The sequence below is a fragment of the Neolamprologus brichardi genome, chromosome 3, assembly GCF_056152115.1.
Source record: "Neolamprologus brichardi isolate AB-2024 chromosome 3, ASM5615211v1, whole genome shotgun sequence".
Taxonomy (NCBI): domain Eukaryota; kingdom Metazoa; phylum Chordata; class Actinopteri; order Cichliformes; family Cichlidae; genus Neolamprologus; species Neolamprologus brichardi.
This window is the reverse complement of record NC_142106.1, coordinates 27,276,723-27,419,243: the sequence shown is the minus strand read 5'-3', so window position 1 is coordinate 27,419,243 and position 142,521 is coordinate 27,276,723. Positions and strand designations below refer to the sequence as shown.

Here is a 142,521-nt window from a genome sequence, read left to right as displayed (position 1 = left end):
AGTGCCACCCACTGAAAAAGTCTGCCTATGGTTAGGGGTAAGTATTCTCAGTGAGGATTTTATTTCAAGGATAAAGCCAAAAAGTAATGAATCAAAAATGTCTGTCTTGTGGACCTTATTCATAGAAGTGTTAATTAGATGAAGCTCAGCGTTTCCCTTTTTTTCCACCCTGACGTTTTCTCCTCACAGGCAAACGTCATGTTAGAGTACGACATCGATGAAGCGCAGGCTCTGCTAGAGAAGAACCTCTCCACGGCGTCTCGCAACCTGGAGACGCTCGAGGAGGATCTGGACTTCCTGCGAGACCAGTTCACCACCACTGAAGTCAGTATCCTTCCGCAGCGTAGCCCGCCCAGGCGGAGGTTACACCACTGATGGCACTGACAAAGCTCTCTGAAGCAAATATGGTTCACTTTTTCAGTTAAAAATGGCGACATCTAGTGGCCAAACTACTGGTTTTCCATTTGTGTGAGTGGAGGGCATGACCTCACACAGTACTGCTGGTGTTGTTTCAGTGCAGCTTATTACACACAGGATTTCAGTTGTTATTTGGAAATGACTTAATGAGTATAAATGATTCACTGTTTAGAAGAAAAAGCATCGATTCTTGAGGTGCATTCACCATAAAGTGAAAGTAAGTTGCCTCTGTCAGCTTTCACTTAAAAAATAATGTCCAGACTTAAGACTGAATGTAACAAATAAACCCAGAGGTAATCACCAGAGCTGCAAAGATAATTTAATAAACAGCTTAGGCTGCTCAGGCATGAGTCACTGCTCTCCGGTGTTTTTTAGACCAGACGATTCATTGAGTAACTTGTTTGAGTGATAAACCAATGATTTAAAAAAAGAAAAGAAATATTGGTTGATAAGAAACACAGCATGAAGTGGACCATGATAGATGATAAACGGCAGTTTTGCCCATTAAAAACTGAAAATAACCTTCAAGATGATCCTTTAAGGGAGTAAACCCATATGAATCGCTCCCTGGAAGTCCCTGCTGGTCACCAGCATCACTTCACTGGGTTCACTGATTTCTCTATCAAACTTTAATGAGAGGATGATGAGAGCTGGGTCTCTGGTTATGACCTTCAGTACGCTTGAAGGTAGATCATCAGCTCATGAGTGTGACTGGAAGCTCCAGCTGTGCGAGTCAGACCAAAAAAATGTATCCGGTTATTCGAGGTCTAACAGAAGTGTACAACATGACTGTTTACTGCTACTTGTAGTGATAGAAAACCCTGTTTGGTGCTGGGCCAGTCCCAGAGTCACAGCCTCTGAGACACAATCATAGTGAGTCTGTGCGTCTGGATGTTCCTGATGTTGCACTGTAAAGTGCACGGCCGACAGACGTTTAGATCTGCATCTCTGCAGACTTCGCCAAAGGCAATCAGCCACAGTTCATAGAGTGGGAGTTAAACGCCGTTATAGAGGACGCCTGCGATAAATATTACAAAATAATATTGTTCAAAATGAGCAACCAACCAAGAGGTAATAATTACATGAAGTCGAATGAGGGCAAGATGTACCTCTCATCTCCTCAGTTTACAGTCGACCAGACACAGCAGGTAAGGGTGACAATGTTTTGTAATGTTGGTAAACTATTTCACGACTCCAGATCAAAACATCAATCCAGACGAGACCTCTGTTGCTCCTTAACTCACTGCTCCCTCCAGATATGGCACGAGTCTACAACTGGGACGTGAAGAGAAGGAGCAAAGAAAACCTCCTCAAATCAGCAGACAAGTCTTAATATCGACGGGACGGCGTCCACACCACCTTCTGCTAAATATCTCTCCTTAGTCAGTACTAAAAAGAAAAAAAAACTTTAAAAAAAACAAACCCCGTCCCCCAGACTCACGTGTATGTTCACCCCGGAGCTCGGCGCGTAGAGGGGGTGTTGGAAATCTTTCCTCGAGCTGCGGCTTGAAGTTGATTTCCAGCGTGCCCTCTATGCTGCCAGCCTCCAACTTCCACCAGTACTGTTTTCTGTTGATTTGTTACTTTTTAAAGTATTTTTTCAAGTAAAAACTAACAAAAGCAACGAGGCAATTTTTGTATTCTTTTTAAAGATTTGAGTATGTTCTTGTCATTTTATTTGATTGTTTTTGGCAGATTGTGAGCGAGGGCTCTCTCACATCATCTTCTCTTTGCATTTTCCCTCCTTACTGACCAGATTCTCCTGTTTTTTAGTTATTCTTTTTTGCTCCTCCTTCAGCAACATTCACATGCAGGACTTTAAGTTTCTAAAACCACGCTGTGAGTAGAATACAGCTCGTAGGAAAACCATCATCTCCACAGGAGACAAACAACACAATAAAGTTAGTTTGGACTGTAGTCCTGCTTCACACCCACCACTGCTCCTCCTCCGTCCTTTGACCTTCCACACTCACCCATCTCCTCCTCCTCCTCCTTTTTACCACTGTTCTGTCTGTATTTATTTGTCTCTCACTGTATTCATTAAACGATGAATGAAGTAAAAGGAGAACACTTGGGCAAAGAGATGAGACCTTGACCTGGTGCTGTGTGTGTTTTTTCAGTAGAGAAAGAAAGTGTGTAAATAAGTGCAGTGAAACATGTACGAAGGCCAACAGGAAGCGATTCAGGGAAACAAATGAGCGTCTGAGTCTATTATAGTGAGCTGCTTATGTTAAAAGAAGCTTCAGGTACAAAATAGCCGCTCAAATAGTAGAGATCTTTTTAAATGGGGCTCTTGTTGAATATGCAATAAACCTATAAGAAAGAACTCGAACAAAAACTAGTTGAAAATTGAGTTTTATGGATTTTTAGTGTGTTCACACTTCCTGCATTGATATACCAGCATTAGTAGCCCCTCCCCGAAAATAATGTAGCATCTGCACTCAGGGGTGGATCTAGAAGGGTGGCAAGTGCCACCCTAAAATGATCCCTTGCCACACTAAAAATGAATATATTGCATAGTGTTCCCCCCCCTCCACCATTTACAAATAGTAGGACCGGCTTTTTTCTTGTTTTCAGTAGCAACCGATGTTTATGATTGTGCCAGAGCACATTTTGAACAACACCACGGGAATTTTCCTTTTTACACAGGTGGATGGATGTTAAACTCTGGAAATGGAAGGAAGGTGAGTGTTATTAACCCTCTGTGGTCCACCGACAGGCTGCACCTCCAAATCACATGACTGATGTAAGCTGACATTGCAACAAGCTGCAGCCACGCTGACTATTTCGGCCCACATTGAAAGTTCGGACTTCAAAGTTTTTAAATTTTAATTACAGGCCAGTAAATCCAGAGTTATGATAATATATATATAAGCCACGCTTTTTTCTAAATACTGTCGTCACGTTTTTGTGTGTGTGTGTTTTAAGCGTTTTGTAAAGACAGCGCGAAAACAGTAAAGAAAGGAAAAAAGACACTTCTTTCCTATCGGTGGAAAAATGCACCATGTCGACCAATTTTTTAAAAAGTCAACATGTGGGATTTGATTGTTTAGAAAGAGGGAGAGTTTTGGGGGTGACGGTAACGGCAGCAAGACAGAGAGAGAGATTTGTAACGTTTAGTGTGGAGTGTATACTTAGTGTGTTGTGTAGTCGTTGTTTTGTTTTGTGTGTCAGTGAGGGCACTAATGAATGTCACAGAGGCACATTTGCAACGTAAACACTGTCACTAAGTAGAAAACCAGCGGAGTGATACACCACCTGTTGTCAGGCCTGCAGGTTTATCCCTGTGCTGTTCTGTCTTTTGGTGGAAAAACTTTTTTTTTACTGGCACACATCATTTGGGCGGCATCTAATTGCGACACCTGATTGTTCTTTCATTTTAGTTTTAGTAATATTTTTAAATGGTTGTACAAAATGAAAAAAACGGCAGGTGTATTGGCTGCATTTTTAGATAAATAGTTGTATATGTTTACAAAATGTACATTTTATATTTGCATTTCAAGTTATAAAAATTTACTCTTTGTGTGATTTCAGATCAGTAATACTAATGCAGTATGTCAGTAAAAAACAACTAAATTCAGTTGAGCTGAAAAGATACCAAACAAGGCAAGAGGAAAAAAAATAAAATTAAACAATTTGAGGGTGAAATACAAACGTAAACTCAAAAGGAGTCAAAATTTCAGACCTCAGTGGGTTAATCCAGGGCTGGGTATCGTTAATGATTTTTAGAATCGATTCAAATCCGATTCACAAGGTCCCGAATCGATTCGATCCACGATTCGATTCGATTCGATTTGAATCTGGGAAATTTTTGCCTCAGACAGTCAGTAATATTATAATTCAGATCAGTACATTTACATATTTTTGTATCTATAAAAAGAAAGCTGACACTTGCGAGACTTTATCAAAGGTGTAAGCATCACAGCAGATGCCTTTGTGTCAAAGTAACTGAGGATAAAACACAGAAAAACATGAAGGAGATTTTCCTGGCCTGGGATTTTATAAAACTATTCTGCAGTAGATCAAAAATGAAACCAACCCATTAATCAACATATGAACATTACCTGATGCTGCTAAAGTGAAGCAGAGCAACGTTACAGCGGTTTTATTAGAGACACAGCTAAGCATTTTGCAATTTTGCATAATTTTAAAAAGTTTAAATTTGTTCAGAAGCCTAATGAACAGCAGAAATTAGGCTTTCTTTTCGGAAGTAAGTAAAAGGAAAAAAACAGCGGCCGACAGTGCTGCAAACAACGGTAGACTTGCAAGCGAATAACACAGAAAACTGATTTTTAGACGGGAAACTGTTCTTGAAGTATACAGAGAAAGCCAGAGTTGTGTTTGAAGTGTGGTGGAAGCAAAACAGCAAAAGTCAGAGGGAATTCATGACGATGTTTTTGTGAAGCGTAGTTTGGATCTTCTTTTGCTGCTGGTTCAGTCAGTAATGTTTGGAGAGAGATCAAACTAACAGCTTTAGAATCAGCGCAAAAAGGGCGTAAACACAAAGCGCGGACCTACCGAAACATCAGAATCAGCGAGCTGTCGGCTTTCGACCGTATCCGTGCTGTCGGGAGAGAAAGGCGACATCTCACTGATTCTGATCCGTCGGCGGGTCCGCGCTTTGTGTTTACATGTTTGTGCAGAATCCGTGTACCTGCTCTCATTTACTGTTTTAGCTGTTTGGTGTTTGTCAAAATTTTGTGAGGTTTAACCTGAGATTCTGGCGTTTCGGGCAAAATAAATTATATTAAAAAATCGATTCAGGATTTTAATGAGTCGATTTCACGTTATCCAAGCCAGAATCGATTTTAATCGATAAATCGATTATCAAAACCCACCCCTAATCCAGACCTTCCCAATTGCATGGGGGGCGCGGTATGAAAAGGAAAAAACAAAACAAAAACAACAATGCTTGGGCACTGCTAGCACGGGGCGCCTCCACAAACGCAAAGCAGGAGATGAAGCATCGCTGAATATGTTTCCAAACCAACTTCATTCTAAGACAAAGACTAGAAAATATGGTGAAGCATATCTTCCCTTTGGTTTCACCTGCACAAGTGCCAAGGTAGGTCTCCCCTGCAGAATTGGTTTTCCCTTCGTCGGGAGCAGCACTGGGTTCTTCAAATCACGGACAAACAGTATCCCACATTCTTGATTTTTAGTTCACAAACACTTGTTGTAATGATTAAATACTCCTGACATTTTGGAGATGTTAGCTCTTTATACAGGAAAGTTACAGTGGGATATAAATAATATCAGGCTGATCCTGCCATGATTTGTTCCCCCAGTTCAAATCACAGACAAACAGTTATGTTTTTGAACCCTTTTGGCAGAGGGATTGAAACATGTATTGATAGCAATGTTGAATATTATTACACAGGAAAAAAAACAACTACATGTAAAATAATCACACCGTGACGCCTCTGCCTTTCTAAATGGAGGGACATTAACTGTGTGTATATGATTAACAGTATTTCGTCTCTATCTGCCATTCTGCAATTCATCTCATGTAAACAATAACGTGGCGCACAGCATGACGTGAAAAAAGGGACATACCTCCTCATCCACAGTAAACGCAAAAAAGGAGTTTTTAAAATCTCAGTTTTCGGTGATTCGAAACGCCGTCTATGTGTGGACAAAACAAAAATACCCGTGTAGGTGCGGACGTAGCATAAAAGAGTTAGTAGTTTATTTTCTTACTACCTGTAATTTATTGCAGATTACTTGTATTTGCTTAATTGTTTACTAAATGTTTGAGGTGTGAAATAAACCGCAATGGAGCAAAATATGGGTGTGTGTGGTTGGAGGATGTGTTTGTGCATGCGTGCACGAGGGGGGGTGCGAACATTTTTCTTGTAAAACAAAAGGGGGCCTAGCAAAAAAAGTTTGGGAACCACTGGGTTAATTCAACAAATCGTGAAAAATGAGGTTTAAATTTTTGTTCATGACAGTGCAGCTTTCTGACATTTTGTGTAATTTAAGCATGTAACAATGTGATTTTTTTCTAGCAAAAAACTGTGTAAAACTTAAGTTAGACTTGCGTTTGTAAATGAACCGCCCCATGTTGTGTAGCTTTCTGGATTTTATACTTATTGGGCTACATATTTATTTATCATACAGGCTATACAGTACATAGCATCAAAACTCACATGTTTTATGTAACTGAAGTGTTTAATTATGTGGGCTACAGACAATAATTAAGTTATAGACTTTATTTACATGAAAAACGTGTATGCTTACTGCATTTGAATTATTTTAACCATATATAACCACCTGCATATGTGTATGAAAAAAAGGGCTTCGATTTTGCCACCCCATTTGATTTCTTTGCCACCCTCATGCCACCCTAAGAAGATATCTCTAGATCCGCCCCTGTCTGCACTGAAGCACTTAAGATTTAATGGAAAAGAAACAGAGCTGATAACATGCAGTCTGCTTACAACAATAAAAATATTTCATGTCACTGTTTAGTTGGAGTAAATAAGCTCTCACATAAATTGTTTACACTTCTCAAAGTACAGGACTGAGAGCAGTAGATGGTGGACGAAACTGCAATTAAATATATGAGGGAGTCTTTGTTTTCTGTCTGTATATAAACCAGTAGCTTACACTGCTGTGTAATATCATTTACCAGTGCCTACAATGCTGCCTCTTTCAGTTCTAAGATTTTGTGTGTCGTGATCAGTGTTGGGTAAGTTACTTTAAATTAGTAACTTAGTTACATTACTAGTTACTTCTATCAAAAGTAACTCAGTTACTTCAAGTTACTCATTACTTTCAAAGTAACTAGTTACTAGGGAAAGTAACTTTGGTTTTACTCAGAATTCTCTTGTTAATGTGTTGCTTCCATAACTTTGACAGTCTTCTAGCTTGCTTACTTGCCACAAGTGCACTGTGCCACCTACCAATAGAAAGGAAAAGATAATGTGCATATTTCCACGAGAGAAATCCCACGCCTGGACCGTCATTGACTGCTGCCATGATTCTAGCCTACATCACAGCACCATGTGCGCCTTTTACATCCAACACAAAAAATGCAGTCGTGGTGCTTTTGATTGTACTCAGAACTCGGAAATTCTGCCTTCTGAATAGGAAGATGTAGGTAACACCAGATTGCAGATGAGCTGCATACAGGGCTGGACTGGGACAAAAAATCGGCCCGGGCATTTTGACTAGAGACCGGCCCGCCATTATAGGAAAAATCATAAAGCCTTTGATTGAAAACAAACGCTGTTGTGACAGTGATGTACACTGTTCTGATGGTATATATGCATCAATCTATCAATCGTTTGTTGTAAGATTCAGATAATTATTTAATAAAAGCTAGATATTTTAAATGAGAATAAGAAAGTAAATGGTAAATGGCCTGTATTTGTATAGCGCTTTTACTAGTCCCCCCTAGGGACCCCAAAGCGCTTTACACACCCAGTCATCCACCCATTCACACACACATTCACACACTGGTGGAGGCAAGCTACAGTTGTAGCCACAGCTACCCTGGGGCAGACTGACAGAAGCGAGGCTGCCATATCGCGCCATCGGCCCTTCTGGCCAACACCAGTAGGCGGTAGGTGAAGTGTCTTGCCCAAGGACACAACGACCGAGACTGTCCGAGCCGGGGCTCAAACCGGCAACCTTCCGATTACAAGGCGAACTCCCAACTCTTGAGCCACGATCGAAAGAAAAGTATTTCTCCCTGTTAATGCCCTACCTGGCCCCCCTGGCAAAACTTTGCTAGATCCGCACCTGCAAAGTTACCAGCTGTCAGCTACATAGAAAAGGATCCTGGTGTTATTTGTCTCTCAGAAACAGTTCATAACTTCCCTTCAACTCATTCATGTCACCTAAAAGGTAAACCTGTTTCTCCATCACCTGTTCAGCTCTGATGATTCAGTGAGGACATCTCGTGGTTTCATCTTCATGTTTCCCTCTCACCAGATAACCAAACCGATATCATGACCAGCAGCTTTTTTGCAGCTGTGGCTCCAGCAAACATCAGCTGATACTAGAAATTAATATTAAATAAATTCTAACAACTGCTGATCAAGCTTAAACGTGCTGCTGTTGTTTAGCGCGACATCGGCTAGTTTCCTCCTTCTGGCGCAAAGTGGGCGATAAACAAACAAGAGAGCCGATCAGCTGATCATTGATCAGTTTTCATGATTGAAGTAGAAACGGGAGAGGGAGGGGGGAGAATGAAAGAAGAAGAGGCAGCTGTGCAGCAAAGACACAGAATAACTCCAGCTTTGTGCCTTTTTCATTGTAGCTGAATTACGGGACAAACTGTTCCTTTTCGCCTCAATAAGAAACGCGTAATATTTTCTCTGAATACCAGACGGGACGGTTGGCAACTCTAATAACTTATGAACAAAATAAAGTTCAACATCAGTAACATCATAGCACCCACCCAGCTGTATAGAAACTCCATCATGGTCCATCAAACAGATGACACGTTACATGGTGTAATCACAAATAGTATTATTAAAGTATTTATTTAACAACTGAGTAAACTCTTCACTCCCTCTAGAGGAGTTGAGAGGGTAAGTGCTGCTAAATTAAATACACTTTAAAAACGCAGATGTTTCAGCAGTTTGCTGGTCTGGAGCATTATTCCTGACAATGAAATGTGTCAATAATGATCTTTAAAAAAGCAAATGTTGCTGCCCATCAGTCTGGGGAAGCTTTTAGGGCCACTTCCAAACTGTTTGAAGTTCATCATTCTGCAGTGAGAAAGGTTATTCACAAATGCAAAACATTAAAGAGTTCCCACAATCATTCAGGAGTGGACATCCGTGCAGTTTCACCTCAAAGTTAGACCGTGCAATGCTCAGAGAAACTGCAGAAAACACCAGCCCTACATCTCAGTCTCTAAATTTCAAGACAGCACAATTAGAAAAAGACTGACAGAGAATGGCTTGTTTGGAAGGGTTACCAGGAGAAATCCTCTTCTTTCTGAAAAGAAGCAGCACAGCTTCTAGGACAGTGAACAGATGAGCCCAAGGTGGAGATGTCTGGCTCTAAAGCACAGCTACATGTGACTCAACCGTGAACTCTGTTTACAAAGTGTTCGAGAGTCAAATGTGAGGCCATTCATCTGACTGAGTGATGCAACAGGGCAATGATCCCAAGCACAGCAGCAAACAGATGAATGCCTGCAAACCTCAATGGACTGAAGCAGCAGTGCAAAGAAGAGTGGGCTAAAACTCTCCCACAATGATGTGAGACACAGACAAAGTCATTAGTGATGTGCCGGTCACGAACGAAACGGCTCTTAGAGCTCTTTGAAGTGAACGACGCGAGCCTGCTCCTTAATGGGAGCCGTGGAGTTTTTTTTTTTCTCTCACCCTCTCTCTCGCACTTTTTTTCCGCTTCACTCCGCACGCAAGCCTCGTGCTTTGCGCTGGGAAGAGGGGCAGTAGTTACACTCGCAGTAGCACAGTATTAAACCCGATTCTTTGATCCCCATGATAGAACAGAGAAAACCCGACTCAGAGTGGTCAAAACATTTTATATCTCTTTTTATTCAATCATCTTCTGGAAGAGAGAGACCCCTGCACAGCCCAAACGCCAGTTGCAGGATCTCTAACATTAGAATCATAAACTGTGTCTCATATAGGTGTTATTTTGGTACTTTACACGTCACAGTTTCAATACAAACATTGCTTATATGGCAAAGTTCCTCTTTCCTGTCTGGCTTCCTGTATTTATTAATATGCTGTACAGCTCTACACTTCCTGTTTTCAGTCTGGGTGAGCACTTAGTTTGTGAGTCAAAAGTGGCAATAAGAAAATAAGGATACTAAGGATATATTAATTACATGACAACAGGAACAGAGTGGGAGGGAGAGACAGAGAAAGAGAGTCAGGGACAACAACGTCACATTAGAAAGGTATAGTAATCATCCACAACTATTTTCAGTTGCAGATGATAAAGGATTCTGAAAGTTTATTTATGCAGGTCCATCTGACAGAGAATGTGCATCTTCGTTTTGTTTTCATATTTTTTCATGTTTATATTTAATTGTGTTGTGGTTTGCCGTGTTTTGTGTTGTTTCACTTTAAATTTGTTTAAAAGGAAAAAGCTAAAAATTGAAATAGTTAAAGTGTCCTACGACGCACCACCCGTGGCGACTTAGCCCCTAGGATACGGATGGCATTGCTTAATGTCAGGTCGCTGGTCAATAAGACCTTTCTCTTAAATGACTTCCTCTCCACTAATGGGATTGATGCTTTATTCCTGACTGAAACCTGGATTCGTCCTGGTGAGTTCATCCCTTTTACCGAACTTCTTCCGTCGGACTGTGTCGCTTTTAGCTCACCAAGGCTTACTGGTAGGGGTGGCAGCGTAGCCTCGGTCTTTAAATACTCTTATGCAGTTTGGCAGCTACCCTCACCTACCTACTCTAGCTTTGAAGTCCAATTATTGGAGATGACTGCATCCACGACCACACTCTGCATGGTGGTTTATCGACCGCCTAAATATAGCAAATATTTTATCACGGACTTTGCTAATCTCCTAGGCTCCGTTCTTTTTAAGTATGGTTGTGTTCTCATTGTCGGTGATTTTAACATACACACTTGTTGTAAGGATGACCCATTTGCTAAAGACTTCCTTGCTTTAACTGACTCTTTTAACCTGGCTCAGTGGGTTAATGACCCAACGCATGTTAAAGGACATACTTTGGACTTGGTTTTCTCATATGGTCTGGACATTTGTATCAAGGATATAAGTGACGCTGGGATCTCGGATCATTTCCCAGTTATATTTGATACTGGCTTATGCACTAATGAACTACATCCTGCGGCTCCCCTTCGCCCGCTACATGTAATTAATGCTGAAGCGATGTCAAACTTCTCTATGTCTTTCTTGGATTCTGCATCTGTCACTCTCGACTGTTGTTCTTTTCGCTCGGTTGATGACTGTGCTAATTCCTTGTTATCGCTATTTTCTTCAATCCTTGATACTGTTGCCCCAATTAAGATGAAGCGCCCTAGAACCTACTCTCAGTGTTGGCTTAATGACACTACGCGTGTGTTGGCGTGCTGAGAGAAGGTGGAAAAAAGATAAACTTCAGGTTTCTCATGACATGCTACGGACTAGCCGCTTAAAATTCCAAAGTGCTGCTAAAACAGCCAAAGCGTCCTTCTTGTCCAAAATCATCCTGGCCAATGACCATAACCCCCGTACCTTATATAAAAATTTTAACTCTGTGGTTAACCCTTCCCCGGACATGCCTTTAGTTTATTCTCAGGCTCTTTGTGAGCGATTTCAAATTCATTTTTTAGAGAAGGTCTCATCTCTTAAGTCCTCCCTTCCCCCTGTTTTATATCCTCTCCCCATTCCTGAGTGCATTTCAACTTTCCACCAGTTTGAGCCTGTGTCACTTTTGATTCATAAGCGGCTAGTTGTTCAAATGAATAATACTGTGCTTGACATTCTTCCATCTCGTTTAGCTAAGGACTGTTTTGATGTAATCGGACCTAGTATCCTATTTCTTATGAACTTTTCCTTGCTCTCAGGCTGTGTTCCTTTGGCCTTTAAGCATGCTGTAGTCCACCCGATTCTTAAAAAAAGAAACTCTGACTGTTATGACCTTTCAAACCGATCTCTAAGCTTTGGTTCTTGTCCAAGATCCTGGAGAGACTAGTTCTCTCCCAGCTCCAGGCATACTTGGACACGAGCAATATTGCTGAGAAATTTTAATCTGCCTTTAAGCCATTGCATAGCACTGAAACAGTGTTGGTTAGAGTTCTTAATGATATTCTTGTAATCACTGATACTGGACGCTCTATGGTCCTAGTTTTACTGGACCTCTCTTCGGCCTTTGATATGGTGGACCATAACATTTTATTACTAAGACTTGAGCACACTGTGGGTATTAGAGGCACTGCCCTCGACTGGTTTAAATCATATCTCGCTGATAGATCCTTATCAGTTAACTTAGGCACCTTCTCCTCTTCCTCCGCTCTGTTGTGGTGTGCCTCAAGGATCGGTTTTAGGCTCTATTCTCTTCTCATTGTATTTGCTCCCTCTAGGCGCAATCTTTGAAAAATACAATATCGCCTTCCACTGTTATGCCGATGACATACAGATCTATTTTGAACTTACTGACGACCTTGCTGTGTCCCTGCACTACTTTCAAGAATGCATGCGGGAGGTCAAAGAATGGTTCCTGAGTAATTCCCTCGTTTTAAACAATAAGAAGACTGAGATTGTGGTGTTCAACAGTGAACTCGTGCCCAACTCTGTGCTGCCCTGGGTTCCTTTGCTAGCTTTTCTTGTGACTATGTCAGTAACTTGGGTGTACTGCTGGATAGCTCACTCAAACTCGATAAGCAAGTGTCTGCTGTAGTGAGATCTAGCTTCCACCAACTGTGCCTTATCTCTAAGGCTAGGCATTATGTTCCGCATGAGGACCTGGAGAAGCTTATTCACGCTTTTGTGACCTCCAGGTTGGATTATTGTAACTCCTTGTACTACGGTCTTCCCTCTTCTCTTCTTCTTAGACTGCAAACAGTCCAAAATGCAGCAGCCCGCCTCTTGACTGGTACCAGGAAATTTTGCCCTATTACTCCTGTTCTAGCTAGCTTGCATTGGCTGCCCATAAAGTACCGTATTCAATTTAAAATATTACTCCTTACATTCAAAACTATTAATAAACTAGTGCGAAGTTATCTTAGTGAACTTCTCAAATCACATACTCCTGCTAGAACACTTAGATCTGCCACTCAACTACTTCTGACCCAACCCAGATCTCGGCTGAAGTCCCAGGCTGACCGTGCGTTTGCTCTGGCTGCCCCGGTACTGTGGAATACCCTTCCTCTCGACCTCCGCACATCTGATTCCATTGCACTGTTCAAATCACGACTAAAAACCCACTTATTCAATCTTGCCTTTCCCTCTAGTTAATATTTCTTTTATGATTTTATATCATGCACTTTTATGCTCATTTAAATTCTTGTTTGCTCTGTACCTGTTGCTTTCCTATGTATCAGTGACAGCTACCTGCTTGCATACTTAGTACTTGCTTTGGTCCTATTTCTATTATCCTCCTCCTATTCTCTATCTTACTTGTTAAGCATCTTGGCATAGCCTTGGTTTTTAAGTGTGCTTTATAAATAAAGTTTATTACTATTATTATTAAAAGTTGAAATGTGAATAGTTGGTTTTTGTATTATATGATTTATTTATTACATTTTATGTGGAGTGAATAAATAAAAGTATATTTACTGTGGCCCCTAGAGACAAAGCACGTAAAAACTCCAAAACACATAAAAACTCAGAAGCGCGTACAAACTCTGAAGCAAGTAAAAACTCCAAAGCACGTACAAAACCCAACAGAAGTGCTCCAGGATGCTAGTCGCAGTGTTGAGCTTTTGTTGTCTAGTGGCTACACAAGCCAGGAAGTAAGGAACGACCGGATTTGGTGTGTGGTAGTAACAGGTAAATGAACTTTTTTTTTAAATTATTTGAATAAATATGAGTGCTTGTGTATAAATACACAAACAATACACATATGCTTTCAATTGTGTACTTTAAGTGATCTAAGTAGCTCTGTTTTGGAAGTTCAGTTCATGCTAGAAATGTGTTTTGGAGTTTGTACGTGCTTTGTCTCTAGGGGCCACCGTATATATTTATATATAAACATATATATTTAAAACCATGTTGTTGTTTTTTTACATTAGTAATTCCTTTTGTGCATAATTTTATATTGTTGTTAATAATAAATTAATTAAAGCAACAAAACAACCTGAAGAGCCGGTTGGGAGCCGAAAGAGCCAGCTCTTTTTAGAGCCGGAAATCCAATCACTACTCTTCTGTCAGCACACAAATGAAGCTTCAATTCAATTCAATTCAATTTTATTTATATAGCACCAAATCACAACAAAAGTTGCCTCAAGGTGCTTTATATTGTACAGTAATCACTGCAAACTAAAAGGCAAATAATCAATCAATCAATCAATCAAAATTTATTTATATAGCACATTTAAAAACAGCAGTTTTGATCAAAGTGCTTCACAAATTAGGAAATAAAAATAAGACAAATTTACCAAACAACAACACAAGACGAGACAAACATAGATTTTGAGCAATTTTTTTCATCGCTCAAAAAAAGCGTCACACTCGCGGAAGCCGGTATACTCGCCGAAACGCAGTGCATTTATCGAGACTTTCAACCCCAGGTAGGCCAATTATGGATCTTCGGATCCACATTATGTCGACAGCTGTTGTCCACCGTAAACTATGTTAAAAACAAACACAGCTCACGCCTCACAGATGACAGCTTACAGTCCTGCGTGAAGATGAAAGCCCCGCTTTGCAGACGCTGTGCGCAGAGGTTTAGGACCATAAGTGCCATTGAAAACATATCACGGCAGACCCGACGATGTTTGCATGAACACGCTTTTCAGCATCTCTTTATTGACCACTTTTCACACACGGTTGCTGTACGCATACAGCCGGCTGTAGCTTTTCAGCTCACAGCCCGACAACACAACAGCAGAGAGAGCACAGACTTTAAGGCGGCGAGGTGTGATTGTGGGTGCCGCTCAGGTGCGTCCGCCTCCCCTGCAGCGGCGCTGCAGACCACGCCCCGCCACACACATTAACCTGGTAAAATACATATTTAGGCAGAATTTTGCAAATATCTATTTTTTTTTAGCAGCATAATGCTTTTTTTCCAATTACTTTTTAAAAGTCAGGTCAAGGCTCCAAAAGCAATATAAGGCTGGCGGCTCACAACAGTTTTTGTTTGCTACATGGATCATTTTTGTTCAGCTGGGTGTCTTTCCTTTTTTATATTTCTTTAAGAGTTCAAAATGTGTTCATTACATAAATAAAATGTAATTTTCTCTGTAACTTCATGGATTTCATAAGCAACACATCTTAGTTGCTCTTTGGATTCTTTTAAAAAGCAGTTAAAAAGTTTTTTGTTCAAACAAGCCTTTTGTTGATCTACGTATTTTATATTCTTTACATTACTTACATTTGATCTTTTACATTGTGTATAATGTCTATTGATTGTATTGTTTATTTTAATATTTGTGTACAGTGCTTTGTGACTGCCTGTCTGTGAAAAACACTTAATAAATAAACTTTACTTACTTACTTTAGTTGCTCACACAAAGTATAAAGGTAAAAAAAAAAAACAATATATACAATGTTATCTTCATTTTAGATTTCAAAAAGTATTTGCGGCTCCCAGTGTTTTCTTTTGCGTGGAAACCAGGTCCAAGTGGCTCTTTGGGTGTTAAAGGTTGCAGACCCCTGGCCTAGACTGAGGTTGCATTAAGAGCATCTGGTTAGAAGATCTTAGTGCTTTTATAGGATTATACAAATGAAGAAGTTCTGTTAAATAACTAGGGGCAGTGTTATTTAAGATTTTATAAGTGAGTAAAAGAATTTTAAAATCAATGCAAAATTTCACAGGAAGCCAGTGTAAGTTAGCTAAAACTGGAGTAATATGATCATGCATTCTGGCACCCGATAAAAGGCGTGCAGCAGCGTTCTGTACTAATTGCAAACGGTAAAGAGAGGAGTGAGGGAGGCCTAAATAGAGAGAGTTACAATAGTCCAGTCTAGAGGTAATGAATGCATGAATAAGCTTTTCAAGGTCCTTGGGGGAGAGGAAAGGCTTAGCTTTAGAAATTTGATGTAGGTGATAGAAGCTAGATTTAACCACAGTACACTGTAAACCCCAACAGTCTACCTGAGTTATAAAGTTTGTGGATATAACAATTGAAATTCCTCACAAAGTTGAAACAACTTAAAACTTGTCTGTTCTGTTAACAATTCAAACAGTTATAACCTTTTTATTTCCTTTTTAGGAGGCACCTGATATCAACGTGAAACGCACAGCAGTGCTTCGTGCCCTTCCTCTATACCTGCGGGAGTAGGACCCAGAATTCTTTAAGACATGTAATGTAAGTGTATTTTTGCATCACTTAAATTCTGCCAGTGAGATAAAGTGCCATGGATTTTTTTAAATACAATTTAATACCCCAGCAGCTACCAAATTGTACAAGCAAAATACCCTCTCTTTACAAAACCCTCACACACACACAAACACACACACACAGGGTCAGGAGCAGGGCACAGGCGTATCACAGCACTATGGCTACGCTGCAGGTGGCCCCAAAACCAGGCTGAAGTCAAGATTTAGTTTCTTTTTGAGATAAAGTCATGAAATAAAAAATTACTTTTTTTTTTAGAAAAATAACAATCATACAAATTATGTAATGCAAGAAGCTAACGCGTTAATGTACATTTTTCAAAAATGTAGAGTACCCTAACTCGTTACAAAGTAACCCACTACACTGCTGAATGTTTTGCTAGATTACAGGTCATGCTTGTCTCATTCTCTCAAACCAACCTTACTTATTTAATTGGGGCGATCGTGGCTCAAGAGTTGGGAGTTTGCCTTGTAATCGGAAGGTTGCCAGTTCGAGCCCCGGCTTCGACAGTCTTGGTCATTGTGTCCTTGGGCAAGACACTTCACCCGTTGCCTACTGGTGGTGGTCAGAGGGCCCGGTGGCGCCAGTGTCCGGCAGCCTCGCCTCTGTCAGTGCGCCCCAGGGTGGCTGTGGCTGCAATGTAGCTTGCCATCACCAGTGTGTGAATGTGTGTGTGAATGGGTGGATGACTGAATGTGTAAAGCGCTATACAAATACAGGCCATTTACCATTGATACCGTGTCTATTCCAGGGGGATGCATTGGATGAGTCGACCCTCATTGACACTCCAGTTGCCCTTCTCGCAGTTGTTACCAACGGCGCTTCCCAGTCCAGTCCATTTTACTGGCTGTTGTGGTGGAAGGTGATGCGTGATATTCCCAGATTTGCAGATGCATTTGCTGTATTGTTTGGCTTGATCTATGCTCTGCATTTAGACTATCCCAGGAAGCTCGTTCACACATTTACCTTTGTCCAAAAAATCTTCATGGGGCTTGATGACAGCAAACCCCTGAAACCCCTGCCCACATGCTCTTAAGGAATATAAGGCAATGTTTGTTTAGGACATGCACTCTGTTACTGAGCACTTTGTTTGAAGCACTTTATTTAAAGCACTTTAAGTTTACTACAGCCTTTGGGTGGATTTAACTCCACCGGTTTACCTAATTTTCCTATACGTGACTGCCTGTTCTGGTCATTTGGAAGCTGATTGTTTTTCTTTGTACCCATTTTAAAAAATTGTTTTTCATTTCTATTTTTAAAAAAAGTGATTAGTATTTGACTTTTTGTTTTGCATTTTTGTGTATTTTGAGAAAGATGCAATTAGGACTGATGTTGTCCTTTGTGATTTTATAAAAAGATAAATGTTCTACACTGAATTTATAATGCTCACTTTATGGTGCCCATGTCCATGTTAGTGGTTTTCTAAAAACATTTGTGATGTTTTTAAATTTCCATGAAAAAATGTTAAATAAACAAAATGTAAAGTAACTGAATTTCTGTACTTTTTTTTAGTAGTCTACACTCAAACATTGAAACATAAATATATTTTAATTAATAATCATATCATTTCAGTTTAGGTTGTAATATAATTGCATAGTGTTGCATCAAAATAGTACAACTACAAGAAACACAAAAATATTGAAATTAAAGTAGCTAGCTGCCCAGCAGGCACCTTCGGCTCAGTTTCCAGTGTCCTCGCTACCTGTAGCTCAGTCTCCAGCCCCGACCGCCACTCAGCCGCTCTCACAACCAGAATCACTACAACCCTTACTACAGTCCATAGCTCAGTCACTAGCTCAGTTGGTAGCCCAGTCATTAGCTTTGTCATCAGCTCAGTCTCCTATAGTTCAGTCTACATTAGCACAGTCTCCAGTATCTCCTGTAATTCAGGCCTGCAGCGCGGTCACCCATTCAACAGCCCCCAGCGCTGTCTCCTGTGTTCCCATCTGCTAGCTGTGTTCCCACCCAGCTAGCAGACCCACTAGCTGGGTCTGCTATTCAGTCTTCATTTCTATCAGCCACTTTGCCATCCGTTATCTCAATACAGGGAGAAAATCTAATTTCAACTCAGGGTGTTTCTCATGGTTTAGCTGCTTTTGGCACAGTTATCCACTCCAGGGCTTCCCCAGAGGCCAGGTCTCAGCCCCCAGCTGATTCTGGACCCCTGAAGGTTAAGCAGTCCCCTGAGAACTGCACTGTGTTAGTGCTAGGCAGAGTCAATGCCCTGAGCAGCTTCAATCACCTTCGTGTCAGCCAGAGGACTCCATGCCTGCTGGCTTTGTGATAGCCTCCGCTGGAGGGTCCAAGAGACCACTCCGGCCTTCCTCTCCTGTCTCTGCTGGAGGGTCCGAGGGGCCCGTTCAGCAACCTGCCTCCCAGGGACCCGTCCAGCTTGCAGCGCCACCACCTGCGGCTTCCACACCGTCTCCTACAGTTTCTTCATCCTCGCCTGTTCCGGCATCAGTGTCTTGATCCACGCCTGCAGCGTCGGCATCAGCTTCGTCTGGTTCCGCAGCTGCCATACTGCCGTCTGGTCCTGCCTCGTCTGGTCCTGCCTCGTCTGGTCCTGCGGTTGACTTGCTTCTTCCTCGTCCACACCTAGCACGACCGGCTTTTTCTCAACATCACCGGCCACTTTCCAGGACACTGGCTGGGCATCATCGCCATCGTGGACGACCTTCGGACCAGCTCTGTCACCGCCACCACTGCCTTCCGCGCAGCCGGCCCCATGAGCGGTTCGGACTCTTGTGCTGTCGGCCTCCGGGCCGGCCCCCCGAACTGTTCTATTTTAGACATCTGTGCGGCTGGCCTCCTAGTCGGCTCTCTGAACTGGTGTTGGACTCAGTTTTCTTGGGCTCCAGTGGGGTTTTTTGTTTTGGGACGTGGTAGTGCTCCTGTTCTGTTTTCTGACCTTGTGTTTCGAATTAATTAATTAATTGGACAATCCAAATTGCCACTAGGTGTAAATGTGCGAGTGAATGTGAGCGCGAATGGTTGTCTGTCCCTGTGTGTTGGCCGTGGGACAGACTGGCGACCTCCAGCACCCCCCTCGACCCTGAAAAGGATAAGCGGAAGTGAATGGATGGGTGACTGTGTTTTTCAGGGTTTAGTTTGTGTTCCCTCTGTTTGGTATCATCCCTGCCTGGGTATCCCCTGTAGTGTAGAAGGTCTCTGTGTTAAGCCCGTGTCTCTGAGTCTGTGTCTTTGCGTGTGTGTGTTTACTGTTTTACTTTGAAGGTCTGTGTCTGATCTCAGTGTGTTCAGTTTACGTTTCCCCATCTCGTCAGTTGTGATTTCTCCCAGGTGTGTTTCCCTCCTGTCTCCCATCCCCTGATTACTGCTGTGTGTATTTAAGCCCTGTGTGTTCTCCTGCTTGTTACTGGTTCGTCTGCGTTATTTGGTATGTTATGGTTTGCGTTATTCTCCTCCGTCATTCTGTGTATTTCCCTGTGCCTCCCTGCATCTCTGTTTCTGGTTAGTTTCTGTTAGTTTTCCCAGTTTCGGTTTTCTCAGTTTCATGCTCACCCTCACCGTCTCTATTGTATCTTCATTTGGTTAATAAACTCACTTGCACCAGAGCTGTTGCATCTTGGGTCCTTAATAATTCTATACGGCTCGCCTCACGAACCGTGACACATCAGACTTAATGCCCGGATAATCCAGTTCTGAGATCCTTCCTAGACGCCTTAACGCCCACTCAAATCCTGGGCCATCTGACCTCAAGAAATCACATGATAGGGTGGGGCCAGGTTTCACAATGAGCTCACCCGAAACCCTGCCTGATTGTGACCCACACCCATTTTCACACCTTGGCTCATATGATTAGGAAGAGGATCATTAGGGGATCCTTTTGTCCCTCTTTGGGGGGATACTCCCACGGGGCTAAAATCTGGGACTCTCCACCATTTGACCTTAGGACTGAAGAAGCTTCTCGGATGAGAGGTGAAACGTCTTCAAGCAACTTAAAGAAGTCCAAACGCTTTTCTTCCAAGCTCCTTAGGCTGCTCATGATAGGTTGACTAATTCTGCTGAGAACGAGGAAGGAGATGTTAAAAGACGCAGTTTAAAAAGATCATAATTTAGAAATATATTATGTAAAAATATATCAGGAACAGTCTAATCAGCCGGTTATAGCATGTGATGGAGAATGTTAACAATCAGTAACATGTACATATCTGAGGTCTGACCCTCTGACTGTCTGTGTGGAGGGAGGAAGATGACTCACATGTGGACAGGTAAGGAGACGGGACTCAGTTTTCCATTTAATAAGTGACTATTCGGGTTGAACTGTCAAAGAGACACTACACCATGAAACGACTGTGTGTGTGTGTGTGTGTGTGTGTGTGTGTGTTTGTGTGTGTGTGTGTGTGTGTGTGTGTGTGTTCAAAGAGTAAGTTTCATTTCCTAGTAAGCGCGTCATTAGTCACTGGGTGTGGTATGGAAAAAACGGTTGGCTGTCACAGAGGAGACCTTACTTCTCTACCAGCTGACGGTGCGCTCGCCCTCTGCACAGTACAGACCATTAATTTAGGTTTTTGATTTACATCTGATCATGCAGAATACAAGAAACAGCCGTGGAATTCCTGAAGATTATTTAATAAGAGAGCATGCAAAGCTGAGTCATTTAAAAGAGGTAGCTCAAGGTACTCATTTATACTATAAATACCTCTCCAAAGAAAACATCCCTGATTACCCTAAACCTGAGTTTCATGTGGCTCAACTGAAACATGACACACAGCGACGGGCACTACTTCGGATCTGGAAGGACGAAGGCTTCAAGGATCCTCGTGGAGGTTCCTCTGATCCTCAAAAACACTCCCTGGTGTGGTGGAGTCTGGCTGTGGGAACTGAGGAGATCCAGGAGGCTGAGGCGAGGCTCCTGAAGAGGACCTACCCAGACTGGACGGAGGAGCAGAAAGCGAAGCAGAAGAGCTTCCTGTGGAAGTTTGCCACCTCTCCAGCCTTCAGTGAGAAGTCCATCTTTGGATCGTACCGCTTCACCTTCACAGTGCAGGAGGTGCTGGAGGCCTACCGCAAGCAGGTACTGACTGCTTACTTTTAGACTAATGTGTGTAGAGGGTGGGAGGGTTTCTTACAATTCATTTATCCATCATCTCAGACTGAAAGTAACATCAGGCTGAGAGAGTAAACGACCACAGAGACAAAGAAGAACATCCTGTGGCCACGAACAGGATCTGTCGTGTGTGTGTCAGTACATCAGTGTAACAGGTGTGTCTCTATTATTGTTGCCAGTTTTGCTCCGGAGCTCCGCCCATCATGAGGGTGTACAAAACCTCCCTGTACAAACAGGAAGTGGTACATGTTGTCCTGGTCCACAGCCCGGCCAATCAGGAGCTCTTCTCAGAGTATCCTTTGCTCCCTCATAATGACCTGAATGCTGTCTGCACTTACAAAGATGGACGCTTCATCTGGAGACCGGAGGCCATGTGCGAGACACACGGGTAAGAATCACACAGGTAAAAATGTTAACCAAAGGTCACTGAAGGGCTGTTGGTTGAAATGTATTGAAAAAGCAACTAAATCAGTTTCACTCTCTCCAATGATTGGCTCCTTTGCTTCACTCTGGCTGTGAGCATCAGTGTGATGGACCTGTGACATTGCAGCAGGCTGAAGTCCTCTGTCAGCTGATTGGTTAAAATGCTGTGTGTGTCTCTGACCTTCCTCTCAGCTATGAGTTGATCCGAAAACCTGACGAAAACCAGATGTACACTCGGAGTCTATTTGGGTCTGATTGTCAGTTTTATGTTTGGGATAATGTCGCCATCGCCCTGTACGTGGAGCACGGACAGGTACTGTCACCTCCTCCTCACTCTGTACAGCAGGTGTCTTTGTGTGATAAAGTGTAATGTGTATTTGTGAGCGTTTCGTTCATAACAAAGTTTTGTAGTTTCTCCTCATAAATGTTGCTCGTCTTCTCTGCTCTCTGTCAGGTGCTGAAGTTTGACTGTGACCTTCTGAGAGAGAACCTCACGTTCTGCAGAAAAACCGATGGGAATGTCCCATCTGGAATCCAATTTGATGACTTTAAAGCTGCTGAAGCCTTGGTGGAAGATTTGTGGCCTGACTCAGGCTTCCAGGTGGAGGAGGAGCTTTCACTCAAGCAGCATTTCAAAGGTAATAAATCAATACATTTCTTATTTGTGAGCCTGCGCTGGCCCGTCTGACCACCTCTCTGTTTCTCTTCAACAGAAGAACCAAAGGAGGAACCAATGGAGGATGAGGACTCCCAGCAGTGAGACGACTCCTGTGGTTTACTTTTATGAAAACCAAACACGGAGCTTCATATTCGCGTGCTCTCAGCCTGCAGCTCTGAATCTGATGTGCCCCCATGCTGTTAGCGAGGGGGGCAGGGTTTAAATGCACGCTGTCTGTGTTCACATGGAAGATGGATAATAAAGTTGTTTTGAATCTGAATGAATCTGTGTGTCTGTGTGTAACACCAGCTGCACCCACTGACTGTGTAATGATGGTGTTATAGTGGTACAAATGGTCAAACAGCGTTTGACTTTCCTCTGAAACACACGTTCACCATCGATCAGGATTGTTGATTTATTGAGAAAAGTTACTAAAAGTTTGCAGAGCTGAAAATGATTGAATGCGTTTTTTAATCTGAAACTAAAAGTCTCAGATTTTCAGTTTGTGAAGAAAAAGAAAAGAAGAAAACAGAAACATTTGGCTTGTATAAAGAAGCCTCTGTGTGACCGTGACGTCTCCACGAGCCAGCAGAGTGTGTGCGTATGTGTGGGGGGGAGGCATGCATCAAGGGGGCGCTTCACACAGGCTTCTTTACATGCTGTTCGTGGTGTACGTGACATGACAGCATGTTTCCATCGGCTGTTATCGTCCTGTTTACAGACTATAAAGAGTTCATATCGCAGGCGTGTTTGGCCACGCCCACAGGCGGAGCTGACAGTTTCATTTCTTAATAAATCCATTATTCTAGGTGGGGTCTGAATAAAGTCTGAGCTGTCAGAGAGGAGAAATCACTAATGCTGAGAGTGAACTCAACGTCTGACAAGGACAATTTTCTTTTTTCTTCATTGTTGAACTAAATCGTCCTCTGTCTGATCATGCAGACACAAATAGAATATGAAGTAAAAACTATAAAAAGTAAGCATTTGAGGCTGAATGACCTGAAACAGGAAGCCCAGAATTCCTATTTGTACAAGAAATATCTGCACAAAGAAGACATCCCTGCATATCCCCGACCGGAGCTTCATGTGTCTTGTCTGAAACACGACACAAACCGACAGGGTTTATGCGGGATCAGGGATGACGAAGGCTTCAAGGCTCCTCAAAATCTCCCCCTGGTGTGGTGGAGTCTGGCCGTGAGGCCCGAGGAGATCCAGTCGGCTGAGACGAGGCTCCTGGATGAGACCTACCCAAAGCGGACGGAGGAGCAGGCCGCGAAGCAGGAGAACTTCCTGTGGAGGTTCGCCTCCTCTCCAGCCTTCAGTGAGAAGTCCAGGTATGGCTCATACCGCTTCACCTTCCCCGTGGAGGAGGTGCTGACCGCCTACAGCGAGCAGGTAATGACTAACACTTAATGTTTACAACTATCCTTTGAAGCACCGCTCCTCTAAAACAGCAATAAGGATAATTATTAGGTTATCTACATTATTATGTAAATAACGAAATAACTTAAAGCACAAACATTGGGAAACGTGAAGTCCGAAGTCTTTATTATTAAGGGCCATCAGTCAAACAATATTGTTTGCTCTGGGTCTAAACAGAGCGCGTTGTGTGTGACATCTTCTTTTGCGCATGCGGGCCGCTTTGAGCGTTCACACTTGAGCGCGTTTGCTGTCGCATTTTATTTGTAGTGTGAACGAGCAAACAAAAAAATTGGATTCGATCAAAAAATCGGAATTGAGCATTAAGACCTGCAGTGTGAATGTAGCCTAATGTAGTATACCACCACAGCCACCTAAATCAACCCAGAGCTCTATGAGACAGTTTGCAGAAGTCTGTGACCCAAGCATCGTGGTGGGGGCGGCATCGCGGCTCGTTCTCATGCTGCCCCGACATCATGCCAGCGCATATTGGGAATGGCATTGGTTTTCTATCGCCCATTTGCTGGGAGTAAGGGCGCCCTCCGTTTGCGAGGTGCGCCTGCTGCTTGCTGCACAGGGAGGAAATGGGGGGGGGGGGGGGGCGGCGGGGGATGCTCTGGCTGGCTGGAGCAGCAAAAATTACCAACTCGCAAAATAAAACAAATTACAAACAAACCAACAAACACGAAAACACCAGACATCATGATACAGACTTATAATTTGCACCGATGTTTTTTCAAAATTCTATACACGAAAAGTGAGCGCGAGAGCCCTCGGTGCACCTGCTTGCTGCTGAAGTCAAAGTAAACTTTATTGTCATCTCCGCTACATACAGTCCAGTATATAGAGAGACGAGACGACGAGGCTCCAGTTACAGCAGTGAAAGTAAACAAACAATATATATAAGAAGAGTAAGAAAATAAATATACACTTTAGGACCAGGGGTAAAGGGATCATAACAATTTAAAATGTATATTTTATATTTTGTTGATCTAAAGTCTCACACACAACCCGTTTTTAAACTCTAAAAAAAGAGAAAAGAAGAGGAGGAGCGTAGCGACTTCCACAGTCGCTAGAGGCCGGGGACTGAGCCTGCCTATTTGTCTGTCAACTTTATGCAATAATGCCAGAGGTGGAATTGCTTGCTTGTTTATTAAAGTGCTTGAAAAGTTTACAGAGCAATGTGATCGGCTCGCGATTCAAACTCTTAAAACATCACAGGCTCTAATGCAACAAGGGGAAACTCGTTGTGCTGCGGTCAACAAAAACTACGGCTACCCAGCCCTCCTCTCTGTCAAAATCAAACCAGTGAAAGACAGACTGACAACGCCCTCTTAATGTCGCCACTAGCACCCACGTGACTCCCGTTACACATCACTCAATACATTTAATTATGACTCCTACAAGGAGAAACGAGCAAAAGACACAGGTAAGCAGATGTGTCATTGGGTAATGGCAGGTCATGTATCCTAAAACATTAAGAATCAGAATACTTTCTTAATCCCTAAGGAAATTATTTGGGTTACAGTTCCTCCAAGAAGAAATGGTAAAAATAGTAACAGTAACAGACTAAACTCCAAACAATATATACAATAATATAATATTAATTAGTCAGTGTCAATTGTTGATTTGTCCTGTTCTCATTGTATGACGAATTATGATGTCTGTTTAGTAGCCGTTTGCATACAACGTTTGCATACAACGTTTGCATACAACGTTTGCATACAACGTTTGCATACAATGCATACTTCGTCTCTCTCTTCGTGTGTGAGGAGGGGGGGGGGCGCCGCAGGGGGTGTTCGCCCAGGGCACCAAACAGGCTAGGACCGCTACTGAGTCCCAGATATAAACCTGGTGGGAGTGTCCCCCCACAGAGGGACAAAAGGACCCCCTGATGATCCTCTAATTGCCTGAGCCAAGGTGTGAAACTGGGTGTGGGTCCCAATCAGCCAGAGTTTCGGGTGAGTTCATTGTGAAACCTGGCCCCACCTTATCATGCGAATTCCTGAGGTCAGATGGCCCAGGATGTGAGTGGGCGTTAAGGCGTCTGGGAAGGGATCTCAAAACTGGATTATAGATGGCAGAGAGTTTGTGTCGTAAACCACCGCCTCTGTTCAAAGATGGAATCCTATGTATGTAATTCCAAACAGGAAAACACTCCCAAAAAATCATCCCAGGCCTATATGACAGAGAATGTGCATCTTCTTTTTGTTTTGCATATTTTAATTTATATTTTATTGTGTTGTGGTTTGCAATGTTTGGTTTTGTTTCACTTTAAATTTGTTTAAAAGGAAAAAGCTGAAAATTAAAATCGTTAAATGTTGAAATGTAAATAGTTGGTTTTTGATTTTATAATTTATTTTTTACATTTTATGTGGAGTGAATAAATAAAAGCACGTCAGTAATTCATTTTGTCCATAATTTTATATTGTTGTTGATAATAAATTAATTAAAGCAGTAAAACAGGGTGATGCTTCCACTTTTTCATGTCCAGTTTTGCTCCGGAGATCCGCCCATCATGAGGGTGTTCGAGACAAATCTGTTCAAACAGGAAGTGGAGTACGCTGTGCTGGTCCACAGCCCAGCCAATCAGGAGCTCTTCTCAGAGTATCCTTTGTTTCTGTATGATGACCCGAACGCAGTCTGCACTTACAGAGACGGACGTTTCATCTGGAGACCAGAGGCCATGTGTGAGACACACAGGTAAGAATCACACAGGTAAAAATGTTAATGGACTCTCATGAAGTATGTTCACAGCTGTCCACCTCAGAATCAGCTGACCTTTACCAGTAATGGGGACAGGCCACACATTTGATTTTTTGTTGTTATTTTTTTATTTTGTCAGCATTTTTGGTCTCAAACTTCATAAGTCCAGCAGGTGTCCACATGAAGATTTCACAGCTGAAAAACATATTTAAATCTAACCAGCTGTGAGCATCAGTACGATGACACATCACTGTCTGAATAATCCTCAGCAGTTTATTGTCTGTGACGTAGAGGAGCAGAGCTCGGCATCTGATGTGTGATGTCATAAAGTGCATCCTGGGTAAACCTTGAGGCTCAACATGTGGAATAGCTGGCTGATCAGGAAAGGTTGAAGCAGTGTGGGCTGGGCCCCCTGGTGCCCCGCAGTAATAGCAGAAAATAGTTTGAAATGACTCACAAGTATGTACAGTTTATTTATTTAAATAAAAGCTGAATTCAAACTGGTACCAGGTGATTCATTTGTCATTATCTGGCCTAAATTCACTGCTTGATTAGAGCAAAGATTTAAAGTTGAGTGAGCAGTGTGGGATTTTGTGGACGGATATCTCTATGCAATAGTAGTATAATCCCACCTCTCGCCGTATGACAGCTGGGATAGGCTCCAGCGACCCTGATGAGGATAAGTGGACAGAGCATGGGTGGATATGTAATGCAGTATTAAAAACTAATGATAAAACTAATAACCTCTTAAAACATTCATTTAAATACTTGTTTTGACAAATTAGAAAAATCTGATGAAAATGAACGACTTCATTAACAAATTGTTAATTTTCCGTGACTGCTGTTGTTGCTCGTGACGGTTTTAGTGTTGCAGGCTTTAATAAACTGAATGACTGTCTCTCTCTGACCTTCCTCTCAGTTATGCGTTGATCCAAAGACCTGATGAAAACCAGATGACCGCTCAGCCCTGGAGGTGGCCTCCATTTTATGTTTGGGATCATGTCGCACTTGCTCTGCATGTGGAAAACGGACAGGTACCCTCACTCCTCCTCTTCCTCACTCTTCAGAGACACCTGAAACATTTTAGAAGAGGAACTGAGTTTTATTTTGCTTGTTTCATATCCTTGATGCATTATCACCCCATCAAGAGAATCTGCAGCTTGTCTGCTTGATAACAGAAGTTCTTTGGGATTACCTTTAATATTTTAAGCAGATGCAGATAAATAAATGTAGTCCCAGGTGTAGAGTGCACCGGTTGCAGAAGAGAGAAGGATGCGACACTGAGGATGTGGACAAGTGGGTGAAGAATTTGTCTGACAGACAGCTCACCCAAACAGAAAAACATCCTCACTAAAGGGTTGAATTTTGCTGTCACACCGAGACAAATCCTGCTAGTGGAGCTGATCACAGCCACAGAAACAGCAATCCGTAACAACAATATTGCAGAAGTGGAAGCAGAGCAACTACGGACGAAAGTTCCGGCCTGTCTCAACAATGCAAAGCCCCCAGCATCCAACATCACCATGGAGGAGAGGAAGGCACTCACATCACTTAGTGATGACAACAACATTATCATCCTTCCGGCAGACAAGGGTAGGTGCACAGTACTGCTAAACCAGAAAGACTATCCTGAGAAAATTTTGTCACTATTCAGTGATGAAAATACTTATGAGCCCCTGAAACGAGACCCAGGAAGTGGTTACAGGAAGAGGGTGATAGACTGTCTGAAGCAGTTAGAACAAGACAAGGCTATTGACCAGACCTCATACCACAGGCTATACCCAGGGGAATCTACACCAAGTCTGTATGGTTTACCGAAAATACATAAACAGGGTGCACCTTTAAGACCGATTGTCTGTATGATCAACTCTGTCACCTATAACATCTCTAAGTTTCTGGCTTTGATCCTCAACCCACTGGTGGGCAGCTCTGAACACCACATCCAGAACACCCTGGATTTTGTTGAGAAGGTGAGAGATGTCATCATGGAGGCAGATGAAACCAACAGCAACAGGACCACTCTCAGCATCGACCAGGTGTGTTTGAACTGTGTCTTCATTCCACCTGTTTTTCATACAAGGGTCAGTACTACAGGCAGAAACATGGGTGTGCCATGGGCTCCCCAGTTTCGTGGCCAATTTGTACATGGAAGAAGTGGAAAAGAGGGCTTTGCTATCCTACCCTGGAAAACCACCAAGCCATTGGTTCAGATATGTGGATGACACCTGGGTGAAAATCAAATCTCAGGACGTACCACAATTCACGGATCACATTAACTCGATGGACCGACACATCAAATTCACCAGGGAGGATATGAAAAGTGGCAGGTTAGCCTTCTTAGACTGTGAGATTTCCATCAGTAATGGGGGACATCTAAAAGCTGACGTGTACCGTAAACCTACACATACGGATCAGTATCTAAGGTTTGACTCTCATCATCTGTCACAAAGGCCAGGAGGCCAGTACATGAAAATGGACCCAGATGCAGCACTTACTAGGGTTTCTTTAGGCACCAGTGTGTTTATTCAATAACACAAAAATACTTGTTCCATGAAAAACCAGCAATCACCTACGACGAGAAAGATTCTGAGGACGAAGGAATCACAGGGGTGAAGGTACTGTAATAGAGAAAGAGACTGAGTAGAGTAAAGACAGATATGAGGGAGGGAAAGCTACAACTGACTGGTTAAGGCTTACTTGTAGGCAGAGGCGAGAGACTCTGGAGGAGGGGGTGAAGGGCCGAGTGAGTGAATGAGGTGGAAGAGAGGTCCTGAGTTCCAGTGATTCCAGAGCGAATGAGGACAGGCAGGTGACTACAGAGAAGGGATTGAATCCAGAGAAGCGGTAGTGGTGCAAAGATGCAAATCTTGTAACGTTTAAAACAATTATAATTTCTTGTAACAGCGACCAGCGTCCAGACAGGTGAGTTCTGAGTGATCGGCTCATTTCTACTAAACAACAACAAAGAAAGGTAAGTACACAACAGAGTCATAAGGCAAAGGTTCTTTTTCGAGTCCTGGTAACCACCACAGGGTAGCTGACGGACTGGAGAGGAACTGATGGAGACGGAGCTTGGAAAGAAAAGCGTCTGGACTTCTTTAAGAAGACGTTTCATCTGAGAAGCTTCTTCAGTTCTAGGGTCAAATGGCGGAGAGTCCCAGATTTAAGCTCTGTGGGAGTGCCCCCATCGGGGAAACCAAACAACCTCTGGCGAAGCGGATGGCACAACACAGAAGAGCTACCTCGTCAGGCCAGGACTCTGTTTACAGTCTGTTTACACCTACAGGCCAGTGGACACTCTTTCAATGATGAGGATGTTCACATCCTGGACAGGGAAGAACGCTGGTTTGAGGGCGGAGTCAAGGAGCCCATTTACGTGAAAAGGGAAAGACCATCTCTGAATCAAGGAGGGGGCCTAAGGGTACATCTTTCACCATCTGTGATTGCAGCCATTCCCCAACTCTCTGTGAATGGGACTCATGACCATTGATCAGTGGCTGTTGATCAGTGGTAATTTGCATATTAATGATCATAAACTGACCTCCCAGCACATTGCGAGTCACCTGATGATGACAAAACGTTTCTCCCACTGAAAATGTCCAGATGAACAGAATCAACTTTTTGAGAATCTGCTATTTAACATTTCAATTTGTAGGAAAATAGCACAAACTGAAAACATAACGTCTGGCATCTTTTGATGAACATACATGATAAGTAATAAAAACAGTTTCTCTAAATGAGGTAATAGTTTATATATTTGCAACAACAGATTACTACATGCCTTTCATGTTTTTGTCTTTTCCTTTTTAAGATGCTGAAGTTTGATGCTGATCGACTGAGTGCAAACCTCACATTCTGTGATCAGGACAATGTGAAAATCCCTCTTAAATTCAACTTTGATCGTTTCGAGGATGCTAAAAATGTGGTGAGACATTTGTGGCCCAAATCCACCCCGCTGAAGAAGGAGCCTTTGATCTGGGGTTTCACAGGTAATATAATCTGCAATTAAAACTCACATTTCTTCTGCCAGTCTGGGTGGAGTCAGCTTTAGGTGGACATTAGGACAAGTGCAGGTTTTGATAAATGACTGCTGGCTCCATATTTCAGCTCCAGAGATTCCTGCTTGCTTAAAACATAACTTAAATGTAGTGATGAATTATCTGACCCTAACTTTAATAATGACATTTTTTCACAAAGATGGACCTTTGTACTTGCCACCTGTGATGACTTAGACCTCAGAGGGCAAAAACCCAAGATCATGGGGCAACATTTGCTTTGCTTTCAGACAAACATAAGGATCCAAGCACAGAGCCAGACACAGGAAGAGTTCACAGCAGTTATTTGCAGTAGAGAGTTGTCTTGGTGCTCATCAACAATTTCCTTTCAGTTTGCCAGTCTTACTATAATAGCGACACTGTACTGGAAGGATGCTCTGTCACTCCTCCAGCTGGTCATTACAAGGACCTACAGTAGACGTGACAGAGGTGGTGGACAGAAGAACAAGTGTTATTGGAGGCGAGTAGATTGAATTCGACAGATTGAATTATAGTTTCATTCACAGGCTTCCTCTTGAAGGTGTCTGCAAACCTATAACCATGAGCTGATCAAAACTTGTAGAGGTGGGGCTCTGAGCATCTGAGCATCTCTTCTGGCTCTTGGAGGAGGCGGACGCATCTCTCCCTCTCCCTCCCTTAGCTTTCCTGCTTCGCTTCTATGTCCTCGTCTAGTCTTGTCTAACTCTAACCCACAGAGAGCCTCTGTGTCTCGGTCTTGTTCTCTAAATCCTAAAGAATTATGGATTTGATCAACTGGTAATGTAATGCAATTGACACTCTCTTCTGGGTTTGGAGGAGCCTGAGTGTCCTGGAGGGACGTTCCCTGCCGGACACACGATGGACGGGTGGTAGAAGTGGCGCATCGTGTGCCTGGCGGGACTGTCTATCGAGGACATCGATATATAACGGGGTTCCTGCTGATCAGAGCTGGCTCGGCCCTGGCTTATTGGTAAAAGAAGAAAGCGGTGACAGGTGTTCAAAACCCCACAAGGCTAGCTGCTATGATTGAAGGGCTGGGACGAGCTGTGAGTACTTAGACTGTTAGAACGCAAGAAAGATCTTGGAGAAGCTCACGGCTATCATCATCTCAATCAATCAATCAATCAAGCAATCAATCAACCAATCAATCAATCAATCAGTCAATCAATCAATCAATCACCTCTGGTCACCATAAGCATTTTGCACTGCTCCTCGGGCTGAAGGATTCTTAAAATTTCAGAAGCACAAACCTACAATACAGGAACAATTCAAAGTGTTTATTTACAGCAACAGAGCTCAATAACTGCAGTATTTTCACCTGAGCAGGTTTCATGGAGGAGCTCACAGGCAGGAGAGTAATGGGAAAGTTTAAGGTCCAAATGCCATCGTATCTAAACTGTGATGATCCCACGAGCAGCAGGAAACACACTGTGGGAATCGAAAATAAGGAGACCAGAAGGGTCAGTCTGAGCCTAGAAAGATGACTCTAAGTCTTCTCCTCTCTATTTCAGCTGAACAACCAAACAACGATCCACTGACAAAGGAAGAGGAGGATTCAATGGAGTTTGAAAACTCCCAGCAGTGAAGTGGCAGCCTCAGTCTTCACCCCCCAGGTTCATCTGTGTTCTTTAGATTAGAATAGAATAGAATAGAATGTTTTTTATTGTCACCAGCATCTCCTCCTCAGTGCAAACATGTGGGAAAAGAAAGGTGGGTGAGGTTTAGTTCTGCAGCACTATATACTCATGAACAGTAGTCAAAATACCAAATGTACAAATATACAAATCCAGTCAAGAAAAATAAATAAATAGAGTTTTGTATTTACAGTTTGGGTTATTGCACAGTGGTGAAGGGTCTTTGGATTGGGGGGTGTAATGGTTTCATCAGTGCATGTGTGAGATCAGAGTGGTCATGGCCTTTGGGAAAAAACTGTTCTGGAGTCTGTGGGTCTTTGTGCTGATGCACCTGTAGCGCCTCCCTGAGGGAAGCAGGCTGAACAGGTCAAAACTGTCTTTACTTTTTACGAAACCAAACACTGAGCTTCACAGAGTCTCACAGTATGAAGACGTGCATGTTTATTTATTTTAATTATTGTATTTAGAAAGAGGGACAATACATATTAATGAACAAATAAATATGCCAGATTATAGCCTTGGGCTAATTTCCACACGTTAGTAAAAACATACAGAGACACTATTTACAGATCATGTGACAGTGATCACATTATACTACAACAAACAATGACAAGAAGAGGACAATAACGGAAACACATCGATTATATTGCACAAACCTCAGTATTGCACATGCCCTGACTGTCCTGATATTGCACTGACCCGTTACACTAATAGTTGTTTCCCTTTTTGTAATACACTAACTGTTTTTTACGTCAAATATAAAGCATGATTATTAAACATGATCACATGTCTGTGTGTCCCTCAGATGCCCTTTTAAGCGACTCTTACAGACAGGCAGACTTTCCCTCGCTGACAGTGGAACAATATTCCAGAAGCTCACTCCCTGATATGACAGAGCATCTGTAAAAAGTGCTCCGTCTAAATGCCAGTTCACAATCACCTCTAACAGTGGCTCGAGTCAGTTGAGCAACACTGCTAGACTGTTGTTTAATAAAATCCCTAATTAGTGGAGATGTGCATATGCAGGATTAGATCCTGATTCAATCACATATTTGAGTTTTTCTTGCACTTTTATATATTCAGAGAAACAAGCATCACTGTGCTGCACTGCACAGGAGTAGTAATGTGTCGGTCGCAAATGAAACGGCTCTTAGAGCCGGCTCTTTGAAGTGAACGATGCGAGCCAGCTCCTTATTGGGAGCCGTGGGGGGTTTTTTTTCTTTCTCTCACTCTCTCACACTTTTTTTCCGCTTCACTCCACACGGGAGCCTTGTGCTTTGCGCTGGGAAGGGGGGGGGGGGGGGGGGGGTAGTTGGACTACTACACTAGCAGTAGCACAGGAACAGAGTGGGAGGGAGAGGGAGAGAAAGAGAGTCAGGGACAACAACGTCACATTAGAAAGGTATAGTAATCATCCACAACTATTTTCAGTTGCAGATGATAAAAGATTCAGAAAGTTTATTCATGCAGTTAAAAATATGAAATACAAAGAGAAGATGCACATTCTCTGTCATATGCCCAATTGACAGAGAATGTGCATCTTTTTTTTATTTATTACACTTTATGTGGAGTGAATAAATAAAAGTATATTTACGGTGGCCCCTAGAGACAAAGCACATGCAAACCTCAAATTACGTATGAACTCTGAAGCACGTACAAACTCCAAAACATGTAAAAACACGTACAAAAGACAACAGAAGTGCTCCAGGATGCTGGGCGCAGTGTTGAGCTTTTGTTACCTCGTGGCTACACAAGCCAGGAAGTACCAACGACCGTATTTGGTGTGTGGTAATAACAGGTAAATGAAGACATTTTTTAAAATTATTTGAATATATATGAGTGCCTGTGTATAAATACACAAACAATACACACATGCTTTCAGTTGTGTAATTTAAATGATCTAGTAGCTCTGTTTTGGAAGTTCAGTTAACGCTAGTTTGTACATGCTTTGTCTCTAGGGGCCACCATATATATTTATATATAAACATATATAAATAAAACCACTTTTTTTTACATTAGTAATTCCTGTTGTGCATAATTTTATATTGTTGTTAATAATAAATTAATTAAAGCAACAAAACAACCTGAAGAGCCGGTTGGGAGCCGAAAGAGCCGGATCTCTAAAAAGAGCCGGAAATCCCATCACTAAAAGTCATACTTCAAGTTACTGCTGCCAAAGATGGTTTTACTACTGTATCAAAGGGTTTATTTAGTATATCACACAGATTAGGTTTTGCGAAATAAACGATCATACAGTGTAATATGTCGTGTTAATCTTAAGACCTCAATGTTTTTTAATGTCCTGATATATTATTTTTTAGAATTAACAGATGGTGTTTTGTTTTTAAGACTGTAGTTTCATAAGTGCACAGATCCACTGAAGGGGTTAAACCAGTTTTTCACTGATTTGTATCGACATCATCGCCATCGATTATATGTTGCTGACAGAAATCAGTTACCATCCTCATCCTTGTAGTAATAAAAGAAAACATTGTAGAAAGATCTGACTTTTAGGTGTAATTGTTCAAACCCTGCAAAATAAACCCTGTTAAAAAATTCAGATTTGCGTATAGCAATGAATTTCTTGTTGCTTTTCTTTGCTATTGCCCTCCTGCACTGGCTTCACTTTTCACCTCTTTTATGCATCTATATATTGTCTGTGTACAACACATGTTCTGTCCTTGCTTGTGTCGCAATACAAGGTTAAAAACAACAAGGTTGCAACAAAATGACAGTGGAGATAAAAACCTTTCAGCCCCTGTAAGGCTACAGCCGTGGTGACATCAGTGTTTTGTATTCAGTGTGAAAGCAGCCTCAATGAAACCAAAGCCAAGGATCCTGGCAGAAAACGGTGCAGTGTGCCCGTAAATCACTCTGTTAGTTTCCTGTTGGATAAGAGCCCTAAAGGAGATTGCTTTGCTGTCAGTATGAACCTACTTTCCATCATATGAAAGACATCTCACAAAATACTTTCCCTTGATCACTTCACAGGTCCTGAGGTGACTTTGTCGGCACCCTTGAATGTTTCTTTTTGTTTCCTGCCGAGCCAAGATTCAGAGCCTTTCAAGGCCGAGGAGGTTTTTCTGTAAGGGGGGAAAGGACCAGTTGACAGAGTGTATCTTTCGAGATCAGCAAGTTCATGTGACTTTCTGTGAAGTGTGTGTCGGAGCCAGAAAAGGAAAGTAAATTACTTCACTCACAGGCTGCAGGTCAAACTAGCACTGAAACATTAAAAAACACTTCCAGACGACAAGAGCCTTGTGGACTTCTAGGAAAGAAGAGGCTACTAACATAAAGCTTGTGTTTCTGCTGGCTGCTTATTTCACACACTAGCGTATGTTTTACTGGAAAATGACTTCTCTTTGGGAGTAATGACTAAAATTGAACGTGCCTTTTTGGTCATTATTACACTTTTTTGTCCTTCTATTGAAAAGAAACAGTTTTAGAGGTAAAGAGCATGGATGCTCTTTTCAGCTGCAAGCCTACAATAACCTTCAACATTTAGAAAGTGTCACATGTTAAAAGACCACAAATGTGGAGCATGAAAAAGAAATTACAGTACATTTCACACTTTCTGCAAGCTAAGAATGAAAAAAATAATAATTTTATTGTAAAAGGTTTTGTCCAGCATAGGACGTGAGAAAAATTTGTCCACCCAGGAGGGTTTGGTTGTATTTTTGAAGACATATTGATTAAATTGGACAGTGAAGATGATCTTAAAGGGTTTCCCCATAAAGACTGGAAACAGGATGGTCCGAGTTGGTAAAAAGAGGGTGCGTTTGGTCACCAAGTCCTTGCTTCCAAAATTTATTCTGGCTCAGCCAACAGACAGCTGGCAGTGGTTTCATCTAGCTTCTCTTTAAACTCTCAGCTTAGGAGAAAATATGCACACCTCCCAAAGTGTTTTAATGTTGTAAGACAGGCGTATCAAAGTCAGGCCAAATTTAATCTTAAGAGGTCCAGACAGCTAAAACTATGTCTAATAAGTTTACTGGGAAGAAGTTCAGCTGTACATTAAATACAATAAACCACCTATTTATAAAACTGATTGTGAACAGCATGAAGCTTCTTAAGAAAAAATGTGCACAGCTTTAAAAGTGCATCACAGTTGTTCCACACGTTAAAGCTAGAACGCTGCTGTAGTAAAAGAGCCACTCTTTTGGCTTAATTGTAGAAAAAGTGCAGGCAGCTCTTATCCAGACTTTGTCCTATAATTACAAAATATAAAATTTATTTTATTTTGCAAAATAACTTGTGTTGTGAATCTACAGCAAACCGTAATAAAATTCAATAGTATATAGTGAAAAAACTGGATGTTTTTTGTTATATAACAGAATAGGGTTTTTTCTTCAATAAGAACTGCAAATCTGAGGAAAATACAGCTAAAAGTGCTCTCTCTCTCTCTCTTTTTTCTTTCTTTCTTTGGAAATTTTCACAAAGCTTGTGCTCTTTTTGGCTCCCAGGCTATCAGACATTATTCAGTAAAGCCCAGCAACATTTGTATCATATATAATTTATTTAATTGACATGTTTCATCTTTATGAAGATCATCGTGAGAGTATAAGACAAACTGTGCTGGAGCTGTAACCTGCAGACTTTATGCTCTTCTTTATGTGGAAGTAGATGCAAACCTGTACTCTGTCTCTTCAGTCATGCCGGTCTAAAAGCTAGACAGCATCTGCTGACGAAGCTTTTGGCGCCCATGAGGAGGAGCAGCACACACAGGAGACTGCACCGACTATAACCCACGAAAACCCTCTAAACTGTCGACTCAATGAAATCCTCTTGGGAACTTTGAGAATAATACAACACAAACTCTCATAGAGGATACAAAGGCGGAGCGATACATGTTTTGAAATGACAAGTAGCGGACGCATCTAGTACACGCAGAGCCTCCACAAAAACATACAAGCAAAGCACAGCGGCCAGTGCAACACTAATTTTGGCGCAGTGCATGCGTGTCCGATGTGAAAGGGCCTTTACTCTGTAAAGAGTAAAGGTCTTAATGATGATGTAATAACATAAGAGTAGACCCCACATACCAACACAAATCCCTAATGAGGACACACATCTCTAAGATCTTTCTCTTAGTAGAAGAGAAAAGATCTGCGAACTGGAATCAGCTGATCATGGCAAGAGTGCAAGAACCAATATGTGGGAACGATAGAAAGGCAGACTTGGACTACTGGGAACCAGTTTTCTACAAGAACCGGTTCTCAATTCCAATCCCTAATGATTCAGCAAGGCAGAGGAAGGAAACACTTCTTAAAGAGGTTGTGTGATGAAACATTTCAAAAACAGGAGGCATCAGGGAGAGAGCGCTCAGGCTTTTTTTATTATTCCTGTAAGGACTTTTCTGAAGATCGATCTTTTCCGTCTGACGACAGCATTTCACTCACTTCAATGAGGAATAATGCAGTGTGTATAGCTGTGGAAACGGGTTATTATAATTAGAATAGTTTCTCATAAACTCTCAAAACATGTACATCACTTTTCAAAGCTTTCAGAGGAGTGTTTTGCTTTGACTTGAAATTATTACTCTAACAGGACAACTCAGTGTAAAATCCCCCCTAACGATACATTCATGTAAAAATAAAATGACAGACACAAAAATCTTTGGAAACACTTAAAAAGAAGGCATACAATGTGAGAAAATGAAGACATATACATATCCTCACTGGCCGACAGAGGACTGTAATGCTCATTCATTTAAAAAACAAAAGAAAAAGAATAATCAGTGCTGTGATCATAGCAGGAATGTATATCTGGTTAACAGACAACCAGAGTAAAACATTTAATCAAACCGTAAGTTTCCTACATCTACAGCAGCATCCTAGTTACACAGAAGAGACAGAGAGGAAAAAAAATGGAAAATTTTCAAAATGATATATAGATATCTACATGTACACCAAACTATCCAGGTTCTTTAGATGAGTATTTTAAGGTACATTTAATTGCTAAGAACCCTCTAACCGTCTATATGTTCCTTCTCCGTGTTTAAAATGGCTTTAATTACACTCATATACACTCACCAGCCACTTTATTGGGTACACCTTCCTAGTTTTAATTCTTCATGGCATAGATTCAACAAAGTGCTGGAAACAGTACTCAGAGATTTTGATTCATATTAACATGACAGCATCACACAGTTGCTGCAGATTTGTCGTCTGCAAATCCATGATGAGAATCTCCCGTTCCACCACATCCCAAAGGAGCTCTGTTGGACTGAAATCTGGAGACTATGGAGGCCATTTGAGTGCAGTGAACTCATTGTAATGTTCAAGAAACCAGTTTGAGATGATCTGATCTTTGTGACATGGTGTGTTATCCTGTTGGAAGCAGCCATCAGAAGATGGTACATAAAGGGATGGTCGTGGTCAGTAACAGTATTCAGGTGGGCCGTGGTGTTCCATCCCCCCTACTATGCTCTATTCATATTGAAGGGCCTATAGTTTGCCAAGAAAATATCCCCCACACCATTACACAACGACCAGTCTGAACCGTTAAAACAAGGCAGGGTGGATCCATGCTTTCATGTCATTTATGGCAAATTGGGACCCTACCATACGGATCTCACAAAAGATATAAAGACTCATCAGACCAGGTAGCAGTTTTCAAATTTTCTATCATCTAACTTTGCCTGTGTGAATTGTAACCTCATCTTACTCTTAGTCTACAAAAATGGCAGCCAGTGTGGTCTTCTGCTGCTGTACTCCACGCTGATCATTTAGAGATGGTCTTCTGCATACTTTGGTTGTACCGGGTGGTTTACTGTTGAATTCCTGTGAGCTCGAAGCAGTCTGTCCATTTTCCTCTGAGCTCTGACTTCAACAAGGCATTTTCACTCAAGCTCACTGGATATTTTCTCTTTTTCTCATCAATCTCTATAAACTCAGTAGAGCAACAGAAATAATCAGATGGTCTACATGGCACCAACAACGATGCCATGTTCAAAGTCAAATGAACTTTCTCTCCCATTCTGATAGTGCACACTGAAGGCAGTCTAACATGTAACCCCAACCCTATGCTGGGATCAGATATCTTTATTTTATTAACACACTCAGTTTATACTTTAGCAGGTTGTCTTGACCATGTCTACACACCTAAAATGCATTGCATTTTTGCAACACAATTGGCTGGTTAAATATTTTCATTAACGGGTATCTGAACAAGTGTACCTAACAAAGTGACTGGTGTGGGTATGTAGGTCAGGGTAAGCAGAGTATTATATTTAGTCCAGTGCTGATTTCTGCAAAACATGTCATATAAATGGCAAGAAAGTTGCCTGCTGATTTTCTCTACTCACTGTTTTGTTTGTTGTCTGGTATTTAAAAAAAAACTGTAATAGTGTAAAATAATAATATTAATTTAAGAGTAAAATTACTTTAAAAGCAATCGGGTTTTTTGCAGAATATGTTCAGTCAAAGGAGCGATGAGGCTAGCAGCTGTTAGCTTAGCTTAGCAGTCAAAATAGGGTGAAAGCTAGTCTCTGTGCAAAACGTTAACATCTTATTTCTCGCTTAAGTTGTACAAAAATGTGCATAAATAAAAATTTGTTATTGTAGTTAGGTCTGTCTACCAGTATTTCCATTCATAGCAAAGTAGCTGTACCTCTGGTCTTAATGATGATGTAATTATTTATTATTTAAGCCTTTTAAAGAAATTTACTGAAGGTATCCCTTAAAAATAAATATAACATAAGGCAGACAGCTGTGATTTAATCATTCAAGTAACCCACAAATACTGAATTTTGCATCAAGATTAAAATTATAGTAAAATTGGGCTAAATGTGGCTAAAATTTCACGTTCTTAAACCTCTAGGTCACACATAAACATATTTTAACAACATTTTAATGATTATATATCCACATTCAAATTCAGACTGTTTGAAATATAGTCATTTGAGATCTCAAATGTTCACCTTTGTTTTAAATCTACCCTCATGGCCATTTTATAAATAGTATAACTCAAGTAATCATGGCAGTGACATCCACTTGAAGCTTTGTGTTAAATTAAAAACAAAAGTTAGATATGATACACTTACCCACACACATTTAAAAAAATTGTATACTACTTGCTCAGAAAAAAAAAATTAGTATCCCCTGTATTAGAAGCTTCAGTTCTGTCTGTCTCGTCTTGCATTGTGGGTAATGTGGTTCTTTTGTGGAGTCCATTTCCCTTCAATGCATCTCTTTCCAATGTATCTGTTTCTTTTGCCTAGGTCGCTTGTTTTCCTTCTTCAAATGCCCCAAATGGTACCACATTTAAGACGAACTTGGTTACTAAGGTGCTGTTTGGCTCCATTTCGCTCCTGTTAATCCACCTTAAAAAGTGTCTCATTGAAAGGTAAACCAGCACAAAATTTTTACAAGAGTCCACCTGGGTTACACAGCTGTACACGTTGACTTTTCTTGCTTGAGGAGTCCATTAGAAACTGGATGTGCAGTATGGTGTTTAGCAAAATGATAGTGGATGTAACCATGTAGTCAATGTCACTGAGCTTACAGGAGGCCTAAACTGCTTCAAAGTCAAATAAAATGGCAACAAAATCACATTTTATATATTTAGGACCTCCAGGACGACTCCATTGAGCTTTGATGGTTGAAAGTGGAGATAGAGTAATGTGCAGAAATCTTGAGTAGCCTCTCATTTCTCTGTATTTTGCTTTCATGGAGCCAGATTATCTTGTCATTTTTTAATGTGGTCTCGAGCAATAGTTGTCCAGCCTTTCTGAAGGTCTTTTTAAGGGGTGGGGGGGGGGGGGGGGGGGGTGGGGGGTGGGGGGGTGGGGGGTTGTTGTTAAGCCACTGAACTATTGACCATAGAATCCAAATTTCACATTTTTGGTTCAAATTGTCCAAAGGACATCAGTAGAGAAGTACAACAGTGAGTGCGAACAGCCATCTGTAAAACATGATGGAGGCTCTGCCATGGTTTGGGGCTGCATTTCAGCCAGTGGTGTTGGAGATTTTGTCAAAATAGATGCTATGATCCACCACTCAATATCATCTGGAAAGCATCTGATGGGGAACAGCTTTTTTTCAGCATGACAATGATCCCAAAAGCATTTCCTATGCAGTACAAATATACCCAGATAGAAAAGCACACTGTGGAGCAATATCAGTCATGGACTGGCCTCCCCAGAGCACGGATCGTAACATAACTGAAGCAGAGTGGGATAGTCTTGGGATTCTGTATTTGCACATTTTAGGACATTATTGCAACTATTTCCTATTTTCCAAACACAATATTTAAAACATTAGGCTGACTCAAGATTTTGGCACAGTACTGTAGATGCTAATCAAATAATCAATGAGGTTGAATCTAAGTACACTACACTGAAAATGCTGAAAAAGATGTTGGACACTAACGTAGGAGTGATAGCTTTCAGTGCGATCGTGTAATTGCATATTGCGAGGAGAAGGCTAGGGAGCAGAGAGGTGACCAAAGACTTAAACGGAGGAAGAAACATGAAATGGATCATCTTTCTAAGGCTTTTGCAAGGGAGGTTTATTCAGGAAAGAAGCCCAAAACAAAAGAAAAGGGAGCCCTCAAATGAGCATCTTTAATGGGCGCAACCATTTTTAGTCTTACACCCACATTCAAGGTGTTCTTCTCCATGATCTACCAGCCTTTTTGTTAAAATATGCCAAACATCCCTTTCTGTGTCTTTTCTAAGAAAGAACAACGAGGGTTACCACCAGTTTTCAGTCAGAGGGCTGACACCTCAGTCCGTCAGCTACCCCTCTCTGATCCACTTCACTCCCCTATCTTCAGTCTTCCCAGATCAACAGAGACAGCGGCGGTCACTCTTGGTCACTTCCTCGGATGAGTGAACCACATTGGGCACAAACCCACTCTTCACACCCTCCCAGCCCTCCTGGATGGTGATGTCACCAGACCGAACCAGGGCGAAGATGTCTCTGGTCAGCTCAGTGAAGGCGTGTTCCACATTGATGGCGTCACGGGCTGACGTCTCAACATAGCGCATCCCATACGCCCCAGCCAGTTTCTCTGCTTCTTGGCGGGTCACCTACAAGATCAAATGAGTTAAGTGAGTTAATGACGCTATCTCCTGTAGTGGCTGTAAAACACATTTGAGTGCCACGACAGCAATTCAACAACAAACGGTCGTATCAGGAAGTGCAAGGACTAAGAAGACAAGCTGTAGGGTTTTTTTGGGGATTGGACTGCCATTCGCACACAAAGTCAAATTTGAGTGACTACGTCAGCTGCAGATTTCCACATCAAGACATTATTATGCATCATATTGGGATATGCCCTAAAAATCCCAAACCAATAAGAGGCTAAAACACTCCTTGAACTTGAGCGCACTGATATTGCATTTTCCTCAAAGTGCTTTGAAGTTGAGTTGAGTTGAGCAAACCTGCACAAAACAGTTTAAATTTTTAATTTTACATGTATCATCTATTTCATTCCAAAGATCAAAGAGTCTACAGTTACTCTAAAGTGTGTTATTCTGCTGACATAGGCCTGATTCCACACTCACAGATAATGACTGTTCAGTCCTGTTACAAAATAAAGCTGAAGCATTATTGACCAATTTATGATGGCAACTGAAAAGCTGGTAAACGAGCCCTCTAACACAAAGTTATGAAAGTGGGCAGATCAAGATAGGGGTAAGTGGCTAATACAGGAAATGTTGGGATATTAATGTAGATGTGGTGTTATGCTGTCTAATTTTCAGAGGGGATATATTTTTTATTTCTGTGTGCCTACTGACCCAAGACAATAAACTGTGCCTCTGAACAAAATAAGTACAAACAAAAACAAATAAATAAATGTTAAAAAGTTATTTTTAAAACTGTGACTTCGTTGTATTGCATAGTGCGTAACCTTTCACAACAATTGCTTGTTTTAATTCAGTTTTAATCTACTTTACAGTGTACACACCTGCCGCTGTGCCTCCAGATCACACTTGTGGCCCACCAATAGAAATACGATGCTATGTGGCTGGACATGACTACGAGCCTCCTCCAGCCAGTCATGGACATTCTGGAAAGATCGGCGATTGGTGATATCAAAGAGGAGAAGCCCACCCACAGAGTTACGGTAGTAAGCCCTGGTAATAGACCTGGAAAGGACATAAAATAGAGGGAAGCGTTTAACAATAATACTACATGCAGTTATTTCACCAACTATAATAAACGCACAAGAATTTGATTATATGAAGTTAAACAGATAAAGCAGTGGCCAGTGGATATACGTTCTGTTTGCAAAGAACATGTATGAAGTTCACAAAGAAAATAAATCAACCGAGTTCTGTTGGTCAAGCAAAGCAAGTTCTGCTTGTCCAGCGAAATTTACAAATAAATAAAAATGTAATAATTTATTTTTATCTCTGTGTTTTCTAGTAAGTCTTGTATTCAACTGTAGCCAATCTTAAAATCACTGTGATCTTGTGGTCGAAGCTGGTAATCATCTCTGGAAGGATTGACTCTGCTTGCAGTCAATCTATTGTAGTCATTTGAATACAACTACAAGCTAGGAGACCAGCAGCTTACAGTTGCTTGATTGCAGATGCATATTGTGGATAAACCTCTGGTCTTCGACAGGAAAGTGACAGGAGTTCTTAGAGCAGTTACAATCTGCTTTGCATGGAAACAGAGCTAGCATTAGCATGCAAACAGGCCATTTATAATGTATCACTTTAACAGATAAGTTTTCTCTTGCTAACCATTTTGATCACATGTGAGATGCAGATGAGTTAAGAGTAAAATGAGAAATAGTCTTAATAACTACATTTATTCACAAAGCCTTGATGATGGAGAGGAGACATCAAATCTGGTTTCATAAAACAGGCGAGTAGAACCGATGCAGGTTCAGCACTTTCAGAATAACATTCAAAAGAAATCTTCTCGTTGATCTAATTTACAAAGTATAACCAGCTGTTTTGTAATACATCGCCTTCATTTTGTATTCATTTTTAAATGCCTCTGTAAATATTGATAATTACATTTGTCACAGAATGTTTCAGCCTTTTAATTCAGCTTTTATTTTTTTAATGTAAATGTATTTAAAATATATTTTAAATATAGATAAAGGTATATTTTTTAGCCCATTAAAAGCTATTTATTTAGAGATATATGGTCCTTACAAGCTAGACAAACTATCAAATTGTAACTATCATATGATTTGACAGACTGTAGATTCAGTTTTGTATATAGTGAAGTGTTTTCAAATGTTGTTTGAAAATAAAAACCAAGACAAATGCATTTAACTTTCTTAGAGCAAAAAATATATGTAATTTCTTAATAGACTGTGAGTCAGGATCATTGTTGTGTACAGAAATCACTTCAACACCAGTTGTGACTGAGGGTGTAACATCACTGTTTCAGCAAATTGTTTTAAACACTGATTGTAATTTTAACAAATGAGGCTAAATTTAGAAACTGTAGAAAGTTAGTTATTCAAGCACCTTTTAGCTGTGTGGATTTATTAAACACTAGAGATGGACCGATCCGATATTACGTATCGGTATCGGTCCGACCCAAATTACTGGATCGGATATCGGCGAGAAATAAAAAATGTAATCCGATCCATTAAATATCAAAAAAGCACCTCACAAAACTTGCTACACGGCGTAACTCGGCTCATAACCTAGCAGTTGCAGCAGTATGCATGCGTGATAGACCAGCTGTGTGTATTTGTAGCCTTGCTAGCAAACCAGCATTTCATCTCCAAGGAAGTTTTCCCAGAGAGAAGTAAAGCAAGTGTGTAAGTTCATCTCTGAATGTTTGTAAAGCTTATGGAGCGACTGCCTCTCTCTCTCTCTCTCTCTCTCTCCTGCTGCTACTTCAATCGTGAAACTGATCAATGATCAGCTGATCGGCTTTTCTGTCGCGAGTCCATCTCTCTTCTTAGTTTTTGGCCCACTTCTCACCAGAAAGAGGAAACCAGCGACAACAACAGCAGCACTATTAAGCTTGATAAGCTGTTGTTAGAATTTGTTTAACATTACTTTGTACACCAGGATCCTTTTCTACGCAGCTGACGTAACTGTGCAGGGGCGGATCTAGCAAAGTTTAGCCAGGGGGGCCGATAGGGCATGAACAGGGAAGAGGGGGCACAAAGACATACTTTTCTTTCTTATTCTCATTTAAAATGTCTAACTTTAAAAAATAATTGTCTGACTCTTACACCCAAAGTTTTAATCTGATGTAAAATATATAGAAGTCCATTACTGTATATAGTAACTGTTAAGTCTAATATACCCTAGTAAGCTATAGTACTTTTTCCTTTGGGAAGATACCATCTGTGCAGTCTGCAATTCTGTTGAAGAAAGATGTTGAATCTATTTAATTATTCTTGAAAAATAATTTATTTTTGTGCATTTCCTCCCTGCATCAAATTAAATTTGATTACATCGATTAAGCATCATGAGGAGGAGGGTGGTTCCCTATTTTTTTTTTTTTGCTGGGAGTTTGCAACCCTATTAGTTAGGTTGCTTAATATTTCTGCTAAGTACTCTTTAAAATACCAGAATAGGGAGGATGGAGCAGGTTTAAGTTTATTAGATTGATCAGTGTTGCTGAACTATGAAATATTTTGGGTGCAGTGTATTTTTTACATACAGGTATAACAGAATAGCTTTAGTGTTGTTATTTATTTAAACTTGAGTATAAACTTATACAAAATGCAGCAAGATATTAAAAAAACGTTTTATTGATTAAAAAAACAGACTATATCGGATTCATATCGGTATCGGCAGATATCCAAATTTATGATATCGGTATCTGTATCGGACATAAAAAAAGTGGTATCGTGCCATCTCTATTAAACACTAAATTACATTTTAATGTTTTCAGCAGATTTATTTTCAAACCGCTTTGTAGGTACAGAAGACTGCTGTATCCTGGCTCGCCTGTTAGCTAACATGGTTGCCTGTAGTTTTGCTCAAAGGTACCAATTTGTTTGCAAACGCTCGCCATTTACTCCCCAAGCTGTAGTGAAACTTAGAAATTCATCATTCAAATAAAAGTTTTGCCTTCAAATTTACTGCAGCACACTTTTCACACTTCCCCCTGCTTGGTGAGTAGAATGTTAACAAACAAGTTACCGTCTTCCATGCAAACTACAGGCAACCACAGCAATCAGGTGGTGACCAAAGCAGCTGCAAGGAGGATTTCGGTGCAGCACTACATACCAATTTCTGCACTACTGTACCTGCAAAACAACCTCCAACAACTACTCACAGCCAGTCGGGGAATCTCTGGGTCTGTGTAAGCAACTGAAGGATTAATATATTCTTAAACTATTTTTATTAAAAAGTTTCAACAGAAAAAAACAAATAACAGACAGGACTTATTGGATAACTCATCTTGGGTAACACTGTCCTTAGTTTGGATTGTATAAACATATGTAGTGAACTGCTAAAAATGTTCAGGATGAATAGAAAAATAAGCCATATTAGTAATAAAACAGATAAACCTAAAGAAAGGAGGTGTGAACGCAGAGGAAGATGGAGGTGTCATTAGGGTATCATTTTAATACCAAGTGGAAACTGGATTTGTGGTTTATATAACTGCAACTCCTCTACGCAATCTGACAGGGAGGAAAAGTGCTGCTAGATTTTGACGAGATGTGACAACCTGCATGCACGCATGGACACATCGACTGCCTCATGACGTCTCTCTCTCTTCCTCACAGACTGCATGCGAATATAAATATAACTGGAAGGACAATTAGAGGCTTAAGCTGGAGACGGAAAGAGAGACGTGTCTTGAAAGAGGAAGAAGGGAGGAGTTGCTGACAGAGAGGAGACAGTAAGAGAGGAGGAGTGGATAGCAGAAAAACATGAGCCGGAGAGTGATTCATTTGATCGGACACACACATAGTTTATATGTATTTTTAGAAGCAAGAACCATGCAGATGAAACAACAATGACTAAGAGATCTGCATCGCTGGTGGAGAAGAAGTGAACAGAGGACTGTGTGGTGGATTAAAACAAGCAAGGACTGCTGCGTCACAAGTTCCTAAAATAGTGGCTTTTAAATATTTTCCTAAAACAGCTACTTTAGTCAACCATAGTGTAATAACTGAAGGATTATCTGGGTGCAGTCTGTGCCACTGCAGCTTCAGCACATAGACGATAATCAGACAAACAAGTGACAAATGAGTAAATTTATGATTAAATTCTTGTTTGCTGCATGTAAGATAAATTTTTAGGCTGATAATGTCCTCTATTTCTGTTATTAGGAAACAGTTCCATCGTCGCTGTTCATAGTTTTCAGCCTCAAGCCTCTTTGTACCTACTGAATTTATAAATGTTGGCAGATACACAGTGCTATAAAAGGCTAAAGAAATCACTAAACCAGCAATAGTTGTTAGAAAATGTGAGTGGAAGAGGAGTAAATGACGATTCCACTGAGTGTTATTACCAGCTGATTAATACACCTTTAGTAAGTACAGTATACATGTGGGATCATGTGGGTGACTTGTTCCAATGTAATGACATTTTCCATACTTAAAGAGAGAGATAAAGAGTGAGTGATAAGGTGGGGCTGAAGATCAGTGAATCTTATGTAAACAACTGATTGGTTGACTAGATATATAGAGAGAAGTGGAGTGAGTGGGCACTCGACAAAGAATAAACTGGGATGCCAGGAGGCGTTCTGGGTCAGTCTCTGGTGCCCTGCGAGATGAGCAGTTCCAAAAGTTCACCATTGGAAATTCCAGCAGAGGGGCTATGGTGGACTGGACTTACAGATTGGACTTGGATTTGGCTTTATTTCTGCTCATCATCATCATTGCCATGTTGGATTATAATTCTGTGAAGGATTTGGACTTTAATCATTTTCCAAGTGGATTGCAGATTCTCAAGAATTTCAAGGTTTCCTCTGTGAAGATGTGGGACTTATCAAGGAATCCTGCATTCCTGATTATTACCATTAACAGAGCACTAAGCACATCTTCAGTGCTGGAAGTGTCCATCTCACCACCAACCTCTCTTCCGCCAAAGATAGGAACAACATGAACATTAGCTTAGAGTGAGTTACTTCAATAAGTAGAATTCATGTGATTTGATTATTCTCTTTTTTTGTGTGCGCTTTTCCTTTGCCAAGACTCAAAGGAAATTCCTGATAAATTTGAACTGCAAGGCTACTTGAGTTTTTTCATACCAGGGCAACCAGGGAAGACACCTGCTTGTTCAAGGCAGTCAGGCTGGACGAGTCCCTTCATCCACATCAGCTGAAGAACCTTGCATTATCTACTGGAAAAGACTCATAGGATCCGGGATCAAGACTTTTCTTTATCAGAGCGCCGAAATCAACTTCCTGTATAGGGGTTTAGTGGGTCTACCAATTGACAGGCTTCAACAAGTGCATTAAAGTCAGGTTCAATATTTGAGTTGGATCCTTGAGGGAAAACCTCACTGAGAGAGGATCTATAGCTCGATTTATAAAACTTCTTCAAGGAGAACATGAAGCATCTTCACTGTTGGCATGTGAATAAAAATGCTGTTCTCCAACTAGCTTTATAGAAGCTACAACCTTGTCATGAGCATTTCAAATGCAAATATGGTTTTTAGGTCTTTAGTCTTTCCATTCTGCATTTGAGCTTTAGGATGTCTTTGACTTTCTTCTTCTCAACAAACTCTTGAAATTCCGCTCTCAGTTTCCACACTCTTTGCTCAGGCTGAGCCACCTGACAGCTGTGTGGCAGCCTATGTCACCATGTTCAGTCTCCTCCCCCATCAAAAGTGTAACAAACTATCTTTTATTCAGTGCCGTATTCAGTTGTTGGTTACTTTCAGTCACTTTATCTTGCACCCAACTCAAATTGTCGGACATTTTTCCCAGATTTATAGACCTATTGATCATAACACCTGCCAATTATCCTATTGCAGCCCAAGCCTATCTAAACCTGGACTTAGCCCCATTAACAAATCACTTCATGTTGTTGTCTCTTTCACTGAGTGCACTGCTGCCAGCTCCTCCACAACTTTAAACTTTTTCAATATCCTAAGTTGAAAGATAATCAACTAGGTTGTGTCACGGACATCACAGCTCTCATCCAAAACCAATAACACAAAGTCAAAATTGTCCATATTCTCAAATGCTGTTCTTTTTTCTCACCAAACACACTTTTATAAACCTGTCAGAGAATGGCTTACTGTTTTGTATTATATTATATTATATTATATTATATTATATTATATTATATTAGAGAAAATCTGATTGCTAGCATACGAAACTAAAAAATGATTTCATGATACATAAATTTAAAGGAAATCATCTGAGAAGTGAAGTGAAGTGCTACTTATCTGTGTGAAGTGCTTCTAAGAAAAGTCACTGGATCACAGATTTATTTCTAGGAAAAGGCCTCGTGGTGTTCGGGCTGAAAAAGGTCTGAGACATCCTTCGTTTTCGGAGGGACTTGCTGCGGTTGCCATAGAGATTTTCATCATGGTGACAGGTGAGACCCGTCCTCTTCTGTTAGGATGGTGAGCTGTGCTGTGTGTGTGCGTGCATGTGTGAAAGTGCTTTCCCGCTATGAGGCATACAATATTATAGCTATAATACCCTTTTTTACCCTTTTTTACCCTCCATGTACTGTAGGTTCTGTTCTGATGGAGAAACATCTTTAATATAACATATTAAATTAGCATTTTGATCAATTAGCTTGGCACGAAGATATTTCTTCAGTTCAAATGAACACTAGAAAACTTCAGTGTGTGCATGAGAAATAAAAACACTTAAAAATATAAAGATTTTAATAAAATGAGTAAATTGAAATGATTGAAATAAAATTTTAAATTGGTCATCACATTTCAGCTACAACAGACTTGCTGATCGCTTGATTCCTTAAATAAAATAGATGAGGGCATACTTGTTTACAAATTGACTTAATAACCAAAAGCTCCCTGGTTCACTTTGGGCTTGTGTCGGGAAGGACATTCAGCATGAAAATCTCACCTGCTGTGGTGAATAAGAAGCACCCAAAAGTAGCTTTAATCGCAGGATGCATATTAAATGCTGGCTTCCTAGTCAGTTACATATTTTTACATGTACATTTTACATGACATACTTGGCATTTCAAAGACTCCCATTTAATAAAATGTGTGTTTAACTCTTTCATTAACTAAAAAATATTTTCCCATCTTAATCAGTATGAGAGAGGTTTCATACTTTGGTGTTAAATCTAGGTCATAACTGCAAACCCCTACACTGGCATGCTCTCTGAAAATACGCAGCAAAGTACAGTTATGCAGTCTGCAACTACTGTGATTGGCCTGTTCAGTCCTGTTGATTCCTCCTGTGCATTTCTGGGTATTTTCTCATCAAAGTTTTTGAACTTATCAGTGAAAGAATAACAACAGCAGCCTCACTGTTGTCAGCAAATTCCTGGAAGGGAATTGTCGAAACTATTGGACATGTGGGAATGTAAAAAAGAAATCGACAAATGTGTTTTTCTGGAAAAAAAACGACAATAACAGCCACTATTTGCATTTCTGTATGTGATTGCACCTCTGGGTGTAGTTTGCAGCACTGTGGGACCTGAATGTTAACTACTAAACTACTTTTTGTTCTTTCTCCTTTATTACACCTTTATTACATATTATTACCATAGGTTTGTGTAATCTGACTATGACCATGTAAACACACCATCTGAAGCAACTGAGACATTTTTTTCTCTGTAAAGGCAGTTCACTTCACTTCAGAGTCGCCTGGAGCAACAAAATGACGACTATCAGGTTTTAGCAGCACCTGCAACTGTTTACTTTTTAGAAACAAACGCTCTGGTTGTTTTCTCTGAGCATATGACCCTGGAGCTCATTTGAATGCCTGCCTTCCCTGTGCAAATTATTGCTGCCAGTTCACGTTCTGAGACATCCAGGCTGTGTTTGTCTAGTTCTGAGCACTTACATGGTTCTTAATTACCCAAAATGACACAAACCACAACACTGATAGCTCCTGACACACCCTGCACACATGTCACTATTTCTGCTGCATATAAACGCATCCTCTCCTGCTAAACAAATATTCTTAAATTACCATGCGTCACCTCCAGTAAATTTAAATAATATTTCCATAAAGATGTGAAGGAAATAACACCACATTAAACGCAGACTCGTTGTAAAGCTCCAGACACACACTTACCTGAAGCGCTCCTGACCAGCGGTGTCCCAGATCTGCAGCTTGATCCTCTTGCCCGGCTCGATCTCCACCAGGCGGGAGAAGAAGTCCACCCCGACGGTCGGGTCGGACACTTGGGCGAAGCGACCCTCCGTGAACCGCCGGATCAGACATGACTTGCCCACCGTGGAGTCCCCGATGACGATCAGCCGGAACTGATAGAGCCATATTGCCTCCATGACTTGGATCTGCAGCTCTCCCCGGTGTGCTTGTAAGTGTTGGTCTGCTTGCTGTGGTACGAGCTGTTGGTGCACAAACATGAGAGAGAGACAGAGGGAGGGAGAAAGGGAGGGAGAGAGGGAGGGAGAGAGGGAGGGAGGAGGCAAGGGAAGAGAGGAATCAACAAACAACATTAGATTGTTTGTTTAAGTGCACATCTTACTGTTCTTCTTGGTTTAAACGTGGTTGTTTCTTTGCAAACCAAATGCTACCATCTGACCCTTCACTTCCTGTTCTTTGAGCTGCCATGTCCAAGTTCCCACAGGGTGACAAAATAATGAGTTTTGGAGGGTTTTTTGCAGACCAGCCTGGATACTTAGAAATACCCGGGCTCCCTTGATGAAACGTCAATGGGATTTTTGGGGATAAACACAAGAAATAATCACTAAAATTAATAAAAGGTTGCAATATTTACAAGTCTTATTCTGCAGGATTATCTTCACAAACTCACACAGCTATAATTTTTGAAGCCTTAATCCAAGCGCAGGAAGTAAGATGACTTTTACTTTTAACATGACGTCTTCAACAGCTTCTGTGGCCACATATGATGTGAATGGACGTCCAGTGGTGTTTTTTTTATTGTTCATTTGTAGACTTTTTGTATTATAACCTGGTATTTTTCACTTTCCATGGTTAATATGAACAAACTCAAGAGGATTGTAAACATCTGTTTTAAGATTGCAGGCCCAGAAACATGTTTTTGGGCTTTAGGGCTCATTTCTGCAGCACTGAGTGAGAGGCAATGAGCACATAAGATAAGATTAGATGAGAAACAGCAGAGTGGACAGAGCAGGAATAAACAAATAGAAACATAAGCTAACAATATCAATACTGTTGATATTGTTAGCTATTGTTGCTACCTTCGACTGGTAGTTTGCTCACATGCCTGTGTGATATGATTAACACCACAGGGTATAAGAAGGAATCCTCTTACGCTTCTTTAGTCACTTGATGGCATCAACTGTTGATTTAATCAAAGCCTGCTTTTTCAGGGGGGGGGGGGGCATATAATTACAAATATAACCAACTGCTTTGATTGGACTGATTTTTCTTGCAGCTATAATTAAACCAGTCACAGGTAACTAACTATATTTAAGTTCTTCAGTTATAGATGGAGTTTTGAAATGTGCCCAATGTTTCCAATAGTTCGTGTGACTTTATTTTGACTCCTCTACCTTTCAAATGTAATTATCTGCTCTTCGCTCCATGCCACTTCTCATACAAAATAATTCTTCGATCCAAAATCGATTCTGATAGCTACACAATAACAAATACCACTCTAAACAGGTGCTGACATGTTAAAGCATGTCTTAAAATCATATACGAAATATATTAATGTAACAATCTGACTACTAAAGGGACCAAAGGGTGTCAAGAAAACATCCAGCACACCATTACATCACCATCATCCAAAACTGGTGATCCAAGCTGTGATGGATCCATGCTTTCATGTTGTCTACACCAAATTCTGACCTTATTATTTGAATGTCAAACCATAAAAATGAAGACACAAAGCAGAGAACATCTTTTCAATCTTCTATTGTCCCCGTCGTCTGTTGTTTGTGTGACTGTGTGAATTTCAGCCTCAGTTTTCTGCTCTTAACAGTAAGGAGTGACATCCAATGTGGTCTTCTGCTGCTGTGGACCATTCAGAGAAGCTTTTCTGCATGCAACGTGTGGTTATTTTTAGCATTCTGATCATTCTCCTCTGACCAACAAGGCTTTCACGCAGACAACTGCCGCTGCTCTGTAAACCCTAAAGATGGCTGTGTGGGAAAATCCCAGCAGTTTCTGAAATACTCAAACATCAGGCACGAGCAACACCACCATGTTCAAAGTCGCTTAAATCCCCTTTCTTTCTCTTTCTGATGCTCAGTCTGACCTTCGGCCGGTCGTCTTGACCACGTCTACATGCCTGAATGCACTGAGCTGCTGCCATATGATTGGCTGGTTAGATATTCTTGTTAATGTGCCAGTTGAACAGGTATATATTTACTCATGCATATTCTGCACATGGTATACGACATTAAATATATCAGATCATTAAGGGTTTGCAGAAAAATGTAAACTGAAATAGTAATTCAATTCTGAACTATGTTTATTTAGTCCACTCAGCTCTGTGTTTTTTCTTTTAAGAGGCAAAACGTCTCTTGAAATATGTGACATAAGGGATTTGATAACATAAGCTATGCTGCTCTCTGTACAGCAGCCCTGTCTCCTACAGATCCTCACAATACAGCTGTTCCCGACCAGGCCATCAGGCGAGCACGCGGCCTCCCATCACCCCATGCGCGTCTCTGTGGAGTCAGGTTGCGTAGCTCGGGAGGTATGCAAACATTAGAGGCTGAATCCCTGCTGAATAGCAGCCTGATGGGCTCTCGCGCCGGGATGGGCAGCTCGTGGGTTCGACACGACACGCAGGGTTTCACATATCCAGCATTTACAGATGGCTGACATGATTACATGCGTAGGGGGGTGGGGGGTTGTTATTGATCCCATTGCTTCATTTATTTATTTGCGTAAATCTATCCGTGTTTGAGGTGAGTTTGTGCGCAAAATCACGACTTATCGTCGATTTGATGTTGTTTATCAAACAACAGACAACGATGTTTCTTCCTAAGGCGACTTTTCTTGCTATTATGAATTTCAATCACATCCATGCAAAGCAATCTAAAGGCCTGGAAATAGTCATTTCGGTTTAATCAGCCATGCTTTTATCGCGACAACACAAAGACACGGAGATTAAACAGTAGAGGAAAACAGCCTACTTGGAGCAGCAGTGGAGTGCTTCGGGACAGAATGGTCGCTCTTGTCACGCTGTTCAGGCTGCTGAGGGCTCCATGATACAGGCTAGTCCGGGGTATCGATGCTCAGGCAGCCACAAAAACAACCCAATAGCGGCAAAACCTCGATGTTTGTGTGGAAGCTGGATCACAGAGGCTGGTGAGCGGCAGGCCCCGGAGGAATCAGGGCTGACTTCCTCCTTAATGTCAGGCCCGATTGAGTGCTGAAAGGAGAAAAACGCATCCAAGTGCAGGTGCAACCAGAAAAAAGGGATCTTGCGCTTTCGCTCGGAGCCGCGAATAAACTGCGAGCAGGCCTCTGTTCTCTGTTTCGAGCCCCAGAGCTGAGAGGATGTCTACGAGGCTGTGAGAGGGAAATCCCGCGGTATCGTTTCTGTGTTTGCTCGGGGTTTGGAGGCTTTCGCTGCTGATGAAATGGCAGCAGCATCATATAGCCTGACTCATCCCGCATCAGTACCACTACCGTAAAGGAGCGCGCAGAGGCGCAACACCGGGAGGCGGCACGGCTTTTAGAGGGGAGGGCACATAACAGCAAACCTCCATGTATCATAATATTAACGCCCAGAAGCTGCATTATCCCTCTGTAAGAGAGCATCCTATATATGTAGGGAAAACCGGATTTATGTACTGTAACAGTTTGCTGACGTCATTAAAGTAACGGATAATAAAACACACAAAGACTAATTTTATTTGCATAGTTTAAAGACCAAAAAAAAAAACCTGAATATTGAACACACTTACAAAAGTTAGTTAACAACATTTTGACCCAAAAGTCAAAATGTTTGGTTATTAGATCGTAATTGTGAGGAAACTAACTGAAAATATGACTTATGGATGAGGAAAAACAAACAATACTATGAGTGTTTTCATTATTATTATTAATTTATTTGTTTATTGAAGAATATTGCCACCAGAGGGAAGCTGCACACTCACTGCGCCGTCTATGCGCCACTGCGCAGTCACGGAACCAGCCAGCTCCTGGGAGTTGTAGTTTTAAGCAATGACAAATAGAACGCCCACTCTCTCTCGGTGTGTGTGTGTCTGTACCTGTTTAAACACATTTGTGAGGACCAAAAATTAGAATGTCACTATACTTGTAGGGACCAACAGTCACTTGTGAGGAAAGAAGTGCCTGGTTTTAGTGTCATGGTTACAATTAGGTTATGTTTAGGTTTAGGCTGAGGGTAAGTGGCTAGGGAAAGCATTATGTCAATTAGATGTCCTCACTAAGATATCAAAACAAGAATATGTGTGTCTGTTACTCATGCTTCTGCTGTGGGGACATAAATAAATAATAAATAAAAACAATAAAAAAATAAACCTGTTATAAAGTCAGATATCACTCAGAGAATCTACAATGTAACTCATTCACATGAAATGCTCTCTGTATTACTTTTTTAAATCTGTGCTTAAGCACTTTCACCTAACCCTCACACACTTACACTCCAATGGACATTCAGTATTTTGTCCAACTAGACTTCGGCGTGTAGACTAGAGGAGTTGAGGCTCAAACCATGGAGCTTCGAGTAGCAGGCGAGCTTCCTGCTGACCCACAGCAGCTGATTTAAAGAGTGATTGTGCTGCATGGGTCAGGTGCTTTTTAAATGTGGACACAGAAAACAAAAGGAAAAATGTGATAGAGGTCTGACTGAAATGTCACAGAGCTGATGTGGGATTGTGAAGACGGGAGTCCTCGTGGCTTTTAGTTATATTTAGGAGATGTAAACAACAGCTCACCTGCTGACTGTAGAGAGATGCAGCCTGACTGGACAGTTACTCACACACTGCCTTTCTACTCAGTTGGGTGCAAAGTGATTTCTACTGCAAGTCCCATTCATACAGAGTTTTTAATCCATGGCTTTATCCAACATTCACACACACACACTCACACTCTGATGCTTCAGGGGAAACTCAGGGTTCAGTATCTTTCCCAAGAATTCTTCAACGTGACCATCAGTCATCAGGGATCCGCTGACCTTCTGCTTGTTAGATGATCGGCTCTTCCATCCGAGGCACAGCTGATCAAGCAGAATAAACGGAGACAGGCTGAGCCTGCAGTTATCTGGGATCCTTAAACTAACTACCTGCTAAACACAGAACATACTGCAAGTGTTTCCCAAATCTGTGTGACAAATCAGCCCAGTCACCCAATCAGCCCCCAGAAACCCAGAGCTGCTGTCCCATGGTAGACTCCAGTCAGCAGAGGGAGCACAGCATGTTAAGTAACGCGCTGGTTTGTGTTTAGCTTGCAGGATTTATAATTTATTTCAAACATGTTTCCGTGCAAAAAAGGATCTGCAAGAACAAAAAGAATTCAGCCTGAAGCGACACTAAAACAGGAGAACGATGCACCTGTAACCCCGGACTGCCGCAAACGCCTCTGCTGACTTAAAGCCAAACCTACTCATAGAAAATAAAGTCAAGCTGATGAAAACCCTCAGCCCTGGATCTGAAAGTTCCCTCTCCTCACTCCTAGCGTCTCATACTTTTGCACTGTCCCATCCACCAAGCTTTTAAAACACTGCCTGCACCTTGTGAACTTGTTCGCTGTATTTTCTGCTGGTTTACTGAGTCATTTTAAGTAAATAGCACTTTATGTAAAACCACTGAGTTCCCCTGAGCAAAGACCAACAGATAGGGCGGGTACAATGACAGCAGAGGAAACTAAACTTAGACCGAAGAAGGTTTCAGAGTGCCTCAAAGCTGTTCCTGTTTGTGTGTCCATCCTCTGCACATCACAGCGTTTAATATGCGCGCTGTGCGTTTGAAAAGCACACACACACACACACACGCACACTGGCAGTATGTGGGCGTGGCTCTATAAGACAGTGAGCTGCTGTCAGAAACGCAGTTTGTTCTCTGAAGTCGTGGCAGTAGAGCAAACTGCTGCAGAAGCGCGCACAGACCGCAGACTCATCAGATAACAGCGCCTCGTTTTTTCTCGTCTTTATCTCATCAGAGTTTTACGTAAAGCGTGATCTTCTTCTTCTTCTTTTCCATTTCACTGTTTAAATTGTGAAACAGCTCGTGGGTGTTTGGCCGGGACACAGAGCAGCCACGGAGATGTGAGCACCAGCGTCCCGGGACGTCATCGAGGTCAGCAGTCATCAGCTGTGGACTGTTACATGAGATCACTCCTGTGCCGCCTTTGTGCATCTGCGGCTCTCGGGCACACTCGCTTTCATTTATAACTATGAACATTAAGATATGCGCACTTGTTGTAATTTGCGCCTGATCTACTTTAATAGCGCGTTCTGTTTTATTTATTTGCAAAAACCTGTTTTAAAAGCCTTATTGCGCTTCAAAGTTGCTCTCGAGGAGTTCTCGATGGTGTTTGTTTTTATGCGAGAATCCACTATTTAAAAGCGTGACACTCTTCACAGTTTTTGCACGTCTCGTTCACGCGGAATTCGTAACCGGAGTCTTCAGTAATCATGCAGCGCGAACGCCTGCTCAAAGTTTTGGTGATCGGCGACCTGGGAGTTGGCAAAACGTCCATCATAAAGCGCTACGTCCACCAGGTGTTCTCCCAGCATTACCGGGCCACCATCGGAGTGGACTTCGCACTCAAAGTGCTCAACTGGGACCATAAAACAGTGGTGAGGCTGCAGCTGTGGGACATCGCCGGTACGTGAACCATACTGTTATTGTTTTGTGGGTGGAATATCAACTAATGACACACCGCTGTTTGGCTTAAATGTACCTGCACGGGTTAATGCTCACTCACTCACCCACTCAAGAAACACTATCACGAAAGGTTTTAGTTGTACATGTAGAGATGACAACTCTCCACTCAACCAAACCCAACGTAAATATCTGGATATTTTTCCAAAACACGTCAGATCCACACCAAATTTTATTCAGCTGTTCCTTTGCGCATGCGCCATGTTGCTACCAAGTTTCATGAAAATCGGCTCCTAATGACCTCAGCAAACCAATAAAAAGTTAACTTCACCCCCCCCCCCCCCCCTTTTTCTGTGTCCCTCAGAACTATGCAAGCTTCAAACGTCCATCGAGGCTGAAAGGTCAAAGCTGTATCTCAGTAATGCCAAAGTGAACTCTACTGTCTTCTCAGCCACATACAAGTACACAGAGAGACAAAACTATGAAGCTTAGGGTCCACGGTGCACACAAAGTGCAATTAGAACAAGAAATAGAGACCAGTGCAAGTACGGACAACAAGTAAGGAGGTAATAAACCAGGAAAGTTGGGCTGCATGCATTATCTTTAATATAGCGTTGCTCGACCTACAGCGACTATAGAAAGATGTGACCAGTAATGTGCAACGTATACAGGACCCGCATTTCATAAGGACTTCCTTTACAGATCCTCCAAAGAACCTGTTGCTCCACAGGCATGCAGACAAATAGCACTGAAAACATGACCTTGGCCGAGTTCCCCTTTCACCAGCTGCACCAGCAGACTGATGTTTACTCAGAACTGCATCCGTACTTGTAACCCAATAATACGAGCCCACGAATCTGAAGGCATACTGCTGCAGTGAAAGCAAAGGGACTGACCACGTCACGTCATCCACCACTGACTAAACATGACATAGAGATAGAGAGAGCAGTGTGAGGGTCATAGTCACGTACAGCCGTCTTCATCCATAAGCTTGGGGGTCATTTTGGGACAGTCGGGTCAGGATTACTTACAGTAGAGTGTCTTGAACACAGCACACGGCAGGACACACAAGACGTCAGCTGCTGCCGTCGCACCCAAGCAGAGTCTGGTACACAGATTCTTTAACCTGCCAGCTTCCTCACCTCATCCTGTTCCTCATCCTTGTGTGGATGTGAGGAAGTTGGCAGGTTAAAGATGTCTAATAGGACTGCACTGGATACATGCACCTGTTCTGGGTAAAGTCTAGGGAAAAAAAACATCTTTAGGAAAATTCAAGAATGTAAACAATGTGTATAAGACAGAGACAAAGTTAGAGAGACACGACCGAGATGGTTTGGACATGTGCAGGAGAGGGACACTGGATATACTGGACAAAGCAGGAGGGCCACAGAGGAGTTTCATGGATGTGATGAAGGAGGATCATTGTAATAGATGAGGATGCAGATTATCTATTGTAACAACAGAAGAAGAAGATGGGTTTTGTTACTTAATCAATAATCTTAGAATATTTCCGAACTTGCAGTGTGTATTTTTTTTTGTCCTGCATGATTATCACGCAGTCAGACTCCACTCCTGTGTAAGACACATGCACTGTGTTGCTTTGTGGAAAACTTTCTTTTAAAATGGCACAAATGTTAAAACGTACTCCCATACAAAGATGCACTCTTTATAAGCAGACGTCTTCCATTCATAATAAGTACAGATATCTTCAACGAGTCCCTCAAACACATTTATTAGGTGAATTACATGTTTCACTTCTGGTTCTGCAACATGTCATGTTGTAGATGGCTGAGGGGGAGATAACTGTGTTTACTTCCCCTGTGAATTTAGAGAGACTTTCCTCTGACATCAGAAGCATAACGCAGCATAAAAGTAACAGAATCTTAAAGTCAAGTTGAGTAAATTCCCAGAAGCTCGGAGATCACAGAGTGGTCAGTGGTATGCTGCTCCTGGAGCTGTGGCGTATGCCGATGCTGCAAGAGTAAGCCAACATGTGACAGCGTCAGGCATCTGTTAGAAAGTACTTTGTAGCTCCTGCATACTTTAAAAAAGTACCACTATAGATATAAACAAACTCGCTCAAAGTTAAGCAAATGCATCTGTACTGTGCACAATGCAAGTAAGCAGTAAACCCCAGAACAAACGTGTAGTAATCTGCATTTTCACACTCTTCAGCTTTTTGCTGATGCATCTAACAATTATGTTGCATGATTTGAGAAGTGGCCTTGAAAAAAAAATGTGGTCAGCCATCATTCCTGCAGAGGCACATAACAAGCTGTCTGTATTCAGCTTATAAAACCCTCCCATGTGTCTCTCTAATTGCATGTAATTAGATTTTTTTGGAACTCCTTTCTTTCCGGTCTCACTGCTGTCTCCCTCTCCCTCTCACACACACAGACACACAAAGACACACACGCTGTGTGTGCTGAGTGACGTGCCAGCTGATAAGAGTTATCATTTAAATGAAAAGGTCCGGCTGAGGCTTTCTAGGCGGACTTTAGCAGCGAGGCAGGTCACGACTTGCTGCTAAACGACAATGAAGCTGCAGCGGTCACACAAACAGCCGGCATGTTGTCCTCACGGTGTGGATGTGGTGACTGTACAGCTGTTCTGTGCTGGCCTTTCTCAATGTAGGGAAGCCGGTTGTTCAGGGTCACGAGGAGCGTTTTCAAGTCACAAAGTTTTTGCATTTTCCCATTTGAATGTTTTATAGTTACAAATGTCAAGATAAAAAAATGTGAGTTGGTGTACGTTCTTTTTAGGTCAGCCTTCACAGAGTGCTTTTACATAGATGTTCTGTCTGTATAATCATTTTTTTATAAGTTATAATCTCTTCTTTTTGCGTTTTCGTTTCTGATATGGTGACATCACGACTTCCCTCACCCACAAAAAAACATGGTGTTTATGACTTTAACATAGTAGGCGTTGTGTGTGATAGACAGATTTTATTATTGTTGTTGTCTTTGTTTTGTTTTTAGTTGTCATGTTTGCTTTCCATGCTGGTTCCAATCCATAGGAGCCAACAATCAGATGACACCCCCATGATCTAGCATTTTGGCAACAGAAGGAAAGAAAAACTCCCTCTTAACAAAAAGAAATGTCCAGCAGAACCAGACTCAGGGACCGGCGGCCATCTGTCAGGGGTGAGGGGGAAGACGGGGAAAAGACACGCTGTGGAAGAGATTTAGATATTAATGATAACGCTGATTAAATGCAGAGGGGTGTATGAGCTGCCTGTTGGGTGGAGCTCTCACGTGGTGTTGGCTCTGCCTGTCGCATTATACACATAGGATGCAAGAGCGATGTCAGTCTCGTAGGAGCACAACAACAACAAAAAAAAAAGGATATTACACATGTTCTGGTCTATTTACATAAACTGTTATATACAAAAAAAAATAATGATCATGTGTACATTTACCTTTGAGTGAACGCGGTCTCCTGGTTTTTAGATTGCCGGACTTGCTTATTTTAAATTCTGAAAACACTGGTCATTGGTGGTGTTGACCTCTGACCTCATACTATTAGTACTGATCAGATGGTGTGCAGAAAAAACAGGGAAAGGTACCATCTGCTTTTAGGAGACAGTTTGTGTGCTCGGTGTTTGGGCGCATGCGCAGGGTTGTGTGTCTGTGTGTCAGATGCTCCACTGCTGATTCACCGGTATATTGGGATCATGTGGAGCAAGTTAGTTTCCAGGATAGAGACTTAAATGTTCACACACATGCTTCTCTCATTTGCAACATTTTTTTAACAAGTGTGTGTGTGTCTGTCAGCAGTGAGAAGAACATATGCAGTTCCTGTATACCAAAAAAAAGAAAAAGTGTCTTATTGTGCTGTGAAACTAGGGCTAAATGTTTGATACTGACAAAGATGTTAGTTATTATTATGAAAAGTGACCAGTTTTAGTATTAATGGTGTGACCTTCAGAAACCGATGTGATCACCTAAGCTATCATCACTTTAGATGGCTTGGGTGGGTTGGTGCTGTGGCTTATCTCAGACTCTGGCTGGTCTGTTGTGCTTTTTTGTCTTCATTGTTGGTTGAGTGAGGTGCTCGTGCTGGGCTTTGAGAAATCCAGCGGGACTACACTTAGTGGGGAAGACGGGTGCTGCCTTCTGTGTGGGGTTCCAGTCAACATGGGTCCCAGATCCGCTGTTCCTCACCTCCTCGAAATGGGGGGTGCTTTGCTGGCTCTCTCCTTCCAGGCCTAGTCCTCTCCTTCCCGCGCTTCCTCTGACAACACATCACTCACAAAAATAGGACTGGTTGGACCATTCAAGTGGCTTTGCTGGGTGTGGTGTGTGGTCATCTGTTTCTCCCTTTTTAATGACACCATAGTCATTACATCTCACCACACATCACCGTACATGTAGGATCTTTGGAGGCAGGAGCACTACCCAGAGGTAGGTAGGCAGACTGACTGACAGACTGCCTTTCAATTTTACGTAAAACGTAGAGACTGAGGCTTTTAGGGATAAGCATTGATAAGCACTGTCTCTGGCTCGTGTCACATTTCTCCCCTCTAGTTTTACTCACTTTCTACCTCTCTGCTAGGTCCGGGTCTGTAACATTGCGATCTCTCAAACTCATTTTTCAAGTATGGTCTGTGGCAAACACACAGTCACTCATATCCTATCATATGCTGCGAACACATAGCAAAATTGTATATTTGTTTATGTACCTCCCTCTGTTTTGTCTTTTTTGGCGCTGTGTGCTTTCTTACAGAAGCAGCGTTGTCTGTTCACCATTGCTCCCGTTCTTCTCTCCTTTTTTTCTGCTTTGTCTCTGCTTTAAAAATTTTTTTAAAAAGTCTCTTCTGTAAATTAACGTTGGCCTGGGTTTGTCTTCTGTTTTCTTTAAAAAGGGCAGGAACGATATGGCAACATGACCCGTGTGTACTACAGAGAGGCCGTGGGTGCGCTCGTCGTCTTCGACATGACCCGGCTGTCCACGTTTCAGGCCATCCTTAAATGGAAAGGAGACCTGGACTCAAAGGTAAAATATCAGAGATGAAGGAGGTGGAGAATTGAGAAGAGGAGTGTGGTGGGAATTAGGGCTGCCACAAACGATTATTTTGATAGTCGACTAGTCACCGATTATTTTTGTGATTAGTTGACTAATCAGGTCATGCGTCTATTGGATGTAAAACGTACAGCTTATTGCACCAGCAGCATCTACTCTTATATAACTATTAGCTTACAGCTTTAAGTGTTTAAGGTATGTGCTAACTAAAAGTAAAGACAAGATGACAGTTTATTAAACGTTTAACAAAATTTGCAGATTGTCTCGGTGGAGTTTAATAAACTCGGCCGTCTATTCTTTCCATGTAAAGGACACTGGAGTAAATTCTCTACCATCTCACACTTCTGTTTAATCAGTTCTCTGTTTGACCTTTATTCAGCTGTGTAAAAACTATAACTTTAATCTCAGCCAAACCGATTTACTGAGGAACAAATAAAACACTGAAAAAACAATAACATTTTTAAATTATCTGAGTGACTTGCATATCATGTTTAACCTGAGTAGCGAAACACCACAGGGGGTTGAAAACGATTTGCTAGGAGTCCGGTGTTCTCACCGGCTCTAGTGACCCTTGAACCTTCTAGCTATCGAGCTGGTGGGTAACAGACGTCTCCGAAAATGTCGGAGCGTTTTTGCAAATATGTGATGTCTTGATAAACCGAGCAGATATTTGAAGTTTACACAGCTACATTCTCGCCTGAAAATATGTTAAAAGTTTATTTTGTGACCCAGAAAGTATAATGGGGCTTTGGAGTTGACGTCACGCTGTATTGTGGGAGCTCGGCGCCATCTTCCGGGTCCATAAATCAAAACGAACACTGTGTTGGAACGACGACGACAAGAAACATGCTTAAAAGCAGCTCAAAAGAAAACGGATGGTATAGAGACATATTACATCCAGAGGCGAAGCAGCGGTACTTGAAAAAATAGAGTGCATCGCAAATGTGGACCCATATGAAATACAGCAGTGGAGTAAAGACCCAGACGACTTACCGCCACTGTCCTACCCCAATATCTTCACATATCTGGGCGATCGTGGCTCAAGAGTTGGCAGTTCGTCTTGTAATCGGAAGATTGCCGGTTCGAGCCCCGGCTCGGACAGTCTCGGTTGTTGTATCCTTGGGCAAGACACTTCACCTACTGCCTGCTGGTGATGGCCAGAGGGGCCGATGGCGCGATATGGCAGCCTCGCTTCTGTCAGTCTTCCCCAGGGCAGCTGCGGCTACAACTGTAGCTGCCTCCACCAGTGTGTGAATGTGAGAGTGAATGAATAGTGGCATTGTAAAGCGCTTTGAGGGGTCCCGAAAAGCGCTATATAAATGCAATCCATTACTATTATTATATCTTGTTTGTGGAGTAAGCGCTTACACTGCAAACCAGTTTTGTAATTACAAATCACTGGAGGCGCACATCCAATTTACAAATGGCTGGGTGCAAGATTTGGCTATTTTCAAGCCGCCAAACTGTGAGTACGTCGTCATTCAAACCAAGGTAAGTCAGCTGGAGTGCATCGAGTGTAATTGACATGGTTCACCCCCTACCACAGTTGATGTTATACATTTATCAATGAACTGCTAAAATCTCGTTGTCATATTACCCTAAAGTTGATGCAAACTACCACATTGATAATCGGGCAAGATATTACAGCCATTTCATAGGCAGGTTTCCCTACAGTTGTGCGAAAGAATTAGCGAATCATTACATAGCACGTATGTCTGCAAAGTCACTCCATTCGATGTTTGTTCGCAATTTCTATAACCTCCGAGACCACCAACGATAATATTATTAAGCTATAAAGAGTGATATGAACATATATAGAACTTACCGGAATGAAAATGTCCGGTAAGTTAAATGAAATCTGGAGATGGAAGCGAACTGGATACCAGTTCGTCTCACGGCTGCTATCCAGGCTAGACGCCTTCGTTTGGGTCCGCTATATGAGCTCCCAAATGTTGCTTCCAGGTTGGGAAAGAATAAAAAGACAAACCATTTTTAAGCTTATTCCTGTGCCGGTTGTGCGATCGAACATTGCAGCCGACCACACAGCAAGTACGAACCATGGCTGTTGTGTGTGCTTTTGCTCCTTTGTGGCTTGCGCTTTGTTTGAACCTGGAAAATGGCGCATCAGGCCAAAATCCTTTCCACGCCCACCCCTGTGACATCACGCTCCAAAGCCCTATAAGAGTAATATTAAAACTAACTAGCTGCTGCCATTGTTGAAAACTGGAATTGGCTGGGCCGCGCTATGAATTCTGGGACACAGCTTCTTCTTCTGGGTTTAACGGCAGCTGGCATCCTTGTACATGCAGTGCTGCCATCTTCTGTTTCAGTCCGTTATTACACTCTTAAATCCTACTACTTATCTCTCCATGTTTTGGGATCTTACAAAGCTTAAAACGACGTGTCAACTATTAAATTAATTGTCAACGATTTTAATAGTCTACGTAATCGTGACTAATCGACTAATTGTGGCAGCCCTAGTGGGAATAAGGCAAGTCGAGTCCACGGGTCATAGTTTTGAGCCATCTTTATTGACCGCGGCTGCAGCGTCTCACGGCTTGATGTATTGCATCACATCAAATACACCACCACTTGCACCACTTTTTGTAGTCAGCGGGCATGTTTGCAGATGCCGCGCAGGTGCGTCCGCCCTCCCTGCATGGCACAGCAAGCCACGCCCCACCACAAGGAGTTCGTGAAGGAGGAAATGAGTGCAGTTTAAAAAGTTTTAAGAAATGTATTTCTTTGCTCTGAATAAAAATCTACAAACTTGGGGCTGAGGCAAATAAATTTGCATGAATCAGGGTGAAAAATCTAATATTGTTGTAGGATTGAAGTAAATCAGACTTTCTGAAAAAGTTGGAACATTTTAAAATGTTAATAAAAACAATAGCAAAACAAAGAAAAGCCCAAGAACCTCTGCTCATATTTACTTCTGAAAAACTCTGCCTCTTTTTTCTACTCAATCATGTGACCAATCTGTTGGCAGTAAACCTAATTAGCTGCAAAATATTCCTTCAGCTGTTTCTTTCTAGTGTTTTGCTGCACACATCCCAACTTTTTCGAGACATGTTGCTGCCACTGGATTCAAAATAAGCAAATCTTTTTACACAGCATCTCTACTTTTTGGAATTTGGGTTGCACATAATCTTAATGTAGTTTATTAACCAGAGTCTAGCATAACTAATGGTTTGTTTGGGGGCTCATGCTCAACAGGTTAAACAGACAAGCCCAGATCAAGTCACTAGGCTTTGTTTCCTCTTTCTCTAATAATCAAACATGTGATACAGGAATGCGCACAATCATGCACACTGGAGAGCCCTTACTTAAAAAAGGCACCTTATAGCTTCACTAGAAGCTTATATTATATGAAAAATAAATAAGAAAAAGTTTTTTTTCATGTTTTTCTTTTAACTTAAGATGATAAATCACAGAAGCTTGTTTACTTGCTAGTGTTGGCTCTATTTCACTTTGCAGATTGTAACTGATCTCAGAGCAGTGAAAGCAGTGTTAGAGGCAGCACATCAGGTTAAAGTGAAAGACCAACATTTCTCCACAGTATGCATGTGCTTTGTCTCGCAGCTTGAAAACCTCTAGCCATTGTTGGCAGGATACCTATGCCTGTAAAACTGATGCACTGCATATTTCAGTGGAACCTAAGCCAATTAGAGTTGAGCCTGCTTCCAGAGACAGTGGTCAACTGTGCCAACAAGATGTCAACAATTTAAACGATAGATGCAAACAAGCAACAGGAGAAGCTTTATGACAGAGCACTGTCTGAGATAAAAGAGTGGTCACTTTACTTTGGCTTTAATTGATGTCTATTTTTATATTTTACTGAACAATTGCCTGCCTTGTTTGTGTTGGTGGAAAGCCACTGCTTAAAGTTAAATGTTGTGTTTTCATCCTGATTTAGCCCAAAAAAAAAAAAGTGGTTTCTCAATAGTTGTGCATCCCCTTTTCTGTTTTCCTGTTGTTGGTGGTGGAGGTTTTGTTTTGTGTTTTTGTTTGTTTGTTTGTTTGTTTGTTTGTTTTTACTTCACTTTTCCTTGTTTAATTAATTTTGGAAGTACTGTATTCAGGATAGCTAGCCTAGTTTGTGACTCAGCAATGTCAGGGGAACGCAGCAGGTGAGATAAAGACCGTTGTATTCTACACATATCATTTTGTTACGATATATATGTTTTGATAATATATGTATTCAAGATCTAAAAATAATGGGAAATAAACTTTTGTACATTTTTGTGTGTTAATTTTTTGTTTAGTTTTTTCTTGATTTCCCCTAATCCCCAGAATCCCTGTTTGCTAATCTGGGCTATTTTCCAGTTTGGTCATGAGGAAGCAGTCCTCAAATGACCAGCTTACTGTCAGCTTAGTATCAAATGACAGACAGCTGACTGACTGACTGATTTCATTTGCCACTTCAAAGCAGTAGAAGTACTTTACACAAAAGTGAAGTTGTTTTGTTTTTTTCTTTTACACATCCAGCAGTTAAAGAGTTATATTTGGAGGTGTATTTCTTTTTTAAATCTTGTTTTTAAAATACTTTTCACTGAAAAAGAAGAGACCTCAATAAAGAAATTAAGGAGAAGAAAAACAAGTATAAAACAAAGACCACAAGTCAAGGCTATATATAGTGTGTGTATATGTGTGTTTCCTTGTGAGAAATGTCTCCTTTATTACCTACAGTGTTTTACCAGCTTGATGCTAACTATGTTCAAAGATCTTCGGTGAGGCTTAGAGCTTCTTCTGGACAGATACAAATTACGCTTTGAGGGCTATAAGATTGGGGAAAAGCACATTTGCATACATTACAGCTTAACATTGAAACACTGAGCTGAAACTGTAATGCTCAGCAGGGGCTGCAGACAGAGGCCCATCCCTGCAAGCAATCCCTTTTATATTGTCATCTTACTCTCAGTGCCCTCTGCCTATCAACTATGTAATAGATAGCCAAATCAGTATTTATTTTTTTTATCACTGTATTACAAGCCTGATGCCTCTCTGATATCAATATAGATGAGTAAATAGGCATAACAAAACAGAAAGATGTCATCACTTAATGCTGCTGTATCCCTTCACAAACTGCAGATTACAGTGAAGCACTTCAAATTGAGGCTCATCTACTGGAAGCTTCGACAGGTCTTTGTTGCTTCATCATGAATTATTTTCATTGCATTTCTTTTTCCATCTTCCTCTGGGATTCATTAGGTTGCCCTCAGCAATGGGAGGCCAGTTCCAGCTGTTCTGTTGGCCAACAAATGTGACCAGCGGCGTCATGGTTTGTGCCCCAAGCTGCCCAAACTGGAGAACTTCTCCAAAGAGTACGGATTTGTCGACTGGTATGAAACCTCTGCCAAGGCAAGATGAGATTATTTTCTGTTTCTGTCTTCCTGTCAGCATTTAATGGGTGTTAGATTTGGTCACAATAAACAAGCCACACCCCCTGTCTTACTGTAATGCTTATAGTTTAGCATGTGTATATATGTCCGTGTGTATCGCTTCCGCAACTGGTGTGCCAATCTTAACAAAACTTTGCATGATTATCATCACATATACAGTTATTATTCTCATTATCATTCTGATTATTATGATTAAGGTTTTTTTTTAAAAAAAGAAAGGAAAAAAAATGTTTTCTTATATCCCAATTCTTCAGATTTCCATATTCATCACTCCCCTGCAAATCTGATGTCACATTCTCTGTTTGCGTTTGTTTCACATGTCACGATCAGCGTATGTCCCCGTTTGTAACTTAACGGTCACCAAAGTTTGTATCCAGGGGAAAATTTAGTTTTTTGACCAATAAATACAGAATGAGAAATTTAAAAAATGCTGTAGGCAGCTGGTAATGTAAGGCTGTAAAAATGTTTATTTCTGCTGCACAGTTGTGCATTTTACCATGGGAGTCAATGGGGACCGACTCGCTTTTAGAGGCAGCCTCAAGTGGCCACTAGAGGAACTGCAGCATATAGCACGCCTGCGATGGCTTCATTTTTTCTTAGCCCTGGTGTCATGAATCAAATGAGTGTTTGGAACCCAAATGGAGGTTGGTTTTAGGTAAGGCTTTATTTTGCATTGTTGAATTTTCACCAGAAAAGTCCACCAGAAACACAAACACGATCCAAAACTTAGTGGAAAACGCGCATAGAGGAAGCTAACAAACGCTGAAACCAAGACTGAGAGGAAGACTGTTATGTATTCGCAAGGGTGACAAGAGGCAGGTGACAGTAATCTAAGACAATGAGACAGAAGGGGAAGTAAAACTAAACACACTCTAGAGACAAGACAACTATTAATATAAAACAAGAAGTGAGAACTGTAACTAAACAGAGAACCACCGACAATTAGAAGAACTTCGTTGTCTTATCCAGGAAACATCCAGAATGAATAAAACTGAGGAATATATTTAATTAATTAAGAAAAAACAAAATACTAAAATACTCCAGAAACTATTAAACTTAATACACATGTGCTGCTGTAACAATTGAACAATTGGGATTAAAAAGTTATCTATCAACCAAAGAAATAATTCAACCCCAAAGCTTCAAAAGCCCACAGTCTGACCTGGGGTGATGACACCCAGAGGGGTTGAAAACAGTGTTGTCAGCACCGTCTCATTTACACACTGGCCCTTTAGAAAAATAAAGCATGTCTTCTTCTAGGCTGTTAGAAGAAAAGAAGTTAGGTACATCACGTTATAGTGAATGCCATGTTCACATAATATCCAGTTATATAAGTTTTCAATATTCAGTCACAGCTGGCTCTCGTAGCTGCCAACTTGCAGAATTCAATTAGTTCGGCTAAAAGTACCAACAGAAAAACTTGGAATTCAGTTAAATCTTAAAAGGAAATAAAAGTGAGAACACAGCGCTTACTGTGGCACTTACTGTTGATCCAATTTATTTAAATTATTAAATTGAAGGTGGAAGGCTGGAAGCGCAGCTTTTCATTCTTCACCTTACAGAACCTTCAAAGCCTCATGTCCTCTTTTTACCCGTTACATAACAGAAACAAGTTTACTCATAATGAAATGAAGTAGACTTTAGTGAGTTTCCTTTTTTAGTAGATGTTGTAGACAAAAAGAGTATTTGATCAGTTATTTAAAGACGTTAGTTAATATTTTAAATATTTCACCTTTACGATGGAAAAAATGATTAATATAGATGTTCAGCTGTAGCTGCTCCCATTAAAGATTATCAAAGTTTCAGGTAATGAAGTTTCAGTGTATGTGCCAAAAGCTCAGGATTCAGACAACCGTGAATGCTCCATTTCAATGTTTGTTTACTCTTTTACTCATGTCAGCAATAGCTGAGATCCCTAATACGGTCATCACAGGCACACATAAGCTCCACCCCCTGCTGTTCAAACCCTTTGTTTCCAGTGGGCACCCAATCAGAATAAAGTTGCCTTAAAGAGACGGTGGTCTTAAAGAGAAAGGAGTTAAATGATTAGAACGAGAAGATCTTTATTGCCATTAAATGAATGAGCATACAGAAATATTTCATCTCCCTACGGTTCACAACACACACAAGAAAATAGGAATTGCTGCTAAAGGGCTGCAATACAAACTCAAAAAAAGCAAATTGGTAATAAATAATAATAAAATGAGTTGGCATAAGAGGAACAGAATGGCAACTTGTTAAAGCAATCACATGATTTTGTGTGGACTGATTTAATCCACAATAGTGTTTGTAATGGTAGTTGTATGATTTTGTACTGTTAGAGGGAAAGTTGTGAACAGAACGTACTGGGTAAGCGGTATCTCTCGAACTCAAGAAAGCTGCGTTTTAAAAAAAGAAGCCACATGGCGATGGCATAGATGAACGCGTTCTCTATTGCACATCTTTGCATTGTTTTTTGTTGCTGTTGTTGTTCGGGTCTGCAGGAAGTATATCTGTGTTTTCTTTGTGACTGCTAATGTGTCTCTTCCTTGTTAGATAATCTTTGCTGCACCAAGGCAACTGTAAATCATGCAAAGCAAATTTAGGACAAAATGAAGTTGAAGCTGTGGTTCCCAATAGGTCACCATTCTATTGAAAATGCACCCTTTTCCAGCTGTTCTGGACTCTGCAGACATGTGCGCAGAGATGCCCAAACCTCCCTGTCCTCAGCCACCTCCTCCAGCTCTTAGAGACAAAGCACTGAGCCATTCCCAAGCCGGTCCTGGGGTAGACTTAGGACACCAGTGTGTCCTAAGTCTACCCCAGGACATACAGGAAGTGGCTCACTTAGCTGGGTCCCTTTGACAGATTAGCACCTCCGAAATGACCAAGTTCCTAACTCTATCAATAAGCTGAGCACAGCCACCCTTCAGAGAAAGCTTGTTCCTGCTGCTTGTGTCCATTATCTCTTTCTTTGGGTCATTACCCAGAGCTCTTTTAAATCCAAACAAGACGAGTTTTAGTCATTCGTCCAAGTTTTTCCTGATTGATTAAGCTCCTTAAGACAACCCTTAAATACTTAAATGGACAATATGGTGGATTTTACTGTTAAGACATTTCTCTATTTCTACCTCCATTGACCTTCTTCAACCCTTCAGCTTCATCCTACCTCTCTCTCTCTCTTTCTCTCCCCAGGACAACACCAACATCGACGCTGCCATCACATGCTTGGTGAAAAGCATCATGTCTGTGGAAGAGGAGAGAGCGTTGGATGAAGCCACCAGTGGCGCCTGTAAGGGCGATCCAGATGGCAGCGTTCTTGTTCTGCCTCGCTTTGACTACAACACAAAGGAGAAGGGACTCGGTGGATGTTCGGGGTGCCTGTCAATTAAACCGAAACAAGACCAGGACTGAAGGACTGTCTGAACCAAAAGACTGCAGGGACATGCAGAGGATGGTGTGGATGACTTCGCTCTCCATCACCTTCTCCTCACTGACTTTTCCTGAGAGAATTTAATAGAATTGATGTTTCTGGGTTGTTGGGGGGTTTTTTGGGTTTTTTTAGATTTTTCAGGAAAAAAAATCCATATAACATTTTTAACCAAATAATTAAGTTGTTGTGTTTTTATATCAGACTCTGATTCAAAATGAGTTCAGTCATTGCAACAATCTCTTATTTGGAGAATGTGACCAATAGCACCTTTTATGGCTTTTAAAGGAAATTTGTCAAAATAATGTTTTCCCAAAATTTGTATTTATCTTGTCTGATATTTTTTTTTTTTTTTTTTGCATTGATGCTTCTATTGTAGCAGAACTTTGTCCAACAAGTGTTTTTTAGTCTTTAGTCTTTAAATTGCTTTGAGTTATGACTGTTTTGTAAGTTACTACTGTTTGCCTTAGAGCAGTGCCAAGTAGCTCCTTATTGTTCATTTTTAATATTTAATTAAAAGATTTGTTGTTCTGTATTTGATCTTTATTTGTTAAAAAACAACAACTTTATGTATAAAATGGAGTATTTCTTAATGTTTACAGGGGGAAGCTGTGTTCAGCTAAAGGAGATGAGTTTAAAGGCCGTTGTATATGCTTTTGACCACTAGTGGTGCTATAGAGCAGTGGTTTTCTTTCTGTTTATATCTCAAGATCCTGTCTGTCTGAGATTGAGGAGGGTTATTTGAAGTGTGCTTTTCATGTAAGCTGTAATGTATAGCATATTATTAGCCAAGAAATATACCAAACTGTGACTTTTTATAGAGCTTAAGGAGCCACAGACATATTAAGAGTGGAATAGGGTTCATCTGTACCGACAATTTTTCTGCCATGATTGTCCACAATTCACTGTTTATTGGCGCTCTTCTCAGCACCACAGAGATCACTTGATGTTTGTATTGTTTTAAGATAATTAACTGAATAGTGCTTTTATGGTACACGTAATAACCGTGCATTTGTTTTTGTTTTTATTACTCGTTCAGGAGAATACTGCAGCAATTACCAGCACTGTAACAACAAGCAAAATTGGACATGGCAGGTGGTGCACAAAGCAACCAGTGTATACAGGTATACGCTTTAATCTTTAGCAGGAACTGTTCCTGTTTGTTGGGAATTATAGTTTATTTAAAACAATTGCACCGCTATTAATGTACACAAAATGGGCGATGTGCAGTAGATCACGGTACTGTCCAAACATCTTTGGCCACAACTCATTTCTGTATATCTAGTTGGAAAAGTGTAGTATAAAAGCGCAAACCAGAGTTTGTATAATTGTACTTCTCTCCTGGCCTCCTCCAGACTTTGACAAAAATGTCAAATTTGGATTAATCAGCTCATCAGACAACAGGGTTTTTTTTTCCCCAGTAATTTCCATACCTCAGCCTTTTCTCTACCTTAAAAATAATTTCTTGACAGCCTCCCTTTCACTGACCATTGATGAGGCTTCAGTGATGAGCTGAAAGGCCAGATGTATCTCTCACATCCTGATCCTGGTGAATTTTCAATGATAACTGAATTATTGATGTAAAATTTAAATTAAATTAAAGTCAGATTGAAGGTGAATCACAACAACTCTTTACTCAATTGTAGAGCCATTATAAGCAAATTTGATTTACATTATGGTTCATTTATTGATGTTAAATTTAACCGTCAGGGGTTGCATTAAGGAGTGGCCTCACTATTGGTCTTAAACCAAGGGTGTCAAATATAAGGCCCAGGGGCCAGAGTCAGACCCACAATGACTCCAATCTGGTCCACTGGACAGGTTTGGACAATGTGAATGAGGGCATACATTTTGGACTTCTAACTGCAATTTCTTCTATTGTTTTTATGATTAAAGTTTGAGGTTTTTTACAATGTGTAACATAATCATTTTTTAAAAAAGAAAATACAATAGTAATAAAATAAAATGGGACATTTTCTGTGATTAAAAGTTTCTGTTTTATAATTTAAGGACATTATCAGTAATGACCAGAACGTTTTCTGTAATTTTACACATTTATTTCTTAAAGTTAGAGTCATGCTGACAGATTTCTCTTTTACTACGGCAGCATTTCTTTACCATGTAGAAAAAACGAGGCGCACTGTTGAAATTGTGCTTCTTTTTCTCATATTAAGATATCTCAGAGTTCAAACGTGCAGTTAAACTTCTCGACGCTGGCAGAGAGGCAAGTTTCACTGTTTCAGCCCACCTAACTAAAGTGAGCGCTACCTAAAATGATAGTCTAGCCTTAAACACTCCAATGGCGCCCCCTGGTGTTTTACTTGTGATGTTACAATTATGGATCAGGAAACAATAACAAGGAGCACTGTACAGTGTACCATTTAATCAGCATCAACTGCTTTTTTCTCCTTGATATAATCTTGTAAATAATAATTGTGTCAGTTAAAAATAGAACAGCTTGAACATTTTTGCAGTTTTTACTTTTATTTCTTTTCCATTCTTTACTTTTATGTCTTTCCAGACGAATACTTGTGAAATTACATAGAAACCATCAGAGTTCCTGTTACTCTACATGTCCGCACAGACATAACAGTGCTGCATGTTTACTGCTGAAACTATATGGCCAATGATACTGAAGCACAAAGCTGGCTATAGGCTATGCCCTTCCCTCACAGCTAACAGTAATGCTATACTAGTACAGGCTCTGGTTTGATCTCATATCAATCATTGTAATTCTATCCTTCCTGCCTTACCACACAGATTTCAGCAGATTCAAAATGCAGCTGTTGTGTTTTTATTAGAATAGCTTTCATAGGACCCCCTTCCTTTAGCAGCTTCACTGGCTTCATGTAAAATATGGCAATGATTTTAAGATTCTACTTCGTATTTTCAAGTCTCCATAATCTCTCTAATATTCTGCACATCTCCACTCCTTCCTGTACTCTGAGATCCTCCTCCTATTTTACTCTTTCCCACACCACATTTCCTTTCTGCTAAAGCATATAGTTAGGGCTGGATCAGGTGACCCTGAATCCTCCCTTACTTATGCTGCAATGGAGGATTCCCATGATGCATTGAGTATTTCCTTTTCAGTCAACTCACTCACTATGTGTTAATAGACCTCTCTGCATTGAATCATACCTGTTATTTATCTCTGTCTCTCTTCCACAGCTTCCATCTCACTCTTAACCTGGTTCTGCCGAAGGTTTCTTCCTGTTTTACCTTCCCACTGTCGCCAAAGTGTTTGTTCATAGGGGGTCATATGATTGTTGGGTTTTTCTCTGTATGTTTTATTGTAGGGTCTACCTTACAATATAAAGCACCTTGAGCTGGCTGTTGTTGTGATTTGACACTGTATAAATAAAACTAAATTGAAATTCACAATATTGGTCCTGTCCCTTTAATCTTTAAAGCCAGCCATAAAACACATTTTAATCTCACAGATTATGTTTGATTGTTATTTATTATTATACATTTTCAGACATTATTATTATTATTCTAGACCAAAATTTAAATAAAGACAAAACTATACATACATACATACATACTAGGGGTGCAACGATACAAAAAATTCACGGTTCGGTTCGGTTCGATACTTTGGTGTCACGGTTCGATATTTTTTCGATACAAAAAATGTTCATGCCTTTTTATTAATTTGTCATTTATTAAATTTCCACGGCACATTCTGCACCACCTCTCTGTGCGTTCATCATTTGTTTAAAGCCAGCTCACCTCCTGCAACCACTTTTCCGAGAATATGCGCTTCTTTTGTGGTTCGGACTCCTTCTGACATTTCTTTTGAGGTGGAGGAACATCACAGTAATTGCTTAAAGGAGCTTCTTCGACATCTTTAAGAGTTCTAAACAAATGTCTGTCCTCCTCCTGAAAATCTTATGTATGCAAACACGCGTTGCAACTTCTTATCTTGTGCGCGTTTTTTTATTTTGACAGCGAATGCGCACCTGCGGACCACTTATGTGCAGCCCTGGTTATTTAGCTCGTCATATTGCAGCCACAGAAATTCGTTTGTCCATGAAACCATAAAGCTGCACTTTCTTTTTGCCTTATAGTCTGATTTGTCATAACTTTTCCATTTTGTGGTAAGCTTTTCTTTGGCTGTCACTTCTTCACCCTGACCTGTCTTATTTGGCTCAGCAGGACTAAAATATATATCCTGCTGCTTTTACACACGCACTCACACAACGCTCAGCAATCCTCTGCGCGATCAACCTCTCACATGTTTAAGCTGCGGGAGATTTCACTTGTCATGTTTGCATAGTAAGCTAACGATTGATAAGATGATGTCAGAGGAATTGGTGCGCAAATTATCATCACTCACCAATCAGTACTGTCGCTCTCTATACACAGTTCGCGCGATTGCAAAGTGAAAGCAAAAAACAAGCGCAAATTCAAACGCGATTTCAATATGTCACATATTGACAGTGGCTCACCGATGCCAATGACATAATTACCCAGCTACATTTCCGAAAGAATGCAAAAGCATTGACATATATTTTTCCTTCCTACGATAGGCCGACGGGCAGGGCAGCCCGACTGGAAAAATCGCTAGCCCGGGACATCGGGCTTGCGATTTTGCGAGCCCTGTATCTGATTGAGGAATCACTCATCTTTGGAAAAGAGAGTTTATTACAGAGAAATGGCTCTTTCCAAAATAAAAGCTATACTATACGCTTCTTCTGGGCTATATTCTCAGCAGCATATTAAACATATCAGGTCCCCATAAGGAGAATCATGTGCTAACGGCTGTCTAAATGACTCGGTAAAGTTTGTAGCATGCCTGCTTGTTGTTTTTGTCTGCTTCCACTTGTCTTTGCACTAGGATGATGTCGGCATAAATGTGCAGTCATATTCGTTGTGTTCCCACTAGTGCTGTCAGCGTTAATCTGAAATGAGGTTAACGCCACAACACGGCAAATCTCCTTTAACGAGCTACCGCGGATTGCCCCGTGTGTGGGGCTGGACGGCCAACACGTTAACGAGCTAACTGCGCTAACACACTAGTTCCCACTCATGTAATTGAACATTGCTTGGCACATCCAACATACTGTTTTACTTTAGTCCATGACGCGCTTACCTTCAGGGTCATACATCACATGAAAACCAAAATAGTTCCAAATGCCAGATCTGAATGAGGGTGGGGGAGGTTCAATTTGCCATGTTGCAAGGAGAGCTTAACTTCTGTCTCGCTAGCTTGCCCTGCGCTCAGTGAATCTGTGTTCGACTACTCCGCCTAGGCTGCACTGTCGAGCGCAGATCCACTGAGCGCTCAACACAGACAGCACCGTCAGAAGGAAAGTTGATAAAATAAATTAAAAATGCTGTATTGTTCGATACATATGCGTACCGAACCGAAAGTACTGTATCGAACGGTTCAATATCGATACGAGTATCGTTGCACCCCTAATACATACATACATACATACATACATACACACACACACACACACACACACACACACACACACACATATATACATTTACACACATACATACATACATACATACATACATACATACACACACATTATGGGTGCAACGATTCAGTTCGATACCCATTGTCATGTCTTTTTAATTTGTCATTTATTAAAATTATAAATATATATTTTAACTCAAAAGTACAGTTTTTAAATTTAATGTTGCTAAAACAACAAAGCAAACAACAAGTCTTTGCACTAAGATGATGTCGGAGTAAATGTGCAGTCATATTCGTTGTGTTCCTACTAGTGTTGTCAGTGTTAATCTCGTTAAAATGACATTAACGCCATAATGCAGCAAATCTCCGTTGATGAGTTACCGCGGATCTCCCCGTGTGTGGGCCTGGACGGCGTCAACACGTTAACAAGCTAACTGCGCTAACGCACTAGTTCCCACCAATGTAATTGAGCATTGCGTGGCACATCCAACACACTGTTTTACTTTTGTCCATGCCGCACTTACCATCAGGGTCATACGTCACATGAAAACCAAGATAGTTCCAAACGCCAGATCTGAACTAGAAAAATTTGCATTTCCTGCGAAAATGCAGTGTGGATGCTTTAAAGCTGAAGCTGTCTGCAAAAACTAGCTGAAAAAGCTGAAAAGTTGCAGAAATTGTAAAAACTTTGCAGAAGCAAAGGAACTTTGCTAAAAAGTAATAACTTAGCAGAACTGCAATATCTTAGAGGAAACATAATACTTGGCAGAAATACAATAGCATAGCAGAACTTGGCAGAAATATTGTAACTTAGCAGAAACATGATAACTTCTCAAATATACAAGAATTTAGGAGAAATAGTATAAGATAACAGAAAGAATATATTTAGCCAAAAATACTTAAACATTACAGAAACATGTTTTAGAAAAGTAGTACAACATAGCAGAAATACTGTGATTTACCAGAGACACTGTGATGAACTATGAATATTGTAATTTTAAATTAATACTATGTTTTAGCACAGATACTATCATTTGGCAGAAATACTAGGTTTCAGCACAAATACTCTGGTTTAGCACAAATATTATAAGATAGCAGAAATACAATTATATAGCAGAAATGCTATATTTAGAAAGAAAAATATGATATAGTAGAAATACTATGATTTAGCAAAAATACTGTAATCAGCACATATACTGTAACATGACAGAAATTCCTCCACTTAGTAGTAATACTATAACATAACACAAATGTTATGATTTGGCACAAAAACCATGATTTTGCAAAAATACTATGATTTAGTAGAAATACTATGATTGAGCAGAAGTACTAAGATGTAGTAAAAGTACTTTGATTTAACAGAAATACAATTATGGAGGAGTAATACTTTAAAATGGGAGAAATATTGATACACACACACATACACAGAGCCTAAAGGGAACAGTATTTGTGCCATGGAGTGTTAACAAGAATGTGAGGTCCATATTAGAAAAGCTGGTAAAATGATAAAAGTTTGCAGAATTGTAATAAATGATGAATATGAATTACTGGTCTGTGATAGTGTATTAATTTGTAGGGAAAAAAACAACGACCTTTGGCTTGCAGACCCGTGTCACTACCAACTGTGCCACTGGGAAAGAGAGCAAACGCCTGGAAAAACAGGGTGATGAGCAGTCAGAATTAGATCGCGGTGAGAGGCAAAAAACGCAGTTTTTTGGAGTTACAAAACATCGTGTAACTCAAAAACTAGGTGGACTAGAAGCATAATTCTTGTACTGGGTGAATCAGCGGACTTTGGTGTACTTTGACTGCGATTTTCATTGCTCTTTGTACAACCGTCGCGGAGATATGACAAGAGAAGAAACGGCAGACCTCAGATATGATTGGCTGGCTGGGAAGCCGTGCAGGCTCTGATTTGTAAATTTGAATGTCTCAGTCCTCACAGAGGATTGGCTGCCTGGGGACCTGGCAGTAATATATAGAAATAGTATGATTAAGCATAAATACTACATTACTAAAAATTGGCAGAAAAACCATGTCAACACATTTATTTTCTTAAAAAAAAAATCATAATGAAATTGGTGCACCTTACTCAATGCAATTGGGATATGCATTTCTCCTGAGATGATTGGAACCATGATTCCAAGTGTATTTTCAGTGTTCTGACACCCATGTCTGAATACCGGGATAAAATGTTTTCATCAGTACAAATCCCACACTACCCTGAATCGAATGATAGGATTTATTACCACACACTATTCACTTAGAAGATTTCACGTCTAATGATACATGTGGAGAGAGCAATTAGAAGCATCAAGGCGATCAAAATATTTGACACCATTATCCCTCTGAACGGTGCTGGCAGTGCACACGTCTGCTTCCTAAGTATTATCAAAACAAACCCCTGGTTAAAACTTTGGCTAAAGATGTCACTGTCAGTGAAGTTGCACAGTTCACTTGGCATTTAGATTGCTCATCTGGTAGATAGGGCACCTCATATACTAAAGCTACGAGACCTCTGCAGCAGCTGTAGTCTTGTATTCATTCCACTGATTGAATTCAACAAAATGTTTTAAAAAGCTGCACCGCTCAGACCAGTGCTTGTAACTGCACTATTTTTTTTTTATATTGGTTCAGGTAGATTATATATGATGTAAATGATTAGAGCTCTAATTATTGATAACAAACAACAATATTTAACAAGTAAATGTAAAAAATGGTTTTAATAAAATTCAGATTTTAGTGATTGTAGCCCCTCAAATGTAAATATTGGAACTATGCTTTGGCTATTTTAGTAATGTTTACATAATCACATTTATGAATTGCACTGATTTACACTTGGATATATGTTTTTCCTGCCAAGAATAAAGAAAACCTACATTTATTTCAACATATGCACAGCTAATTATGCAACCAAGCACCCTGTTGATTTACCATTAAGATTGCATTAGATGAGAAGAAGAAACTGTAGAGTGCATGTGTGTGGTGTGACCAACATACTGAACATTTAACTTGGCATCTTTAAATCACCTGTACTCTTTTAAGACCACACAACAGAAATCAAATTATTTTTAAGAGAGAAGTGCATCAGTGTGTGAACATGAAAGTAACACCAGTCCACGCTCTCTCTGATGCTGCTGTTAACTTTGTGTCAACATAGTCGATACAAGTGACTTTTACAGAGAGACAAGGTGCCATTCTTAGTTGAAGGTATCTGAAGTGAACATAATTCCTCACATAAAGACACTTTATCTCAAGCAGTCCAAACGGTGGCTGTGCAGATGGATCAAAGATCAACCCATCTGGTGAGGAACCAAGCCAGGGAGTGTCAGGGTGGACAACGAGGCCATGAGGCCTATAGTTAAAGTTTTTCAATTTGCATTTTTCTCCAGCTGCGTTAAACTCCATGTCTGTCCCTGTGCTCACGTCTGCAGTCTGTCTTGTTCCTTTGAGGATTCTCTCTGCACAGTTTCACCCCTCATATAACAAACCTCTTAAACATGAAGATGTAATCTTGGCCTGTGCAGCTAATGCCACTCCTGGTCAGCTGCCTGTTCTCCTGTTGCTGTCTCAATCTTATTTGCCATGTCGTCTGTGCTTTCAAGGTGGAAGAGTTCATCCTCACTGCAGACATGCACACACTCTGTGGGGTCCAGCCTGTACTCACAGTGTAGAGTAGCAGTGGCAGGTAAAGAGGAGAATCTTGGGAAATGTTTACAGATGTTGTGGCTAATTTGGGCTGCTGGTAAGAAAGCACACTCACCAATGCTGTCTCAACACAGGTTTTCTCATCACTGATGCCCATGGTTGCTGTTAGAGGTCAATCTGTTACATCAAAGTCTTTGCATGATTCTCCAGTGTTTAGCAAGGAGATGTGAAGTGGGTCACCAGCCAAGTTGTTGTACAGTTTATTTCTGTTAGCTGAAATTTCACATAGCACATAATAATATGAGGGTAAAATGAGGCACTGTTAAAGTCATCTGTGCAATAATGACAATAATAATAATATCAATAATAATAACAACAACAATATATACACTTAAAAACTACCCCACACACAATAGTTTTTCATCTGAGCACTTAAAGTTAGAGCACTTTATTCATCACTTTTAACTGGATTGTCAACGTCTGACAGTTTTTGGTCTGTTTACAAGTTTTACTGTTTATGTTTGTTTGTCTTTACTTTTGTGAATAGCTGCTATAGGATGTATATATAATTATATTAATTATATTTAAACATTGCACTTTCTATTGTGCTTGGAGCATGTTACCTGACTGTTGTACACTAATATTGTATATAACAGCAGCTTACTATCTCACCTGATTCCTCCTTCCATGACTCGATTGAGCCTTGGTCTGGTGATGACTATTTTAATATCTGGCCCTGGTTCCAACCCCTGAAAAAAAGCAATAACATTTTTTTTTTTAAATACTTCTCAAACAAGCATATAACATATTATTTATTGCAGGTTAGAAAAGAACATTAAAGGGTCAGGCCTGAATATGAATCTCAGTGCTGTTTGGGTTTGTCCCACTGTTGCTCTGTCTCGGTGTAGGTGTCAAGAGACAACCTGCAGCTTCATTTCTGATTGAAAGAGCAAGGCTCACACTGCGATTTTGTCAGTCGCGCGATTCAGCTCCTGCTCAAACTGTACGATTGACTCGCAGGGGTTAGAAGTTCGTAGGTCACGATGCAGGTCTCACACTATACGGCCCGATGCTCTGATGCGACCTGAGTGCTCACACTGTGCGTCCATAAAATGAAGGTTATAACAGAAATTCTGTCGCTCGCTCTCCCTCTCTGTCTTTCACTCACACAGACACGCACACCACCGCCATCAACTTTGCTAAATTGCTAATGAAAAACATTGATCAGGCAGCTGTGATTGAGCAGCAATGTCTATCCAACTATTTTCACGGTTGTTGTGGTCGTGATAATTTTGTGAGGCCACATCGAAAAGGCTCGGATGAGCTTTCCAAAGTTTTACAAACAGGTTTGAAATCCTCAGGACCAAGCGATGGATGATCGGGAGCTGGTCGTGAGGTGTTAATCGCTTCTCGTTACCCCACGTATACTACACGACGCACGATGAAGGCCAAAATCGGGCCATCGCCAAAACGGTCGCACGACTCAAAAATCGGCTCAAAATGGGCAAAAAATAATAATAATAATAAAAAAAAAAATCGCACAGTGTAAGCCCAGACAACACATTGCCAGCTACACACCAACACCGATCAGAAATAAGGACAACAGGGTCCCGAACCTCTGCTCTGTCTGCACTAAAGCACATAGAGAGGCAGTCTTACACACAATGGCTATACAATAATTCAGAGGCAGAGGCCTGTGACATCCACCAGGTACAAAGAGGGCTAGATGATGGCACTCAAACTCCCAACAAACATAGATGTTTACATCAATGCTGTAACTGCAATAAGTTAGTTAATTAACCAATTCGCACTACAACCTGGTTTGCCTCTTACCTGTAATTATTTTTATTTAATATAATAACTGTACAGTACTCTCTGTTTATAGTAACCATTGTCCTTAATGTAAATATGTAAGAAAAATTGTGTATGTTTCTGTTCCGTGTCCTGTGTACTGTTTGTTTGTATATTTGTCTTTTTGGCTGCTGTTACAACCAAATTTCCAAATTTGTGGGACAATTAAAGGATTATTCTATTCTATTCTAACAGAGCCTCAACATGTTCTCACTGTAATTTCCCCTCATGAATGAATTTATGCTGCACTAAACTGAATGTTCGGAGGGAAATCAAACGCATTTTACTGGCAGTACTCAAGCTGACTTACCTTTGTTTGAATGACGACGTATTCACAACGTGGAGTCTAAAAATAGCCAAATCTTGTAACCAACCATTGGTTAATCGGATATGCGCCTCCAGACATTTATAATTGCAAAACTGGTTCGCTGTGTATGCGCTGACTCCACAGGTACGGAAATATATCAGGCTTCGGGGTTTCTGCTCCACTGCCGTTTTTTCATACGGGTCCACGTTTCCAATGCACGCTATTTTTTGCAGGTACCGTCTCTTCGCATCCGACACAATCTGAGTCTATAAAGTTCTTTTTGTTTTGAGCTGCTTTTAAGTACGGTTTGTATCTTCCTTCCAAACGAGTGTGTTTGTTTTGATTCATGGCCTGATAAAATGGTGGCATGCTCCCACAATGCATTGCAGCGTGACGTCAACTCCAAAGCCCTATAACTGATTTTATAAATCTCAAATTTTACGTTTGAGACTTATAAAATAGTAATGATAATTCCATGATTAAAATTAGACGAGTTAAACAATAACAAACAAAAAAACAAAACAAAACAGTGATAACATAAAATCAACACAAGGCAGTCCAATCACGAAACACAATCGTAGTTAGCCAATCAGGGCGGGTGACAACAGATTACGTCACAAGTTGCAATTTAAAGACCGGCGGGAACCTTATTTGATGTTTCTTGATTTTTCTAAGAGACTTCGAGGGACTACTGTTCTTAACAACTTCGGATAACGTAAGTATTGGATTTTGAGGGTTTTTTTCTTTTACTACCTTTATAATATGTATAATACAATATAGGGCAAGACACAAGATCTTGCCATTTAACTTGCTGTCAATATAAAGACTGTCAAAGTACCAAAATTTAATCTGACTTTTCTTTCTTTTTCCTATGTTACGTTTCTATTGCAGAGAAATTCATTATCGATAAATTCACATTTACTATTGACAGTAATGTATTCGTGGGTGTCATAGTTGATGAACTTATTGTCTCATGGGTATTTAATTGAAAAAAGATCTAAATGTATTAATGAAAAATAATTTCAGTCCTAATTTTTTGTATGAAATATTAAGATCTTAACGAATTTGACAAATCTTCAAGATCTATAACAGTTTTATAAACTTTAAGATGTTAAGTTTGAGCTGTGAGTATCTAAAATTGCTTAAGGCTGGCACTCTCCCCTGGCAACAACACTTTCTAGCACTTTCTCAATTAAGCTATACAAAAACTGAATAACCAATAGGAATTAAGCTAAAAGAGTTAAACAAAAACCTAATGGAAACCATATTCTGAATAACTTCATCTCCCACAATGCCTCAGAGACATTTCTCATCAAAAAAAAAAGCCATTTTCTGCACAGTTACAAGGGGTGAGACTGAAGTGAAAACAGGGTACATTACTGTCGTTCTATTGGCTCAAATGATTAACACAGGGGACCAATGGAAAGAGAGCCACAGAGACTATGCAAGTGCATTATGTTTATGTGTGTGTGTGTGTGTGTGTGTGTGTGTGTGTGTGTGTGTGTGTGTGTGTGTGTATGTGTGTGTGGGGGGGTTAAAGTATACTGAAACAACAAACAATTTAGGCATTTCAATAAAGTTAAATCATCTCTGCTCTTTAGAAATTCAAAGCCACAGACCAAATTATGAATTGTGAATAGAACTGTAATTTCACTGTTTCACTTCAGCAGCATCAATCTTTGCATAGATAATCTTCATATGATGATTTCTTGTTTATTGTCAGTATTTTCAAAGGAGATTATATGCTAGAAAATACAAAAAATAAATGAATAACAATTTGGTGAGAAAAAAACATTGAGTTTGAGTTCAGTCCTAAGTTACTTTCACCAACTTGTCTCTGCTGTAATATTCAGATTAATTCATAGAAGTCTTAGAACTGTTAGCTTTATTTTAAAACCAACATTGTATAATATCAAAAAAATACTTTTAGACAGGCCTGTGTTTTTGGCCTGTCACTTTTAAGCAGGAACCTCAGAAAGGTATTTATGAGTTTTGTTTGACATCAGAAAGTAAAAAGACAAAAGCTACACGTGTTACCATATTATATGACCCTTGCTATAACAGAAATGTATTAACCCCTTAATATTTTTTGTGTTGCTTTTTTTTCAGAATGGCTTTGACAAAGCTTCTGAACAACCGCCCTGACATGCCGTATTTCCGGCCGCCCCCACTGCACATGAAAATTTTAAAGTCCTGTGACCAGCTAAAAGTCATTAGCTGGAACTTCAAGGATGGAACGCCAACACCCCTGATAACAAAGAAGAACACCATTGCAGCAATCACCGATGGCCAAACTGTGACAAAGATCACAATGTTTGAAGAATATGCCTCTAAGGTCCAGGAGGGGGGGTCATATGTTATGAGAGGCCACGAACTCAGGGGCACAGGCCCCCCTTACAACATCACTGTCACAGCCAGGACACAATTTTTTAAGGCACCGACCCTAAGTGTGAGGGAAGGTCTTGTAAAAGAAGCAGAGGATCTTCTGGATCCTCTTGCTCCTCTCACCGCACTCAAGATGAGCTCGACAAATGAGGGACTGATGACAGTTCAAGGGGAGGTGGTGGAGGTAAGTATTTGTGGTTCCATAAGAATTTATATGGATTTAGGTTTCCACATAACCCATTATTGCTGGTATTTTTTACAGTTAAAATAATTTGGGTTTTTGCTGTCAAGCAGAGACTAAATTCTGTTAAGATTGTTAAGCACAATTTTTAAAAAATATTTTCCTCAGACCATTTCTGGTATTTTTTGCAGCCAATTTGCATTGTGCCTACGTACATTTGTGTTGTAAGGGCAAGATTTTAATGAACAGTCTCTACTTGATAATAAAAACAAACAGAATAATTATTTTATACACTTCTGTATACAAATTCACACAAAAGTCTTCATCTAAATATATCCTTTATAATAAAAATAAAAGCAGATACAACAGAAATGGTCAGAAAGTACCCTGAATTGGGCATAATGGAAAACAAATAGATTTTGTATACCTGAAACTGGCAAACTTTTCATTTATGTTGCTGTCACTTAAACTAAGTTGCAAAATGTATTGTTTATAGAAGGATTTCCTACAACCTGTTTCATAATCACAGTATATGAAAAACATCCTAATAACCGATACAGATAAAACTGCTTCTGATAAGATAAATGACATGTGCAGAATACTTAACAACAACCATAACATAATCTAAACAGATTACTGAAGAAATAAAAACCTATCACAGATAACTACACTGACTATTACTGACATTAAATTTCAATTTACTTTTCAGTTTTCTGCTGTAAAGAAGGTGCTGTCGGGAAAACAACACGTTCCCCTTAAAAGTCTGCAGCTGAAGGAGGTAATGGTGGAATTTAAGTTTTATATTGAAAATGGTTAAACTAATGTGACAAATTTGACATTGCTGGTACAGAATGTATGAGGCTGTGAGCCTTTTTTTCTAGTTACTGGACTTGTTATTATTTAATTAATTAATGAATCTTTAATTCTGTCATGTTTGTGATTTCAGGATGGTTTTACGATGACAATCTGCCTCTGGAGGGAGGCAGCTGCTAACAACTTCAACGTGGGAGACCACATCAGCGTCTCTCACGTTAAGCAGAAACAGTCCTCTTATGGCGTAAATCTTCATAGTACAGCATTTACAAAGATTGAGGTATGAAGAAGCTAAACCTTTGTTTGTCTTATCAACAAATGTTTAAAACTATGTTTTCAAATTTAACATAACATTATATATATTATATTATCTTACACACGCGCGCGCGCGCACACACACACACTAGATAGATAGATAGATAAATTCACCACTCGCCCCTGCGGGCGGTCAATCCTTCAAGCTCAGGTCCTCTACCAGAGGCCTGGGAGCTTGTGGGTCCTGCGCAGTATCTTAGCTGTTCCTAGAACTGCACTTTTCTGGACAGAGACCCCGCACCAATATATCCAGTTGGTTAGCCAACCGGATATATTGGTGCGCAGTCCTGGGAACAGCTAAGATACTGCGCAGAACCCTCAAGCTCCCAGGCCTCTGGTAGAGGACCCGAGCTTGAAGGATTGACTGCCCGCAGGGGCGAGCGGGGTATTTTTTCTCCAGGTGAACATAATTAACCATTTTGGAATTTACTTACCTGGATGATTGAGCATGCATCAAGACATAATGTGTGTATGTATGTGTCTTGGTGACTTAGTGAAACCACGTGATGACCATAGGTTTTCTTTTTTTCTTGTTGGATAAAAAAACCCAACGTTTTCTGGGCTAAATGTGTGCCTATGCTGTGTCAACAGACAAAAGTCGAGGAGAGAGCTGACATCCTCATCATTGGTGTGGCCGGGGCAGAAATGCCAAACCAGTTGGAGGTGTTACTGGAGGATGGAAAGACCCTTTACATACAAAATGACCTGTGGAGTCCTTTTGATAAGGAGCTGGAGGAGGCAGCAATCAAAGCTACTATTAAAATAAAAGGAAACCAAATTGTACATATTCAAAAATATCAGTGCGAATAATTTAAACAAAATGTATAGTTCACTTTTGTTCACTTTGTTCAAAAATGTGTATTGTATTTTATAACTTAAAAAGAATGAATTTTTTTTCCTATCAGTATTTATAATTTGTAATGATATTTTGTTAAGTTCTCTACTATAGTTAACAGTATTAGTATTTTACAGTGTTAAGTATTTATATATTAAAAATTCTACATAATAATCTTATATTTGTGTTTGTTTTTAATTTTTAGAACACTGGAAGGCTATAAAATGTTGTTTTTAAAAAAAGAAGAATAACAGAACAGATCAAGGCTTAATGTTGAATTTTGTAGATAATAAAGGGGGCAGGTCTATAAACAATATTTGATTTGTACCTTTTGAAAAAGCCAACAAATTCCTTTCATTATTGATTTTAACATTCCTGCTCTTTTAATTTTTAATTCAAATAATTGTGGAAGGGCAAAATGATGAACTCGAGATTTCTGGGTGGATATGATATCAATTAGAATAGAATAGATTAGAATAATTATTTAATTGTCCCACAAGGGGAAATGTGGTTGTATCAGCAGCACAAAAAAACCCCACATATACAAACAGAACAGGACACAGAACAGAAACACAATTGTTACATATTTACATCATGGACAATAGTTACCAAAGCAGAGTACAGTACAGTTGTTAAAATTTGAGTACAGATCGGGTGCAAACAGACCAGGATACTGAAAAATGTTTAAATAGTTAGGAATATTTAGAATAATTAGAAAACTGCAGATTGTGTATCGTACTTGTGCATTAAAAAGTAGACATGTAACTCCCAATAAGTGGGTGTATATATATAAACTGAGAAAAGTAATGTACATAAGTGTAGATCAGCAGGTGGTTCTCCTGAAACCAGTGGACTCAGTACAGACCTGTGGTGATGACAACTATGGCAGAGTTGTCAGAGAACTTCTGTTGGTGGCAGCGTGGGGAGGTGATGGAGAAGTCTGCAGTCTAGGAGGTGAAGAGGAACAGATCCAGCACAGTTCCCTGTGAGGCCGCTGTACAGTAGACAGTGTATCAGAGACACAGCCCTGTGTCCTCACATACTGTGGGCGTTCTGTGAGGTAGTCCAGTATCCACTGGGACATGTGGTGGTCCACTCCTGATAGCTCCAGCTTGTCCCTCAGAAGTCGTGGCTGGATGTTTTTGAAAGCACTGGAGAAATCAAAGAACATGATCCTCACAGTACATCCAGGCTTCTCCGGGTGAGTCAGAGCTCGGTGCAGGAGGTAGATGATGTCATCCTCCACCCCGATGCCAGACTGGTAAGCAAACTGCAGCGGATCCAATGAAGACCTCACCAAGGGGCGCAGATGGTTTAGAACCAACCTCTCGAGGGTCTTCATCAGATGTGATGTCAGGGAGGACAGGGAGATGTGATTAAAATTGCCAGAGTTCATGAAAAGGGCCAGAGGGTGCTGTGTTTGGAGTATGCTGGTTACAGTGTGCAGCTAATGTTGGGTCATAGCTGCCAATTCATCCACTTTGTCGGGAAGAGATCTCACATTCCCCATAATAACAGATGAAATTGCTGGCCGGTACCTCTTAACCTTGCTGCGAGGCCTGATCCCGGCCCGAGTACTGCGCTCTCCCTTCTCACCTTGTGGGGGATGTTGGCTTGCTCGGTGGTAGGCAGAACAGCGGAAGCGCCGAGGGCTAACAGCTGCTGGCTAACAACAGATCTCTGCTGTAAAGAATGTGAGGTTGGATCTCCACGCAGTCTCCGGACACAGATGCCATGAAAAATGCAATAAGAAAAACGATTGTCCATAAAATTCTGAGCTCCATTGTGGGAGATCAGTCCACAAAAGAAAAGCTCAGTCCACAGTCCTAAGTGGGAGCTCAGTCCACAGTCCACAATAGAAAAACAAAAACAAGATTCACAAGAATAACAAAGAAACAAATATTAAAGGGAAAAAAGGACTCTGTCAGGCTGGAGCTGCTGATACTGGCTGCCAGCTCGGAGCGGCGCCTGAAGCTTTTTTTAAAGGCATTCACAGGCAGTGAATTAAAACAGACATTCACATGTGCATATTTAAAGAAACGGGGAAAAAAATAAAGAACGTTAAAGTTGTGGAATAAATAACATTGAAAATTAATTGAATAATAATTAATAAATAATTGAAAAACTGCCCCGTGTTAGAGAGTGACTTATGATAAGTTATTGCTTGGTTTAACTTTACTACTAACAGCTTTATGGTTCTTGTCTGATCAAAACTCAAGTCAGCTGTGTCACTCAAAAGTAATGATAAACAGAAACACATATCACTGAATGTGACCGTCATGAACTGACCAAATTAATCTAAAATCTATACAAACAATTGAAGCATCCATTGGAATTGTGAATATATCCTTGTTTGCCATGTTTATGTTCACAGGCTATAAATTAAAAAAAATTATACATATATATATATATTTATACATGGGAAGTGAGAAGCAAAATATGTTCTCTGATTTGTTGGAGTTTTTTGCACATACCGTGTGGCAAGGATAAACAACATATTCAAATGCCACGTTAAAATTTTCAAAAGCTTCTTTTTTCAATTTGTTTACAGTTTCCTGATTTGATGATAAATATGGTACCAAACTAAGGAATACTGTTGAAATGAAGTTCACATTGTGATATATTTCACGTATGGAGAGTCACACAGCTGAACAATTGATGTGCATATTTAAAGAAACAGGGATAAAATAAAGAACATTGTTGTGGAATAAATTATATTGAAAAATAATCAATGTTAGAGAGTGACTTATGATCAGATAATATTTGGGTTAACTTTACCTCTTACAGCTTTTCACATAGTACTGTGACCAGGATGAAAGTCATCATGAAGTAGCTGTAAACAGTAGACTCATTAACATGAATATTATGGTTCTACTCTGACTCATGTCAGCTGTGTGACCTCATAAAATAATAAACAGAAACACATAGCACTGGATGAGACCTTCATGAACTTTTCAAACAGACTTAATGGGTCAAACTATATGTCTGACCCATTATCTATATATATTAGAGCAGCGGTCTCCAACCTTTTTTGCGCCACGGACCGGTTTATGCCCAACAATATTTTCACGGACCGGCCTTTAAGGTGTCGCGAATAAATACAACAAAATAAAACTAGTACCGGTACCGAAAAAAAAGATTTATTCATAACACACGTGAAAAGACCCAGGAAAACCGAGTAAACGATAAAAACGATAACAAAATAACGCTAAAAACCAATAAAAACCAATAAAAACCCTGAAAACCATACATTTCACACCTGAGCCTTAACTCTCGCGGCCCGGTACCAAACGACTCACGGACCGGTACCAGTCCAAGGCCCGGGGGTTGGGGACCGCTGTATTAGAGCAGTCTAAGCACAGATGTGGAAAACCACTGTTACACCTATTCTATACTCATGTACTTACTGACACCCCATACTAAGACAATATTCATACAAACACACTTTGAGCTTTCTTTACTTATCCTCTTAAACACTTTCTTTTTTTGAGATTGTGTAATCTCTATAAAGAATATGTGTAATGGTTCAATAGATTCTGATTTAAATGTCCATAGTAATCAAATGATCATTATTGTGCATCCTACAATTTATGATTTAGAGTTGTGTGTTTGTACAAATTCAGGTTGCTATACTTATAGACTAAAATTACACTAATCCACTATTTACCCAAACAAGTTATGTTGTTTGGGTAAATAGATTGGGATTTTTCTACAACATAATTATTCAACAATCAAAAATACAAAACAATATATGTGCACATTAATCCAAAGTTCAGTTTTATATGTCCGATATTGTTTGTAAAATCTGGTGACACAAACAGAGTCAAAAATTCATTGTTGGTGTGACATGTGGCTCTATTTACCTTTGAACAATGATGTGCTGCTAAAAAATAATATGTTAATTAAAAATGTTTTTGTTTAGTAAAAGGACTGAAATCACAAGGAAACTGTCACCTTAAAGCCTCATTTTAAATACCATCACAAACAGATGTTTTCTACGCAGTTTTCCACTCCAGCACATCCGATCACTGCATCTAAATCTAAAAGAAAGACAAAAACATGTCAAATATCAAATATAATTTACACAATGGAAGACTTTTGATTTAATAAATAAGCTGAAATAAGTGTTACCGTTGAATATTTGTGGGAAAAAAATCTGATGCTACCACAAGAATGCAAAGTCACACTGGAAACGATGACAGGCTTGCAGCCCTGTCTTCCTGGAGTGAGGTGCCTGATCAGTAGCAGTGAGGTGACAGAAGTTGGTGTCTAAAAGAGCGGTCAAACACTGACACTCTGTCCACTTGTGTAGAGTCTAAGAAGCTGGAATGCAGGCACACTGTACAAGCTTGTTCTAAAAAAATACAGAAAAAAACAACAACATTTCAATAGTATTAAGGCATAAAAACTACAAACAAGTTATACAATGAGAAAATTTTAAAATACCTCATACGTGCTGCAGGCCAATAACCAGAATCCAGAGCAATCTCACACCATGTGAGTGTAAGATTGGTGAAGATAGACACAAGCTCAAGTGATGAGGTTTGAATGTCTCAGTTTGGAAACTGAAAAACTCAGAAGACAGCAATACCTGCACAGAGAGAAGAGGTAGGAAAAAACCCCATAGATTTTTCATCCAAAATGTGAATTAAAAGTCATAAAGTGCCAACTAGTTTAATCATTTGAGTGTGGAATTATTTATGAAATAAACAGGGTTTAAATGAATCAATTAATTAAATTAAAAGCTCTGACTTGTATTTTGTTTTTATCAAAGATAAAGAATCATACCTCTCTCTGCTCTGTAGATCACTGGACTCTGACAGGAAGTACAGTTTCCTCAGTATAAGTCATCCTTGATGGTTTCAGAGGTGTCGACTGTGGCAGCATAGTGATGATCTCTAGATTAGGCAGGAGGTCAGGTGATGTGATCTTCTCCATTGAAGACACACTGGTATGGCAGTTCATAAAACAGCAGTGTCTGTGTGACATGTAGTTATCTGTGCAGTCCAGCACTGATGGATCAGGTTCAGATCGCCAGTTCATGAAGATGATGTTACGATGTTGTTGTTTTAGCTGAGGATGGTGACGTTTGAAGGTTTTGCCACAAAGGAGACATGACTGTGTGTGCCCTGTCTGAAGAAAATAAACCTACAAAACATAAAGTGCTTTCAACACTACCCACCCTCCCCACCCACCCATCTCAGCCCCCAAGTGTCAATATAATGCTGGTATGGGGTGTCAGTTAGTAAATCTACTTAGTGCATCAGAAAGTATGGGCTACACCTAAAGCCCATGCTTTCTGATGTCTTTGCAGCTATTTCCAGCTGCTCAGAGAATTCTGACTTGGCCTTTATCCACCCAAACCCAAACCCACCCGGATAAAGGCCAAGTCAGAAAATTGATGCAGAAACTTTCCATTTACATCTAAATCAGTTTTTATAAACATTCTGCTACCTGTAAAAAATATTTTTCTCCACTAAATGTATTAATACAGAAATCTCTGGTAGCCTAAGGATAGTTTAAAACTTTTTACATTTTTTTGTACCTGTAAAACATGATCAACAAAAACTCATTTACCGAAAAAACCTTTGATTCTACAAAATCTATTATAATCAAGCAAATATAATTGTCTGTATTTATTCATGTGACCCATAATAAATACGTGCATTTATCAGGGATTTATTTGTTTACTATTTAATATTTTGAAAGCCCTTTCACAGGAAGCTCTCATTTGTTGAGATACATACATCACAGTGAAATAAAGTATCAACAAAAAGAGAGGACAATTTACATCAATGAAAAAAATGCATTTTAAAAGAGTAGATTTAGTCATTTAAAACATGAGTAAAAAAAATAAATGTTGCTGCACATTTCAGATCAGAGGCATGATAACAGAAGGCAGACAATTTTTTCAATGAAAAGTCTTTTTCATACTCTACAATCAGTAAACTGTAAAAAAAAAAAAAAAAAAACGTGATCTGTAATTGTTTCAAAACTCACCACACGACTTCATGATTGGCTCGAGGACAGGACACAAAACACAGGGTTGTGGTAACTGTAATATGTTCTCAGAACACCTGAATGGAGGCTTTTCTGTGGCTGAGAAATAAAAATTAGGTCAAGCAGGGTGTTCTTGTCTGTAGTGGCAGAAGTGATCAGCTGTGAATACCCTCTAGATTGAAACTGCTCCAGAATCTGTTTTCTTCCACTCTGTAACTGGTTCTCATTAAAATCTCCACATACAATTATTGGGTGACAGTCCATTATTTCAAGTGAATCTAAAAGACTTACCAGGTTTTGCATGAACGGTGTCAAACTGTAGTCAGGGGGTCTGTACACAACCGCAATGAGCGCAGGGAATGGAGCCTGAACCTTCAACACTAAAAACTCAAGATCAGTGACATTATGCAGATACTGTTTTACCTGAACCTGAAAATGATTCCTCAAATACACAACAACTCCACCACCACTTCTGCTGGCCATGTGAGGAAAGTTTGTGTAGGACACATGTCTGTTGCGTTTGAACATGGTGTAGCCGTCCAAATGAAGACTGTCTGCAACAAAGGAGCCTTGGAGGTGAGACTCTGTGAGACACAAAACATCTGCTAAACACATTTCATGATGACTCTTGATGTCACTGATGTGAGATGGCAAACCCTCTGTATTGTGATGGATAAGTGTAAGAGTGTCAGGTCTGCTGGCTGTTTCTCTGACCTGAAGAAGAGGCATCATTTCCTCAACACTGGCTTGTCTCATGGTTTGGAGCGCTGCAGTTACCTCGGGATTGGCGTAAATCTTTTTCTCATCCAAGTCCTGTAAATACAGTCCACTGAGAGACGTCACCCTGCTGAGAGCAACATAAGCCATACCTGGTTCAAAAATGTTCTTCATTGAAACTACAGCTGTCTGTGTTGTAAGACCCTGAGTTTTGTGAATTGTGCAGGCGAATGCTAGCTTTACAGGAAACTGTCTGCGTACCGCTCCTTTAAACTTCAGACTCTCCTCTGCTCTCTCAATGTAAACCAGATCATCAGATGCTGCATTAGCACTGCGGTTGTGTCTCATAGGCTGCCGGTTGTCCATTCTGAGCCCCAGTTTAATTATGTGTCCATCATTTTCAGATCTCACCACCTTTATCAGTATACCAAAAGCACCGTTGACCAAACCGTTTAGTGTGTCCAAATTTCTGGTCAGCATGACTCGAGCTCCTTCAGCGACGTTCAGGGTGTCGGGTAAATCATTTCGCCCACCTGTAAATGGTTTGTCTCTTCGTGCCATTCTGCCTGTACGTTTATCCTTCTGGAAATCGTCTGCAGTGATGATTATGATGTTTGAATGAAGCTTCTTCAGGGTATCTGTGTTATGGGATTCCACATTCTTGTTGGTGGCATAAATGTGTAAGACCTCAGTTGGACATTCTTCTGGTGCAGTCACAGCCTGTGACAACAAATCTCTGTCGCACTGAGAAAGCTCATCTGTCTTTTCTTTCACTCTAATCCTGTTCAACATCTCTGCAAAGGCCACATCATCTTTCTGACGCATGATCTCGGTTAGAGTGATCATCTGAAAATGTTCCTGCCATAGGTCAATCTGTTCTGGATCATAAACACAGAGAGGTTTAGACTGTCGCACTGGTGGCAGCTGGTAAAAATCTCCAACAGCTAAAACTGACATTCCACCAAAAGGTCTCTGAGTGCCTTTGATTTGTTTCAGTCTTGCATCCACATAAGCAAAAAGGGGTTTTGAAACCATTGAAATCTCATCAATAACAATAATTTCAGCATTCATCAGCTCAGATCTGACTTCATCCAGTTGATTACCAAGTCCTTGAATGGGTGGTTTCAGACTCCTGGGTAGTTTCAGTAGAGAATGTAATGTAGAGCCATTGATAGAAAAAGCTGCTGTACCGGTAAATGACGTCAGTAAAACAGTTGGATTTGATATGTCAGCTTCTTCTGCATTAGCAGGCAGTCTGCTCAGGATCTTTGATGCTTCAGAGTGAATACACTTAATCAGATGTGACTTTCCAGTTCCTGCACCACCGTTGATATAGAAGAAAAATGGATCTGGGTTCAAACCACAAACTCGCTGAATACACCAGTCTCTTATGGCATAGAACACGCAGGCCTGCTTCTGGTTCAGATTCTGATACATTACACGTACCACAGCTGGATCGACTGCAGGTTGTTCTCTGATGGCTCTGATCTCTGTTACAGCATCAGACTGACGACTGTAGTCAGGAACATTCTCCTGTTCGTTCTCATCATCATCATGTCTCTCAGGAAGATTCTCATCACATTGCAACCTCACAACTTCAGATTCAGGAGCAAGATTACACCATTCATCGATCACAACATCCCTATTTTGTTCAAACTCTTCCAGTGCACTCTCAATATCCTCAGAGTTCTTCTCATACTTGTCTTTATTTCTTTTCACAATCCGTTTAACAGACTCACTGTGGTCTGAACATGGAAGTCGTACACAACCTGAGTTGTAGAAGGACTGATAGGTTTGGAAACATTGTGGTTTCAGTTCCTGCTCTGATCTGTGTGGAAGGTAAAGTCTCAACAGTCGTCCATAATATTGCTCAGGCTCTTTTTCTTGTGAGCAGTGGTAATACCTGATTATAGCTGGTTTATCATTCTTTCGCCTTTGTACAAATCCAAGCTGGTTCAGAAGAGGAAGCACATCTTTTCCTTCATTTGGACCACTCACCAACCTGCACAGCGCAGCAAAATCAGCCAGTGACATTTCCTCATATTCTGGTGTCTCAGGTCTACATTTGTATTTATCACTCAAACTTGTCATCCAAATATTACAACTGTCATGTGTTGTGGTTTCCAGGTAGCTCATGGGGCGACTCATTTTTACCGGGTTATCATCTGTTGGTACAAATACAACACTGCGGGAACATTTTTTCATTTTTAGGCCACAGACTCGAGTCACACACTCCTGTGCACTGATTTCTCTCTTTTTTGAGTAAGCCTGCATCACAGCTCTCATTTCATCACATTCATTGACCGTGTTCTTTGCAGAGTTATCAATAACTGTCTTCAGGTATTCAGAGAGGCCAGATTCTTTCTTCGTTATATATTTACAGAGGTATTCTATACATGAATAGGCATTCAAAATTAATGAGACATCTATATTTGCGTTCCAGGCTTCAAGCAGGTGTGGGTTGTAATTGTTGATCCAACAGTCCTTTGGGTCACGTTTCAGAATCAGCGCTGTTTTCTTGTTTATGTCTTGGAGGCATTGTTCATACTCATTCATTGTCAAGTTGCATCGTGACAGAATCTGCTCTATGGTGAGCAAAGCAGCTTCAGGTTCCTTCAGCAGGTTCATCAAAGGTCTGAGTTTGGCTTTTGCAGCTTCAGTGTCTGAATCCTCATCCTGTCTCGCAATCATTGTTCTTGTGGCTGGTGGTTTTGGAAACCCAAATCTACAACCAGAGTTCACACTCTTAAAACATGTTTTTGTGTGGCTTTTGCTGTGCTTTTGTAGTTCACTGACTTTTTTGTGCAGTTCAGGTTGTTTTTCTGGATCAGGGAGTTGAGCCGAGATGTATCTGTCCACAAAGTCACAGACAGTTTGGTCGTCATCCACATCTACTTCTACCTTTTCTCGAATCCACAGCAACATGTGTATATGCGGACTACCTCTGTGCTGGAACTCAACTCTGTAAAAGTAATCAATGATTTCACCAAGGGGCTGTGCAGGAGAAAAAAGCAAATCTCTGAACAAAGCCTCAACACGTTTATCAAACATTCGCATGGTGGTTACTGGATTTGATCTTAGGATTTCACACTTTTCTGACCAGTCCAAGGCTTCAAAATCAACCTCTTCACCTTGCTGTCTCCTTATTGCTTGAATCACTTCAGGCCATCTCATCTCAGCAGCAGAGAAAGTGACAAAGAACTGAGGTGTTCCTATTTGACGAAGCATACTGAATAAATCTTTGGTAGTTTTCTGCCAGTAAGCTGGAGTTCCTCTGAGTGGCTGCATAAATCTGATTGCATCTTTATTTCTTACCAGCTTCTCTACTTCTGTCTTACTTTGTAACATTCCTGATGTGATTTTGCGTCCATCTTTGGTCATAGTTTTACCTTTCCTTAACTGTATTGTCATGCTGGAATTAGCCAAGTGTATTTCAGTGACAAACTGTGAGAAAAACAGGTAATTTGTATCTCTAGCAAATCTTGCATCAATGTTGAAAAGCCTTGACTTGAAGTAAGCACTCGGTGTGAGCTTGAGACGTCTCTTTTCATCCAGTGTATTCTGACCAGTAGGAAACTGCACAGGAAATGCCATGGCTTCCAAATGAGGAGTTCTGAAGAAGCTAACAGGATTGTTTCTTTCTGCAGGAGCCACACAATATGTGTTATCAGTGAAACAGAGAATCTCTTCTGAAATGTCTACAGGCTGCAGACAACTTTCTAGAGCAAAACCTCCATTGTTCAAATCACTTTCTGGTTCCTCTGGGTTTTGTTCCTCTGGTTGTTCATCACAGGATTGCATATTAATAGCTTGTTCACTTTCAGACTCAGTTTCACTCAAAAGGGCATCTTTTTCATAATTGTCGATTTCCATTAAATCTGCTTCATTATAATCATCACTTCCCATGCTGGCTTCATCACTGCTGTCATCATCAGGTAACGTTGGATCACAAAGCAATGCATCATCTCTGATAATAATATCTGTGTACTGTGGGTGAATCTGTTTGAGTTTACGCAGAGCTTCAATGAGTTTAGACCAGGTGACAGTCTGGAACAGCTGATGGCCTTTGTAGCACAGTCGTCTTTTCAGCTTGATCCTCATTATCTGTGATTGGCTTCTGAGCCTCGGTAAACAGTCAACTGTTTGTTGGACTTCAGATGGTACACACACCACATTACCACGTATGAGTCTTTGTCTGCCCTTTGGAAGTGGAATAATCTTTGCAAATGGGATGCATTTGGCAATCAGATGTCTCTCCAGAATGTTGAGATCACGAAGTTCAGCTGGAATATCCTGCAGTTCTAAACCGTTAACAGCAGCAAGCCTGGGCATGCGTCCACTTTTGAGGGAACTGTGACACGTGTGACAGATATACTCCTTTTTTCTCTCAACAGGAAAGCTGCAGTGATCATTACATGCTTCATCACACACATGAACAAATTTACCAGTTAGACACTGTTGAGCTACAGTTTGGTGTTTTGAGTAATTTTCTCTTTTGCAGATTTTCACCTGATTAGGAAAAGAAGCTTTTAGACAAACAGTACAAACATGAGATGGTGCTGACTTAATGTTTGATCTGAAACGAGATATGGCCTCATTCATTAAACTGTTATCTGGATGACACTGTAAACTTTCAGCTGGTCGATGCATCTGACGATATTTTCTTTTTATGTTCATTGCACATCTGATATTATGCATCTGTCTGAAAGAAAAACTGTTCCAATATTTTACTCTCATTCGTTCTCTCATATTCTCTTTGTGTTGTTGCTGAAATTGTCTCTCTTCTCCATAACGCTTAGTCATGTAAGATAGTTTTTTCTTTTTAAATTCTTCACTTTCTCTATATAGTTTATATACATGTGACCTCATGCAGGCTTTATGTTTCTCTCTGAATTCAACAGAACTTCTATATGTTCTTCTTATATGTTCTTTCTGCTTTTCTCGGAATATAGAAGACTCTCTATATGTTCTTCTTATGCGTTCTTTCTGCTTTTCTCGGAATATAGAAGACTCTCTATATGTTCTTCTTATGCGTTCTTTCTGCTTTTCTCGGAATATAGAAGACTCTCTATATGTTCTTCTTATGCGTTCTTTCTGCTTTTCTCGGAATATAGGACTGTCTTTGTATGTCCTTATGACACGTTCCCTTTTTCTCTCTCTAATTTTAGCACTTTCTCTATACAGCCTTTTCATTTGCTCCTTCTGTTTTTCCTTAAAATCATCTCTTTCTTTGTAGATCTTTCTCAAATGTTCTGTCTGTTTCTCTCTATATGTAGCATTTAGTTTATACAGATTATTTTTGTACACTCTCTTCTTCTCTCTGTGATCTGGATCATTAGACTTTCTACTGGAATTTCTTTTCTTTGCCTTAAAGCTTTCATCAAAAGTGTACATCTCCCTTTCCTTCCTTTTCTGATTTTCCTTTCTTTGTGGTAATTTCTGTGGAGCCAGTGACCTTCTCCTCATTTTTTGTGCTTGCTGTTTATTACGTTTCAAAATTTTATGTGGCAGTTCCTGTGTTGCCTTAGTTGAACAGGAACAATCATTCTGAGGAACAGCATCTGATACTACCTGAGTTTCTCTCACAGAAGATGCATAGGTTTCTTTCTGTAAATAATCAGAAGGACAATTCTTGTTTTCAGTAGCAGCTGTCTCATCTGAATAATCCACTCTGGATGATGTCACTTCAGTGATTACAGTCTCCATAACAGTTTTCCTTGTCTGCTCAGTGGATGTTTGGGAATTTAATTCATGGACAGGTTCATTTAAAGCTGCGGCTGAAACACTTGTAGCAGTTTGTCTGTTTTCGGTGGTTTGATTAGCATCTCTTTGGTCAGCAGCGTTTTCACTGTGAAACTCGACAGGCTGTAGTTCATAAGTGCAGGTTGGTGCGATGCTAAACATTCGGTACAAGCATTTGATCCTGTCAATCATGTCGTTAAGACGTGTGAATTTTAACATAACTGCAGTTCCACCACTTACACCTGGCAACAACGGCATCCCTGTAGACTTACGTGGGTGAGGATCAAAATATGCGTATTCACCTGAAATCAGCCTGCAAACTGCAATGGCGGTTCCTCCCATGACTAGCAAAGCGTAGCAAACCTCTGAAGCCAAACACTGTAGTCCCTGTTCAAGGCTAGGCAGGTGATCTGTACCATCAAATGTGCCGTAACGAGCAAACTGAGAAATGTCCACTTGATACTCTTGTCTGCGGCTGGTGACCACTGTGGGAAGCTCATCGCAGGCTAGAAATACGCTGTTCACAAACCTCTTTCTGGCATCTGAATACACGGCATGGCCTTTGTCCAACACACGGTTAAGATCTGCTCTCGTAATGAATTCATCCTCATGCAAGAATGACAGGAAAACCAAACTGTTAGCCATGCATTGCTGATTCCGGTACTTTCCATACTTAGGAGAGGCCTGGCTTCGGGATGCACAGATACTACTCACTCGTGGACGACTTTCTCTGTTTGTAACTTGTACATGAGACGGTCCTGGAGTTTCTCCATCATGCTGCGTTTGCACAGTTACCTGGGGTTTAGTCTGTCTTACCTGTTGCACTTCAGCCTTTGGCACAGACACTGAATGAACACCTCGCTTTACCACATCTGCATAAGATACTGCGGCTGTCTGAACGCTACTCTGCACTTCTGGACTGGAAAAAGTTGTGACAGACACCTTTACCTGCTCACCACTCTGAGACACGTTTACCTGTTCTTTCTGCTTTTGCCGTCTAAGCTTCTGAGACTGCGACCTTTGACCTTTCCTTGGCATTTTGTTAAGTACAAACTACACCTTATGTGTATTTCTACACAAATATAAACAAAACTCAATCTGGAAACAGTGAAAAACTTGTAAGTCTTCAAATTGCTATCAAATCTGAGAAATGTAAAATTATTTAAATGTTCTTATGGATATGTAAATGGCTGACTTAAATCCAAACTCAATATTAAAGATATTCAAAGTTCTCTGAAAACACTTGGGTCAGTTTTATTGTAGCTTTTTCAGAAACTGTATGTTTTTTAACCAGACTGGTTAATGATTAGATCTATACTTCTGTAACAGGATATTTAGAAATCACAACAATCAATAAAACTTCTGGCTCTTAAATAGAGTTTATGTAAATCTTTGAGATATCTAATACTTAAATCAACTATATGGAGCTGTGATGGTGCAGTGATCAGATGAGAGGCGATGAGGATTCTTCAGCTGGATGTTCTGCAGCAGTCAGGAAACAGGAAGTCTGGGACCTCAGGGCAGCTTCTCGATGACAATTGTGACTGAACACTTACACTGAGTAATAGAAATGGGTTTGAATAACAATAGTATTTATATATAACTTACTGTAGTCAAATGTTATAGTCAATGAAACAGACTTGAAAAATGTATTCGGATCTGATTTAATATTTATGTGAATACAGTAGTCTGAATGTATGTATTACAAAATAACCAATTATCTCATTACAGATAAGCCTTTAAAAATGTGTATATTTTATATAATTTATCAAAGTAATTGCACCTGTAAGGCAAACTATCACTGTAATGCCAAGTCAAAACTATAAATGTGGAGCTGTGTAAGTAGTTTGTACTGTAAAATCTACTGTACTATAATTCTACTACTGTATATTCAACTTTCTACTTGCAATTTCCAGCAAAATTAGTAGGTATGAGAGAGTTTAACAACAGGAAAGAAGGAGCAGTGAGAGCAGAGATCTCTCAGATTTCTGAAAACAGATCGACGAAGTTGTGGTAACTTCAATTTCCAAAAACTTGGTTTCTTGTCAAACTTGGTTTCTTGTCAAACTTCGATTTCTTGTCAACCTTGGATTTCTTGTCAAACTTCGATTATTTGTCAACTCAGGTTCAAGCTTGTCAAAATTAGATAGAGCTCATGGCGGAGAATGATAGAAGATAGAATGGCTTGTCAACAAAGATGGAGCAGGGAGAGGGAGAGTGATAGGACAGACTGAATTGCTTGTCAACGATAGAGGGAGAGAGTTTTCTGCAGCAGGTCACCTGTAAGACAAAAAAGGACTGGAATTAGGCATATTTCCAATAAACATGGTTTTCCAGTATTTTTCGGACTATAAGTCACACTTAAAATTCTTTAGTTTTCTCAAAAATTAACAGTTTACCTTATGTATTAATTCTGGCTGTGCTTAGTGACCTCAACCCAATTTTCTGTGCTACATGGCGCTCAAACATCTGTCAAAATGTTTTAGTATGACTTTGGAAAGCTTTAAAGCTGCAGCGCTTGATGGATTGTTGGAGCATTACAGCTACAGTAGTCAGGAGCCTTGCGGAGTAATTCGTATTGTCCTTAAACATAATATTATGGTGTGTGTATGAGGACCTGGCATCTGTTTAGAGACATGCGTACGAAGCAGATTCCAAACCGATCAATCCATGAAGAATTTGATAGATTTGTGGAAGAGGACTGAACAGAAAAAGATAGTGTATTGTTATGTGTTACCACTGAAAAATGTTGAGAGTTACTGTGAATGAGTTGAATAGTTTGAGTTATCTGAATATTTGGTTAGCTGCATTCGCCTTATAATCCGAAAAATACAGTACATACAGGGCTTTACATATTGAAGAGTTCCACAGTACATTATTGGACTGAATTGATTGAAAATGCTCAAAAATGGTGGTGGAACTATTCTAAAGAAATTTTTACATTCTATTAACACAATAAAAACAAACAGTGTCTATAAACTTAAACCAAGATGTGCTGCTACAATAACCTACTGTAAATATCATATGGTACAACAAAACCCACACACTGAGTTTTGTTCACACGGTTAGAGCAGACAATTTCAGGCCACCTGCTTAAAATTTATGCCACATCACACTAAAATCCCTGTTTCTGTGTACTTACCTGGGACAACAGTACATCATAATATCTGGGCACACAGAAACAGGGATTTAAGATCCATTAACATAAAAGTAAACAATACTTTATTCAGTATGACTTTTGGCAAAATGAGAAATTTGGAGATGGATGGTTCCTACAAAGCAGTTTCTACATATTTCAGTCACATTTGGGGTATGTTTAATACACAGCCATAAGCACTCCACTAAATCTAGGATGTACTTATAATGGCCGATTTAAAGGCCTAATTAAGTGTAGTATGATGATAATTTCTTTATAGATCATTTAATCATAGAATACAGAAATGAGTGCTGTATCTGTGCTTTAGATTTTTTCCAGTCATCAACAAAATCTTTAATTAAAAGACTAATTCAAAGAGCAGTTTTCAGACAGTGACTTAATTTAATGAAGGGAAAGAAGCTTTAGAAATCCACAAGGCCCTACTTGAAGACTTAATTGTACCTAAACTGCTATTCATGAGCTGCTCTAATGTGAAAAAATATGCGCTGCTACAATAACCTACCGACCTCTGTAGGTCTGGAAATGTTTACACAGACTTTTCTAGGATTTGATGACTTTTGATGATCACCAATAGCTGTGCTGACTCACAGCACTACACTGAATCTCCTATAATGAGAAACATTTCCCAGCACTGCACCTCAGAAAAACCTTTACTTACCAGACTTGAGACGATCAGATCAGCAGTCTAGAGAAAGGAAACAATTCATCAGATCACTGTTTGATGATTCAGACTGTAGAGCCTCTTCACACACAATCCAATTTACTGTGACACAAATTAACTAGTAAAATACTCAATTACTTTAAGCTTTTTTAAGTTTACTGTAGTCTAAAGAGGAGATAATTGAACTGCAGGGTCTCACATGGCTATAGCATGTGTAATAAAAGCATTATTACTACAGAAATGCAAAGAATAGGCACCAATATTTGTTGGCACAAGTGCAGGACACACCAAATATTTCCTACACAGAAGCCTTGTGGTTCCAACATTTTCTACAACAGGTCAGAGCTAATAAAGTGTGAAAAACCAAAACTTTTAATGTCCTTTCAGGTTAAAAACATTAAATACAAAGTAATTCTTGAAATCAGAAGCAACAGAAAACCTCATCATGTTTTGGTTAGTCTGATATGAATATGCAAATCCTAAAATACATGTAAATACTGACATGTTACAATAAAAGAGGTGCAGAATGTTTTGTGAAATGAAATGTCTTAAAATATTACACTAAAAAGTCCTTTCATTGTACCAGTTGCTAGGAATATTTATGTATGTTGCAATGTCCCTTTTTGGCAACATTTCTATTTAATTTTAAAACACATTATATTCACTAAATAAGTAATAAACTAATTCGACACAATGGCTGTAATGTACCTAACAATGTCCACTCACACCTCTGGTTCTCTTCGTTTTTATTATTGCTTAACTGTTAAAGCTATTACTTGTACCAAGTCAGGCAAAATACTTCTACAATGTTCTGACTTTAATGTAATACATCAGCAGAATTTGAGAGACAATATAAATCAATACCTGTGCAGCTCTTAAGTGTTTGAGCAACCACTTATACTGACTCCCCTAAAACACTTTCATTGTTTTGTCTGCTACTTAAATCCACAAACATAAGGAGAAAATGAACAACTGTATAAAGACATCTGACATTTAACTATGTTTGGATTCAATAAGCCATAAAAAATTTAAATCATACATAAATGGGCTATTAAACTTCTGGGACATTTTCAGGGACAGTCAGAGGCCCTGTGTGGGGGCTTTGCTGCTACAGGTCACAAATCCTGTGTTTTCGTCAATCAGTAAATGGAAACATATCACAAAAAGTCAAACTACTGTATGTAAGTCGTCAAATGTGCTACGCAATGCCAGGTTCATACTGCTTCAGTTACAATCACTGTTTACTTACCAGCAAAGGCAAAACCAAAGATCTCTTTCACTCTGTGTAACAAAAGACAAAGCACAAAAACACAGAATGAGACAACTCAAATCAGCATCAGAGTCAATACTACATCACTCTGTGTAGTCCAAAAGATTCAGTACACTTCTTTGTTTACCACAGCAACAAACAACTCACCTCTTTTTTCTACACCTTATTAAAGATTACTGTCTTCATTAAGGTAAAATGTGGTTTCATCCATTTGTAATAAGCCACACACGTTTCTCAGTTATGTGATAGCTCTATTAGTTTGGTGCTATTAGATAACACAGTAGATTTAATAAGCAATGATTTGCTACACCTAGCACTGCACACTTTATCAAATTCTGACATCACAATTTCAAAGCATGAACAATCATAAATTAAAGCTTGGGTGATATATTTGTAGGCTTGTAGGCTTGAATGAGTTGGTCTGCATTCAAATTCTGCTTCCTAAAAATATTATCACCTGCACACAGTATCATTTAGTATCATTTAATATGCTGTTGTTTTAAATATTTACATATCATATTTATAATATTAATGGTGCACTGCTGCATTTTATTTATTTGAAGGTGGACTTTTTTATATTTCATTAATTTTTCACAAAGTCAGAAGTTAAACAGAGCTGCAGGTGTAGGTTTTATTTAAAAAACCAACCTGCACAAACAAGTGTTTGTTAAACAGTTCTTAAAATTTAACTAAAAAACTCAAATTAATTAATTAAAAAAACTTCTTGTTAAGAGATGTTATTATTCTTATATTATGTGTTTTATCCTCACTCTCTCTCTCCCTTCTGTTAATTAACCCACAACACAAACACCGGCACAGGCACGTGACTCTTTTTCTCCCCGGCTGTGTCCCAAAACGTTGGCTGCATCCTCCGGAGGCCGCATTTGAAGGCCGATTATGTCACAGCCAGGCGACAAAGGCTGTCCCAATTCGTTGACCCCTTCAAATGCGGCTGACAAATGCGTCCTTCATTTCCCCTAATTTGAAGGATGGGTCGGGTGTGTCCTTCGTGGCCCACCATATCCCAGAATTCATAGCGTGGCCCAGCCAAATTTCAGCTGCCAACAATGGCGGCCGCTACTAAGTTTTAAAATTACTTTTATTAATCTTTCTGGCCCACAAAATAAATTTTTAACATATTTTAAGGCGAGAAAGTAGCGGTGTAAATTACAAATACAAATTATGGCTGGGTTCCTCCAGGATTTTCACACAGCTGAATAAACGTTAAACGACCGAGAATTTACGCCAGTGTCCAGTTATATTTTAAATAGCAAGGAGCAGACTGCCGAGTTTATTAAATTCCAGCGAGACAGCGGTGACGCAAATCTGAAGGCTAGACCGTCATTTCACAGCCTCGCACTTCCGGCCTTCTCGGCCTTTGAAGGACCCGGCCCACATAGACCGCGAAGGCCGGGTCCTCCGAAGGATGCAGCCGACGTTGCGGGACACAGCTAATGGCGGTAAAATGGCTCCTTTGAAGTTGCCGACCCTGCTAATCAGTGGTTCTAAAATGGCGGCTCATTACCTTACAACCTAAAGAATGAGGCCGTTTTAACTGACTTTACTGTAACTTCACTTCCCTAAGAGACTCAGAAACACTAACACACCGAATGAACCAAATACAACACAATAACTGTATTAAACAATCAAATGAACCATATTAATTTCACACTGGGCCTATAGCAGCTAGGCTAGGCGTTAGCGCTTAGGTTGTTAGGGCTAGCATACCAAACACTCCTTTTAAATACTAAAATTACAACGTTTCACTAAAAAAGCAGTCATTGTGTTACTTTAACATGACTTATACTTTGACTGGCTTTATAAGTCACTAACAACAACTGGGTAAATCACTCAAACAGCTTATAGACATTTCATTTCAGAGAAGAGAGACAGAGAAGCAGCTTACCGCAGGGATCGACCAGAGAGTGGGCGGAGATTCAGGAGTCAGCCGGAGACGTAAAAATAGAGGCATTCACGGGTAGTGGGAAACTCCGCAATTACACAAAATTGGCATTGAAAACGTGAAAAATATATGTAAATTTAAATATTATTATACTAGATCTTTTTGCAACAAAAAACAACTAGCAGAAATTTAATTCTATAAGTTTAATAAATGTTTCAAACTGGATTCTTTGAATTTGAAATAATGGTTAAAAGACATAAATAAACACAAGGTCATTATGTTAAAATGTACTTTATTATGATAGATTTATTTAACTGACTGCAGTAATAAGAACAGTCTTCTTCTGAACACCAACACCAAGGAGCTGGTGTTGGTGATCGCCTAAGCATCCTCACAGTAGGAGCTGCAGAGGCTCATCTCACTCCACTGCAGGACTCAAGAGGTTCAGGAAGTCCCTTAACCCCACTGCCATGAGACTTTTTAACAGCGACTCCTGACATGTTCATTGCACATTTGTTTCTTTTATTCTAATACATATTGGTTGTAATCATATGAATTCTGAATTGCTTTAAAGCTGAAGCTGTCTGCTAAAACTAGCTGAAAAAAACTTTGCAGAAGCAAAGGAACTTTGCTAAAAAGTAATAACTTAGCAGAACTGCAATATCTTAGAGGAAACATAATACTTGTCAGAAATACAATAGCATAGCAGAACTTGGCAGAAATATTGTAACTTACCAGAAACATGATAACTTCTCAAATATACAAGAATTTAGGAGAAATAGTATAAGATAACAGAAAGAATATATTTAGCCAAAAATACTTAAACATTACAGAAATACTGTGATTTAGAAAAATAGTACAACATAGCTGAAATACTATGATTTACCAGATACACTGTGATCAACTATGAATATTGTAATTTTAAATTAATACTATGTTTTAGCACAAATACTATCATTTGGCAGAAATACTATGTTTCAGCACAAATACTCTGGTTTAGCACAAATATTATAACATAGCAGAAATACAATTATATAGCAGAAATGCTATATTTAGAAAGAAAAATATAATATAGTAGAAATACTATGAACCATAACACCTATTACAATAATAAACACATTGGATGAAAGAGGACAGCGATGGCTACGTTTTGAGGGTAAAAGCATACCTGTAGAGCAAATGCTGTGGACACAGCTGCAGTTTTAATATAAGATTTTAAGAAAAATTCCCCCTCTCCTCTCACTCTAGCAGTTGAGCTGTCTCACTCTAGCCCCAACATTCCGTCCCATACACACCCATTATAAACTCTGAAACGGCTGGAAAAAAGGATGAAACTTAAACTGGAACTGAAGAAAAATTATAATAGATATTGAAAAGATAAATACAAGTTGAATAGTTGAATGTCTTGGCTTTATAATTGTATTTACATAAATACAATTATGGAGGAGTAATACTTTAAAATGCAAAGAGAGTGGGCGCCTGGAAAACAGGGTGGTGAGCAGTCAGAATTAGATCGCGGTAAGAGGCGAAAAACGCCGTTTTTTGGAGTTACAAAACGTCGTGTAACTCAAAAACTAGGTGGACTAGAAGCATAATTCTTGTACTGGGTGAATCAGCGGACTTTGGTGTACTTTGACTGCGATTTTCATTGCTCTTTGTACATCCGTCGCTGAGATATGACGAGAGAAGAAACAGCAGACCTCAGATATGATTGCTCGCTGGGAAGCCGTGCAGGCCCCAATATGCAAATTTGAATGCCTGAGCCCTCAGATATGATTGGCTGGCTTACAAGCCGTGAAGGCCCCAATATGCAAATTTGAATGCCTGAGCCCTCAGATATGATTGGCTGGCTGGGAAGCCGTGCAGGCTCTGATTTGTAAATTTGAACGTCACAGTCCTCACAGAGGATTGGCTGCATGGGGACCTGGCAGTAATATATAGAAATAGTATGATTAAGCATAAATACTACATTTAGAAGAAATACTATGTTTTAGCACAAATACTATAAAAAGCAGAAATACTATAATTTAGCAGAAACACTATATTAAGCACAAATACTATAAAAAGCAAAAATACTATAAAAAGCAGAAATACTGTAATTAAGCAGAAATACTATAAAAAGAAGAAATACTATAAAAAGCAGAAATACTATAATTTAGCACAAATACTATAAAAAGCAGAAATATTATAAAAAGCAGAAATACACATACACACACACACACACACAGAGGGAGAGAGAAGCAACTTTTTAGGTCAGTCAAGCAGCCTGGGAGCTGCTGAATTTGAATCCACCAATCAGAGAGGCTGTGTACTTTTTCCCGCCAAAACAGGTGCCGCCGTTTTTACACACGCAGCAGAGAGACAGGATTTTTGCAGTCTATTTCTCATAGTGACGACTACCCTGCAACAAATGGCCATAATTTCCTAACCGTAAGGGCTAGAACGGTCATTCTTACACCGTTTTGTTCAGAAGAGATGGGGGAATCTTCAAGTGTTGACAATGTATCATTAAAATATGAATTATTAAAGATATTTGACTTGTAATGCACCATAACTGAGTAGAGGCGAAGCGAAAACTGCCTTGACTTGCCCTCAGACAACGCTTTCTAACTCTAAATCTATTTGGAGTATCGATATCATTCTTTCACCGTAGGAGACAGCAGGCTTTGGCGAACAACCATGGAAATTTTCAGGTCTTTGTGGAAATCTATCAAAAAGATATGACGAGAGAAAAAAGTGGTTCATTTCCAGAGTTTGAAAGCTGAAGAAATCTGAGCGAAGGACGAATTTCCTACCCTCAAACAAACGTAATTCATGGCCAAATAGTAATAGGTTAGAAAAAAATTCTTGAATTGTGAGCGTCGGGAGAGTCTGAAGATATATTGGCACAAGCCTCATGTCTTGACTTCGCTTCGTTAAGGAGATATGGCGATTCGAATATGCCTCTCATTACAGAAATCCAGCGGTGATTTTGAACAAACTCTCCATTGACTTTCTATGGAGAGTTTTCAGACTTTGTCTTGGTCTGAGGAGATTTGCCAAAATTCTATAAATCCCACAACAATGATAGTGACATTTTCTGAAAGCCAGCAAAAATACCTACATTTTGATGTATAATTTGTGGGAGTTGAGTGAAAATTGAGCAAGTAGCAAGAAGTTGTTCGGACATGAAGAGAAGACTGCGAAACCTTCAGTGGCTCACTTAGAACCAACAGCATAGCAACCATAACAACCCATGTATTTTGTGAAAAATCACAAAGATGAAACTCAAAACTTAAAGAGGGATAAGATGAAAACGGTAACAGATATGAAAAAGTTGAAATATACATGAATAGCCCAATAATTTGTGAACATTTTAAAATTTGAATGGTTGTTCTACGTGAAAGTATGAGGAAGTAGTTAAGTTTCAAAAACAAGCAAAATTTAGCAGAATTTTGGAAGTTTTACATTAATTTCAATGGGACAAAAAATTGCATAAAAAGCTTAATATTTAAAAAAGTATATTAGCAAAGAATAGCAAAAGATATTGCGCAAATTAGCAGAAATAGCAGAATAGTTTAAAATTTGAATGGTGAAAATAGCATAAAAATTGTGGAAGTAGTTCTACGGCGAAAAACGTACGGAAGCAACTTGAAGAATAATAATAACTAGAAAAATTTGCATTTCCTGCGAAAATGCAGTGTGGATGCTTTAAAGCTGAAGCTGTCTGCAAAAACTAGCTGAAAAAGCTGAAAAGTTGCAGAAATTGTAAAAACTTTGCAGAAGCAAAGGAACTTTTCTAAAAAGTAATAACTTAGGAGAACTGCAATATCTTAGAGGAAACATAATACTTGGCAGAAATACAATAGCATAGCAGAACTTGGCAGAAATACAGTGGGGCAAAAAAGTATTTAGTCAGCCACCGATTGTGCAAGTTCCCCCACTTAAAATGATGACAGAGGTCAGTAATTTGCACCAGAGGTACACTTCAACTGTGAGAGACAGAATGTGAAAAAAAAATCCATGAATTCACATGGTAGGATTTGTAAAGAATTTATTCGTAAATCAGGGTGGAAAATAAGTATTTGGTCACCTCAAACAAGGAAAATCCCTGGCTCTCACAGACCTGTAACGTCTTCTGTAAGAAGCTTTTCTGTCCCCCACTCGTTACCTGTATGAATGGCACCTGTTTGACCTCATCATCTGTATAAAAGACACCTGTCCACAGCCTCAACCAGTCAGACTCCAAACTCCGCCATGGCCAAGACCAAAGAGCTTTCGAAGGACACCAGGAAAAGAATTGTAGACCTGCACCAGACTGGGAAGAGTGAATCTACAATAGGCAAGCAGCTTGGTGTGAAAAAATCAACTGTGGGAGCAATCATCAGAAAATGGAAGACATACAAGACCACTGATAATCTCCCTCGATCTGGGGCTCCACGCAAGATCTCATCCCGTGGGGTCAAAATGATCATGAGAACGATGAGCAAAGATCCCAGAACCACACGGGGGGACCTGGTGAATGACCTGCAGAGAGCTGGGACCAAAGTAACAAAGGTCACCATCAGTAACACACTACAACGGCAGGGAATCAAATCCCGCAGTGCCAGAGGTGTTCCGCTGCTGAAGCCAGTGCATGTCCAGGCCCGTCTGAAGTTTGCCAGAGAGCACATGGATGATACAGCAGAGGATTGGGAGAATGTCATGTGGTCAGATGAAACCAAAGTAGAACTTTTTGGTATAAACTCAACTCGTCGTGTTTGGAGGAAGAAGAATACTGAGTTGCATCCCAAGAACACCATACCTACTGTGAAGCATGGGGGTGGAAACATCATGCTATGGGGCTGTTTTTCTGCCAAGGGGACAGGACGACTGATCCGTGTTAAGGACAGAATGAATGGGGCCAAGTATCGTGAGATTTTGAGCCAAAACCTCCTTCCATCAGTGAGAACTTTGAAGATGAAACGAGGCTGGGTCTTCCAACATGACAATGATCCAAAACACACCGCCCGGGCAACAAAGGAGTGGCTCCGTAAGAAGCCTTTGAAAGTCCTGGAGTGGCCTAGCCAGTCTCCAGACCTCAACCCCATAGAAAATCTGTGGCGGGAGTTGAAAGTCCGTGTTGCTCGGCGACAGCCCCAAAACATCACTGCTCTTGAGAAGATCTGCATGGAGGAATGGGCCAAAATACCAGCTACTGTGTGTGCAAACCTGGTAAAGACCTATAGTAAACGTTTGACCTCTGTTATTGCCAACAAAGGTTATGTTACAAAGTATTGAGTTGTATTTTTGTTATTGACCAAATACTTATTTTCCACCCTGATTTACGAATAAATTCTTTACAAATCCTACCATGTGAATTCATGGATTTTTTTTTCACATTCTGTCTCTCACAGTTGAAGTGTACCTCTGGTGCAAATTACTGACCTCTGTCATCATTTTAAGTGGGGGAACTTGCACAATCGGTGGCTGACTAAATACTTTTTTGCCCCACTGTATTGTAACTTACCAGAAACATGATAACTTCTCAAATATACAAGAATTTAGGAGAAATAGTATAAGATAACAGAAAGAATATATTTAGCCAAAAATACTTAAACATTACAGAAATACTGTGATTTAGAAAAATAGTACAACATAGCTGAAATACTATGATTTACCAGATACACTGTGATCAACTATGAATATTGTAATTTTAAATTAATACTATGTTTTAGCACAAATACTATAATTTGACAGAAATACTATCATTTGGCAGAAATACTATGTTTCAGCACAAATACTCTGGTTTAGCACAAATATTATAACATAGCAGAAATACAATTATATAGCAGAAATGCTATATTTAGAAAGAGAAATATAATATAGTAGAAATAATATAATTTAGCAGAAATACTGTAATCAGCACATATACTGTAACATGACAGAAATTCCTCCACTTAGTAGTAATACTATAACATAACACAAATTATATGATTTGGCAAAAAAAACACGATTTGGCAAAAATACTATGATTTAGCAGAAATACTATGATTGAGCAGAAGTACTAAGATGTAGTAAAAGTACTTTGATTTAACAGAAATACAATTATGGAGGAGTAATACTTTAAAATGGGAGAAATATTGATACACACACACATACACAGAGCCTAAAGGGAACAGTATTTGTGCCATGGAGTGTTAACAAGAATGTGAGGTCCATATTAGAAAAGCTGGTAAAATGATAAAAGTTTGCAGAATTGTAATAAATGATGAATATGAATTACTGGTCTGTGATAGTGTATTAATTTGTAGGGAAAAAAACATGTTGACCAAGGTAGGATTGAACCCACGACCTTTGGCTTGCAGACCCATGTCATTACCAACCTCGCCACTGGGAAAGAGAGCGAATGCCTGGAAAACAGGCTGATGAGCAGTCAGAATTAGATCGCAGTGCAAGGCGAAAAACGCCGCTTTTTGGAGTTACAAAACGTCGTGTAACTCAAAAACTAGGTGGACTAGAAGCATAATTCTTGTACTGGGTGAATCAGCGGACTTTGGTGTACTTTGACTGCGATTTTCATTGCTCTTTGTACATCCGTCCCTGAGATATGACGAGAGAAGAAACAGCAGACCTCAGATATGATTGCTGCAGGCCCCAATATGCAAATTTGAATGCCTGAGCCCTCAGATATGATTGGCTGGCTTACAAGCCGTGAAGGCCCCAATATGCAAATTTGAATGCCTGAGCCCTCAGATATGATTGGCTGGCTGGGAAGCCGTGCAGGCTCTGATTTGTAAATTTGAATGTCACAGTCCTCACAGAGGATTGGCTGCATGGGGACCTGGCAGTAATATATAGAAATAGTATGATTAAGCATAAATACTACATTTAGAAGAAATACTATGTTTTAGCACAAATACTATAAAAAGCAGAAATACTATAATTTAGCAGAAACACTATATTAAGCACAAATACTATAATAAGCAAAAATACTATAAAAAGAAGAAATACTATAAAAAGCAGAAATACTATAAAAAGAAGAAATACTATAAAAAGCAGAAATACTATCATTTAGCAGAAATACTATATTAAGCAGAAATACTATAAAAAGCAGAAATACTATCATTTAGCAGAAATACTATATTAAGCAGAAATACTATAAAAAGCAGAAATACTATAATTTAGCAGAAATACTATATTAAGCAGAAATAGTACAAAAAGCAGAAATAATATAAAAGCAGAAATACTATAATTTAGCAGAAATACTATATTAAGCAGAAATACTATATTAAGCACAAATCCTATAAAAAGCAGAAATAGTATAAAAAGCAGAAATACTATAATTTAGCAGAAATACTATATTAAGCAGAAATACTATATTAAGCAGAAATACTACAAAAAGCAGAAATACTATATTAAGCAGAAATACTATATTATGCACAAATCCTATAAAAAGCAGAAATATTGTACTATGATTTGGTAGAAAAACTATAATTAATCAGAAATGCTATATTTTGCAGAAATACTATATTAAGCACAAATACTATAAAAAGCAGAAATACTATATTAAGCAGAAATACTATATTAAGCTCAAATACTATAAAAAGCAGAAATACTATAATTTAGCAGAAATATTATAAAAAGCAGAAATACACATACACACACATACACACACACACAGAGGGAGAGAGAAGCAACTTTTTTGGTCAGTCAAGCAGCCTGGGAGCTGCTGAATTTGAATCCACCAATCAGAGAGGCTGTGTACTTTTTCCCGCCAAAACAGGTGCCGCCGTTTTTACACACGCAGCAGAGAGACAGGATTTTTGCAGTCTATTTCTCATAGTGACGACTACCCTGCAACAAATGGCCATAATTTCCTAACCGTAGGGGCTAGAACGGTCATTCTTACACCGTTTTGTTCAGAAGAGATGGGGGAATCTTCAAGTGTTGACAATTTATCATTAAAATATGAATTATTAAAGATATTTGACTTGTAATGCACCATAACTGAGTAGAGGCGAAGCGAAAACTGCCTTGACTTGCCCTCAGACAACGCTTTCTAACTCTAAATCTATTTGGAGTATCGATATCATTCTTTCACCGTAGGAGACAGCAGGCTTTGGCGAACAACCATGGAAATTTTCAGGTCTTTGTGGAAATCTATCAAAAAGATATGACGAGAGAAAAAAGTGGTTCATTTCCAGAGTTTGAAAGCTGAAGAAATCTGAGCGAAGGACGAATTTCCTACCCTCAAACAAACGTAATTCATGGCCAAATAGTAATAGGTTAGAAAAAAATTCTTGAATTGTGAGCGTCAGGAGAGTCTGAAGATATATTGGCACAAGCCTCATGTCTTGACTTTGCTTCGTTAAGGAGATATGGCGATTCGAATATGCCTCTCATTACAGAAATCCAGCGGTGATTTTGAACAAACTCTCCATTGACTTTCTATGGAGAGTTTTCAGACTTTGTCTTGGTCTGAGGAGATTTGCCAAAATTCTATAAATCCAACAACAATGATAGTGACATTTTCTGAAAGCCAGCATAAATACCTACATTTTGATGTATAATTTGTGGGAGTTGAGTGAAAATTGAGCAAGTAGCAAGAAGTTGTTCGGACATGAAGAGAAGACTGCGAAACCTTCAGTGGCTCACTTAGAACCAACAGCATAGCAACCATAACAACCCATGTATATTGTGAAAAATCACAAAGATGAAACTCAAAACTTAAAGAGGGATAAGATGAAAATGGTAACAGATATGAAAAAGTTGAAATATACATGAATAGCCCAATAATTTGTGAACATTTTAAAATTTGAATGGTTGTTCTACGTGAAAGTATGAGGAAGTAGTTAAGTTTCAAAAACAAGCAAAATTTAGCAGAATTTTGGAAGTTTTACATTAATTTCAATGGGACAAAAAATTGCATAAAAAGCTTAATATTTTAAAAAGTATAATAGCAAAGAATAGCAAAAGATATTGCGCAAATCAGCAGAAATAGCAGAATAGTTTAAAATTTGAATGGTGAAAATAGCATAAAAATTGTGGAAGTAGTTCTACGGCGAAAAACGTACGGAAGCAACTTGAAGAATAATAATAATAATAAAGAATAAAGAGAAACAGGAACTCAATAGTGTGGATGCCTTAAAGCATCCACACAACTAGAAAAATTTGCATTTCCTGCGAAAATGCAGTGTGGATGCTTTAAAGCTGAAGCTGTCTGCAAAAAGTAGCTGAAAAAGCTGAAAAGTTGCAGAAATTGTAAAAACTTTGCAGAAGCAAAGGAACTTTGCTAAAAAGTAATAACTTAGCAGAACTGCAATATCTTAGAGGAAACATAATACTTGGCAGAAATACAATAGCAGAGCAGAACTTGGCAGAAATATTGTAACTTACCAGAAACATGTTAACTTCTCAAATATACAAGAATTTAGGAGAAATAGTATAAGATAACAGAAAGAATATATTTAGCCAAAAATACTTAAACATTATAGAAACACTATGATTTAGAAAAATAGTACAACATAGCAGAAATACTGTGATTTACCAGAGACACTGTGATGAACTATGAATATTGTAATTTTAAATTAATACTATGTTTTAGCACAAATACTATAATTTGACAGAAATATTATCATTTGGCAGAAATACTATGTTTCAGCACAAATACTCTGGTTTAGCACAAATATTATAACATAGCAGAAATACAATTATATAGCAGAAATTCTACATTTAGAAAGAAAAATATAATATAATAGAAATAGTATGATTTAGCAGAAATACTGTAATCAGCACATATACTGTAACATGACACAAATTCCTCCACTTAGTAGTAATACTATAACACAAAACAAAGGTTATGATTTGGCACAAAAACCATGATTTGGCAAAAAAGCTGCTAAAATCATAAAAGTTTGCAGAATTGTAATAAATGATCAATATTAAAAACTGGTCTGTGACTGTGTATGAATTTATAAAAAAAAAAACATGTTGACCAAGGTTGAATCGAACCAACGACCTTTGGCTTGCAGACCCGTGTCATTACCAACTGCGCCACTGGGAAAGAGAGCAAGCCCCTGGAAAACAGGGTGATGAGCAGTCAGAATTAGATCACGGTGAGAGGCGAAATACGCGGTTTTTTGGAGTTACAAAACATTGTGTAACTCAAAAACTAGGTGAAATAGAAGCATAATTCTTATACTGGGTGAATCAGCGGACTTTGGTGTACTTTGACTGCGATTTTCATTGCTCTTTGTACAACCGTCGCTGAGATATGACGAGAGAAGAAACGGCAGACCTCAGATATGATTGGCTGTCTGGGAAGCCGTGCAGGCTCTGATTTGTAAATTTGAATGTCTCAGTCCTCACAGAGGATTGGCTGCCTGGGGACCTGGCAGTAATATATAGAAATAGTATGATTAAGCATAAATACTACATTTAGTAGAAATACTATGTTTTAGCACAAATACTATAAAAAGCAGAAATACTATAATTTAGCAGAAATACTATATTAAGCAGAAATACTATAATTTTGCAGAAATACTATAATTTAGCAGAAATACTATACAAAGCAGAAATACTATATTAAGTAGAAATACTACAAAAAGCAGAAATAGTATAAAAAGCAGAAATACTATAAAAAGCAGAAATACTGTACTATGATTTGGTAGAAAAACTATAATTAATCAGAAATACTATATTAAGCACAAATCCTATAAAAAGCAGAAATACAATATTAAGCACAAATCCTATAAAGAGCAGAAATACAATATTAAGCACAAATACTATAAAAAGCAGAACTACTATAATTTAGCAGAAATACTATATTAAGCACAAATCCTATAAAAAGCTGAAATATTATAAAAAGCAGAAATACTATGATTTAGCAGAAATACTATGATTGAGCAGAAGTACTAAGATGTAGTAAAAGTACTTTGATTTAACAGAAATACAATTATGGAGGAGTAATACTTTAAAATGGGATAAATATTGATATACACACACATACACAGAGCCTAAAGGGAACTGTATTTGTGCCATGGAGTGTTAACAAGAATGTGAGGTCCATATTAGAAAAGCTGGTAAAATGATAAAAGTTTGCAGAATTGTAATAAATGATGAATATGAATTACTGGTCTGTGATAGTGTATTAATTTGTAGGGAAAAAAACATGTTGACCAAGGTGGAATCGAACCAACGACCTTTGGCTTGCAGACCCGTGTCTTTACCAACTGCGCCACTGGGAAAGAGAGCAAGCCCCTGGAAAACAGGGTGATGAGCAGTCAGAATTAGATCACGGTGAGAGGCGAAATACGCGGTTTTTTGGAGTTACAAAACGTCGTGTAACTCAAAAACTAGGTGGACTAGAAGCATAATTCTTGTACTGGGTGAATCAGCGGACTTTGGTGTACTTTGACTGCGATTTTCATTGCTCTTTGTACATCCGTCACTGAGATATGACGAGAGAAGAAACGGCAGACCTCAGATATGATTAACTGGCTTACAAGCCGTGAAGGCCCCAATATGCAAATTTGAATGCCTGAGCCCTCAGATATGATTGGCTGGCTGGGAAGCCGTGCAGGCTCTGATTTGTAAATTTGAATGTCTCAGTCCTCACAGAGGATTGGCTGCCTGGGGACCTGGCAGTAATATATAGAAATAGTATGATTAAGCATAAATACTACATTTAGTAGAAATACTATGTTGTAGCACAAATACTATATTAAGCAGAAATATTATAAAAAGCAGAAATACTATAATTTAGCAGAAATACTATATTAAGCAGAAATAGTACAAAAAGCAGAAATACTATAATCTAGCAGAAATACTATAATTTAGCAGAAATACTATATTAAGCAGAAATACTATATTAAGCAGAAATACTATAAAAAGCAGAAATACTATAATTTAGCAGAAATACTATATTAAGCACAAATACTATAAAAAGCAGAAAAACTATAAAAAGCAGAAATACTATATTAAGCACAAGTATTATAAAAAGCAGAAATACTGTACTATGATTTGGGAGAAAAACTTTAATTAATCAGAAATACTATATTTTGCAGAAATACTATATTAAGCACAAATCCTATAAAAAGCAGAAATACTATATTAAGCACAAATCCTATTAAAAGCAGAAATACTATATTAAGCACAAATCCTATTAAAAGCAGAAATACTATATTAAGCTCAAATAATATAAAAAGCAGAAATACTATAATTTAGCAGAAATACTATAAAAAGTAGAAATACTATAATTTAGCAGAAATACTATAAAAAGCAGAAATACTATAATTTAGCAGAAATACTATAATTTAGCAGAAATACTATAAAAAGCAGAAATACTATAATTTAGCAGAAATACTATATTAAGCACAAATACTATATTAAGCAGAAATATTATATTAAGCAGAAATACTATAAAAAGCAGAAATACTATATTAAGCAGAAATAGTATAAAAAGCAGAAATACTGTATTATGATTTGGTAGAAAAACTATAATTAATCAGAAGTACTATAATTTAGCAGAAATACTATAAAAAGCAGAAATACTATAATTTAGCAGAAATACTATATTAAGCACAAATACTATATTAAGCAGAAATATTATATTAAGCAGAAATACTATAAAAAGCAGAAATAATATATTAAGTACAAATACTATAAAAAGCAGAAATACTGTATTATGATTTGGTAGAAAAACTATAATTAATCAGAAGTACTATAATTTAGCAGAAATACTATAAAAAGCAGAAATACTATAATTTAGAAATACTATAACACACACAAACACACACACAGAAACAGAGAGAAGCAAGTTTTTAGGTCAGTCAAGCAGCCTGGGAGCTGCTAAATTTGAATCCACCAATCAGAGAGGCTGTGTACTTTTTCCCGCCAAAAGAGGTGCAGCCGTTTTTACACACACAGCAGAGAGACATGATTTTTGCAGTCTATTTCTCATAGTGAGGACTACCCTCCAAACAAATGGCCATAATTTCCTAACCGTAGGGGCTAGAACGGTCATTCTTACACCGTTTTGTTCAGAAGAGATGGGGGAATCTTCAAGTGTTGACAATTTATCATTAAAATATAAATTATTAAAGATATTTGACTTGTAATGCACCATAACTGAGTAGAGGCGAAGTGAAAACTGCCTTTACTTGCCCTCAAACAACGCTTTCTAACTCTAAATCTATTTGGAGTATCGATATCATTCTTTCACCGTAAGAGACAGCAGGCTTTGGTGAACAGTCATGGAAATTTTCAGGTCTCTGTGGAAATCTATCAAAAAGATATGACGAGAGAAAAAAGTGGTTCATTTCCAGAGTTTAAAATCTGAAGAAATCTGAGCGAGGGACAAATTTCCTACCCCCAAACAAGTCTAACTCATCTCAGAATGGTAATAGGTGAGAAAGAAATTCTTGAATTGTGAGCATCAGAAATGTCTGAAGATATACTGGGACAAGCCTCATGTTTTAACTTCGCTTCGTTGGGGAGATATGACGATTTGAAAATGCCTCTCATTACAGAAATCCAGAGGTGATTTTGAAGAAACTCTCCATTGACTTTCTATGGAGAGTTTTGAGACTTTGTGTTGGTCTGAGGAGATTTGCCAAAATTCTATAAATTCCACAACAATGATAATGACATTTTCTGAAAGCCAGCAAAAATACCTACGTTTTGATGTATAATTTGTGGAAGTTGAGTGAAAATTGAGCAAGTAGCAAGAAGTTGTATGGACATGAAGAGAAGACTGCGAAACCTTCAGTGCCTCACTTAGAACCAACTGCATAGCAACCATAACAACCCATGTATTTTGTGAAAAATCACAATTTTGCAACTCAAAACTTTAAGGGGTATAAAAATAAAACGGTAAAAGATTTGAAAAAGCTGATTTATACCTGAATAGCCCAATAATTTGAGAACATTTTAAAGTTTGAATGGTTGTTCTAAGTGAAAATATAAGGAAGTAGTTAAGTTTCAAAAACAAGCAAATTTTAGCAGAATTGCAGAAGTTTCCCATTCATTTCAATGGGACAAATTAAAGGAAAAAAGCTTAATATTTTAAAAAGTATAATAGTGAAAAATACCAAAAGATATAGCACACATTAGCAGAAATAGCAGAATATTTTAAAATTTGAATGGGGAAAATAGCACAAAAATTGTGGAAGTAGTTCAACGGCGAAAAGTGTACGGAAGTCCCAAGAATAATAATAATAAAGAACTAGAAAAATTTGCATTTCCTGCGAAAATGCAGTGTGGATGCTGTATAGCTGAAGCTGTCTGCTGAAAAAAGTTGAAAATAGCTGAAGAAGCTGAAGAAATCAAAGTCAGTGTTTAAAAAGTGTTTGAAATTTTAATAACTTTGCAGGACAACATCAAGTTAACAAAAATGTAATAACTTAGCAGAAATGCAATAACTAATAAACATAACAATTCAGCAGAAATGTTGTAGTTTACCAGAAGCCACAACTTAGCAGAAATGTAATAATTTAGAATAACATCACTTAACATAACATAGCATAACAAACAAAAGTAGTGTAACCTAGCAGAAATAATATAATTTAGTAGAAAATTAAAAACTTAGCAGAAATGTAATAATTTAGAATAATATAACTTAACATAACATAGCATAACAAACAAAAGTAGTGTAACCTAGCAGAAATAATATAATTTAGTAGAAAATTAAAAACTTGGCAGAAATATTACAACTTATCAGAACTGCTATAATTTTGCAGAAATGTAATAATTAGACAAAACTGTCAACAGATAACAACTGAAACCTCAAAGTTACTTGTTTAACTGTGAAAAATTACCAGAAACATTAGAAAAGGAAGAAAATCACCCAGCAGATAAACTGATGTGGAACAAAACCAAGGTAAAATTGCAGAGTTTACGCAGCTGGTGAAATCTAAAAATGGCACAAAACAAAAACAAAACAAAAACAAAACCCACACAAACAACATTTAGGTAATACAAGATGCACAAGATGCTGCGGTCAGAGATAAAAACACCCAAAAATAATGTTATTGAAATGCCAAAGAGTGGCAGAAAGTTTAGAAAGTAGAAAACCAGTAGTAGAAAAGTAGAACATTCAAATATTTTTAGAAACATATGATACAAAATATTTACTCGGTTGTTTCCAATGATTACAATAATGGCATACAGAAATAAAAATCCCATTTGGGACAAACGGAATAATATTAATAGAAAATGCAAATCAAATGAATCTAACATCTATACAAACAATTGAAGCATCTGTCGGAATAGTGAACATATCCTTGTTTGCCATGTTTATGTTTATGGCCCTAAGATGCGCAGACACATGATAGGCTATTAACTGCAAATATATACACATATATAAACAGCAAGTGAAGGACAAAAATACATCCTCTGATTTGCTGGAGTTTTGTGTAAATACCATTTGGCAAGGATAAACAACATGTTCCAATGCCACATTAAAATTTTCATAAGCTTCATTTTTTCAATTAGTTTACAGTTTCCTGATTTGATGATAAATCTGTACCGAAATGAGGTCCACATTGTGATATATTTGAGGTGTGGAGAGTCACACAGCTGAACAATCGATGTGCATATTTAAAGAAACAGGAATCAAATAAAGAACATTGTTGTGGAATAAATTACACTGAAAAATAATCACTGCTTTGCGTTAGAGAGTGACTTATGATGAGGTATTAATTGGGTTAACTTTACCTCTAACAGCTTTTCACATAGTGCTGTGACCAGGGTGAAATCCATCATAAAGTAACTGTAAACAGTAGAACCATTAGCATGAATGTTATGGTTCTACCCTGATCAAAACTCAAGTCAGCTGTGTGACCTGATATAAAATGATAAAGAGGAACACATATAAATGACCTTTATGAACTTTTCAAAATGACTTTATATGCCTGACCCATTATCTATATATATTAGAGCAGATGGTGAAAACCACTGTTAGACCTACTCTATACTAATGTAGTTACTGACACCCCATACTAAGGCAGGATTCATACAAACACACATTATTTATTCTCTTAAACACTTTCTTTTTTCACATTTTGAGATTGTGTAATCTCTATAAAGAATACGTGTAATGGTTCAATAGATATAGTTATTTAAATGTCCATAATAATCACATGATCATTTTTGTACATCCTACAATTCAAGATTTAGAGCTGTGTGTTTGTATGAATTCAGCTTGCTATACTTATAGACTTAGATATATTAATCCACTATTTACCCAAACAAGTTACATTGTTTGGGTAAATAGATTGGGTTTGTCCTACAAAATAATTATTCAACAATAAAAAAAAACACACAAAAAACATCTGCACATTAATCCGGAGTTCAGTTTCATATGTCTGATATTGTTTGTTAAATCTGGTGACACAAACACAGTCAAAAATTCATTGCTAGCGTGACATGTGGTCCTTTTTGCCTTTGACCAATGATATGCTGGTTACTTGGACCAGTTTAATATTTGCTGTCACAGAGGAATGTTAACCATAAATCCAAAAGAATAAACGGAAAAAAAATGTTAATTGCAAACATGTTTTTGCTTAGTATAAGGATTGAAATTACATGGAAACTGTCACCTTAAAGCCTCATTGTAAATATCATCACAAACAGATGTTTTCCACACAGTTAACAAAGCTCCATCACATCCGATCACTGCATATAAATCTAAAAGAAAACAATTTTTTTTTTTAAAACAATAAAATTAACAACAGGGAAGACTTTTTATTTAATAACTAAGCTTAAAATAAGTGTTACCTTTGAATATTTGTGGGAAAAATCTGATGCTACCCCAAGAATACAAAGCCACACTGGAAACGATGACAGGCTTGCAGCCCTCTGTCTTCCTGGAGTGAGGTGCCTGATCAGTAGCAGTGAGTTGACAGAAGTCGGTGTCTGTAAGAGTGGCCAAACACTGATACTCTGTCCACTTGCGCAGAGTCTAAGAAGCTGGAATGCAGGCACACTGTACGAGCTTGTTCTAAAAAATACAGAAAAAGGAACATTTTATTTGTGTTAAGGCTTAAAAACTACAAATAAGTTATAAAATGAACAATGTTGAAATACCTTATAGGTGCTGCAGGCCACATAACCAGAATCCAGAGCAATCTCACACTCACATGATGGTGAGGAAAGACATTAGTTCTGCAGTGAGGTTTGAATGTCTCAGTTGGGACACTGAAGAACTCAGAAGACAGCAGTACCTGCACAGAGAGACAGAGTAGAAAAAGCATAGATTTGTAATCCATAATGTGAATTAAAACTCAAAAAGTTTCAACAAGTATAATCATTTGAGTGTGAAATTATTTGTGCAATAAACAGGATTTAAATTAATTAATTGAATTAAAAACACTGACATTTTTTTATCAAAGATAAAGAATCATACCTCTCTCTGCTCTGAGGATCACTGAGCATCTCTGACAGGAAATACAGTTTCCTCAGTATGAGTCATCATTGATGGTCTCAGAGGTGTGTAGTGTGGCAGCATGATGATGGTCGCCAGATCAGGCAGGAGGTCAGGTGATGGGTGTGTCATCTTCTCCATTGAAGACACACTGATATGGCAGTTCATAAAACAGCAGTCTCTGTGTGGCATGTAGTTATCTGTGCAGTCCAGCACTGATGGATCAGGTTTGGCTCAGCAGTTCATGAAGATGGTGTTAAGATGTTGTTTCAGCTGAGGATGGTGAAGTTTAAAGGTTTTCCCACAAAGGAAACAGGACTGTGTGCGCCCTGTCTGAAAAAAATACATCTACAAAACATAAAGTGCTTTTAACACCACCCACCCTCCCCACCCACCCATCTCAGCCCCCAAGTGTCTATGTAATGCTGGTATGGGGTGTCAGTTACTAAATCTAATTAGTGCGTCAGAAAGCGGGGGCTACACCTAAAGCCCCCGCTTTCTGATGTCTTTGTTTATTAGCAGCTTTTTCCAGCTGCTCAGAGAATTCTGACTTGGCCTTTATCCACCCAAACCCAAACCCACCCGGATAAAGGCCAAGTCAGAAAATGGATGCAGAAACTTTCCATGTACTTCTAAATCAGTTTTTATACATATTCTGTAAGCTGTAAAAATGTTTTTCTCTACATAATGTATCATCATAGACATCTCTGGTAGCCTAAAGATAGTTTAAAACCTTTACATTTTTTTACCTGTAAAACATGATAAGCAAAACCTCATTCATCCCAAAAACATTTGATTCTACAAAATTTACTATAATCAAGAAAATATAATTGTCTGTATTTATTCTTGTGATCCATAATAAATACTTGCATTTATCTGGGATTTATTTATTTACTATTTCATATTTGAAAGCCCTTGGAGGGGAAGATCTTGTTTGTTGAGATACAAACGTCAAAGTAAAAAAAGTATTAAAAAAGGAGATGACAATTAACATCCATGAAAAAATGCATTAATAGATTTAGTCATTTAAGACATGAGAATAAAAAATAAATTATGTCCGTTTAATACTTTTTGCAGCATATTTCAGATCTGAGGTGCATGATAACAGAAAGCAGATCTCCCGGCTCTGCATGAAGTACAGCCATGATTTGGTGAAATGATTAATAACATTGCAATAAGAAAGGGTCTTCTTACAGACAGAGTTGGGAAGACAATATGAAGAAATATGATTTTTCAATGAAAAATCTTTTTCATGCTCTACAATCAGTAAACTCTGTAACAGACATGATCTGTAATTGTTTCAAAACTCACCACACAACTTCATGATTGGCTCGAGGACAGGACACAAAACACAGGGTTGTGGTAACTGTAATATGATCTCAGAACACCTGAATGGAGGCTTTTCTGTGGCTGAGAAATGAAAATCAGGTCAAGCAGGGTGTTCTTGTCTGTAGTGGCAGAAGTGATCAGCTGTGAATACCCTCTAGATTGAAACTGCTCCAGAATCTGTTTTCTTCCACTCTGCAACTGGTTTTCATTAAAATCTCCACACACAATTATTGGGTGACAGTCCATTATTTCAAGTGAATCTAAAAGACTTACCAGGTTTTGCATGAATGGTGTCAAACTGTAGTCAGGGGGTCTGTACACAACCGCAATGAGCGCAGGGAATGGAGCCTGAACCTTCAACACTAAAAACTCAAGATCAGTGACATTATGCAGATACTGTTTTACCTGAACCTGAAAATGATTCCTCAAATACACAACAACTCCACCACCACTTCTGCTGGCCATGTGAGGAAAGTTTGTGTAGGACACATGTCTGTTGCGTTTGAACATGGTGTAGCCGTCCAAATGAAGACTATCTGCAACAAAGGAGCCTTGGAGGTGAGATTCAGTGAGACACAAAACATCTGCTAAACACATTTCATGATGACTCTTGATGTCACTGATGTGAGATGGCAAACCCTCCGTATTGTGATGGATCAGTGTAAGAGTGTCAGGTCTGCTGGCTGTTTCTCTGACCTGAAGAAGAGGCATCATTTCCTCAACGCTGGCTTGTCTCATGGTTTGGAGCACTGCAGTTACCTCGGGATTGGCGTAAATCTTTTTCTCATCCAAGTCCTGTAAATACAATCCACTGAGAGACGTCACCCTGCTGAGAGCAACATAAGCCATACCTGGTTCAAAAATGTTCTTCATTGAAACTACAGCTGTCTGTGTTGTAAGACCCTGAGTTTTGTGAATTGTGCAGGCGAATGCTAGCTTTACAGGAAACTGTCTGCGTACCGCTCCTTTAAACTTCAGACTCTCCTCTGCTCTCTCAATGTAAACCAGATCATCAGATGCTGCATTAGCACTGTGGTTGCTTCTTACAGACTGCCGGTTGTCCATTCTGAGGCCCAGTTTAATTATGTGTCCATCATTTTCAGATCTCACCACCTTTACCAGTATACCAAAAGCACCGTTGACCAAACCGTTTAGTGTGTCCAAGTTTCTGGTCAGCATCACTCGAGCTCCTTCAGCAACGTTCAGGGTGTCGGGTAAATCATTTCGCCCACCTGTAAATGGTTTGTCTCTTCGTGCCATTCTGCCTGTACGTTTATCCTTCTGGAAATCGTCTGCAGTGATGATTATGATGTTTGAATGAAGCTTCTTCAGGGTATCTGTGTTATGGGATTCCACATTCTTGTTGGTGGCATAAATGTGTAAGACCTCAGTTGGACATTCTTCTGGTGCAGTCACAGCCTGTGACAACAAATCTCTGTCGCACTGAGAAAGCTCATCTGTCTTTTCTTTCACTCTAATCCTGTTCAACATCTCTGCAAAGGCCACATCATCTTTCTGACGCATGATCTCGGTTAGAGTGATCATCTGAAAATGTTCCTGCCATAGGTCAATCTGTTCTGGATCGTAAACACAGAGAGGTTTAGACTGTCGCACTGGTGGCAGCTGGTAAAAATCTCCAACAGCTAAAACTGACATTCCACCAAAAGGTCTCTGAGTGCCTTTGATTTGTTTCAGTCTTGCATCTACATAAGCAAAAAGGGGTTTTGAAACCATTGAAATCTCATCAATAACAATAATTTCAGCATTCATCAGCTCAGATCTGACTTCATCCAGTTGGTTACCAAGTCCTTGAATGGGTGGTTTCAGACTCCTGGGTAGTTTCAGTAGAGAATGTAATGTAGAGCCATTGATAGAAAAAGCTGCTGTCCCAGTAAATGAAGTCAGTAAAACAGTTGGATTTGATATGTCAGCTTCTTCTCCATTAGCAGGCAGTCTGCTCAGGATCTTTGATGCTTCAGAGTGAATACATTTAATCAGATGTGACTTTCCAGTTCCTGCACCACCGTTGATATAGAAGAAAAATGGATCTGGGTTCAAACCACAAACTCGCTGAATACACCAGTCTCTTATAGCATAGAACACGCAGGCCTGCTTCTGGTTCAGATTCTGATACATGACGCGTACCACAGCTGGATCTACTGCAGGTTGTTCTCTGACGGCTCTGATCTCTGTTACAGCATCAGACTGACGACTGTAGTCAGGAACATTCTCCTGTTCGTTCTCATCATCAGAATGTCTCTCAGGAAGATTCTCATCACATTGCAACCTCACAACTTCAGATTCAGGAGCCAGATTACACCATTCATCGATCACAACGTCCCTATTTTGTTCAAACTCTTCCAGTGCACTCTCAATATCCTCAGAGTTCTTCTCATACTTGTCTTTATTTCTTTTCACAATCCTTTTCACAGACTCACTGTGGTCTGAACATGGAAGTCGTACACAACCTGAGTTGTAGAAGGACTGATAGGTTTGGAAACATTGTGGTTTCAGTTCCTGCTCTGATCTGTGTGGAAGGTAAAGCCTCAACAGTCGACCACAATATTGCTCAGGATCTTTTTCTTGTGAGCAGTGGTAATATCTGATTATAGCTGGTTTATCATTCTTTCGCCTTTGTACAAATCCAAGCTGGTTTAGAAGAGGAAGCACATCTTTTCCTTCATTTGGACCACTCACCAACCTGCACAAGGCAGCAAAATCAGCCAGTGACATTTCCTCATATTCTGGTGTCTCAGGTCTGCATTTGTATTTATCACTCAAACTTGTCATCCAAATATTACAACTGTCATGTGTTGTGGTTTCCAGGTAGCTCATGGGGCGACTCATTTTTACTGGGTTATCATCTGTTGGTACAAATACAACACTGCGGGAACATTTTTTCATTTTTAGGCCACAGACTCGAGTCACACACTCCTGTGCACTGATTTCTCTCTTTTTTGAGTAAGCCTGCATCACAGCTCTCATTTCATCACATTCATTGACCGTGTTGTTTCCAGAGTTATCAATAACTGTCTTCAGGTATTCAGAGAGGCCAGATTCTTTCTTCGTTATATATTTACAGAGGTATTCTACACATGAATAGGCATTCAAAATGAATGAGACATCTAAATTAGAGTTCCAGGCTTCAAGCAGGTGAGGGTTGTAATTGTTGATCCAACAGTCCTTTGGGTCACGTTTCAGAATCAGCGCCGTTTTCTTGTTTATGTCTTGGAGGCATTGTTCATACTCATTCATTGTCAAGTTGCATCGTGACAGAATCTGCTCTATGGTGAGAGAAGCAGCTTCAGGTTCCTTCAGCAGGTTCATCAAAGGTCTGAGTTTGGCTTTTGCAGCTTCAGTGTCTGAATCCTCATCCTGTCTCACAATCATTGTTCTTGTGGATGGTGGTTTTGGAAACCCAAATCTACAACCAGAGTTCACACTCTTAAAGCATGTTTTTGTGTGGTTTTTGCTGTGCTTTTGTAGTTCAGTGACTTTTTTGTGCAGTTCAGGTTGTTTTTCTGGATCAGGGAGTTGAGCTGAGATGTATCTGTCCACAAAGTCACAGACAGTTTGGTCGTTATCCACATCTACTTCTACCTTTTCTCGAATCCACAGCAACATGTGTATATGCGGACTACCTCTGTGCTGGAACTCAACTCTGTAAAAGTAATCAATGATTTCACCAAGGGGCTGTGCAGGAGAAAAAAGCAAATCTCTGAACAAAGCCTCAACACGCTTATCAAACATTCGCATGGTGGTTACTGGATTTGATCTTAGAATTTCACACTTTTCTGACCAGTCCAGGGCTTCAAAATCAACCTCTTCACCTTGCTGTCTCTTTATTGCTTGAATCACTTCAGGCCATCTCATCTCAGCAGCAGAGAAAGTGACAAAGAACTGAGGTGTTCCTATTTGACGAAGCATACTGAATAAATCTTTGGTAGTTTTCTGCCAGTAAGCTGGAGTTCCTCTTAGTGGCTGCATAAATCTGATTGCATCTTTATTTCTTACCAGCTTCTCTACTTCTGTCTTACTTTGTAACATTCCTGATGTGATTTTGCGTCCATCTTTGGTCATAGTTTTACCTTTCCTTAGCTGTATTGTCATGCTGGAATTAGCCAAGTGTATTTCAGTGACAAACTGTGAGAAAAACAGGTAATTTGTATCTTTGGCAAATCTTGCATCAATGTTGAAAAGCCTTGACTTGAAGTAAGCACTTGGTGTGAGTTTAAGAAGTCTCTTTTCATCCAGTGTACTCTGACCAGTAGGAAACTGCACAGGAAATGCCATGGCTTCCAAATGAGGAGTTCTGAAGAAGCTAACAGGATTGTTTCTTTCTGCAGGAGCCACACAATATGTGTTATCACTGAAACAGAGAATCTCTTCTGAAATGTCTACAGGCTGCAGACAACTTTCTAGAGCAAAACCTCCATTGTTCAAATCACTTTCTGGTTCCTCTGGATTTTGTTCCTCTGGTTGTTCATCACAGGATTGCATATTAATATCTTGGTCACTTTCAGACTCACTTTCGGACAAAAGGGCATCTTTTTCATAGTTGTCAATTTCCATTAGATCTGCTTCATCATAATCATCGCTTGCCATGCTGGCTTCATCACTGCTGTCATCATCAGGTAACGTTGGATCACAAAGCAATGCATCATCTCTGATAACAACATCTGTGTACTGTGGGTGAATCTGTTTGAGTTTACGCAGAGCTTCAATGAGTTTAGACCAGGTGACAGTCTGGAACAGCTGATGGCCTTTGTAGCACAGTCGTCTTTTCAGCTTGATCCTCATTACCTGTGATTGGCTTCTGAGCCTCGGTAAACAGTCAACTGTTTGTTGGACTTCAGATGGTACACACACCACATTACCACGTATGAGTCTTTGTCTGCCCTTTGGAAGTGGAATAATCTTAGCAAAAGGTATGCATTTGGCAATCAGATGTCTCTCCAGAATGTTGAGATCACACAGTTCAGCTGGAATATCCTGCAGTTCTAAACCATTGACAGCAGCAAGCCTGGGCATGCGTCCACTTTTGAGGGAACTGTGACACGTGTGACAGATATACTCCTTTTTTCTCTCAACAGGAAAGCTGCACTGATCATTACATGCTTCATCACACACATGAACAAATTTACCAGTTAGACACTGTTGAGCTACAGTTTGGTGTTTTGAGTAATTTTCTCTTTTGCAGATTTTCACCTGATTAGGAAAAGAAGCTTTTAGACAAACAGTACAAACATGAGATGGTGCTGACTTAATGTTTGATCTGAAACGAGATATGGCCTCATTCATTAAAGTGTTATCTGGATGACACTGTAAACTTTCAGCTGGTCGATGCATCTGACAATATTTTCTTTTTATTTTCATTGCACATCTAATGTTATGCATCTGTCTAAAAGAAAAACTGTTCCAATATTTTACTCTCATTCGTTCTCTCATATTGTCCTTGTGTTGCTGCTGAAATTGTCTCTCTTCTCCATAACGTTTAGTGATGTAACATTTTTTTTTCTGTCTAAATTCTACACTTTCTTTATATAGGTTAGAAACATATGACCTCATGTAAGCTTTATGTTTCTCTCTGAATTCAGCACAAGTTCTGTATGTTCTTGTTATTCGTTCCTTCTGCTTCTCTCGGAACACGGGAGATTCTCTGTATGTTCTTGTTATTCGTTCCTTCTGCTTATCTTTGAATACAGGATTGTCTTTATACATCCTTATGACACGTTCTCTTTTTCTCTCTCTAATTTTAGCACTTTCTCTATAGATCCTTCTCATTTGCTCCTTCTGTTTTTCCTTAAAATCATCTCTTTCCTTATAGATCTTTCTCAAATGTTCCCTCTGTTTCTCTCTATATGTAGGATTTAGCTTATATAGATTACTTTTGTACACACTCTTCTTTTGTCTGTGATCAGGATCATTAGACATCTGCCTTTCTTTCTTTTTCTGATTTTCCTTTCTTTTTGGTAGTTTTTGTTGGGCCAGTGATCTTCTCCTCATTTTTTGCCTTTCCTGTTTACTATATTTCAGCAGTTTATGTGAAAGTTCCTGTGTTGTCTTGGTTGAACAGGAGGCAGCGGTTGGATCCTTCTGAGGAACAGAATCTGATGTTACCTGAGGTTCTCTTACAGAAGATGCAGATGTTTCTTTTTGTAAAAAATCAGAAGGATGATGGTTGCTTTCAGGAGCAGCTGTCTCATTTGAATAATCCACTCTGGATGATGTCACTTCTGTGGTTAAAGTGTCAGTCACAGTTTTCTGTGTCTGCTCAGTGGATGTCTGGGAGTTTAATTCAGGAACAGGTTCATTTAAATCTGGTGCTGGAGCACTTGTAGCGCATTGTCTGTATTCGGTGGTTTGATTAGCATCTCTTTGGTAAGCAGCGTTTTCACTGTGAAATTCGATGGGCTGTAGCTCATAAGTGCAGGTTGGTGCGATGCTAAACATTCGGTACAAACATTTGATCCTGTCAATCATGTCGTTAAGACGTGTGAATTTTAACATTACTGCAGTTCCACCACTTACACTTAGTGACAATGGCATTCCTGTAGACTTACGTGGGTGAGGGTCAAAGTATGCATATTCACCTGAAGTCAGCCTGCAAACTGCGATGACTGTTCCTCCCATGACTAGCAAAGCGTAGCGAAACTCTGAAGCCAAACACTGTAGTCCCTGTTCAAGGCTCGGAAGATGATCTGTACCATCAAATGTGCCATAACGAGCAAACTGAGACATGTCCACTTGATACTCGTGTCTGCGGCTGGTGACCACTGTGGGAAGCTCATCACAGGCTAGAAACACGCTGTTCACAAACCTCTTTCTGGCATCTGAATACACGGCATGGCCTTTGTCCAACACACGGTTAAGATCTGCTCTGGTAATGAATTCATCCTCGTGTAAGAATGACAGGAAAACCAAACTGTTAGCCATGCATTGCTGATTCCGGTACTTTCCATACTTAGCAGAGGCCTGGCTTCGGGATGCACAGATGCTACTCACTCGTGCACGACTTTCACTGTTTGTAACAAGTACATGAGACGGTCCTGGAGCTTCTCCATCATGCTGCGTTTGCAGAGTTACCTGGGGTTCAGTCTGGATTACCTGCTGTACTTTAGCATTTGGCACAGATGATGAGCAAACACCTCTCTTTACCACATCTGCATAAGACACTGTGGCTGTCTGAACGCTGCTCTGCACTTCTGGACTGGGAATACTTGTAACAGACACATTTACCTCCTCACCGCTCTGAGAAACATTCACCTGTTCTTTCTCCTTCTGACGTCTAAGCTTCTGGGACTGCGACCTTTGACCTTTCCTTGGCATTTTATTGAAGTACAAACTGGACCTTATATGTATTTATACACAAATGTAAACAAAACTCAACCTGTAAACACTGAAAAACTAATGACACCTCAAGTTTCTATTAAATCAGAGATTTATCAGAATTGATGTAAAAGGCTGACCTAAATACAAACTCAATATAAAAGTTATTTAAAGTTTTCTGAAAACACTTTGGTCTGTTTTATTGTAGCTTTTTCAAAAACTGTATATTATTACTTCTTATATTTTTTTAAACCAGAATGGATAACAAATAGGTCTATACTTCTGTAATGTAATATGCAGAATAAATCTCAACAATCAATCAACAGGCTATAATAAAACTCTTAGCTTTTAAGTAGACTTTGTGTAAATCTTTCAGATATTTAAAATTTAAAGCAAATATAAGGAGCTGTGATGGTGCAGTGATCAGATGACAGGCAATGACGATTCTTCAGCTGGATGTTCTGCAGCAGTCAGGAAACAGGAAGTCTGGGTTCTCAGGTCAGCCTCTAGATGACAATTGTAACTGAATACTTACACTGAGTGACAAATATGGGTTTGTCCTTAAATAACAATAGTATAAACTTGTAGTCAAATGTTATAGCCAATGAAACAGACTTGAAAAATGTATATGAATCAAATTTAATATTTATCTGAATACAGCAGTCTGAATGTATGTATTACAAAATAACCAGATTATCTTACTACAAATAAATCTCAACAAAGGTGTATATTTTATATAATTTATCCAAGTAATTGCACTTGTAAGCCAAACTATCCCTGTTTATTACAAAGTGTAATGCAAAATTAAAATGACAAATGTAGGGCTCTGTAAGTAGTTTCTACAGTGAGTTCTACTGTACTGTATATTCAACTTTTTACTTGTAATTTCCAGCAAAATGAGTGGATATGAGAGAGTTTAACGACAGGAAAGAAGGAGCAGTGAGAGCAGAGATCTCTCAGATTTCTGAAAACAGATCGACGAAGTTGTGGTAACTTCAATTTCCAAAAACTTGGTTTCTTGTCAAACTTCGATTTCTTGTCAAACTTCGATTTCTTGTCAACCTTAGATTTCTTGTCAAACTTCGATTATTTGTCAACTCAGGTTCAAGCTTGTCAAAATTAGATAGAGCTCATGGCGGAGAATGATAGAAGATAGAATGGCTTGTCAACAAAGATGGAGCAGGGAGAGGGAGAGTGATAGGACAGACTGAATTGCTTGTCAACGATAGAGGGAGAGGGTTTTCTGCAGCAGGTCACCTGTAAGACAAAAAGGGACTGGAATTAGGCATATTTCCAATAAACATGGCTTTCCAGTATTTTTCGGACTATAAGTCACACTTAAAATCCTTTAGTTTTCTCAAAAATCAACAGTTTACCTTATGTATTAATTCTGGCTGTGCTTACTGACCTCAACCCAATTTTATGTGCAGCACGGCTCTCAAACCTCTGTCAAAATGTTTTAGTATGACTTTGGAAAGCTACAAAGCTGCAGCGCTTGATGGATTGTTGGAGCATTACAGCTACAGTAGTCAGGAGCCTCGCCGAGTAATTCGTATTGTGCTTAAACATAATATTATGGTGTGTGTATGAGGACCTGGCATCTGTTTACAGACATGCGTACGAAGCAGATTTAAAGCCGATCAATCAATGAAGAATTTGATAGATTTGTGGAAGAGGACTGAACAGAAAAAGATTGTAAGTGTACAATCTTTTATTGTAAGTACTTTATACATATAAAAAGTGTATTGTGTATTGTACACATATAAAAAGTGTATTGTTATGTGTTACCACTGAAAAATGTTGAGAGTTACTGTGAATGAGTTGAATAGTTTGAGTTATCTGAATATTTGGTTAGCTGCATATGCCTTATAATCCGAAAAATACAGTACACACAGGGCTTTACATATTGAAGAGTTCCACAGTACATTATTGGACTGAACTGATTGAAAATGCTCAAAAATGGTGGTGGAACTATTCTAAAGAAACTTTTACATTCTATCAACACAATAAAAACAGTGTCTATAAACTTAAACCAAGATGTGCTGAGATGTGCTGCTGTTGAGAGTTATTGTAAATGAGTTGAAAAAAGTTTGACTTATCTGTTTTGTTTGGCTTAATGTGCCTTAGAATTTAGTGCGCCTTACAGTCCGAAAAATACAGAACATATATATCATTACACACTGAAGAGTTGTACAGTACATTATTAGATTCAACTGAATGAAAATGTTTAACATATGGTGGTGGAACATTTCTAAGGACATTTTTGCATTCTATTAACACAATAAAAACAAACAGTCTGTAAACCAAGATGTGGTGCTACAGTAACTTACTATAAACATTATATGGTCAAGCTAAACCCACACAATGAAGTTAGAGCAGACAGTTTCAGACCACCTGCTTTAAACACTTCACATGCACTCAACTCACATGTTCCTAAATGCCCAAAGGTCTCAAATTCCCGTTTCTGTGTGTACTTACCTGGTACAACAGTATATCATAATGTCTGGGGAGCCATTAACATAAAAGTAACAAATAATTTACTCAGTATGACTTTTGGCAAAATGAAAAATTTGGAGACAGATGACTCCTATACAGCAGTTTCTACATTTTTCAGTCAAATATGGGGCATGTTTAATACACACTCCACTAAATCTACAATAAACAAACAAACAATAAACTTAGCATGGCCAATATTAGGGCCTAATTAAAAATGTAGCATGATGATAAGAGAGATCTGTAAGTCTGGAAATGTTTACATAGACTTTTCTAGGATTTGATGATTGCCAAGAGCTGTGCTGACTCACTGCACTACACTGAATCTCCTATAATGAGAAACATTTCCCCGCATTGCACCTCAGACAAACCTTTACTTACCAGACTTGAGACGATCAGATCAGCAGTCTAGAGAAAGGAAACAATTCATCAGATCACTGTTTGATGATTCAGACTGTTGAGCCTCTTCACACACAATCCAACTTACTGTGACACAAATTAACTAGTAAAATTCTCAATTTATTTAAGGCTTTATGAGCTGAATTTAATTGCAGAGTCTCAGATGGCATGTTTAATAACATGTTAACATGTTAATTAACATGTTTAATAAAAACATTCATACTACAGAATTGCAAAGAATAGGCACCAATATTTGTTGGCACAAATGCAGGATATACCAAATATTTTTTGTACACAGAAGCTTTGTGGCTCTAACATTTTCTATCACAAGTCAGTTCTAATAACATGTGAAGAACGACAACTTTTAATCTCATTTCAGATTAAAAATGTTGAATACAAATTAATTATTTAAATCAGAAGCAACAGAAAACCACAACAACAACAGTGGCACACCATTTTTCTAATGAAAATTTCTTAAAATATTACGCTAAAAAGTCATTCCATTGTACTTGTTGCTAACAATATTTATGTTTTGCAGTATATCCCTTTTTGGCAACATTTATATTTAATTTTAAAACATTGGCTTTAATATACCTACTCACAACTGTACTTCTCTTGCATTTTATTATTGCTTAAGCGTTTAAGCTATCACTTACAGTCACTCAGGCAAAATACTTCTAGTGTTTCGACTTCATGCTAATTCATAAGTGGAATGAAAGAGACAATAAAAATCGATAGCTGTGGTGCTCTTAAGTGTTTAAGGTACCACCTATACTTACCTAAAGCACTTTCATAGTTTTGTTTGATACTTAAATCCACAAACATAAGGAGAAATCAAACAACTGCATAAAGATATCTCTGACATTTAACTATGTTTGGACTTGATAAGCCATCAAAAATTAAAAGCAGAGAAAAATGGGCTATTAAACTTCATTGACATTTTCAGGGGCAGTCAGTGGTCCTGTGTGGGGGCTTTGCTGCTACAGATTCTAAATCCTGACTATTTGTTTTTGCCCATGAGTGAATGGCAAGATGACACAAGTGAATTACTAAACATTACCATTACTGTCTACTTACCAGCAAAGGCAAAACCAAAGATCTGTTCACTCTGTGTAACAAAAGACAAAGAACAAAAATACAGGATCAGACAACTCCAATCAGCATTAGAGTCAATACTGCATCACTCTCTGTAGTCAAAAACATTCTGGAAACTTCTTTGTTTACCACAGCTGGAATACAAACAACAACTCTCCTCTGTTTTTCTTTAAAGATTATCATCTTCATAAAGGTAATATGTAGTTTTATTCATTTGCAATAAGCCACACAAGTTTCTGATTCATGTAATGCTCCAAAATTTAGGTTCGATTACTTAAGAGAGTAGACCAATGATTTGCAACACCTAGCACTGCACACTTTATCAAATGGTGATGTCACAATTTAAAAGTAGGTAACAATCACAAATGATAGCTTGTATGTTTGTAGGTTTTAACATTTGAGGTGGCCTGAATTAAAATTCTATTAACACAATAAAAACAAACAGAATCTATAAACTTACACCAAGATGTGCTGCTACAATAACTTACTGTAAATATTATATGGTCCAACAAAACCAACACACTGAGGTTAGAGCAGACACTTTCAGGCCACCTACTTAAAATTTATGCCACATCACAGGTTCCTTAATCCCCAAATTTCTCAAATCACTGTTTCTGTGTGTACTTACCTGGGACAACAGTACATCATAATATCTGGGCACACAGAAACAGGGATTTGAGATCCATTAACATAAAAGTAAACAATACTTTATTCAGTATGACTTTTGGCAAAATGAGAAATTTGGAGATGGATGGTTCCTACAAAGCAGTTTCTACATATTTCAGTCACATGTAGGGCATGTTTAATACACAGCCATAAGCACTCCACTAAATCTAGGACGTACTTATAATGGAGGATTTAAAGGCCTAATTAAAAATGTAGTATGATGATAATTTCTTTGTAGATCATTTAATCATAAAATACAGATATGAGTGCTGTATCTGTGCTTTTGATTTTTTCCAGTCATCAACAAAATCTTTAATTAAAAGACTAATTCAAAGAGCAGTTTTCAGAAAGTGACTTAATTTAATGAAGGGAAAGAAGCTTTTGAAATCCACAAGGCCCTACTTGAAGACTTAATTGTACCTAAACTGCTGTTCATGAGCTGCTCTAATGTGAAATAATATGTGCTGCTACAATAACCTACCGCCCTCTGTAGGTCTGGAAATGTTTACACAGATTTTTCTAGGATTTGATGACTTTTGATGATCACCAATAGCTGTGCTGACTCACTGCATTACACTGAATCTCCTATAATGAGAAACATTTCCCAGCACTGCACCTCAGAAAACCCTTTACTTACCAGACTTGAGACGATCAGATCAGCAGTCTAGAGAAAGGAAACAATTCATCAGATCACTGTTTGATGAGTCAGACTGTTGAGCCTCTTCACACACAATCCAATTTACTGTGACACAAATTAACTAGTAAAATCCTCAATTACTTTAAGCTTTTTTAAGTTTACTGTAGTCTAAAGAGGAGATAATTGAACTGCAGGGTCTCACATGGCTATAGCATGTGTAATAAAAGCATTATTACTACAGAAATGCAAAGAACAGGCACCAATATTTGTTGGCACAAGTGCAGGATACACCAAATATTTCCTACACAGAAGCCTTGTGGCTCCAACATTTTCTACAACAGGTCAGAGCTAATAAAGTGTGAAAAACCAAAACGTTTAATGTCCTTTCAGGTTAAAAACATTAAATATAAAGTAATTCTTGAAATCAGAAGCAACAGAAAACCTCATCATGTTTTGTTAGTCTGATATGAATATGCAAATCCTAAAATACATGTAAATACTGACATGTTACAATAAAAGAGGTGCAGAATGTTTTGTGATTAAAATTAAATGTCTTAAAATATTACACTAAAAAGTCCTTTCATTGTACCAGTTGCTAGGAATATTTATGTATGTTGCAATGTCCATTTTTGGCAACATTTCTATTTAATTTTAAAACACATTATATTCACTAAATAAGTAATAAACTAATTCGACACAATGGCTGTAATGTACCTAACAATGTCCACTCACACCTCTGGTTCTCTTCGTTTTTATTATTGCTTAACTGTTAAAGCTATTACTTATACCGAGTCAGGCAAAAATACTTCTACAATGTTCTGACTTTAATGTAATACATCAGCAGAATTTGAGAGACAATATAGATCAATACCTGTGCAGCTCTTAAGTGTTTGAGCAACCACTTATACTGACTCCCCTAAAACACTTTCATTGTTTTGTCTGCTACTTAAATCCACAAACATAAGGAGAAAATGAACAACTGCATAAAGACATCTGACATTTAACTATGTTTGGATTCAATAAGCCATAAAAAATTTAAATCATACATAAATGGGCTATTAAACTTCAGGGACAGTCAGAGGTTCTGTGTGGGGGCTTTGCTACTACAGGTCACAAATCCTGTGTTTTTGCCAATCAGTAAATGGAAACATATCACAAAAGTCACTACCGTGTGCAAGTCGTCAAATGTGCTACGCAATGCCAGGTTCATACTGCTTCAGTTACAATCACTGTTTACTTACCAGCAAAGGCAAAACCAAAGATCTCTTTCACTCTGTAACAAAAGACAAAGCACAAAAACACAGAATGAGACAACTCAAATCAGCATCACAGTCAATACTGCATCACTCTGTGTAGTCCAAAAGATTCAGTACACTTCTTTGTTTACCACAGCAACAAACAACTCACCTCTTTTTTCTACACCTTATTAAAGATTACTGTCTTCATTAAGGTAAAATGTGGTTTCATCCATTTGTAATAAGCCACACAAGTTTCTCAGTTATGTGATAGCTCTATTAGTTTGGTGCTATTAGATAACACAATAGATTTAATAAGCAATGATTTGCTACACCTAGCACTGCACACTTTATTTAAATTCTGACATCACAATTTCAGAGCATGAACAATCATAAATGAAAGCTTGGATGATATATTTGTAGGCTTCAACATTTGAGTTGGTCTGCATTCAAATTATGCTTCCTAAAAATATTATCACCTGCACACAGTATCATTTAGTATCATTTAATATTTTAATATGCTGTTGTTTTAAATATTTACATATCATATTTATAATATTAATGGTGCACTGCTGCATTTTATTTATTTGAAGGTGGACTTTTTTATATTTCATTCATTTTTCACAAAGTGAGAAGTTAAACAGAGCTGCAGGTGTAGGATATATTTAAAAAACAACCTGCACAAACAAGTGTTTGTTAAACAGTTCTTAAAAATTAACTAAAAAACTAAAATTAATTAATTTAAAAAAACTTCTTGTTAAGAGATGTTATTATTCTTATATTATGTGTTTTATCCTCACTCTCTCTCTCTCCCTTCTGTTAATTAACCCACAACACAAACACACACGGTACAGGCACGTGACTCTTTTTCTCCCGGCAAGCTGTGTCCCAAAACGGAGTAAATCGGTTTGGCTGAGATCAAAGTTATTAGATTATTATATTAAATAAAACTTTATTAATCCATCGGGTGAGTTCCTCCTGGATTTTCACACAGCTGAATAAACGTTAAACGGTCGAGAATTTACGCCAGTGTCCTGTCATATTTTAAATAGCAAGGAGCAGACGGCCGAGATATTAAACTCCAGCGAGACAGCGGTGACGCAAATCTGAAGGCTAGACGTCCCATTTCACAGCCTCGCACTTCCGGCCTTCTCAGTCTTTGAAGGACCCGGCCCACGTAGACCGCGAAGGCTGAGTCCTCCGAAGGATGCAGCCGACGTTTTGGGACACAGCTAATGGCGGTAAAATGGCTCCTTTGAAGTTGCCGACCCTGCTGCTTCAACAGCTAATCAGTGGTTCTAAAATGGCGGCTCATTACCTCACAACCTAAAGAATGAGGCCGTTTTAACTGACTGATTTGTGAAGAGGAGAACTAACTTCAGCTTCCCTAAGAGACTCAGAAACACTAACACACCGAATGAACCAAATACAACACAATAACTGTATCAAACAATCAAATGAACCATATTAATTTCACACTGGGCCTATAGCAGCAAGGCTAGGCGTTAGCGCTTAGGTTGTTAGGGCTAGCATACCAAACACTCCTTTTAAATACTAAAATTACAACGTTTCACTAAAAAAGCAGTCATTGTGTTACTTTAACATGACTTATACTTCGACTGGCTTTATAAGTCACTAACAACAACTGGCTAAATCACTCAAACAGCTTATAGACATTTCACTTCAGAGAAGAGAGACAGAGAAGCAGCTTACCGGCAGGGATCGACCAGAGAGTGGGCGGAGATTCAGGAGTCAGCCAGAGACGTAAAAAAAGAGGCATTCACAGGTAGTGGGAAACTCCGCAATTACACAAAATTGGCATTGAAAACATGAAAAATATATGTAAATTTAAATATTATTATACTAGATTTTTTTGCAACAAAAAACAACTAGCAGAAATTTAATTCTATAAGTTTAATAAATGTTTCAAACAGGATTCTTTGAATTTGAAATAATGGTTAAAAGACATAAATAAACATAAGGTCATTATGTTAAAATGTACTGTATTATGATAGATTTATTTAACTGACTGCAGTAATAAGAACAGTCTTCTTCTGAACACCAACACTAAGGAGCTGGTGTTGGTGATCGCCTAAGCATCCTCACAGGACAGTGGCTGCAGAGGCTCATCTCACTCCACTGCAGGACCAAACAGGTTCAGGAGGTCCCTTAACCCCACTGCCATGAGACTTTTTAACAGCGACTCCTGACATGTTCATTGCACATTTGTTTCTTTTATTCTAATACATATTGGTTGTAATCATATGAATTCTGAGTTGCTTTAAAGCTGAAGCTGTCTGCTAAAACTAGCTGAAAAAGGTGAAAAGTTGCAGAAATTGTAAAAACTTTGCAGAAGCAAAGGAACTTTGCTAAAAAGTAATAACTTAGCAGAACTGCAATATCTTAGAGGAAACATAATACTTGGCAGAAATACAATAGCATAGCAGAACTTGGCAGAAATATTGTAACTTACCAGAAACATGATAACTTCTCAAATATACAAGAATTTAGGAGAAATAGTATAAGATAACAGAAAGAATATATTTAGCCTAAAATACTTAAACATTACAGAAACACTATGATTTAGAAAAATAGTACAACATAGCAGAAATACTGTGATTTACCAGAGACACTGTGATGAACTATGACTATTGCAATTTTAAATTAATACTATGTTTTAGAACAAATACTATAATTTGACAGAAATACTATCATTTGGCAGAAATACTATGTTTCAGCACAAATACTCTGGTTTAGCACAAATATTATAACATAGCA

General features: G+C 39.3%; 7 protein-coding genes and 3 long non-coding RNA genes across 12 annotated transcripts in view; 5 read left to right on the top strand and 5 right to left on the bottom strand.

Annotated features, from left to right (window-relative positions):
• The window catches only part of vbp1 (von Hippel-Lindau binding protein 1), a 6,931-nt gene extending 4,419 nt beyond the window's left edge, over positions 1-2,512 (top strand). Inside the window, exons 4-6 of the mRNA XM_006807057.3 lie at positions 1-37; positions 190-328; positions 1,674-2,512. The exon at positions 1-37 is cut by the window's left edge and continues 62 nt beyond it. Coding sequence (XP_006807120.1) covers positions 1-37; positions 190-328; positions 1,674-1,750 — 253 coding nt within the window. The 3' untranslated portion in view covers positions 1,751-2,512. The remainder of the gene's footprint in view (positions 38-189; positions 329-1,673) is intronic.
• An 18,350-nt stretch (positions 2,513-20,862) lies between these two features.
• Positions 20,863-22,763, top strand: LOC102799573 (uncharacterized). The gene is made up of 5 exons (XM_087835580.1): positions 20,863-21,411; positions 21,624-21,832; positions 22,060-22,180; positions 22,322-22,505; positions 22,581-22,763. Exons 1-5 carry the CDS (start codon positions 20,923-20,925, stop codon positions 22,625-22,627), a joined length of 1,050 nt encoding a protein of 349 aa, XP_087691706.1. The 5' UTR covers positions 20,863-20,922; the 3' UTR covers positions 22,628-22,763.
• Positions 22,764-23,365: 602 nt separating this feature from the next.
• On the top strand, positions 23,366-33,580 carry LOC148104110 (uncharacterized). The gene is made up of 5 exons (XM_087835589.1): positions 23,366-23,920; positions 26,439-26,647; positions 27,570-27,684; positions 30,462-30,639; positions 32,196-33,580. Exons 1-5 carry the CDS (start codon positions 23,462-23,464, stop codon positions 32,267-32,269), a joined length of 1,035 nt encoding a protein of 344 aa, XP_087691715.1. The 5' UTR covers positions 23,366-23,461; the 3' UTR covers positions 32,270-33,580.
• A 7,531-nt stretch (positions 33,581-41,111) lies between these two features.
• On the bottom strand, positions 41,112-54,965 carry rab39bb (RAB39B, member RAS oncogene family b). The gene is made up of 4 exons (XM_006807056.3): positions 54,466-54,965; positions 51,443-51,720; positions 43,233-43,413; positions 41,112-42,351 (listed from the first exon to the last, which is right to left on the bottom strand). The coding sequence occupies exons 2-4, from the start codon at positions 51,655-51,657 to the stop codon at positions 42,106-42,108; spliced, it is 642 nt and encodes a 213-aa protein (XP_006807119.1). The 5' UTR covers positions 51,658-51,720; positions 54,466-54,965; the 3' UTR covers positions 41,112-42,105.
• Positions 54,966-57,365: 2,400 nt separating this feature from the next.
• On the top strand, positions 57,366-72,066 carry zgc:162171 (ras-related protein Rab-38). Its single transcript, XM_006807055.3, has 4 exons — positions 57,366-58,128; positions 62,990-63,120; positions 68,359-68,508; positions 71,724-72,066. Exons 1-4 carry the CDS (start codon positions 57,936-57,938, stop codon positions 71,940-71,942), a joined length of 693 nt encoding a protein of 230 aa, XP_006807118.1. The 5' UTR covers positions 57,366-57,935; the 3' UTR covers positions 71,943-72,066.
• A 9,111-nt stretch (positions 72,067-81,177) lies between these two features.
• Positions 81,178-83,521, bottom strand: LOC148104109 (uncharacterized). The gene is made up of 3 exons (XR_015718645.1): positions 83,202-83,521; positions 81,713-81,789; positions 81,178-81,313 (listed from the first exon to the last, which is right to left on the bottom strand). It is a non-coding gene; the product is annotated as an uncharacterized LOC148104109 (long non-coding RNA).
• Positions 83,522-85,290: 1,769 nt separating this feature from the next.
• LOC148104108 (uncharacterized) lies at positions 85,291-87,702 on the top strand. Its single transcript, XM_087839264.1, has 4 exons — positions 85,291-85,767; positions 86,474-86,542; positions 86,711-86,857; positions 87,484-87,702. Exons 1-4 carry the CDS (start codon positions 85,309-85,311, stop codon positions 87,700-87,702), a joined length of 894 nt encoding a protein of 297 aa, XP_087695390.1. The 5' UTR covers positions 85,291-85,308.
• A 6,079-nt stretch (positions 87,703-93,781) lies between these two features.
• On the bottom strand, positions 93,782-95,938 carry LOC148104107 (ATP-dependent DNA helicase PIF1-like). Of its 3 annotated transcripts, XR_015718644.1 has the most exons (3): positions 94,706-95,938; positions 94,442-94,574; positions 93,782-94,311 (listed from the first exon to the last, which is right to left on the bottom strand). XR_015718644.1 is itself a non-coding variant. In XM_087839262.1 (2 exons), the coding sequence occupies exons 1-2, from the start codon at positions 95,879-95,881 to the stop codon at positions 94,171-94,173; spliced, it is 1,581 nt and encodes a 526-aa protein (XP_087695388.1). In that variant the 5' UTR covers positions 95,882-95,938; the 3' UTR covers positions 93,782-94,170. The 3 variants fall into 3 exon arrangements, 2 of the variants coding, with proteins under 2 accessions (XP_087695388.1, XP_087695389.1); XM_087839262.1 differs by having other exon boundaries at positions 94,442-95,938; XM_087839263.1 differs by lacking the exon at positions 93,782-94,311 and having other exon boundaries at positions 94,417-94,574.
• A 27,982-nt stretch (positions 95,939-123,920) lies between these two features.
• LOC148104106 (uncharacterized) lies at positions 123,921-124,652 on the bottom strand. The gene is made up of 3 exons (XR_015718643.1): positions 124,543-124,652; positions 124,224-124,360; positions 123,921-124,137 (listed from the first exon to the last, which is right to left on the bottom strand). It is a non-coding gene; the product is annotated as an uncharacterized LOC148104106 (long non-coding RNA).
• A 9,189-nt stretch (positions 124,653-133,841) lies between these two features.
• On the bottom strand, positions 133,842-136,363 carry LOC148104105 (uncharacterized). Its single transcript, XR_015718642.1, has 2 exons — positions 136,093-136,363; positions 133,842-134,475 (listed from the first exon to the last, which is right to left on the bottom strand). It is a non-coding gene; the product is annotated as an uncharacterized LOC148104105 (long non-coding RNA).
• Positions 136,364-142,521: the final 6,158 nt, after the last annotated feature.

Bases quoted from the DNA above. Each gene is read 5' to 3' on its own strand.
- LOC102799573 (XM_087835580.1), top strand. From the start codon at position 20,923: ATGCAGAATACAAGAAACAGCCGTGGAATTCCTGAAGATTATTTAATA. The intron at 21,412-21,623 runs GTACTGACTGCT...TATTGTTGCCAG, and splicing joins TGGAGGCCTACCGCAAGCAG to TTTTGCTCCGGAGCTCCGCC. The intron at 22,181-22,321 runs GTACTGTCACCT...GCTCTCTGTCAG, and splicing joins TGTACGTGGAGCACGGACAG to GTGCTGAAGTTTGACTGTGA.
- LOC148104110 (XM_087835589.1), top strand. From the start codon at position 23,462: ATGCAGACACAAATAGAATATGAAGTAAAAACTATAAAAAGTAAGCAT. The intron at 23,921-26,438 runs GTAATGACTAAC...TTTCATGTCCAG, and splicing joins TGACCGCCTACAGCGAGCAG to TTTTGCTCCGGAGATCCGCC. The intron at 27,685-30,461 runs GTACCCTCACTC...TTCCTTTTTAAG, and splicing joins TGCATGTGGAAAACGGACAG to ATGCTGAAGTTTGATGCTGA.
- rab39bb (XM_006807056.3), bottom strand. From the start codon at position 51,657: ATGGAGGCAATATGGCTCTATCAGTTCCGGCTGATCGTCATCGGGGAC. The intron at 43,414-51,442 runs GTAAGTGTGTGT...TGTCCTTTCCAG, and splicing joins GCTGGTCAGGAGCGCTTCAG to GTCTATTACCAGGGCTTACT. The intron at 42,352-43,232 runs GTGTGTACACTG...TTGATCTTGTAG, and splicing joins ATCTGGAGGCACAGCGGCAG to GTGACCCGCCAAGAAGCAGA.
- zgc:162171 (XM_006807055.3), top strand. From the start codon at position 57,936: ATGCAGCGCGAACGCCTGCTCAAAGTTTTGGTGATCGGCGACCTGGGA. The intron at 58,129-62,989 runs GTACGTGAACCA...TTCTTTAAAAAG, and splicing joins GCAGCTGTGGGACATCGCCG to GGCAGGAACGATATGGCAAC. The intron at 68,509-71,723 runs GCAAGATGAGAT...TTCTCTCCCCAG, and splicing joins GGTATGAAACCTCTGCCAAG to GACAACACCAACATCGACGC.
- LOC148104108 (XM_087839264.1), top strand. From the start codon at position 85,309: ATGGCTTTGACAAAGCTTCTGAACAACCGCCCTGACATGCCGTATTTC. The intron at 85,768-86,473 runs GTAAGTATTTGT...TTTACTTTTCAG, and splicing joins TTCAAGGGGAGGTGGTGGAG to TTTTCTGCTGTAAAGAAGGT. The intron at 86,858-87,483 runs GTATGAAGAAGC...CTGTGTCAACAG, and splicing joins CAGCATTTACAAAGATTGAG to ACAAAAGTCGAGGAGAGAGC.
- LOC148104107 (XM_087839262.1), bottom strand. From the start codon at position 95,881: ATGTATCAGAATCTGAACCAGAAGCAGGCCTGCGTGTTCTATGCCATA. The intron at 94,312-94,441 runs GTCAGAGAAACA...TGTGTCTCACAG, and splicing joins AAATGATGCCTCTTCTTCAG to AGTCTCACCTCCAAGGCTCC.